The sequence below is a fragment of the Hemiscyllium ocellatum genome, chromosome 37 (assembly GCF_020745735.1).
Source record: "Hemiscyllium ocellatum isolate sHemOce1 chromosome 37, sHemOce1.pat.X.cur, whole genome shotgun sequence".
NCBI classification, from domain to species: Eukaryota; Metazoa; Chordata; class Chondrichthyes; order Orectolobiformes; family Hemiscylliidae; genus Hemiscyllium; species Hemiscyllium ocellatum.
Window position 1 is genome coordinate 39,694,026 of NC_083437.1, and position 144,179 is coordinate 39,838,204.

A 144,179-nucleotide genomic window follows, 5' to 3' on the forward strand; every position below is an offset into this window, starting at 1 on the left:
TCAGAAGGAATTAATCTCCTTTGCTCTCCAGGACAGCACATTCTAAACCTTATCAACTTTGAGGCAAGAAGTTTCTCCTCATCCCACCTCTCTTGCTGACAATTGTGAAATTGTGACCCCTAGTAATTGACCAACTAATGAAAACAGAATATCCTCCTGTTACCCTGTAAAAGTTGTTCATAATTTTCAACACCTCAAGCAGGTCACCTTAGTCTTCTCTATTCCGAGGAGAATAAGCAAGATTACGGTAAGCTCCGGACCAAGGACTGGAAAATTAGACCTGGCTGCGACAGACCATGGGCTAAATGTCCTCGGCTGACACTTTTCTGTTTGTATATCTTACCTCTGCCCCACGGGCACTTGCACTGTCTTGTCTGCCTGATCTGGCTGAGCCCAATCATCCTTGACATCTCACCGCATGTAGATTGCATCTACAGTTTATTTCCTGGAAACTTCACTTACTTTCTTTCTCTCCCTGTCATATTTTGTTGGTAGGGCATTGATAGAGGTAAATCTCTTACTGCAAGTAATGGCATAAGGCGTTTTTTAATTTAAAAAGAGGTCACAGTGGGAAGAACAGCAAGTATTAACCCAGGTGTCTCCACCTGACCTGCCAGTTGTGAATAAGATACCCCTAGAACAGAGGCTTTCCTTTTATTCACGGAATGTGGTCTTTATTGGCAAGAACAGAATTTATTAACCATCTTTTATTGCCCTTGAAGGTGGAATCCTTGACTGTTCTATTATTGGTAGTTTCTGAAATGGGAGTAGTTCTGCAGTGACTGCACACACTAACCTTGTTCTACACTTAACAATTTTGCCAGCAATGCTTTTTGTTTTTGTACCTAGTTGGGGAGGGATCGGCCTAGTGGTATTATTCCTAGTGGTCTCTGTTACTCCAGAGACCCGAGCAATGTTCAGGGACCTGGGTTTGAATCGCCCCATGGCAGATGGTGAAATTTGAATTTAATTTAAAATAAAAAATCTGGAAAGAAGAATCTAACGATGACAATGAATCCGTTGTCAATTGTCAGAAAAACCCAATTTGGTCCTTTTGGGGGAAGGAAGCTGCCATCCTTACCTAGTCTATCCTACACATGACACACACGTGGTTGATTCTTAACTGCCTTCTAGGTTATTAGGGATGGGCAATGAATGTTGACCTAGCCAGTAATGTCTTCGAGTAAAAAATGAGGTCTGCAGATGCTGGAGATCACAGCTGCAAATGTGTTGCTGGTCAAAGCACAGCAGGCCAGGCAGCATCTCAGGAATAGAGAATTCGACGTTTCGAGCATAAGCCCTTCATCAGGAAACGCCCTCCTCCTGTGAATGAATATTTCAAAAAGTTGGTTTAACAGAGGGGAAAGCCTCCTTATTCCTGCCCTACACCCCCACACGTGCACTGAGAACCACATGTACAGAAAACAATAACAGATGTTGGCAAGCACAGCGCTGGAAATACTCAGCAGGTCAGGGCAACATCTTTGGGAAGAGAGGGAGTTGGATGAATGTTTCAGGTCAATAATCTGTTGTCGGATGTGCATGATTTCCTGTACACTTGGATCAAGTGAGTTTACTTAACCCCGTGCCCCCAGAGCAACGTGCATGCCCCAAGTGCCATGTCAGTTTGTTGGTCTTTGAAGCACAGGGTGAAGGATTTGATGTAAGTGCCGAGTAAGTTATAAACTCAGCTAATTTTATTTTAATGACAGTCCTGAATCCAAAGTGGGGGCTGCTGGATCAGCACAGTGGCCTGCAGCAATGAACCAAATTATATTTGTACATGGAGAGCACATTGACCTTTTTTCAGGTTGCTTAATGAATGGTGTGGAATGGAGTTTGTTGCAGAAAGTACTTAAAATTTTTCTTGGGCTCATTTCAGCTGTAACCAGTCCATGGTTCGAGGGCTCTTTTGGTGAGGTTACGCTTTTCTCCAGATGCTTGATTGTTGATTCCTACCTGGCCAATTAGGGCCAGTTGTTCCCTGAAGCTGCTTGGATGTTGGTGGAGATCAGTGATGTGTGTTTATTAGCTGGACAAACAATAAATTGTTCACTAGTTGGTCAGAGTTTAAAGATGGAATGAACCAAATTCTAGTGATTTCATGGCGATGGGGATATTACAGAACAGGTTTCTGAAAGAATTTCTGCATGTGCGTGCCTTTGACATAACTGACATCTGAAACCGTATACTGATCCACAGAGGAATGTTCCTTTGTCTTTGAGTCTACAGTATGTCGTCTTGTTGTTGCTTGACAAGATGAAAATGCTTCTGATTTAAAGTTCCAGATTGCGGTCTTGGGGACTCTCAAAACCGTTCATTTGTGGAATGGTTTGCAACCCTACATAATACGAACCTAATGTTAGTGAGTTTTAAGAAGATTTTTAGCTGAGGTTGAGGTTCTGGATGTAGGTTTGCTCGCTGATCTGGAAGGTTCAGTTTCAGACATTTCATCACCATACTAGGTAACATCAGTGAGCCTCTGAATGAATCACTGGTATGGCCCACATTTTATTTGTGTTTCGGTTTTGTTGGATTGCTAATGTCATTTCTTGTGGTGACCTCCTTTTCTGTTCTTTTTCTTGGGAGGGATGGTAAATGGGATCCAAGTCACTGTTTGTTGATAGAGTTCCAGTTGGAATGCCACACTTGTAGGAATTCATCTCTCAACAAACACATTGAGTTGAATCCCGTTCACCCCACACACACTCCTCTTTCTCTCTTCCCCCCCCCCCCCCCCCCGAAAAAGAACAGGAAATGACATCACTGCATGAAATGATGTCACCACCCCATGGAAACCTAAACACAAGTAAGAAGCGGGCCAGACTACCAGTACTTCATCCGGAGTCTCACTGATGATGATGCCTACTATGGTGACGAAACGTCTGAAACTGAATCTTCCAACTCAGCGAGCGAACCTACATACATTAACCTACTGTTCCAAAATGATTCAATTATACCAGATGTGGACTGTGATTAACTTGATGTATTAGTATCCCAATGCACACATTTTGGTTGAGATGACTGTGTTATTCAATAATGAATGGGAAAACACATGTTAATTGAGATATTAGCATGCTGCAGCAACTACCAAGCCAATGTCAAAGTAGTGTTCTAAAATACAGCCTTTGGGAGTAAGACCTCAGTGGGCATCGCTGCTATTGGATTATAGGGATACGTGCCTGTTCCATTCTAACCTCATATTTGAGTTAAATTGCAAATCATTTTCCTTTATCTGTGAACATCTGCAGCCAGTGGAATTTTGCATTAAATATAGCAACTGATCGATGCCATATGAATTATTTTAATAGTATTTAAAGCTTTTTCTAATTGCAGGTTATTATTTTTGAGGAATTCACTTGGAAATCAAGTGACAGCTGTGAGAGTAGGATGAAGTGTGGGAGGAAGCAATATTTTCAATAGAATGGTTCCAATGGGTTGTGTGGGGCAAGTAGAGCAGCTGTAGTGCAATTCTGTGGAACTGTGAAGCACTTTGAGCCTTATTACTACATTAAAGGTGCTATATAGATATAAATTGTTGAATTCCGTTGTCTACAGCCCACTTCAAATAGGTTCAGATGTCCACTGGAGTGTGCTATCCCAAACCTTTCTTGTCATTAAAATTTGTCTGCTATGATCATTTATTTGTATCACATAGTTTCTCAATATTTTGGTTTGATTGATTATTTTCACATTTACCTAGGTAGTGAATAGTTTTGTTTTGCCTGCAGTGCGGGCTGACCATACCATATAAAATTCACAGGGTAGGAGAACAGTGAAGAATGCAAAGTTACAGTTGTGGAGAAGGTGCACAGTAAACAAGGTCAACATTAGATTTAAAATTTGAGCGATCTATTCAGAACTTTACTAACGGTAAGGAAGAAACTGTGCTCTTGAACCTGTTGGTTTGTATTTAAGCTTTTGTATGTTCTGCCTTGTGGAAGGGATTATAACCAGGGCAGGAGGAGTTTTTGGCTGCCTTTGTGAGGCAGCAAGAAGTGTAGATTAGATTAGATTCCCTACAGTGTGGAAACAGGCCATTCAGCCCAACAAGCCCACACCAACCCTACGAAGAGTAACTCACCCAGACCCATTTCGCTACGTTTACCCCTGATTAATGCACCTAACACTACCGGCAATTTAGCATGGCCAGTTCACCTGACCTGCACATCTTTTGGATTGTGGGAGGAAATCGGAACACCCAGAGGCAACCCACGCAGACACAGGGAGAATGTGCAAACTCCACAATGGAGTTGGGGTGGGTGGAAAGTTGTCTTTTGTGATGCACTATCGTTTTTGGAAAAACTGGGAACCATTGCTAACTGCCTGTGACGTGCTGCCCAACACAATGTGCCAATCTTAAACAGCTTTCATTTGCTTCTGGGTGACTCTGCAAATACAATTGAGAAGTGCGACAATTTTTTTTGTAATCCATGTTACATTTATGCCTCAGTAGTTAAAGAAATGAGTTTGAGGTCCATGCCCTTTGTAACCTTCTCTACATTTTCATACCATTAAAACCTGACTCATTCAAATTGAATTCAAAACGTTTAGAAAAAATTTTCTTAAATACTTTCATAACTATAAACTAGTTTCACAAAAAAAGTCTGTTTATGAGACCTTGTGTACAAGTCCACTGAAGTCTTTCTATTTGAAATGTAGTTAATTTAAACATTAAATTTGTCATAAAATACCTTGGGGTTGAGATGTGTGATAAATGCATGTTTATTTACCAATTAATTGTAAAAGAGTTTGCATTTATAAAGTGCCTTTGTCCTTCTCAAAGTCCCAAAGTGCCTTACATCCTTACTAAATGTCTTCGATGGTGAGTCGCTGTTGTAATGTAGGAAATACACTAACCAGTTTGGGCCATAGCTGTTGTGTTCCACCCATCTGGAGTGTTGGCTACCTTTACAAAGCTATTCCTCATTCCTGATGAAGGGCTGTGCCCAAAAAGTCAATTCTCCTGCCCCTCGGATGCTGCCTGACCGGCTGTGCTTTTCTAGCAGCACACTCTTGACTCTGATCTCCAGCATCTGCAGTCTTCTACCTCGTAAAGCTCACAGTTTACGTGGGAAGATCAGAATAATGTCTAACTTTAAGTTAGGCCTCTGTAAGATAGAACTATTGGTGATTAAACAGTGTGCCTTTATTCTGTAATTATTTAAAGTTTGCACTGACCTACAAAATTGAATTCCATTATAATTTTATTAAGTGATTGAAGATTATCTGGGGAATAAAAAACTTAATTAGTTGCTGGCTGTTGGTAATTTTTCCTCAACTTATTCATGGAATGTGGGCATCACTGGCAAGGCCAGAATTTTAATGCCCATTCTCAATTGCCCTTGAACGGAGCACTTGCCAGGCCATTTCAGAGGGCAGTTCAGGAGGTAGCCACATTGCTGTGGATCTAGAGTCTCTCTCAGACCAGGTAAGGTTGGCACATATCCTTGCCTAACAGACGAGCAAACCAGGTGGGTTTTGACTACAGTTGTTAGTTTCACAGTTACTGAGACTACTTTTTAATTCAAGATGTTTTATGAATTGAACTTTTTAATTGTATTAAAATTGCAGCTTTAGTTAGAATCCAGAACTTTTCTTCAAACTGTCTGTTTTTGTTTTTTGCAGGTATATGTCCGGTGAATCGATCAACTCTTTCTGCAGTGATGGTGCTCTTTCACCCCGCACTTCTAGCTTAGCCGCCTCATTCATTCCTATCCCACCTAGTATTCCTCAAATGGCAAGACAGCAACTGTGTAGGACCACCAGACGCAATTCTCCCTGCTCACTTCCTGGTCGACTAAACCGAGCCCTGTCGCTGGGCACCATTCCATCCCTGACAAAGACAGGTTAGTTTTTTTTTGGAAATTATACTGGGGAGAACTTAATGCACTGTTGATGTAAGTTTTTCTCATGATCAGTGCTCTTGGTGTTGAGTGCTGTTGTAGCACACACTCTGGTTTCCTTACTCCTGACATTTTGTCCAAAGAAATGTCAGGCTCTGAGTTCACCCTGTAGGTACATCTTCACTGTTTTTGCATTTCATCTGTACTTTTAGTTTCCATCACCCAATTCAGAAAGATGAGCAACCACTCTAATCTAGACATTGATTGTAGGTGTCTCGGCACCCTCCCTCCAATCTTGCTCTCCCACTGCCTCCCCCTGATACCCTCTCCCTCCTGCCCACCCTCATTCCTCTCTCTTCCTCCTCTGCACCTTTCCTCCTTCCCCTGCCCCCTTCCCTGGAGATATGGCAGGTTGAATCCACTTTGTCAGTTGATGTTTGCATGTCCTTGTTTGTGTCACATCAGTGTAAACCCTGAGAGAGCAAAGATTGGATCTTTCAAAATTATTGTTTCAATTCATTAACTTATTAAGTAATTTGCAAAATTTTCCAGAGTTTAAAAATATACATAGCAGTTCAGTTCTCTTGATACTTGTTTTTGTCTGGGTTAAAAATACTGGATGATAATAGTTTGTGTAATGTTCAGGTTTTGTTTTACAAATCCATCTGTGAATAAAACTTTTTTTTTATTCAAACAAGAGATGTGTGTGTGGCTGGTTATGCCAGCACTTACTGTCCATCCCTAATTGCCTAGAGGCCAGTTAAGACTCAGCTACATTTCTGTGGGTCTGGAGTCACGTGGAGGTCTGACCATGTAAAGATGACGGTTTCCTTCTGTAGGGGCATTAGTGAACCAGATGGGGCTTCACAATAATTGACAATGGTGACAAGGTCGCTATTAGGCTAGCTTTGTTCATTGATTTGTTTTAATTAATTTAAATCAAGCCAATTTCTATGGGCTGATTTGAACCAGAGCCAAGAACATTATCTGGGATTCTAGATTCCTAATTCAGTGACATTACCATAACGCCATCACATCCCTTGCTATTCCCATCACCAGCTCTCACTTTACAGTATTTGTGTTTCAGGAAGGCTGATCACTGCAGCCTTGAGTACATTTAAGGATTTGTAACTGCTTGCATCCTAGAAACAAATTCTTTATTATAAAAAGCTATTGACCTCTTAATGGGACTAACAATGCAGACTCATATGAACCGAACAGCTGGGGTCCTTAAATTCAATGAATTATGTAAAATCTGGAAATAAAAGCAAGTTCCTGTAATGGTGAATATATACAGAGGAACCTCGATTATCCGAAGGACACAGGTGGGAGTACTTCATTCGGTTAATCAAATGCCAGATAACAGTTTAGCCAAGCACCGGGACCTTGCAACCTTGCCAGATAAGCTGATATTCGATAATTGAATGCTGGGTAATCTGTAGTTAGTGCATTGTTGTTAGTGATCCAGTTGAGTTTTAATGTTTATTGTGAAATGAAACCACTGTCCTTAGCCGGCCTATGACTCCAGACCAACAGCTTGACACTTCACTGGCCTCAGAAATGGTTGAGCATTCCCTTGATTTTATTCAAGAAAGTGCCTTACCATCACCACCTTGAAATCTTTTAACAATGTGTTGAGTATTAATTACTGTCAATCTACCTCCTTGGCACAGGAAATTAACAATTACAAAGTGGAATCTCATTTCCCTCAGACTTCATTACTGGACATTTTTGAAGCAAGATTTGAAATCAGTAGTAGTTTCTGCTTTTCCTTTCTGTCCTTTAATTTCATTGAATCCCAGGCAATTGAGGATCGGCTGACATTACTGATCCTGTTAGAGATTCTGTGCCTGAACATTTCAAGAAGGAAAAAGGGACGTAGATGACAAGATGTGTAATAGGTTGAACTTTACAGGACATTGGGAAAGTGTAGAGGAAAGCACTGTCTCATTCTTTCAGACTGCCAGTTCAGAAACAATGACTCTAATTGTCGTCTCCTGCATTGTACGGTTATTGCGTCTGTACACATTGGAGAGCAAAGCCAATGTTTCGTGCTCCCCCTTAATTGCTCTTGAGATTGTGGCGAACCACCCTGAACTACTGCAGTCCGCTTAGTACGGTTGGGGAGGTATTTGCAGGGTTTTTAACCCAGTGTCAGTGAAGGAACGCCAATATATTTGAAGAATGGCTTGGAAGGGAACTCGCAGGATCTGGTGTCCCCATGTATCTGCTGCTCTCCTCCTAGAAAGTTTATATCTGCAAGTTTGGAAGTTGAACAAGTTGATGTAATGCATTTTTTTTGGTTAATCACATTGCATCAGCTAAACAATGGTGGCAGTTAACTGAACAAGGTGAATACAATCGCTATCATGTGGTTGCTTTGTCCTGGATGGTGTCAAGCTTCTTGTGTTGTTGGAGCTGCACCCATCGAGGCAAGTGGGGACTATTCCATCACACTCCTGACTTTTGCCTTGTAGATGGTGCTCAGGCTTTGGAGAGTCAGGAAGTTAGTCACTTGCTGCAGGATTCCCAGCTTTTTACCTGCTCTTATGGCCACAGAGTTACATTTCCAAGCACTGGAAAGCCCCAGGATGGTGGTCGTGGGTAATTCGGCAATGGTAATGCCGTTTAATGTCAAGGGGAGATTATTGGATTCCTTCCTGTTGGTGATGGTCATCTGTGGCACATGTGTGACACAAATAGTCCTTGCCATTTATCAGCCGAAGTCTGACTGTTGTCTAGCTGTTTCTGCTTGTGGACAGTACTGCTCTTTTTTTTAGAAATCACCGCAACTGATCTCAAGGGAGGGGTATCCACAATAGGGAGTGCATCACATCTATTTTATTTTGTATTCTTTGTTCTTGTAGATGTTGCTGTGCCAGTAAAAATGTTTACAAAGTAGACCTTCAACTTGTTCGATCTACAGACTAACTTTAATTTAATAGCATCTTTCATTAATCAGAAAATGCAATTTCAGATTCCTGGAAACTTATTTTGCCTTAGCTTTTTTTGTGTATATGAGAAACCTTGTTAGAATTAGACACCATATTACGTTCTTATTATGTTATCATAGGGCAGCACAGTGGTTTAGTGGTTAGCGCTGCTGCTTCACAGCACCCCTGGACGTGAGTTCGATTCTAGCCTGAGTTACTGTCTGTGTGACTGTCTAACCCTAACCTTATCTCTGTGTCTGCATGAGCTGCCTCTGGGTGCTTTGGTTAGCTCCCACAGTCCAAAGATGTCCACGTTAAGGTAGATTGGCTGTGCTAAGTTGTTCATAGTGTCCAGGGATGTGGAGGCTAGTGGACTAACCGTGAGCAATGCAGGGTTATGGATAGGGCGGGAGGAGCTGCGTCTGGATGGAATGCTTTTCAATGGGTGGATGCAGACTGGAGGGGCTGAATGGCCACTTTCCACACTGTATGGATACTATTTTAAATTTTTCAACTAATCCTCAAAATATTCTCGTTCTCTCTCCCCTCCCCTTCCCCCAATAACCCATGGCCATCCCTCAAAAGCTTATAAAATCTTTTTTTTGCAGGGTTTCACTTTTACCCATGTTTTTATAATGTATTTGATGTTTGTTTCTATTTGTAATGTTTCTGTGTGTGATGCAATCTGCCTGAGGTTTGTTATTAATTGTGTTTTATACTTTTTTAAAATTAGTATTTTGCAAATACTACATAGGAAAAATAAGATGAAATGTAACAACTATAAATGGTATTTATCCCAAATCTCAGAACTTGCTCCAAACAAACAGCGATTATAAAGGCTATATTAAAATAAAGAAAGCACTTTGAGATGACAGTTTAGGTTTAAGAAATATGTTGACACTTGAGAATGAGATTAATTCAAAGCACTACGTCTGGCACTGAAGGAATTACCTTTAACATAGTGGATACCTTTAATCTCTGGTGTCTATTTGTTGTGGGTTCTAAGACTGCATTGTCGGGGTGTACCACATATGGCTGTGTAAAATTCAAATTTCACACCAAATATTTAGTCCAAAGTTAGTTGGGGTGGGGGAGGTTAACTTTTTACTTCAGTTACATTTTGGAGGGATTAAATTCCAGTTTCACTCATCGCTTGTAATCACAGAGTTCTCAGAGACTGTCCCCAGGAGTCATGAAAATGAAGCCAGAATAGAACGTAGCCCCTTTCAATTCCATATCTCACTCTCACTCGCGTTCTGAGTTTATCAAACCAGGGAGAGCTTGATGTCAGTGGTGAACAGGTCAAAAGTGCAAAGAATTTGGGCCAAAGATTGGATATCAACTTGTACATGAGATCAACAATGTGCAGTTATCCTTTTAAATAATGGCTAGTTATTTTTTTGCGAAGGTTTAAGGAACTAGTGAAGTAGGGAGCACCATGCATCATGGCAATCAAAGATGCTGGTGTCCAATGGGTTGAATTTTGCCTGAGCTGCTCAGGGTGCATTTGTGTAGTGCCTTTAATATACTCAAATGTTCCATGGTGATTCAGGAGCATTTAAGGAACAAAACTGGACAGTGAGCCATGTGAAGGGCTATTAGACTAAATGATCAAAACCTTTGGTCAAAGAGGCAGGTTTTAAGGCTAGTAAGAAAGAAAAGGAAAAGATAGTTTGTGACGATTCGAGAGATATTTCAAGAATTCCGGGGCCAGGCAGCTGAATACGTTGTTGCCATTGATAGAATGTAAATTAATGTTGAGGAAAGATATACTGGCATTGGAAGCAGCCCAGAGAAGGTTCACAAGGTTGATCCTGATCATGGGGGTGATTTCTCTGTGGAGAGGTGATGTAGTTTGGACCTGTGCTCATGGACGTTTACAAGAAAGAGTGGTGGTATGATTGATAAATTCAAGATCCTTCGGGGACTTGACAGGGTGGATGTGGAAAGTTTGTTTCCCCTTGTGCGAGAGCAGAGCATTTCATTGCTCAGTAAGGGACTCTCTCATTTAAATGGATGAGAAATTTCTTCTGAGCATCATGAATCTGTAGAATTCTTGACCACAGAGGGCTGTTGAGGCTGTGTCATAGGTAACTGGGACTTGGTGTAAGTTATGACATGCATAACCAGAAATAAAAACAAACAAACTTGGCAGATCTGGCAGTATCTGCAGAGAGAGAAACTGCTAGTGTTGTGAGTCCTGATGTGACTTCCTCTGAACGTTAACTCTGTTTCTCTCTCCACAGATGCTGACAGACCTATGATTTTTAAATTTTATTTGGATTTCCACTATCCACAAAATTTTGCTTCTCTTGCATGGGCAGCAGAGTTTCAAATTGGGAGATCTGAATGTGGGAGAGCGGCACATTGGAAGAATAAAGTCTCTAGATAAAGTGGCATGGCTTGAGGTTTCAGCGATAGCTAACCGGAGGCAAGGATGTTGTTGGCTGATTTTTATGGAGGTGGAAATAGGCATGGCCAGTGATGGTGTGGATGTGTGGCAGGAATCGCAACTTGGGGTCAAACAGGTTAAGGATGGTCTGGTTTGGGGACTGGAAGCTGCAAAGGAGACAGGTGGAGTCCATAACTCAAAGTTCAGGACTTGGACAGTGAATAATGACCTCTCCCCAATACTAATTGGAGACCGTTTTAACTCTGAGGATAGACCTTTGGGAGGGGATGAGAGTCTCGTTCCCTCCCAATGCATGGCCTGGGAGAAACTGAAGACCCCTGCCAGGCAAGATATGGCCTCCACTAAGACAAGAGGCTTGGACTCCTTGGAGCAGGGACTTATGAGGGGAGATTTGATAGTGGCATCCAAACTATTGAAGAGCTTTGATCAGTTCAATGAAGAGAAACTGTTTCCACTTGCAACAGGCTCAGTAACCAGGCAACCGTTCATGCTTTTTTTTTGTCTATTGAGTTCTCCTGTTAGCCAGATGAATGGCTTCAGCATGCATATTCTTTCAACTGGTTAATGTTCTGAGTGTGGAGGAAATAACTCTGATTTACTTGAAAAGGCAAGAGAGGTTGTCCCTCATGATCGAAGAATTGATCTTTACAATGACGTGACTCACTGGAAATCGAGTCGCACTGATCCTAATGTTGTCTTGTTAACAAAAAAAATCAAATTGTCAAAAGTCTCTAATTTACCTAACAAACGCCAGTTAAAAGAAAACACTTATCAAGTTTCTGTACTTAACAAGTAAACAGCTATTTGTTGCAAACTGATTTGTCTCTGACTGACTGCTGGAATGAAACGCAAATTGCTAACCCATTATTTTCTATAACTTAACTCGGCCTCTGTTAAGAGGTTCCCATACATATACACACGAACTCAGACAAGATGGACACATGTATTATGGTTGGGGAAGGAGCGCACAAACAGTCAGTGAACACAGTTCTGGCAGCAGTCCCGACGACAGATGTGGAGATGTTTTCCTTGCAGATCATTTTGACTCTTTTGAGGACAGAAAGTTGTGAACGTACTAATTCTCACACTCGTTCACCAGTTAAGGATTCACCCTTTCAGTGTCTCTGAAGGTGATATTTTTCCCTTTTCCTTTCATGAAGCTCTCACGAGCTATTGAGTACTTTCTTTGATTTATTCTTCTCCAAAGGGAAAGAGAAAAAGAAGCTTTCTCCTCAACATGTTGTCCTAACACACAACTTGGCCATGCTAAATTACCCATAGTGTCCGCATGAATTAACCATGAGGCGATGCGTGTTAGGGATAGGAAGGGGAGGGTGGGATGCTCTTTGGTGGGTCAGTGTTGAATCGTTAGGCTGATTGGCCTGCTCCCACACTGTATTCTGTGACGAAGAAGTTGTTACTATGCTGAATTCTCATGTCCAGGAGAACTCAATCAAAAGTTTATCACTTGGCAAAACTAACACTGGATGGACACACCCCCATGGAGCTGAGGTGTCTACCTTGTGGATAAAATGCACAAAAGGTCCTGGTGACTGTGTCTGTCTCTGTCTCTAAAGTGCCCCATCTGCTTCTGCAGTCCTATGATTTAAAGCTCTTGTCATTTCCCAATTTTAAGTCCACAGTCCCAAAAAAAAGTGTTTACAGTTGTATGTTTAGTAAAGAGTCCTAGATTTCTGGTCAGCTGAAGCACAAACTGTAGATAGTTTTCTGTTGAGGGCTGTGAGACTTGAGCCTTGGTGTAAATGAGAATGATGCAACAAAGTTTCACATTTTTGCATTTTCCCAGATTCTTGACCGTGTTTTTGTTTCAGGCTGTCATGGTGTAGGGGGTGGTTTCAGCATGAGAGAGAGCAGGAATTGCTCCCCTTTTTTGTTCCAATTAGTAAAACATTTGTTGGTACACGACCGTAGCATCCATTTATGTTCATGCCTTGCACTCCAGCAAAAGTAGGGTTAGTTTGAATATAAATATCAGCTTTCAAGGCCTGTGCGCACACAAACAGCCAAACATGCCACAGAATCATGCTCCTGTTCCTCCTGTGACCATGATGAGATGGTATTAATTGCTTTTGTTTTAGAGAATGGGTACCACCTGCCATGAGGGAGCCGAAGCTCAGTGAGTGATATGTTACTTTATGTTGGGATTCATATCTCAATACTTTGATTTAAATTAAAAATGAAACAGCGTATAATAAAATTTTATGATTGACCACACAAGAGGCTCCTAATTGTATCAGAAGTTTTGCCAAGAATTGCAGAAAATAATTTGGAGTTTAAGACTTTGTACCAGATTCTGGTTGGATCCTGCTTCTATATTCTCTACTAAGAGGTTGTAATGATGCTTAGTGAATTTTACCTTGATGGGCAGTGTGATTTGTTTAATGATCTTGTGTAAAGTTGATGCTTTTTACAATTTATACACCTACAAATCAGGAACGTGTGGAGGCCATTCAGCCCCTCAAGCCAGCTCCTCCATTCAGTAAAGTCATGGCTAATTTGATAGTAACCTCATCCACATTCTTGCCTAACCCTGATAACCTTTCAACCCTTAAGAAGAATCTTCGTACTTCCGCTTTGAAAATACTCCGACTGTTTCCACCACCTTTCCAGGAAGAAAGTTCCAAAAGCCCATAACCCTCAAAACTTTTGTCTCATCTCTATTTTAAATGGTGACCCCTTTCTAGATTCTCTCAACACGCGCGCTGTCATGTTCCTTCCGGTTATGTGTTTCTATCAAGTCCTCTTTTATTTCTGAATGCCCGTGGAGACTAGCCTAGTTAATCCAGCCTTTCTTTAAAGACATCCCAGTCTTGGTCAAATCAACCCCTTCTGACTGAATCTCTGCATTTGTTGCTTTTTTGTTTGGATTGAGTTAGGTTCAGTGTGATTGGCCATGTCATCAAAAAATATAATTCTGACCACCTTGGAGCTATCTATTCGATGATTGGTGAAGGCCTAATGAGCAGCAATGCTAATTGCACAGTGTTAAATAATTTAGATTGCATGAGCTGTAATCACATCCTTTTACTTCATCTCCTTTCTTTGACACAAACTTCTATCCACTTTAGTGCAGTGCAAGCTTCTTATTCGTTCCGAATGAAGAATGTTAGAGGAACTGAAATGATTCTTTAGTTTTGGACTTTTTACCTCTCTGCAAATGTTCACAACAAACTGAGTCATAGCATTATACAACGCAGAAGCAGACCCTTCAGTCGAACTCATCCATTGCCAACCAGATATATCCTAAGCTGATCTCTTCCCATTACATAAATCATACATTATGGAAGTAGACCCTTTGGTCCAACCAGTCCATGTGAATATAATCCTAAACTTAATTAGTCCCACCTGCTTGGTCCTGGCCCATTTCCCTTTCCTATTCATGTACTTACCTAAATGGCTTTTAAATGTTGTAGTTGTCCACATCCACCACTTCCTCAGGAAGTTCATTCCACACACGAACCACCCTCTGTGTAAAAAAAAAAAGTTGCGCCTTGTGTCTTGTTTAAATCTCTCTCCTCTCACCGTAAAAATGTGCTCCCGAATCTTGAAATCCTACATCCTACGGAAAAGGCAACTGCTATTAATTCTATCTACACCCCTCATTATTTTATAAACTTATACAAAGTCAACTCTCAACCTCCTACACTCCAGTGGAAAAAGATCCCAGCCCATCCAACCTTAAACCTTCCATACCTGGTAACATCCTGGTAAATATCTTCAGAACCCTCTCCAGCTTGACGATGATCTTCCTACAAATGGGCAACCAGAACTGAAATTGAGGACTTTTACCTAGTCCAAGTCTGACGTGCATAAAGCTCCAGGTAAAATGCCCCAGGTATTTTTTTTAAATGAAAAATAAAATAAATGCATTTCCTGTGGGTTTTTTTCTAACCTATATCACCTGTCATTTCTTAGAGGGTAGGGGCTAATCGACATGCAATTAAGAATGCATATAACCTGCCCTGGACAGTCACATTTTAACATTAGGGCTTCCCTGTATAACCCATCTTCCCTGAAAATGATACGTGAGCAATAGATGTCAATAGATGTAAAGAGAGAAGCTGGGTTTGTAGCAGCAACAGCTTAACACACCAGCTGTAATCCATGCAGCATAAGTGCCTCTGGAGAATGGCAATTAACAGAAGAGCTCTTGGTTATCAATAAATTTACACATATCTCAGGGCTGAATTAATTCCCTCGCTGCAAGTGCACAGCAAAACACGACCAGTGAAAGTTGCAAAAACAGAAATTGCTAATGAAACATAACAGGTCTGGCAGCATGTGTGGAGTGAGAAACAGTTAACATTTCGAGTCCAGTGATCCTTCGTCAGAAATTTTTGTTTCAGATGTTCAGTATCCACAGTTTTGTTTTATGCCACTGAGTGTTAATTGTGCTGAATGTTAAATGGAAGTCTGTTGTAAAAAGTATGATTCTTGATGAATTAATCATTCTTGAGACTCAAGTGAAAATGAAAGTGATAGAGTCTGCCCTGTAATATTTTGCAGTCCAGTAATTTCAGTGTGAGCTGGTCAACAGCTGGTTGCTATACATTTCTGAAGCTGCAGTGCTATGTATGCTGTCTGTTGTTGCTGCCTGCTGCCACTGGGAGGCAGAATTGAGATCTATTCAGCATTGAGGGGGCTTTTGGCATTTGCAGCAAGAGTTGTTGTAATATCTATTAAACTCTAATTGTGAGCTTTCTTTTTTGTTGTATTTCTGCTACTGTCTGTATCACATTTCACAACTATTCTGACTTGCACTGACTACAAACACAATATGTGATGTGTGACTAATGCAGAAAATAAAACACGGTGGGTTGAGAGCAATTTGTCATTTTTTGTGAATTCCAAGCATACCAAGAAACCATTCCAAATATTTCTAAAACAAAATTAAAAAAGAATACTTGTAATCGTTACAAAAACAGAAGTTGCTGGAAGAGCTCAGCTGGCAGCATCTGTGAAGAGAAATCGGTTTACGTTTCTGGTCCGGTGACCCTCCCTCAGAACAGAAAGGGTTCTGAGAAAGGGTCATCAGACCTGCAATGTTACCTCTGATTTCTCTGCTCAGATGCTGCCAGACCTGTTGAGCTTTTCCAGTAACTTCTGTTTTTGTTTCTGATTTACAGCATCTGACGTTCTTTTGGTTTTTACTTATAGAAGTTGGTTGGATTGTGATTCCCACAATTAGAATGTGAGCCCGATTTAGTCAGAGCTTCTCTATGAAGTAGGTTAGGATGTCCTGAGATTGGGAAAGGTGTTACAGAATGCAAGTCTCTCTTTACTCAGGAACTGTAACTCAAAATGGCATTTGCAGCTGCGGAAGCAAGTTACTGTGGGTGCTGGATATCTGAAATTCAAATAGTAGAGGCTGGAAATAGTCAACAAATCATAGGACATCTTGGACAGAAAGAGTTAACGTTTCAACTGCATCATTTAACAGTCGTGTTTCTCTGTGTGTGTGTATGCTGCCTAGCCTGTTGAGTATTTCCATCATTTTCTGTTCTTGTGATTGAACACGGATTGTCCGATTATAATCACATCCTTTCTTGTGTGTCCGTGTTGCATGCAAGTTGGCTGCCACGTTTCCTGCATTGCAGCAGTAACTACCCTTCGTGTGCACTTCAGCTGCAATGCAATTTTTAAGACTCCTGTTGTGAAAGGGGTTAAATAAATGAACAAATGTGACTCCTCTTTCTGTGGAACTGAAATACGTCCGATATTGAATAGAGACGTGTTGGGGAGAGGGAGAGGTCGGGCATTAGTTTATTGACGTGTTCTACTCCTGACATTTTTTAATCGTTAGGTATATACGTGTGGAGAGGCACACTAGCCATCCCAAACAAGTTGAAACAGATATTTGAAGGGGGGTTTGGCGACGGTATGGTGAGTAAGTGTCCCTGCACAGCAACTAATCTCTTTTGCTAATGCTACTGACTAATATGTGCTTAGGCAAGCTATGATTTTTTTGAGAAAATCTAAAAGATCATCACTTTACTACAGATTATGTTAGTTCAACACATTGAATTCTGTTTTTTCTCTTTGCGATTTTGTTTTTGAATTTTCAACCCTCTGGGATCCAAGCCAAGCTGACAGATAGATGATCGAGATGGATAAATGGTGGTACTGGTGCATGCTGAGGCAGACACTTATATGTGGGTCAGTTTTCAGTCACTCACAATTCATTGACTATGAGTAATGTGGTGTGAACTCAACACATTTTGAGTTCACCTCTATAAAAGTGTGCAGGCAGGCAAATCTGAACAATATTATGTCATTGCTCTTTTGCAGAAGTTAATTCAACCAAAACATTTGTCTTTTTGAACCCAGTGCTTCTGTAACACTGATCCACATTCCCAAGTCAAAACGAAACCTGTGTTCTTGCTTATGAAAGGCTTGATGCTTATTTGGACAAAACTGAACACTCCCTTGTGGCCCATGTTGCTGAATGAATGGTTAACTGCAAACCAGGAATACCCTTGATTTGAACACCTGCCTGTTTAAGGATGGCTGCATTAAGTCATAGGTACCCCCAGGTTATGGAAGGGAGGCTAATCCAGTGCTCCTGCTCCTGATGCTGTAGTAACACTTGAGTGGTATTGAGTGAGGACAAGATTAATTCTCCTTTGGTTTTCCCCAAGGCACGTCTTTCCCCATCTCTGTCCTGCTGTAAATATGCAGATTGCTGAAACACGCACACATGACAAATGGCTACTTGGCAAAGTTACTGGAGAATATCTCTTTCAGTGGGAGTGATTTCCCTATGAGATGGGAAGTGGACAAATGTAGCAACATGAAAAATAGTCAAAATGTTCCTCTTCAAGAAACGAAGAAAAAGTTATCCCATATCTTGGGAGAAAGCTTGTATAAGGATGGGCAGGCAAAGTCTCCAGTGTGTTTTCCCAACTGCAGTGCTTTGTGTATCAGCCTATTTAATCTCTGTCTCCTGGTCAACCAGGAATACATGGTCACTGCCACACAACCTCTGTACCTGTATTTTTTTAAAAAACTCACAACTTTGGTTCATGCCTTGAGCAAGAGTCATCCTTGTTCCAAATGAATACCATGCGCACGCATGCATGTGTATACACAAATACGTCAACTCTGCACTGTAAGTGTCGCCTCAATCTTTTTAGGACCGTGTACAGTTTGTTAGAGTACGTAAATCTTTATTTGTGTGTGTTATGCTCCATCTTTAGCAATTTAAAGGAGCCAATTCTTTATGGTCAGCACATCAACCTCTTGATGGCAGAGTGACCAGGCATTGTCGAGGGAACAGTGCTCCCTCCTCAATTCTGGGCCCTTGATGTTAAAATTCCAGGCCAATTTAGAGGAAACTAAATCTGTGAAATTCCTCTGCAAACTCCCTGAGGCAATTTTAATTATTCCAAGTGTTCATGGACCTTGATGATGCTATGCATAATAAGGCAGATTCTCCTGCAAAACATAGTAAATAATCAGGGTGTAAGAGAGGAAATAAAGATGATACCAATCACTTGGCTGCAGTATGAATTGCAGATTTAATACTCTGGTAGGTTTAAGGTGAGAGGGGAAAGATTTTAAAAAGAACCTAAGGAGCAACTTTCTCATTCAGATGGTGGTGCGTATGTGGAATGAGCTGCAAGAGGTGGTGTTGAGGCTGGTACAATTGCAACACTTAACAAGCATCTGGATGGGTATATGGATAGGAAGGGTTTAATTGGATATGGGCCAAATGCTGTCAAGTGGGACTAGATTAATTTAGGATACCTGGTCGGAATGGGTGAGTTGGACCAAGGGGCTTGTTTCCGTATTGATCACTCTGACAAGGTGTGAGAGAGTAACTTGTTGTGGATTGGTTTTAGAGGAGCAGTGACCAAATGCTGGTGATGTATAGACCCAAGGGTAAAAAATTAGATCTGCAGATGCTGGAGATCACAGTTGAAAATGTGTTGCTGGTTAAAGCACAGCAGGTTAGGCAGCATCCAAGGGATAGGAAATTCGACGTTTCGGAATGAAGGGCTTATGCCCGAAACGTCGAATTTCCTATCCCTTGGATGCTGCCTAACCTGCTGTGCTTTAACCAGCAACACATTTTCAGATGTATAGACCCAGTCGGATACAAAAATGCATCAACATCTGAGTGCTGTTAATCGATTTGCCCATCTTGAGACTGTGGGTAGGAATTTCATTTGAGTCAGATCACCTCTGGCTCAAGTCCTACGAGAGAACCAAATCTAGTGTTACGATGTTGCACTGCAGCAGCATCTGAGGTGCCCTTGTCTGCATAAGATCTGAGGGTAGTAATCCAAAAGAGCATAAAGTGCTACAGGTATCTTGGCCAACATTCACACCTCAATTAACACTGCCATTGCCTCATGAGATGTGAACAAATTCACCATTATCAACCTTGTATATTTCATCTACTGGTTGTAAATTTCAAGCTTAAATTGTTTTCTGCATTTGCCTGCACTTTATAACCAGTTCACCAACAATTGAGCATTTTTGAGGCAGCTAAAACCATGTGATGAGTCTCTTGTAGGAAAATGGTCAACAGGAGCGGGAAGTAGGCCATTCAGCCCTTCAAGCCTGCTCTACCATTCAATACAATTATAGCTGTTCCATCTTTCTTTTGGTTCACTTCAATTTACCTGATTCCTCCTTCTATGTTTTGGCCTCAATTGGTTTCCATGGAAGAGAATTCCACTGACTCACCACTCTGGGTGAAGAAATTTCTCCTCATCTCAGTTCTAAATGGCCTATCCTGTATTCTTAGACCATGTGCGCCTGGTTCTGTACTCACCACTCATTGGGAACATCCTTCCTGCTTATTCCTGTTAGAATTTTGGAGGTGACTTGGTTTGGGAAACCTGGCTTCCATTGGCCAGAATTAACCATTTCTCCGTAGCGCTGACTACACTTTAGGGCATTTAATTTTGTCACTGTAGTTGTCCAAACACCCTCCCGAGTTTAGCTGAGTAAGTGAGGTGCTGAGTGGGAACTGGGACCCTGAAGCAATGAGTGAAGGAGCAGTGTAAATCCATGCAGGTCAGAGTCTGAAAGAGAAACACCCATCAATCTAACAGAGGGCCCCATTTCTCTTTCCCATTCAGCTGCTAATCAATCTGCTTTATATTTCAACCTTTCTGCCAGTTACATAAAGAAAAAACTGGTCAGTATCCTATTTGTATCAGAGCTGGGCATGAAACTATATTTGTGTGTTGTTGGGATATATATCTATACCCCTAGGGAGGGCAGACCTGTAGTTGCTGCTTGGGAAATCGGAGGGCGCTGCGAAGCTGCTGTTTGGACTGTTTACTGAAACTGCCTGTGCAGCTGGACTACCAAGGTCAGACCAATACAATGGCAGCCTTTACTCGGAGACCTTGTTTACAAGACAGACCATCTCGTGGATACCTGCCAAGGCCGAGGCCTGTTCACAGGAAGCCTTTGTCTGTGAGAGATCACGTGTGTGAGTGATTACGTAGCGTTAGCTTAGCAAACAATATATCAAGCAGGGGTTTTTGGAAAGGTTTCAGAACGCGCCTTCTCCAGTGAGCAGTAAATATCTCACTGTATTTTCTGTGTACGTCTCTCTCATTAAACCAGCTTATATTTTGAATCAGATCCAGTGTCTCTCTCCTTCAAACGAACACGGGGACGGTAGCTCCGTCCTAACAGTGTTCATCTCACACTGCTCACTTACCTGTTCAGTATCTTCTTTCCTTCCAGTATTTCACTTTTTGATGTTTTGTATCATCCAGCAGGTTTTTTATTGGTTATTTCATACCTTATTCAACTCTTTACAGACTCTCTGCAATAGGAGCATCATTTTTAATATGTATAAGTGATCTGTAGGTGGTCTGATGAGTAAGTTTGCAGATGACACCAAAATTGGAGGAGTGTCCGATAGTGCGAAGGATTGACAAATGATACAGGGGTACAGATAGATTGCAGATTTGGGCAGAGAAATGGCAGATGGAGTTTAACCTGGACAAGTGCCAGGTTATGTATTTTTGTCGGTCGAATTCAGGTGTGAATTATACAATAAGTGGCAGAACCATTATGAGCATTGGCATACCAAGGAATCTGGGTGTACAAGTCCACAGGTCCTGAAAGGGGTAACAGGTGGATAAGGAGGTCAGGAAGGCACACAGCACGCTTGCCATCATCAGCCGGGGCATCGAGTATAAAAGTTTGCAAGTTATCTTATAACTCTATAAAACTATAGTTAGGCTACATTTGAAATATTGCATGCGCATGACCAGAAGGGCGTGGATGCTTTGGAGAGGATACAGAGGAGGTTTACTGGGATGTTGAATGGTCTGAAAGGTTTTGGTTATGAGGAGAGGTTAGATAAATTTGGATTGTTTTCAGTAGAAAGAAGGGGGCTGAGGGGCAACGTGATAGAGGTCTACAAAATTGAGGCTTCGATAGGGTAGATAGCTACAGGCTTTTTCACCAGAGTGGAAAAGTCAACTAAAAGAGGGCACAGGTTCACGGTGAGAGGAGCAACGTTTAGGGGAGAAGTGCAGGGAAAACCTTTCACCCAAAGAGTGGTGGGTACCTGGAACGCACTGCCAGTGGAGGTGGTGGGTACCTGGAACGCGCTGCCAGTGGAGGTGGTGGGTACCTGGAACGCGCTGCCAGTGGAGGTGGTGGGTACTTGGAACGCGCTGCCAGTGGAGGTGGTGGGTACCTGGAACAGGAGGCAAACACAGGGATCGAAACCCTGCATGGGCAATAAATAGCAGGTGTAAATCAGCATCAGGAATCAGCACAGGTTTGGTTGGCCGAAGGGCCTAATCCTGTGCTGTTCTGTTCTTTATCTTTACCTCTGTCCCTAATGCAGAATATCATTTGAAAGATGTTTGAATCATCTTTTCTAAAATAGGGTAACAACCCAAAATGTGTAACATACACCTGTCTTCTTCAGTGCTGTACATTTTCAGTGGTGTTCGTGCTTATTTAAGTCTTTGTTTTCCTTTTCACGTGATATTGGGGGTTGGTGAGGGAGCTGGGCCCCTCTCACTTACACAGTCTCAAAAAGGTGCCATGAACATGGAAAATAATAATTTTAAAAAATCTCAAACATTCCATTCAGTTTTGTTTTCCCCTGGTTTGGAGTTTTTCTCTTGTTACCTGGGCTCAGCTGGAGTAGGTGCTGGCTTTAACCCCCTTTGGCTTAGGATGGGGAAAATCAGCCAGGATTCCAAGTCCAAGATCCATCAATGAATACCTGTGCATCGACCCCCAAAAGTGATGTGACTTGTCTCCGTGAAATAAGTAGTTGTTAAGTCTTGGTCCAGTGTCCTGCTTACACAGAATGGTTCATTGGACATGGTGCCCAGTGTCCCCACTAGTAGGAGTCAACTCCATGTTACAGGAGGAGCTGGAGTAAATGTCTTTTCCCCAGTTCCATTGCATGTAATGGAGCCAACAGGTATATTTATTTATTCTAAATTTGGGGAGAGCAGGAACAGAAATATAATATAGACAGAGAAAAATGCACATCAACATAACTTTTGCATTGACTGAGTGTTATGGATAATATACTGTGTATCGTATAATACCTTAAATATATTACACCAATTTATATCCTTTTCAGTTTGTTCACTTTTTCAAAGGTGTTATCAAATTTGATGGAACTTGTGTGAAGTAAATAAAAGAGAGCATTCATTTTCTTGTGTTGGCTACAAAAGAAATTCATTTTGAAATTTGTCAGAAGGTTGCATCTTGTGTCTTATAGCTGTACCTGGAGGCTAACAAGTAAATGATAAATGTCTGAATGAGGTGGAATTATATGTCATGCCCCATCTGATGTAAACTATTTCACTGTGGTTTTGGGAGCTGCTTACACATCTTAAGAGTTGCTGTTTGTGCCTTTTGGCTGTTGGAGGCTTACATTTGTTGACATATGATAAGTATATTCCTTGTTACATTTTGCGATTAATGTAGATTTTTGCTGTCATTTTAATTTCTTAGAGAGCACAAGGTATACAAGGTGCGGACTGAATCATGGTTGAAAAACATGATATTGGGAACCTAACAAATTGAGTCCTCCTGTAACATGGAGTTGTCTCCTACTGGTGGGGACACTGGGCACCATGTCCAATGAACTATTCTGTGTAAGCAGGACACTGGACCAAGACTTAACAACTACTTATTTCACAGAGACAGATCTCATCACTGGGTGTTCATGCACAGGTATGCAGGCTATGTGAATGATACCTTATAGCATGTGTCCAAGGGCTATTGATCAAAACACCTTGCAAAACAGGAATAAAGGGAGGGAGGGAAAAAAGCATGGTAGGGCGGTGCTTAAGGAGAGAGAGCGGCAGTAAGTGGAAGCACGGTGACCAGGGTAAGGGGTACAGACTGGGGAGTGAGAAGGAAGGTGACCATCTGCCATTTGGATTGGTACTTCAGCTAGGTGCACAGGAAGGATTGGAAGCCAAATCAGAACAGAGGTTAAATGTAGGTGTTCGGAAAGAGGCTTTTGTGGTGTGACGTGAAGGAGGTACAGAGGCAAAACATTCAGGGAAGTGAATTCCAAATGCTTAGGCAGTAGATTTAAAAAGAAAATGTGAATCATGGGGCCAGGAAGGAATTGGCTCTAAGGAAACAAAAGCTTAGGGCAAGGCTTCATAAGACTGGAGTTCATGAGCCCTAGTGGACCTCAAGGTGAGATCTTGGGGTATAGCTGGAGAAACTCGGCAGGACTGGCAGCACCTGTAGAGAGAAAGCAGAGTTAACTTTTTGATCCAGCAACCCTCCTTCCGAATGCTCTGCTTTCTCTCCACAGATGCTGCCAGACCCACTGAGTTTCTCCAGCACTCTCTGCTTGTTTCAGATTTCCAGCGTCCGCAGTTTTTTTTTTGTTTGAGGTCTTGGGGTTGCAGGCTGTGAAGCAGCAAAAGCTGCTAGATTTTAACTTTGCTGCTGGGAATTACAATCTCAAATTTATTGCAAGTATTTGGCTGGTGTGTACTTGTAGATATTTTCTAATCAACCAATCACAGAATTGTTATGATGCAGAAGGAGGCCATTCAGCCCATCATGCTTGTACCAGTTCTATTCCCTAGTGCCACTCTGCCTATTCCCTAGATCCCTGCAACCATTACTATCCATGTTACTACATACCTCTGGAGCAACTAGGTCTTTAATCCAGGCCTCCTGAGAAATGTTTACGATGGAACAGAGATTCAGTTCCAATAGTTTCAAGGCCCTTATAAATTCTGTTTTTCCCTATTGGCCCAGTAGACAGATCTTTGAAGCCCAATGCCTGCCATCAAAAAAAAATTACAACTGGGTAGGTATTAAAACCCTACAGAACGTATCTCTGTGTTGGAGTCGTGACTGAATGCAAGCTTCAATATGGAATACATTGGTGGGGAGTGTTTAGGAAACACTGATTTGGAATTTGTTGGAATGGGAGGTGGGTTGCAGATCTTGAGAAGCTAGTGGTGGTAGGCAGGTTCAAGAGCAAAGAAATGGAAACTTCCCACTAATGAGTGTGCTGGGGCTGAGGGCAGTGTTGAGTATGACTTGTGTTGGAGGAGGAGAGGCTTTGTACAGCAATATACAACTGGAAGATGGTTCGAGTTAGATAGCTTTGAAAGCGGGGGTAAGGATCTGAAAGTCAAAGGCTGATCCATAATCAGCAAAAACAGAAATATGAATTCCTGATGGAACTCCTCTCCCAGCAGTCAAAAATTGAGGGATTGAGTTGAGATGCTGTAATGAGGGGCGAGGAAAGTCCAGTCAGTGAAAGCATCTCCACTTCTTCCAAAACGACAAGTTGTCAGGGCCATAAAATAACTCATTCAATTTTTACTGCCTAGGATTTTTACATGGATATTGAGGAATCATGTTTTGCCTCGCTACAATTAGGCTCACTCTAGTCAATGAAGGCTGGATTCAGTTTCTTTTCAGATTTTCTAGATTTTTAACCAGCATTTTAAGAGATTGAACTCCATGATTCTGGATTTCTGCTGGTTACCAGCTGATTGCACAGAGCTCTCTTTGCCTTAGTAAGGGTGCAGTCAGCTTGGGCATTTCCCTCTATTCACAATACCGTGCCAGACAAACTTTGGTCTACAGTGAGGGTATTTTATTCTGTATTAGCTTGTCACTGCCAGAACTCCAAACCAACCTTTAGCAAAAATATTGATGCCCTCATTTCATCCTCTCCATCCCCTGTTTCTCCTCCACCATACATCCTCCTTCCTTAGCCCTTTAGATGGGAGTTATGTCTTGGCTCTTGCAGCTCTGTAGCTGACAGCTAGATGTCCATCTGTCTCAATCTGAGGTTTAGATATTCCACTTCTACCCCTGAACCATGTCTATTTTCGCTCTTGCCTCTGCAGGATCCCTCGTATGTTCCTACGTTCAGATCTGATTTGTTTCAGCTTAGTTGGTGCACCATAAACATCCTAAACCCCCATCTTGTCCAAATGTCTACTCCATGTTCTGTACGAATTATTACCTTAATTCCTGTTTAGATTAGATTAGATTACTTACAGTGTGGAAACAGGCCCTTCGGCCCAACAAGTCCACACCGACCCACCGAAATGCGACCCACCGAAATGCAACCCACCCCAACCCCTACATTTACCCCTTACCTAACACTACGGGCAATTTAGCATGGCCAATTCACCTGACCTGCACATCTTTGGACTGTGGGAGGAAACCGGAGCACCCGGAGGAAACCCACGCAGACACTGGGAGAACATGCAAACTCCACACAGTCAGTCGCCTGAGGCAGGAATTGAACCCGGGTCTCTGGCGTTGTGAGGCAGCAGTGCTAACCACTGTGCCACCGTGACCTTATGATCATCATATTCCTTTTTCTAATGTTGTCACTCCAGTTCTACCCCTGCACCTTCCTTCAGTCATGTACTTGTTATCTACAGAACTCCATTCCTCTGTGGCCTATTTTTTTACAACTAGATAATGCAAAGACTATGGGCACTGCCAATTCTCAGGTGTGGTACTGAAGACCTGTGTTCCACAGCTAGCTGTCCCCTCTCTATCAGTACTGTTACAACATTGACATGCAGGCAAATTGACTTCTAATCCTGGATGCCACTAGTATACAAACCTGAGGTCTGCGCATTGGCACCTTCTCAAGGGTAACTGGGAACAGGCAATAAATGTTGGTCCAGCCAGTGATGTCCATATCCCATAAAGGAGTTTAACTTAAACATACCAGAGAGTCCTGTACAGCTGGTAATGCACTGTAGCCACTTTCCTGTTCCCAGCTTGCTAGTGCAAGCAACCAAAAGAAACTTAACACAACCATAATTAACAAGTGCCAGCTGAAGTTGTTTTATCATCGAGGCGCTAATGGTTTATTATTTAGAAATATCTTGGGATTAAGCATGAAGCACATGAAGGCTTTGTTTTTTTTCCTCTCCCCATCAACTTTTTTTCATTCTGTGTGTTGCAGCTGAGTTTTATCATGAGGAATTAGCTGTTAATGTAGTGCACTGCAATCTGTAGACACATCTGTTTTGAGATCTGAAACCTAGGCAACTGCTGGTTCAGATTCTGAGAATTTTAGAATTCGCGTATTTCCCTCTTGAGAAAAAGAATTTGGACATATCTTTTCAGAAGTATCTGCCAAAGTGGTCATGCTTTGGCGGTGTTGAAGTAACTTAATGAAGTGAGCAGAGTACAAGGCATAAATCAACTTTTGGAGCCTAAAAATCTCACGAAATAGCAAAAACCCTGTAGCTATGCCGTTCCCTCCTAGATAGATGTTGAATTATTGATCTGTCAGCTATGACTGTTGAACATGACCAACACGCTGTCAATTCCACCCCCCACCCCCCTCAGGTAATCTGGCAAAATGTGGTAAGAGTTGAAATTTTGAGACAGCTCAAATTTACATGAACTTTGGGCATTAAGAAAGTTAGTTTTCCCATTCTAATGTTTATTGATCTGAAGCAATGGATCTAAATGAGCGGACTCCCCGCTAAGTATGCAGAGGGAGGGATGGGGCAAAGTATTTGGGTCCTCTGTATACTTCTGTGAATTTGTGCACTCGTTGGGTGTAGTCCAAATAGCTGGTTATATGCTGTAGTTGTATGTGGTTAAATCACAGAGAAAACATTACTGAATGAGGTATCCTTTGTCCCACAAATGAAGTCCCTCAGTAAATCTAATTGTATGGTTTCTAAAAAAAAGTAATCCGTTGAGGTTGGGCCTTTTCTTGAAGGCAAATCTTCCGCATGCTGGGATTGTCATTTATCTGAGCCCATTAAAAAACACTTGAAGACCAGCTCCTGACTGATTTTTTGCACTTGATCTCCACTATCCTGTCAAGGGAAGCCAAGCAGAAGTTGTGACTCTCTCTGTCTCAGTCTCGCTCCTCGTCGATCTGCCCCCTTAGCGAGAAAGAGGAAGATGAATGAGAACATTCCTAGCTCTTGTCCTCCAGTGGGCAGTTTATGTGGCCATCAGCAGGTGACTGAGAACATGGCTGTTCAACCTGCTATTGGAGGCAAAGGCCGGGTTGGTGTTGCATGTGATGCCCTTGAAGGTCAATAATTTGTCAATACCACAAGGGGAGACAATGGTTTAGTGGTATTATTAGTAGACTATTAATCCAGAAACTCAATTAATGTTCTGGGGGCACAGGTTCAAATCCTGCCATGGCAGATTGTAGACTTTGAATTCAGTTTAAAAAAAAATCAGGCATTCAGGGTGTAATGGATAACCAAGAAAATATTGTCAAATGTTGGAAAACCCATCTAGTTTACTAATGTCCTTTAGAGAATGAAACCTGCTATCCTTACTTGGTCTGGTCTACGTGCGATTCCAGACCCATAGCAATGTGGTTGACTCTTAGCTGCCTTCTGGACAATTGGGGGCAGGTGGTAAATATTGGACTAGCCAGCAAAGCCCACATCCCGTGAATACATTTTTTAAAACTTGCTTCCACTTGAGGTATGGCTACTTTGGAAAGCTTCAAATACCACCTGTATCCTGACAGGAATCACCAACTTGAAGAGGTCTCTCTTCCATGGAGAATCCAAAAAGGTCAATGTGAAGAGGACGAGAGTTGATGTTAAAGCAACCAGATATGAAAATTGAAGTTCTAAAAGGCTAATTTTTATGGTATTAGGCAAAAACTTTCAAAAGCTGATTGGGTGCAAATGTTCGCATGTAAAGGGACAGCTGGAAAATGGGAAGCCTTCAGAAATGAGATATCGAGAGTGCGGAAACAGTATATTCCTGTTAGGGTGAAAGGAAAGGCTGGTAATGCAGGGAATGCTGGACGACTAAAGAAATTGAAGGTTTGGTTAAGAAAAAGAAGGAAGCATATGTCAGGTACAGACAAGATAGATCAAATGAATCCTTAGAGTATAAAGGCAGTATTTTGCATTAGTGTTCACTGTGGAGAAGGATATGGAAAATATAGAATGTAGGGAAATAGATGGTGACACCTTGAAAAATGCCCATATTACAGAGGAGGAAGTGCTGGATATCTTGAAAGGCATAAAAGTGGATAAGTCCCCAGGACATGATCAAGTCTACCCTGAATTCGGTGGGAAGCTAAGGAAGTGATTGCTGGGCCTCTTACTGAGATATTTGTATCATCGATAGTCACAGGTGAGGTGCTGGAAGACTGGAGGTTGGCTCACGTGCCACTATTTAAGAAAGGTGGCAACAGCAAGCCATGGAACGGTAGACCGGCGAGACCGACATAGGTGTTGGGCAAGTTGTTGGAGGGAATCCTGAGGGGCAGGATGTACATGTATTTGGAAAGGCAAGGGCTGATTATGGATAGTCGATATAGCTTTGTGCGTGGGAAATCATGTCTCACAAACTTCAAACTTTATTTTTGAAGAAGTAACAAAGAGGATTGATGAGCGCAGAGGAGTAGATATAATCTATGTGGACTTCGGTAAGGTGTTCGACAAGGTTCCCCATGGGAGACTGGTTAGCAAGGTTAGATCTCACGGAATACATGGATACAAAAGTGGCTCCAAGGTGGACAAAGAGTGGCAGTGGAGGGTTGTTTTTCAGACTGGAGGTCTGTGACCAGTGGAGTGCCACAAGGATCGGTCCTGCGTCTACTACTTTTTGTCATTTTATGTAAATGATTTGGATGTAAGTATAAGAGGTACAGTAAGTATGTTTGCAGATGACACCAAAATTGGAGGGATAGTGGTTAGCGAAGATTACCTCAGATTACAACAGGATCTTGATAAGATGGGCCAATAGGCTGAGGAGTGGCAGATGAAGTTTAACTTAGATAAATGCGAGGTACTGCATTTTGGGAAAGCAAATCTTAGCAGGACTTATACACTTAATGGTAAGGTCCTTGGGAGTGTTGCTGAACAAAGAGACCTTGGAGTGCAGGTTCATAGCTCCTTGAAAGTAGAGTCACAGGTAGATATGATAATAAAGAATGTGTTTGATATGTTTTCCTTTATTGGTCAGAGTATTGAGTACAGGAGTTGGAAGGTCATGTTGTGGTTGTACAGGACATTGGTTAGGCCACTTTTGGAATATTGCGTGCAATTCTCGTCTCCTTCCTATCGGACTTGAAAGGGTTCAGAAAGGATTTACAAGAATGTTGCCAGGGTTGGAGGATTTGAGCTATAGGGAGAGGCTGAACTGGAGGGGGCTCTTTTCCCTGGAACGTCTGAGGCTGAAGGGTGACTTTATAGAGGTTTATAAAATGATGAAAGGCATAGATAGAGTAAATAGGCAAAGTCTTTTCCCTGAGGTAGGGGAGACCAGAGCTAGAGGACTTAGGTTTAGGCTGAGAGGGGAAAGATATCAAAGAGATCTACGGGGCAATGTTTTCACAAAGGGTGGTACGGGTATGGAATGAGCTGCCAGAGGATGTGGTGGAGGCTGGTATCATTGCAACATTTAAGAGACATTTGGATGGGTATATGAATAGGGAGGGATATGGGCCAGGTGCTGGCAGGTGGGACTAGATTGGGTTGGGATATCTGCAAGGCATGGTCAAGTTGGCCGAAGGGTCTGGTTCCATGCTGTGCATCTCTGACTATATGAAGCGCCATAACTTCTCTGAATTTAAATATTTGTTGGATTGACCAAAAAGGTCTGACCATGTCATCCTGGGAGAAAAATGAAGTTGGGAATTAAGTTTACAAAATGCTGCTTTTGTCCTCGTCTTTACAACATAAAACAATGACGATTATCAAAGCCACAGGAACAAAGTAAGTTTCTTCGATTTTTGCTTTTTTTTAATCTGCACGAGAAGTTCTCATTCAGTCCATATCCAGGAGTATTTAGTTTTCAGCACAATCCAGGTATTGTGGTATCAAACCCTTCCCTTAAAACTAATCTCTTTCTTGTGATCAGACGCAGACATATAGATCTGCACATTAACTATTAACTAATGATAACAAATAAAATCTGTTACATATTTAATTTACATCAGTTTAAATTGAATGAGCCATAATTAACTCATTTTAGTCAATTATGTTCTCCATCCTGTGCTTTGAGCGTTGGTAAGTGGGATATAATAGAGCCACACAATGTCTTGATTGAAATATACTTGATCCTGAGGGGTCTTGACCAGGTGGACATGGTGAGGATGTGTCCTCTTGTGGAAGAATATAGTATTAGAGATCACTACTTAAAAATAAGGGATTGTCCGTTTAAAACCGGGAGCATTTCTTTCTAGCGGGCCATGAGTCTCTTCCTCAAAAGGTGATGAAAGCAGAGGCTCTGACGGTTGTTAAGGCAGGGATAGGCAGATCTTTGATGAGCAAGGGGGTGAAAGGTCATTAGCAGCAGCAATCCACACTATTGCAGTTGAATGGCGAGAAGGTTCGATGGGCTGAATGACCTGCTCTTGTTCAGAATTCATGTTTGTGTAATGGAGGGAGGTGGGAGTCTGTTCCCAGTGCCACTCTTGAGCTGGACAGCAGGGGGTAGAATAGGCTATGCCTCTCCCTTGTTTGTACTTTTCCTTCAATTTACTAAGAACCCGAAACAAGCTGTGGATATGTGACAGGTGCAGGGATATCCTGAGGCACAAAGGATAAAGAAGCTGGAGAAAAGGAGGGTTTTGCAGGTTTTGAAGTAAGTTCAGGTTGCCAAAACCCCAATCACCGACTGAAAGTGGGACACATTGGTGGACTGAAGGAGAAGTGGTTGAGAGACTCCCAGGAGAGCAGCATTTTGATAAGGTTATAACGTTGGTGGATATCTCGGGAAGTGGTGAGATCTTGGCAAAATTTACACAGAAGTCTGAAAGTGTTTAACTTGCAGCATGGGACCCAGTGCAGTTTGGGAGGACGTCATCGATGGTGAGATGTGATGCTAGCGAGGATGCAGATAGCAGCGTTTTGGATGAGAGACTTTGTGATTGAGTCATGATGTGTTTGTGTACAAGTATGTGAGGAGTTGTTTCTCAGTGAATTAAATAAATAATAAATGGCTGAGGCTAAACTCTGCGAATCTTTTATGAGCACGTTTGTTCAGTTGGACCTTCAGTCAGAATAATAGTCCTCACTTCGTTGTGGTGTTTCCAAAGATTTTGAAGGTTTCCAAGAAAGGGATGATTATTTTGAGTCTAAATCCTCTAGGTAAATGAGCGAACCTACTTCAGAGTAAAGCATCCTGATTTAATCTGTCATCACTGCAGATTGGTTGTAAGTAGGTCTGGGGAGGCCTAAGACAGATACAGGCTTGCTGGGGATTACATTTCTCCAATTCCAGTCTCGTTCCACAGGTGCAGGCAGCTGACACCTACAGTTTCCCTTGTAGCTTCAGTCTCTGAGTTACTCAGAGCTGCTTACAGCCTCGTTTAAGATTATTTTTTAGAAAAACAAGATAATGATGTAGTTTGTAAAAAGGTGGTCAAAATGCACGAATAAAAACAAGATGTGTCTCTGTGCCTTTCAATTACTTTTTTGTTAATTCTGTTTTGGAAGAAAGCTTTTCATTAATGACCTGACAACGGAAAGTTTGAAGACAAACCTTTAGTTGAACTAGCAAATTAAAAGGCAAATTAAGCCTTTGCTCTACAATGTTAGAGTGATGCGTCTTTGTGAGGTAGCTGGGAGAACTCACTGGAAAGTCATTTGTCTGAAAAGAAAAAAGGTCAAGAAAAGTTAAATATTTTTCTGTTCTTCCCGCGCTAAGTTCTGAAAGATCCCTTCTCACTGAGAGTGGCATAGAGATCTGTTTCCTCTGAATATACTTTCACGTTGTGTTGGTTTTGTCATCTAACTGATGCTCTCCTCCTTCCTCCCCCACCCTAGCCTGTTCCCTTATCCACGCTGGAGCACCTCAGTGGCTCAGTGGTTAGCACTGCTGTCTCACAGCGCCAGGGACCTGGATTCAACTCCACCCTCAGGCAGCTTTCTGTGTGGAGTTTGCACATTCTTCCCATGTCTCTTCTGAATCAAGCAATAGTTTTTAAGTGTGGAAATGTGTGGGTTTTCTCCGGGTGCTCCGGTTTCCTCCTTAGATGTGCATATTAGGTGGATTGACCATGTTAATTTGTCCTGAAATGTGTAGTCTAGGTGGCTTGGCATGGGAAATGCAGGGTTACAGGGATAGGACATAGTAGGGGGAACGCATGGCTCTGGGTCGAATACTCTTCAGAGGGACGATGTGGACTCGATGGGCCAAAAGGCTTACCCCTCCGCTGTTGGGATTCTATAATCCTGGCTGAATGCAAGTGCTGAAACTGTAAGAAACTGCCCAAGAGGTAAACACGTCCTGCCTCATCCCCAGCAACCTCAGGCACAAACTTGGAAGATTCACTCCCAATTTGTGTTCAAACGTCAGCCAAAGCCCGGAGTCCGACCAGGATCCCAGCGCGAGAAGTCAGCATGCTGCAAACTGCCCAGTTCCGTTGTCATAATTGTACACTCAGTTTACAGAGTTCATTGGCAGTTTTACCCGTTTATGTGGGCTAACCAATAGACTAGCGAGTAATGTTAAATCAAAGGTTCTAGCATGTAGAGCGCACTATCTAATAAATAGCCTTCTGTTTTGCATGATGATACCAAGATGCAGGTAGTTTTCTCCTTTTGCACATTCCACTCATAGTCATAGAGATGTACAGCATGGAAACAGACCCTTCGGTCCAACCCGTCCATGCCAACCAGATATCCCAACCCAATCTAGTCCCACCTGCCAGCACCCGGCCCACAGCTTTCCAAACCCTTCCTATTCATATACACATCCAAATGCCTCTTAAATGTTGCAATTGTACCAGCCTCCACCACATCCTCTGGCAGCTCATTCCATACAGGTACCATCCTCTGCGTGAAAAAGTTGCCCCTTGGGTCTCTTTTATATCTTTTCCCTCTCACCCTAAACCTATGCCCTCTAGTTCTGGACTCCCCGATCCCAGGGAAAAGACTTTGTCTATTTATCCTATCCATTCCCCTCATAATTTTGTAAATCTCTATAAGGTCACCATTCAGCCTCCGACGCTCCAGGAAAAACAGCCCCAGCCTGTTCAGCCTCTCCCTTTAGCTCAAATCCTCCAACCCTGGCAACGTCCTTCTAAATCTTTTCTGAACCCTTTCAAGTTTCACAACATCTTTCTGATAGGAAGGAGACCAGAATTGCACGCAATATTCCAACAGTGGCCTAACCAATGTTGTGTACAGCCGCAACATGACCACCCAACTCCTGTACTCAATACTCTGACCAATAAAGGAAAGCATACCAAACGCTGCCTTCACTATCCTATCTGCGACTCTACTTTCAAGGAGATATGAACCTGCACTCCAAGGTCTTTGTTCAGCAACATTCCCTAGGACTTAATGGTAAGTTAAGTGTATAAGTCCTGCTAAGATTTGCTTTCCCAAAATGCAGCACCTCGCATTTATCTGAATTAAACTCCATCTGCCACTTCTCAGCCCATTGGCCCATCTGGTCCAGATCCTGTTATAATCAGAGGTAACCCTTTTTGCTGTCCACTACACCTCCAATTTTGGTGTCATCTGCAAATTTACTAACTGTACCTCTTATGCTCACATCTAAATCATTTATGTAAATGACAAAAAGTAGAGGACCCAGCACCTATCCTTATGGCACTCCACTGGTCACAGCCTCCAGTCGGAAAAACAACTCTCCACCACCACCCTCTGTCTTCTACCATGGTAGATTATCATTTAAAGTGTAGATTCTAAGTGTCAATGCGATAAATGTTTGGATGATCTTGGTTGAGGGATAAATTATGTTTGGTTCACCAAGGAGTTCTTCAACCTAGTGACTTCAAGCCCTTTCCCTCGCTCAGAAAGGGCTTCACAGAATTAACAAATTCTTTCTTTCTGTGGACAATCAGAAAGATCCGGAAGGTATTCGACCTGCTCAAATTTCAGGATTAACCAACTCTACCTCGAGACAGTAACCCTAAGAGTTATTCGATCAGTTTGTTCGAAGTTCCTGCAACAATAGATTTGACTTTACTGAAGAGGAACTCTCTGAGAGGTTCATGGAATTAGCAATTGCCTCTATACCTATTAAAAAGTTTAGGAGGGATCTTCTGGGGAAGAAGGAAAGCCATGCTATTGATAAATCACTTGAGGATGGATGCAAATGTAAAGCTGTAGTGGCAGGTCACCGCTATTGCTACAGTCAGCAAAACACAATACGCTAACAAAATCCGTACTGGATGAGGTTTGTCATCCTTATCCAAAGGGCCCTCCAGCTTTTCTGCACATCTGTAAAGCATGTATAGCTCAGAACACAATGCAAACGGCCAATGATTTGGTGCAAAGATATTACATCACTGACAGCAAGGGAAATGTTAGCGTACACAAACACAAGCAGATCACGGAGGTTCAGAGTCAGCCAGGCAACTTTCAAAAGATGGCCAAGGTTTCCATATGGTTAACATCACAGCATAAGGCAATCAGAAGCCTTTAGAACCATTCAATACTGTATTCCCTGAAAAGGCAGGCTCATGTACCTTCAAAATGAAAATTGGTATAGCAGCTAGTTCCTCTATATATCCTAAACAGTATGTCCCTTACTGAGCGGCACTGCGTAATGTAATCCATAAGAAACCATCTCAGCATTCAAAGAATCACCAATTCCATGCATTGGCAGAATTAAATTGCAGTGTGAACACACACACTCATCTTAACAGGCACAAGATTTCAGGAAATTAGGTACCAGCATCCCAGAAATGATAGAGCCACCCGAATGTACAGATTTCAATGTAGTCACAACTCGGGAGATTCAAGCCTGTGGTAGAACAAGATCACACAGTAAGGAGTCAGATGGTGAAAATGTTCAGTTGATCTGTTGCACTTTGGCAAGAGCCAGTATCAAGAGTTGCAATTGTCAGCTGCCAAAGATAAGCAGCTACATGGTTTGCAAAAGACCATTATTCGTGGCTGACCTGAGAGAATAAAGGAATAACCTAAGAAAATTTGTTCGTTTTGGCCATACAAAGACAAACTTTGGTATATTATAACGAGTTCTGACACCAAAAGCATTATACCAAATAATCATATCTACGTTATGCCAGGGTGATGTGAATACTGAACATACGATACACCTCGTCTGTGTGCTGGCCTGTAATGAAGCAGGATAGTTGCATTGTGAGTGCATGTGAGGCATGCTAAGTATATCAACCCCAAGCAGTGGAGGGAGCCTCTACATCCACACACTGTTCCAGCCATTCCTTCGTAATATATGTATTCACAGTCCCCTGGATGATTGCATCCTTGTGACAATTTCTTGCCCAATTTTCCTATTGGATGAATTAGCAACCCAACCACTGTAACCTCAGTGATGTAGTAATTGTTATTTTCAGAATATTTGGCACCCTGGAGCAGAGAGTTTCTAACAACAGGCTCCAGTGCACTTGCCAACTCTTTCATCTCACACATGAAGTGGAGAGTGACCCATATCGTGTCTTCACCCCACAATCCAATTTCAAATGGTACAACAGAACACATGGTACATACAATCAAATTAAATCCACGATCCTCAAATTTCAAAGAGTGCAAGGTTGTCACAGCACATTGCTCTGTTGTTGTGTAGCATTGGAGGGGAAGAGATTACCATCCCCAGCACAACTCATTGTTCGGGAGGTAAGTGCAAACAATCAATTGTCTAACCAAGCGACACAGGAGATTACCTTGAAAGGGGGACAGTAAAAGAGGTATGCGATGAGAAGGTACAGAGTTACCAACACTGCGTCCTGGGCAGAGTGCTTGTTTGCAAATACCGTTCTTGGATACCAGCAAAAGTTTCTAGAATTTGCAACCAGCCCAGATGTTCATATTGTTGCTGATCATTGCAAAGGAATAGAAGCCACCTCAGATCAATGGGACGGCATGCCAGAAGTGCACAAAGAGTGAGGGAGAAAGTTCTGACAGTGCTGATTGTGGACAGCAAGGAGCAGAAAGATAGCCGCGTGGTCAAACAAAGATGTTCCGCAAAGCGGTCACCCAGTGTAGAGCAGAGCACATTGTGAGCAGCTACTGCAGTAAAATGGATTGAGTGAAGTGTGGGTTCATCCGGAAGGTGTGTCTGGGGCTTTGGATACTAAGGAGGGAGGAAGTAAAATGGGCAGGTTTTACATTTTCTGCAATTGCAGTGGAAGGTGTCATGGAAGTGTGATGAAGGAGGGAGAGGAGGAGGAGGAGGAGTGCGCCAGAGGGAATGGTGCGTGTGGAAGGCTGACAAGGGAGGCGAAGGTCCAAAAATAATGAAATTGTTCATTATGGATTCCGCTCCCAGTTGGAAATTCCCATTTGATTTTTAAGTTCTCAAATCAGAAACCACAATCTCAATTAAATTTGATCTATTAAAATAAGATTTTATACACAACACACATGGGTATGATTCAAATAAATAAAATTAGTTCCATCCTTCACTTTCATTTTAAACTATAACTCGGGCATTTTCCTTATTGCTGATGGTGATCATGGTTTTCCCTGAACTATAGTGTGGAGACCATTCACAGACTAGATGAAACACCCAAGAGACGTGGATGCCATCTGCATGTGAGGCAAACATTGCCAGCTGCCTTACTTGTAATACACGCTCCCATAATATCATTGGCAGAAAGGGGGATGTTCTGTAATGTCTCATGGGCAGTACATCAATGTACCTTTCGGAGACACAGTTAATGTGTAGCATACGTTGAGAGATGCACATGATATCATTATAACATGTGACCTGAGAGTATAAAGATCTCAGACTCTATCTTAACTGGGGTCGCTTGAAACAAGACATGCAGATTGGAAGTGTGCCTTCTGTGATTAGATGGCTTAATGTCAACACTGAAATAGTGATAAATATAAAGTTTGTATGCATTAGTGAACTGTAATAAGCATCTATTGGATTTTTCATCACCATGTGCTAATTCCTAATGTTCCAAGGGATAACATGAGTATTGCTGCTCCAGGTAAAGATATCCTACCAGAACTAAAACACATACCAGACACCGATTGTTTGACCAGTGGTCACAGAAAAGAAATGGTGCATGGCTGAACTCTAGTTAAAGACAGCCATCATCCTGTATGGATCCCCCCTGTCTACGCTCACACAGTGAGAATCTGCTCTGGGGTAAGGTCATTGCAAGAAGAAGCTGAAGGAGTTTTGGGATGGGGCTTTTGCAGGATTAAAGCTGGGAGAAAGGATTGGATGGAGGTCAAAGAATTAAAAGGGATGTAGCAGATAATGAGACCAGGTCATCAGTTCCATTGGCATCAATCTGGTGTTGGGACTAGACTTGGTTATATTAGCTGTAGTTTTTTTAAATCCTTAATTATATATATATGCAACATTTTGTGTGGTGTTGTTCCACACAAAGTTATTTGATTTTGTACCTGAAACTTTACTTAACCCTTTTTTAATTAGTATTTACCAGTTCTGTAGTTCAGTTATTACTGTGAATTATGGACCATTTTGTTCTAGCATTGGAATTACATTAGAAAATTACAGAATTGCTCTCGGCGTTTCTGTTTGAACAATCATACAACGCTTCAAACTGTCAACAATGGGGTAAAGTAGTTTGAGATTGGAGGGAATGTTGTCTAAGTTTTTTGTTTCGGTGTATTAATTAATGAGGAAAGGGTTTTCAGTTCTTTCATTAAGAAAGAGCACTGTCTCAATGTGTGCTACCATTCAAAATTTAACCATTCAAAAAGAAGTATGGTGTTGAATTTTATTTTCATGACAAACCCCAGGGAGAGATCTGCATTGATACAGAGCGGAACCTCCATGATTATTTGTGCCAATTAATTAACAAAGTTGTGGTATCAAATATAACAAATAATATTGTGGTGTAATTTGTTGGGTCCATCAGATTGTGGAGACACAATCAGGCTAAACCTCTTGAGTCTTTAGTCACTTAAAAATCCTGATGAAGGACTCTGGCCCGAAACGTTGAATTTCCTGTTCCTTGGGTGCTGCCTGACCTGCTGTGCTTTAACCAGCAACACATTTTCAGCTCACTTAAAAATCAGCCAATTTTGTGATTGATCAGACAGTGGTGAGCTGCCGCCTTGAACCACTGTAGTCCACCTGCTGTGGGTTGACCCACAGTGCCACTGGGGAGAGAATTCCAGGATTTTGACCAGCCACTGTGAAGGAGCAGCAATATATTTCCAAGTCAGAATGGTAAGTGGCTTCAAGGGGAACTTGAAGGTGATGGTGTTCCCATATATCTGCTGCCCTTGTCTGTAGAGGGAGTGGATGTGGTGCCAGTCAGTCAGGCTGCTTTGTCCTGGATGGTGTCAAGCTTCTTGAGTGCTGTTGGAGCTGCACCCATCCAGGCAAGTGGGGAAGATCCATCACAATCCTGACTTGCACCTTGTAGATGGTGGACAAGCTTTGGGGAATCACAAGGTGAATTATTTGCTGCAGTATTTCCAGCCTCTGACCTGCTCTTGTAGCCATTGTATTTGTTTATGTGGGGAGTCCAGTGAGTTTCTGGTCAATGGTAACCTCCAGGATGTTGATAGTGGGGGATTTCATGATGAGAACACTATGGAATGTCGAGCGGTGGTTAGATTGTCTCTCAATTGGTGATGGTCATAGCCTGACATTTGTGTGGCAAGAATGTTATTTCCCCCTATCAGCCCAAGCCTGGATATTGTCCTGATCTTGTTGCATTTGTACATGGACTGCTTCAGTCTCTGAGGAGTCGCAAGTGGTGCTGGACATTGTGTAATCAAAAGTGAACATCCCCATTTCTGACCTGATGATGGAGGGATGATCATTGAGTTCAATACAAGGATGCAAGTCCAAGATATCGTGCACATCTACCTTTTTAAGGGTGGTAGAATTTGGGAGGAAATATTGATCCATTTTGGTAGTGTGTGGGGGTTGGAAGTGGAGGATAGTATTAACACCACATTCATATTTAAATTGAGGACGCACACGCCAATTGAGAAGCCATTTCAGGTCTCCTGTTTGCGACACAAGTTTCCTATGATCCAGGAATGCATGGGGAGAATTGAGGATCTCTCATCCTTGGACTCGCTGTCTTCTGGTGCCCCCCACTCCTTCATCAAGCATGGCTAGCCCACGATTATAAATGTAAACGGAGCTCACTGCCCAGTATCCACAGCCTCTGGCTTTTCCTCCACTTGGTCCTCAGCTACTCCAGTTGGCTCCAGATGCTGATGCTTCCCCTCCAGTGGGATTGACCATTCGGCAGCTGCTGAGCATTAGATTCATGGCATCCCACGTCTGACCTCCATGACCCCATTCTTGCTTTGCTGATTTTCCCACAAACCAGCCGATCTTACCATGCTCCAGCTGTGCAGATAGGTGAGGGACTTTGATCATCTAAAGCAAGAGTTACCCTCTAAGTTGGAGCCACAACAATGCTCTTAAAACTGAAGGGCTCTTTTTCTCACTGGGCACATGGTGAGAGAAGAGCAACTGGAGGAGCTGAATTCTCCTAGTCCTCGTTGTTATAAAAGATGATGTTAAAATTTCTTTTAAAGGTCCCCAAATACTCAACAAGTGATGCATCTTGATTGCAAGCACAGAACTTTCCTATTTAATTGCTTAGAGCTTCTGTTCTCTCGCCTCCAAGAGTGAACTTGGGGGATGCACAGAAGCAGATGGTGAAAATGCCCCTTGCTTTCTCAACTGAAAGTTGCACCTTACATTTGCAGCCAGCCATTGCAGACGACACGGTAGTAAAGCGACCAACTTGACGTGATAAATGATGGTATGCGGGTGTCAGTTGAAGACAAGTAGTTGACCCCAGAAAGATTTATGATTTGGGGCTGACAGCCTTGCATGAGTTCAAGTTTGGCTGCAGCCCCTATTTCCTTGAAGGCCTGTCAGTTTCAGATGGTGATGAATGGAGTTGAGAGATAGAGAACAATAGCTGTTGACGTGGCTCTGATCTCTCGAACACACAAAGGCAGGTGAAACATGTACACAGGCGGCTTGAAGGGGGTCCGCAGGAATCACTGATTATCTGATCTGAAAGAGCATCTTCCCTCATTACTCCTCAGCTGAAAGGAAAACAATGACTGTGTTAAAAAGAATGGGCAATTAATTTGTTCCTTTTGTATCCTTTCCGCAGTGCAGCTGGATTTGAATGGGGGTATTTAAGGTGGGGGTCACCCGGAACGCGGGGACCAACTTTTCTGGTGATTTGTGATGAGGAAAGTGTTTGATTGCAGTGCAGTATCTCATTCTACGTTTTTATACCTATCTTATCTTCATCTTCAAGAATCTCAATTCAGTCAGAATATTTCAGTTTGATACAAATTAGCCTCACGCCTTCTCGTCTTCCAATCCATTATCATCAAATAGTGTAGTATTTCAGATGTACCTTCCCGTCCCTTTGCTTCCCTCCCCAACCCCACATTTGGATTCCTTCAGCAGCACGTTTTATTGAAAAACATACTTTTTTTTCCCATTCATACCTCCTCTTCGCAGAGCAAATTGTCACTTATGCTTTCCTCTTCTTTGCAGTAGCATAGCTCAGCTTCACCCCATTTAATTGCACTCTATGGCTCACTTGGTCATGCTCTCGGTTCAAATTCCACTCCCTAGATTTAAGCATAGGAATTGGGGCTAACATCCCAGTATGGTACAGCACCAGCCTTCTGGCTATAGAGGTCACCTTGAGTGTTCCAGTGACCTCCCACACTGCCATATGTTGTCGCATGTCAGAAATTAGAGTGTGATTACTTATGACGTGGTAGTTGCTCACTGAATTATTCTTCTTAAATAAAAAATTCCAGTGGAAATGTGTTGTTACTGCAAATGATGTGAAAGGTTTTATTCTATCAAATGTTTGAGGTAGTGTTTTTTGTGGTTGTGCAAGATTTTGGTCAAATATTCCTTCCCCAAATCATCATCTCAATATGTTAAATCAACTCTTCAATTCATACGTGATCAGCAACTGTAACTGTATTTTAACTAGCTTTTTGAATGCAGGAATACTTAGGTTAAGTATCAGGAACTATTCTTGAGTTTTTTTTTCCCACAAACCATTATCTTCTCAAAATGTTCCCGTCATTCACATTTTTCTCTAGTAATGTCTTCTCTGCCTTTAACTACTTCCTATGTGTGTGGGGCAGCAAGGTTCACTGACTATGTGAGGAAAGAGATAAATCTGTTTTAAGAATTTTGGGGAACAAAAAGACTAAAGGGTCCTACTATTATAATCAACACATACTCAGCTCACACCTGCTCATGAAGAAACGAGCAGCGTATCGTACCAGTTTGACAAATTCACTGCTCTGAGTAGTCCTAACATTCAACTCCAAGATGCTTTAGAGATTGACTCCTTGACCTCTGACCTGCAGGTGTTGGGGATCATTGTTCCCCCTGTTTTGTGACAGCGTGAAGGTTCCTGCGGATTACCAGCCACATTCATTTTTCCGCCAGCAGCTCCCAACACCTGAAAGGAACATGAGCAAAGTCATGGTGAAAGGAATGTCAAAAATGCTTTGCTTTAATTCCAGGGGAAATGTGTTGTTACTCCGAACAATGCGAAAGATTCTATTATATCAAATGTTTGATGTAGTGGTTTTTGGAAATACTCTGCAGTTTATCCTACAGTTACTTGACCGTACGCTGTAACACGGTGAGGAAAGAAAACTTCCTTTTATCACCTCCTCCTGTCTATGCACCTCTTTGAAGTGAGCTCGGAGATGCCAGGCAGATCAAAGACCTGTGGAATAGTCAGCACAGTAGGCCAGCAAAGCTCCACTTTGCCGTTAATATTGACAACTTTTCAAACACAGTTTCAGTCAGAAGGTATTCCTGCTTTTGTTAAATAGATCAAATCTATAACCTGCTGATGGTTCTGTCAGTTTTTGTGATTTAAAGAAAATAATTGAATCATCCAATAGTTTGAAATAACCAAAGCAGAAAGTGGGAATTCAGTGTATTAGAGATTTTGGAGGAAAAAAAATGAAATAATTAGGTTTCATTGTCACATGTACTCAAGTACAGGAGTACAGTGAGAAATGTACAACAGTGTCAATTCTGGCAGCATCTTAGGTATAGGTTAGAAAAATTAAGAAATAAAGTTAAAGAGACAAAAAAAAAGCAGATGAAGCCGTGCTGGGCTTCAGCTCGAGGCCGTGCTGGGCTTCAGCTCAAGTCCATGCTGGACTTCACCTTGAGGCCTGGAGTCCCTCGAGTCTGTGCTAGCTCAACTAGATGCCACCCATGCCCTCTGGGAACAGCAGATAAGTAGAACAGGGAAAAAAAAACACATGAAAAGAGGAAAAAAGGAAAAGAAAAGAAATGGAAGGAACAGAGGGGTTCCTGCTCATGACCCCAACTCTACTGCATCTTGGATACTTTGAGGATGCTGTTTGAGTTAAACTTTGAAATAGATTTAAACTGCTTTTTTAAAATTTTTTCCTCTTGTTTTGCTAGGGTGACATGATGGCACAGTGGTTAGCACTGCTGCCTCACAGCGCCAGAGACCTGGGTTCAATTCCCGCCTCAGGCGACTGTGCAAACTCCACATAGACATTCTCCCAGTGTCTGCGTGGGTTTCCTCTGGGTGCTCCAGTTTCCTCCCACAGTCCAAAGATGTGCAGGTTAGGTAAATTGGCCATGCTAAATTGCCCCTAGTATTAGGTGAAGAGGTAAATGTAGAGGAATGGATCTGAGTGGGTTGCCCTTCGGAGGATTGGTGTGGACTTTTGGGCTGAAGAGCCTGTTTCCATACTGTATGTAATCTAATCTAATCTATTTGTGGAATCTGTTATGATTTCTGGTTTGAAAATGCACCTGGGAATGTTGGAAATGGGTAACCTGTCTACCAGTTCTTGACTGAGTACAATTATCTCTTAAACTTTGTGAATCTACTTAACGATTTTGTCTCCATCGTGGTTCTCTTTTGCTCCTTTAATAGTATGCAAAGGCAGAGTCTGGCTTCTGTAATATCCATAGCCAAAATTAGGATACTTCTCCCTGTCCTAATTTTTCATTTATCACTAAAGGAATAGAGTATAAGAGTGGGGAAGTGTTGCTGGAACTGTACGAGGCATTAGTGAGGCTATACTTGGAGTATTGTGTACAATTTGATCCCCTTACTTGAGAAAGGATGTGGTTACATTGGAGACAGTTCAGAGGAGCTTCACAAGTTTGATTCTGGCAATGAGGAGTTTGTCTTTTGGAGAGAGGTTGGGCAGTTTAGACCTGTACTTCCTGGAGTTAGAAAAATGAGAGGAGATCTAATTGAGGGAGAGAAGATGCTAAAGGAGATTGACAACGTAGACGTAGAGATGATGTTTTTCATGTGAGGCAACAAGAGGTCATAGGTTTGGATAAGAGGTAGCAGATTTAAAACAAGAGATGAGGAATTACTTCTCTCAAAGGGTCATGAATTCAAACCCCAGGGTGCTGGGATTTTGTGTAGGTTTAAGGAGGAGATAGACAGATTGTTCATAAATGACAGGTTATGGAGAGTGGGCAAGAAACTGGAGTTGAGGCCGAGGTGAGATCAGTCACGGTTGTGTTAAATGGTGCAGCAGGCTAAAGGGGCTGAATGGCTTTGCTCATGCTAGTAGCTGTTATTTTCTAATGTTTCAATGGGGATTGCCAAGATAAATTAATTCTGTTTTTCAGCACCCAGAAGAGTCTCCTGTCTTAGGCAGGGATGACAGGATTGGGAGGGAGAGGTGTGGTGCAAGCAGGGTGCTAAAGTGTATTTTATGAAGCAAGGTGGTTATAGGGATTGTAGCCAGGAATTATTTCTTGTTTCATTCCTTCTAAGCTAAGTTTGCTAGCTACAGGCAATCTTTTAGAGAGAATAAAAGCTTCTGCTGTGGCTTCATTAAATATCAGGCTGTCTCCAGTGGTCACAATCTTAGCTTAGTCAAGTTCCCAGGCATATCCCATGAAAATGCATTCTTCTCTGTTAAAGCATGTTCAGTGCATGTTTTTAATGGTCGATGACTAACATTCGCAAATAAGGAAGTTATGCCAACCACTTTTAGAATACTACATTCAATTCTGGTCTCCCCACCAAAGGAAGGATGTTGTTAAACTGGAAAGGGTGCAAAGAAAGATTTATAAGGATGTTGCCGGGATTGGAGGATTTGAGCTATAGGGAGTGGCTGAATAGACTTTTTTCGCTCAAACGGCGGAGGCTGAGGGGTGACCTCCAAGAGATTTATAAAATCATAGGGGCCATGGATAGAGTGAATAGACAAGGTCTTTTTCTCGGAGTCCAAAACAAGAGGGCATAGGTTTGAGGTGAGAAGGGAAAGATTTAAAAAAGATCTGTAGGATAACTGACAGAGGAAGTGGAGGCTGGTACAATTATAACATTTAAAGGCATCTGGATGGGTACACGAATAGGAAGGGTTTAGAGGGATGTGGGCCAAAAGCTGGCAAATGGGAGTAGATTAATTTAGGATATCTGGTGGGCATGGACAAGATAGACTGAAGAGTCTGTTTCTGTGCTCTACACTTCTCTGACTCTCATTTTATTAAACACTAGATAGCCCATAGCAAGGGCATTATGTTCAATTCTAGACACCATTCTTCAGGCAGGATGACCAAGCTTTACAAAGTGTAGAATGTTTTCAAGATGATATCTTGAGAGTTTGGAGAAATGGAGCTGTTTTCCTTAAAGCAGGGAAGATTAATAGAAAACTTAATTAAGGTGTTCAATAGAGTAATTATGGAGAAACTGTTTCCATTGGGGAAAGGGTCAGGACTCTGAAGACGTGGATTTAAGGTGGTTGGTAAAAGAAAGGTGACCTAAAGAAACATCTTTTTGTTTATGCAGAAAGCTGTTATTATTTGGGATAAAGACTTAATAGTCATATTCAAAAGAGAATGAGATGAATTTTTGATGAAGGGAAACATCTTTAGGGGGAAGGAACAAAGGAGTCAGACAAACTGGATGGGCATATCAAAGAGCTAGCACAGTTGCAACAGACCAAATGGCCACTTTCTGTAATGTATCATTCTCAAATTCTGTGAACAAAGTCCACAATGTAATCCCCGAAGTAATAAAATTACTGTCAGTATATTGTAATGTGAGATAAATAGAATACTCACAGGGAAACTGGCGCAGTTTTATTTCCCATGAACAGTATTTATGCAGCAAGTAGTGCTAGAATATTCCAGTTATTTGACACCTCATTACTTGTTAGATAAATTGTCGTCTTCACTGTTCTCCTCAACCATTCACGTACCAGCATGCTAACTCGACAAAAAGGAAGGATGAGTGCTTAGCTCTGTCTGCCTGTCAATGTACTGCTTCCTCTGTGAACCATTGCAGATGGTCATGTCTAGAATTGATGCAGATTATTGTGGGCCATCTAATTTTGAAGTAATTACTTTTATCTCGCCTCAGCTATTGAGCCAACAAATTTGGCAATAATTCAATGTCTAAACATTTTAAGCAGTCAGAGTTGTTGAGTGTTTCAAGCGAACTTCAGTATTGGGTTATAAACATTTTTATGTTCGTTTCTAACAGATTCCGGCTATTTGTTCAGTGGGAGTCGGCCACCATCCCAAACAACAATCTCCAAGGACTCACCACCTTCAGGTAGGTTTCTTCATAATACACAAAAAAGCTCTTGAATTGTTGTAAGTATATGTGAGTGAAAAGGTGGTTACATTACAGAGTCAGTTAGCTCAATTGATTGGACAACTGGTTTGCAATGCAGAATGAATCCAACAGCATGAGTTCAAAACCTACACCCGCTGAGGTTACTATGAAGGCCTCTGCTTCTCAACCTCTCCCCTCACCAGAGATGTAGTGACCCTTAGGTTAAACCCACACCAGAGTGAGGGAGCTGCCTTATAGTCCTCCAGGACTTTGGTGACTTTATGCTAGGAGTGGTCTTCAGGGATCAAATTATGAGTTAAATTACGATCCTGAGGTTAATGGGTAATTTGACTGAAGCTTTCAAAATCTGAGAAATGGTAAATTGGGAGAAACTATTCCCGCTGGTTGGGGATCTAGTCTGAAAATTGGAGCCAGGCATTTTAGGATTGGAATTCAAAACCACTTCGGTACTCAAAGGGTGGTAGAATTTTGGAACTTTCATTTGCAATTGTCCCTAGATTGATTACAAATCTGAGATTGATAGATTTTATTAACTGAAGTATGAAGATGAAAGTGGGAATGCATCGAATCGCAAGGGGTTAAATACAGCCCCTGGTTCCTATGGAGTGACAGTAGAGGGATCATTTTGTGATGATAATGAGAGTAGATTGCAGATTTACAACATGGTTAATTAAACACTTCATCTCCTCAGCATGTAATAAATCAGAATCAGAGTCCAAGATTTTGGCAACAAAGTTCTGGCCTCTGCAGCAGCATTCATTTACTCTGGGGAGATTGTTTTCTCTGAGCCAGCTGAATATGTTTGCATTATCAAACATAAACTCTATTATCATGGTGACAGAATTGAACCCCAGTTTTTATAACTAAAACAGCATGAATGTCAATGTAGTTCACACCCTGTAACATGATGCAGAACTTCCTGCCCCTTTGGGCTCAACATCCGGTGGAATAAAGAATTCCGAGGCTGAAACAAAGTAGGTCAGTCTTATCTGGAGTTTTGAAGACCACTAACTGAGATCTTCTTACGGAAATTAAATGAGGTCCATTCAGCTATCAGACAGATAGCGAGAGAGACACGCTGTGTCATGCGCTCACATGCATATAACTACAGTCTGGCTCAAGTAAGAGATGTCTTTGGTTTGTTTGGATAGAGTCAAACTCCAATGTTTGTTTGTTTCCTTGATATGCTACAGTGTAGAACCAAGCTGCATTTGTGACTACATATAAACATAAGACTTTTTTTTAATGAATAAAGTATATTTTTGCAATTAAAATATAAATCTGGAGTTTTGAAGAATGAGAGGCAGTTTCTTTACAGTGGACAAGATTCTGAAGGGGCTGTTTTTGGACAGATGGTCAGAGATCATTTCTACTGCTCTAAGCTGAGAGCAGAGATTTTGGATCTTTTTCGGACTGAGTTGAGGAGAAATTTGTTCAATCAAAGGATTGTAAAATCTTTGGAGTTCTCCATCCCAGAGAATTGAAGAGTCTGTTATGGACGAGGCCAAACCACTCAAAACACTCTTGAGCAGTCAACCCAGAGCATAACTTGGCAATTTGTTTTGGTTAAGTGTTCGGTGAAAATTACCCAGAGGAGGTGAGCGAGGTTGATTACTAGGTTTTAAAACTGACAGATATTTACTTGCACAATTACACAATGAAACACAAAGAACAGAATAAAGGACCTCTACAGAACTCAGTCTATCCAAATGAGACTTAATTATGCTGTTCTGAATATACACAACAGTGCCATTAAGCAAACCCCATTAAACACCAGTAAAAAACTGAAGTTAGAAGGGCAGAAAGAGAGAGCGCCTGTTTCCACACAGCTTACTGTTGAACTCCCAACTAGTTCTAGACTGAATTGCTCAGCTAGAGAGCTGACCCCCCCCGTTATATTATACAGGTCACTTCTAAAACATGACCATCTTGGCCTGAAGTCTTATCTGTTTACATATAAACAAAAGGCCTCCCAAAATTCATTTCATCTCTGTACAAAATTGTCTAATCTGAGCCCAGCCCATTTAAGACCCCTCTTTTAAAAAAAAAGTCAAGGACACCGAATCCTTGAGAAAAGGAACAGTTTTTAGGAAAATAAGGGACCAGCTTTGTGACACGTCTCTATTTGTGAAAGTGCTTAATGCTGGGATAGACGGGCTTTTGCGTTCTGAAAGAGTTGAGTGATCAAAACAGTGGGCTGAAGCCAAAAGTCAGTCATGACCATATTGAGTGGAATCGATGGTCCAAATGGTCTGCTCCAATTGTGTCAGTGTTTTTGTACAGTCAGGCTTCAGTTTGCTCCTTGCTGCTGCACTTGTTTTAAAGGTGCAGGCTTTGAGTGCCATGTACCAAACGCACAGAGTACACCAACATGCACGTGCACACATAGGTACACGCGCGCACACAACAGGAAGCACACCAGCACACCCTCTAGGTAGACACTTGAGTGTATTGTTAAGGACAGGCTATACCTGTATTGTTAGAACAACAGTCATTTTGAATGTCACGTTTGACTCTTTGCCTGTCTGATATGGCAAACTCCAAAGCCATCTAGGCATTATTGAAAGATGATGTCATGACACCCAGCTTAATATTCACTGTGTTATCATTACGGCTTAATTGGTCTCATTTTTTAACCATAACTGTGTCTACGTAAGCCGCTATATTTCTCCACAATGCCACTGTAACTGAATTCAATTTAAAAACTGGAAGAACTGCAGATGCTGTAAATCAGAAACAAAAACAGGAATCCCTGGAAAAGCTCAGCAGGTCTGGCAGCATCTGTGGAGAGGAATCAGACTTAATGTTTCAGGTCCAGTAACCGTTCCTTCCTTGAGGATCCAAAACGTTTCTCTTCATCGATGCTGCCAGGCCTGCTGCACCTTTCCAGTAACTTTAGTCGTTATTTTCTGTGTCTCCAACTCCTTTTTTCACTCCTGCTGTGTTTTGAACATTGAATAGGATTTTTGTTTTTTGAACAAAGTTTAAACAATTTGAGAACCACCACCATCATCTTGTCAAAAGGAACAGAGGTGACTAAAGAAGTAACGTCTTTACACAGTGAGAGACGAGAATTTGGGAAAGAAAACTATCTGGGAGTGTGCCAGAGGCAGATTCAGTTGAGGTTTTCAAATTAGATAACCATCTGGAGAGCCATAATGTGCAGGGAAAGCGAAACGCAGGAATGGGCCTGAGTGAGTTGCTTTTACCTAATGTTAAGTGGGTATAATGGGCTGAATTGCCTCTGTCAATGCTGTAAAAACAATGACTGCAGATGCTGGAAACCAGATTCTGGATTAGTGGTGCTGGAAGAGCACAGCAGTTCAGGCAGCATCCAAAGTGCAGCGAAATCGACGTTTCGGGCAAAAGCCCTTCATCAGGAATAAAGGCAGTGAGCCTGAAGCGTGGAGAGATAAGCTAGAGGAGGGTGGGGATGGGGAGAAAGTAGCATAGAGTACAATGAGTGAGTGGGGGAGGGGATGAAGGTGATAGGTCAGGGAGGAGAGGGTGGAGTGGATAGGTGGAAAAGAAGATAGGTAGGTAGGACAAGTCCAGACAAGTCATGGGGACAGTGCTGAGCTGGAAGTTTGGAACTAGGGTGAGGTGGGGGAAGGGGAAATGAGGAAACTGTTGAAGCCCACATTGATGCCCTGGGGTTGAAATGTTCTGAGGCGGAAGATGAGGCGTTCTTCCTCCAGGCGTCTGGTGGTGAGGGAGCGTCGAAGGAGGCCCAGGACCTCCATGTCCGCGATAGAGTGGGAGGGGGAGTTGAAATGTTGGGCCTTGTCCACCCTAGTCCAACACCGGCACCTCCACACCAAGAGAAAATGGTAGACTTCCATATTTGTGATTGACATCTCCAATTTTCCTAGTTACATACTTTGACCTCAGGAGGCCAAAACTCTGTGTACTGGTGCGTTCAAAATTCCTGAATAAAGCAGCACTTCATAAGACTAGCAAAAATGTTGTTGTCTCACCTCAGTTTTGATTGTAATCAGGGTTTGGAGAGAATGGCTGGAATAAGGAATAGTTGCAGTCAGTGTGGTAGTTTGAAGTGTGGGTGTGTTCATGCAGAAGTATCAGGATTTAAGGGTGATGACCTTACAGCATGGATCAGTACTTGGAACTGTGATGTTATTTAGATTAGATTAGATTCCCTACAGTGTAGAAACAGGCCATTTGGCCCAGCAAGTCTACACTCGACCCTCCAAAGAGTAATCCACCCAGACCTGTTACCCTACAAAGAGTCATAGAGAGGTATAGCACGGAAGCAGGCTCTTCAGTCCAAATCGTCCATGCCAACCAGGTATCCCAACCCAATCTAGTCCCACCTGCCAACACCCGGCCCATATCCCTCCAAACCCTTCCTGTTCACATACCCGTCCAGGTACCTCTTAAATGTTGCAATTATACAGCCTCCCCCACTTCTGGGACCTCATTCCATACACGTACCACCCTCTGTGTGAAAACGTTGCCCCTTATGTCTCTCTTATATCTTTCCCCTCTCGCCCTAACCTTATGCCCTCTGGTTCTGGTCTCCACGACCCCAGGGAAAAGACCTTGTCTATTTACCTTATCTCTGCCCCCTCATGATTTTATAAACCTCTATAAGGTCAGTCCTCTGCCTCTGATGCTCCAGGAAAAACAGCCCCAGCCTGTTCAGCCTCTCCCTACAGCTGAAATCCTCCCTATGGCAACATCGTTGTAAATCGTTTCTGAACCCTTTCAAGTTTCACAACATCATTCCGATAGGAAGGAGACCAGAATTGCACACAATATTCCAACAGTGGCCTAACCAATGTCCTGTACAGCCACAACATGACCTCCCAACTCCTGTACTCAATACTCTGATCAATAAAGGAAAACATACCAAACGCCGCCTTCACTATCCTATCTATCTGCGACTCTACTCTCAATGAGATATGAACCTGCAGTCCAAGGTCTCTTTGTTCAGCAACATCCCTAGGAGTACACTTATACATTAAGTGTCTAAGTCTTGCTAAGATTTGCTATCCCAAAATGCAGCACCTCGCATTTATCTAAATTAAACTTCATCTGCCACTCCTCAGCCCATTGGGCCATCTGATTAAGATCCCGTTGTAATCTTTGCTGTCCCCTACATATCCAATTTTGGTGTCATCTGCAAACTTACTATCTATACCTCTTATGCGCACATTCAAATCATTTACATAGATGATGAAAAGTAGAGGACCCAGCACCGATCCTCATGGCACTCCACTGGTCACAGGCCTCCAGTCTGAAAAACAAGCCGTCCACCGCCAGCCTCCACCTTCTACCTTCGAGCCATTTTTGTATCTAAATGGCTAGTTCTCCCTGTTTTCCATGAGATCTAACGTTGCTAATCAGTCTCCCATGGGGAAGCTTGTCTAATGCCTTACTGAAGTCCATGTAGATCACATCTACCGTTCTGCCCTCATCAATCCTCTTTGTTACTTCTTCAAAAAAAACTCAATCAAGTTTGTGAAACATGATTTCCCACACACAAAGTCATGTTGATTATCCCTATTCAGTCCTTACATTTCCAAATACATGTACATCCTGTCCCTCAGGATTCCCTCCAACAACTTGCCCACCACCGACATCAAGCTCACTGGTCTATAGTTCCCTGGCTTGTCCTTACCATCTTTCTTAAACAGTGGCACCATGTTTGCCAACCTCCAGTCTTCCAGCACCTCACCTGTGACTATTGATGATGCAAATATCTCAACAAGAAGCCCAGCAATCACTTCCCTAGTTTCCCACGGAGTTCTAGGGTACACCTGATCAGGTCCTGGGGATTTATCCACTTTTACGTGTTTCAAGACATCCAGCACTTCCTTCTCTAATATGGACATTTTTCAAGCTGTCACCATCTATTTCCCTATAGTCTATATCTTCCATTTCCTTCTCCACTGTAACCATTGATGCAATATACTCGTTTGGTATCTCCCCCATCTCCTGCGGCTCCACACAAAGGCCGCCTTGCTGATCTTTGAGGGGTCCTATTCTCCCCCTAGTTACTCTTTTGTCCTTAATGTATTTGTAAAACCTCTTTGGATTCTCCTTAATTCTGTTTGCCAAAGCTATCTCATGTCCCCGTTTTGCCCTCCTGATTTCCCTCTTAAGTATACTCCTACTGCCTTTTTACTCTTCTACGGATTCACTCGATCTATCCAGTCTATACCTGACATGTTTCCTTTTTTTCTTAACCAAACCCTCAATTTCTTTAGTCATTCAGCATTCCCTATACCTACCAGCCTTTCCATTCATCCGAACAGAAGTATACTGTCTCCTAGATTCTCGTTATCTCATTTCTGAAAGCTTCCCATTTTCCAGCTGTCCCTTTATCTGCGAACATCTGCAACCAGTCCGCTTTTGAAAGTTCTTGTCGAATACCGTCAAAATTAACCTCCTTCCAATTTAGAACTTCAACTTTTTGATCTGGTCTATCCTTTTTCCATTACGATTTTAAAATTAATAGAATTATGGTCGCTGGCCCTAAAGTGCTCCCCCACTAACACCTCAGTCAACTGCCCTGCCTTATTTCCCAAGAGTAGGTCAAGTTTTGCACCTTCTCTAGTAGGTACATCCACATACTGAATCAGAAAATTTTCTTGTACACACTTACTTATATAGATAAGCTGCAGAGCTGGGCTGAGAGGTGGCAAATGGAGTTTAATGTAGACAAGTGTGAGGTGATTCACTTTGGTCGGAGTAACCGGAATGCTAAGTACTGGGCTAATTGTAAGATTCTTGGTAGTGTAGATGAGCAGAGAGATCTCGGTGTCCATCTACACCGATCCTTGAAAGTTGCCACCCAGGATGACAGGATTGTTAAGAAGGCATACAGTGTTTTAGCTTTTATTAATAGAGGGATCGAGTTCCAGAACCATGAGGTTATGCTACAGCTGTACAAAACTCTGGTGCGGCCACACTTGAGTATTGTGTACAGTTCTGGTCACCGCATTATAAGAAGGATGTGGAAGATTTGGAAAGGGTGCAGAGGAGATTTACTAGGATGTTGCCTGGTATGGAGGGAAGGTCTTACAAGGAAAAACTGAGGGACTTGAGGCTGTTTTTGTTGGAGAGAAGAAGGTTGAGAGGGGACTTAATAGAGACATAGAATCAGAGGGTTAGATAGGGTGGACAGGGAGAGCCTTTTTCCAAGTATGGTGACGGCAAGCATGAGGGGACATAGCTTTAAATTGAGGGGTGATAGATACAGGACAGATGTCAGAGGTAGTTTCTTTACTCAGAGAGTAGTAAGGGTATGGAATGCTTTGCCTGCAACGGTAGTAGATTCGCCAACTTTAAGTACATTTAAGTCGTCCTTGGACAAGCATATGGACGTACATGGAATAGTGTAGGTTAGATGGGCTTCAGATTGGTGTGATAGGTCGGTGCAACATCGAGGGCCAAGGGCCTGTACTGCGCTGTAATGTTCTATGTTTAACAAATTCCTCTGTATCTAAATCTTAACACTATAGCAGTCCCAGTCTGTGTTTGGAAAGTTAAAATCCCCAACCATAATCACCCTATTATTCTCACTGACATCTCCTACCAAATTTGTTTCTGAATTTCCTGCTGAATATTAAGGGATCTATACGATACAGTCCCAATAAGGTGATCATCCCTTTCTTATTTCTCAGTTCTACCCAAGTAAACTCCCTGGATGTATTTCTGGGAATATCCTCCCCCAGTACAGCTGTAGTGCTATCGTTATGAAAAACACCACTCCCCCTCCTCTCTCACCTCCCTTTCTATCCTTCCTGTTGCATTTATATCCTGGAACATTAAGCTGCCAGTCCTGCCCATCCCTGAACCATGTTTCTGTAATTGCTATGATATCCCAGTCCCATGTTCCTAGCCATGCCCTGAGTTCATCTGCCTTCCCTGTTAGGCCTCTTGCGCTGAAATAAATGCAGTTTAATTTATCAGTCCTAAATTGTTCTCTGATTTGTCCCTGCCTGCCCTGACTGTTTGACCCACTTCTTTTCTGAACTGTACCATTTGCAGATTGATTTCTTTCCTCCCTATCTCCCTGGGTCCCAACCACGTACACCCACCACCCCCCCATACACCTCTCATCTGCCCCCACCCCACACAGCCCCCACCCACCCCCCTCCACACCCACACACCCCCCACACCCACCCACATCCCCCACACACACACCCACATCCCCCACACACACCCACATCCCCCACACACACCCACATCCCCCACACACACCCACATCCCCCACACACACCCACATCCCCCACACACACCTACACCCCCCACACACACCTGCCCCCCGCACGCGCGCGCACGCACACGCACACACACGCACACACACACCCACCTCCACCACCACCCTGGTGCTGTGAGGGAGTACTCCTGACCATTGAGCACCTGTTACGAACATTAGAGTGTTGGATATCACAGGGGCAGGATTGGTTGTTCAATGTTCCAGGGTTTAAATGTTTTTAAAGGAATTGCGGGTGTGGGCGGGAGGTGAAAGACAGAGAGGAGCTAATCAGGGATAGTATCACAGCTGCAGAAAGGGAGGTCATCGAGGAGGGTTTGTCTGCAGAGTCAGTACGGGTGGAAGTCAGAAACCGGAAAGGAGCAGTCACTTTTTTCGGAGTTTTCTACAGATCCTTCAACAGAGACATGAGGAGCAGATTGGGCGGAAGATTTTGGAAAGGTGCAGCAGCAACAGAGTTGTTGTCAATCTACTTCAATCTACCATCCCTTTCTTGCCCATCCAGCACTACCAGCTAGTGCTCCCTAAGTAATCTCCACATTTCAGTCATGTATTTCCGAGAACATCTGTTCCCAATCTGGGCACCCAGTTCCTACCTAATAGGATTGTAATGCCACCTCCCCCAATTAGATACCTATCCCTCTCCTTGACAGTAGTAAAGGTCAGGGCATAACCACATAACCAATCCGCCTGCGAATGAAAGCCAACACACCATACGCCTTCTTCACAAACCAATCAACTTGGGTGGCAATTTTGAGGGATCTATGGATATGGATGCCGAGATCCCTGTGTTCTGACGAGATGTTCTACATTCCTTGTTACCCAAGGTTACTTCAATCTACCATCCCTTTCTTGCCCATCCAGCACTACCAGCAAGTGCTCCCTAAGTTACCTCCACATTTCAGTCATGTATTTCCGAGAACATCTGTTCCCAATCTGGGCACCCAGTTCCTACCTAATAGAAATGTAATGGCCCAAGGAATGTAGAACATCTCGTCAAAAGGAATAAGGAAGCTTACTTAAGGCTGAGGAGGCAGGGATCAGTCAGGGCTCTAGAGGGTTCCAAGGTAGCCAGGAAGGAACTGAAGAAGGGGCTTAGAGCTAGAAAAGGCCAAGAAAAAGTTTTAGTGGGTAAGACTAAGGAAATACCCAAGGCATTCTACACTTATGTGAGGAACAAGAGAATGACCAAGGTGAGGGTAAGGCTGATTAGGGATAGTGGAGAAAACCTGTACCTGAAGTTAGAGGAGGTCAGGGAGGTCCTTAATGAATACTTTGCTTCAGTATTCACTACTGAGAGAGACCTGGATGTTTGTGAGGATATGCTCAAACAGGTTGATGTTAAGAAGGAGGCTGTGCGGAAAATTTTGAAAAATGTAAGGGTAGGTAAGTCCCCTGGGCCAGACAGGATATATCCTGGTTACTACAGTAAGGGAAGAAATTGCTGCGCTTTTGGCAATGATCTTTGCGTCCTCACCGTCCATAGGAGTAATACCAGATGATTGGAGGGTGGCAAATGTTATTCCCTTATTCAAGAAAGGGTATATAGATAATTCTGGGAATTACAGACTAATCAGTCTTGCATCTGTGGTGGGTAAATTATTGGAGAGGATTCTGAGAGACAGGATTTATGATTACTTGGAAAAGTATAGTTAGATTAAAGATAGTCAGCATGGTTTGTGAGGGGCAGGTCAAACCTCACCAGCCTTATTGAATTATTTAATGATCGATGACACATTGATGAAGGCAGAGCAGTGGATGTGGTGCGCATGGATTTTAGTGAGGTGTTTGATAAGGCTCCCCATGGTAGACTCATCCAGAAAGTAAGAAGGCATGGAATACAGGGAAATTTGGCTGTCTGGATACAGAATTGGCTGGCCTGTAGAAGACAGAGGGGTGATAGTAGATGGAAAGTATTCAGTCTGGAGCTCAGTGACCAGTCGTGTTCCATAGGCATCTGTTCTGGCACCTCTGCTCTTTTACAAACCCACCCTTCCACTTCCTCATCCAAGTCATTTATACGTTTGCCAATGGCGTGAAGGTTGGTGGAGTGGTGGGTAGTGTGGAGGGCTGTAATAGGTTGCAACGGGACATTGACAGGATGCAGAGCTGGGCTGAGAAGTGGCACGGTTGAGTTCAACCTGGAAAAGTGTGAAGTGATTCATTTTGGAAAGTCGAATTTGAATGCAGAATACAGGGTTAAGGGCAGGACTTTTGGCAGTGTGGAGGAACACAGGGATCTTGGCATCCATATCCATAGATCCCTCAAAATTGCCACCCAAGTTTTCATTCGCAGGCGGATTGCTTATGTGGTTATGCCCTGAAAAGGTTATGCCTCTGTAGAGCCCTGGTTAGACCGCACTTGGAATATTGTGTTCAGTTCTGGTTGCCACATTGCAGGAAGGATCTAGAAGCTAGAGAGGGTTCAGAGGAGATTTACCAGCATGTTGCCTGGACTGGAGGGCATGTCTTATGAAGAAGGATTGAGGGAGCTAAGGGTTTTCTCATTAGAGTGAAGAAGGGTGCGAGATGACTTGAAAGAGGTGGACAAGATAATGAGAGGCACAGATAGAGTGAATAGTCAGAGGCTTTTTCCCAGGGCAGAAATGATGACTGTTACAAGGGGGCATAATTTCAAGGTGATTGGAAGAAGGTTTAGGGGAGATGTCAGAGGTAGATTCTTTACACAGTGTGTGCTGGGTGTGTGGAATATATTGCCAGCGGTGGTAGTAGAGTGAGACACATAAAGGACATTTAAGTGACTCTTGGATCGCCACATGGGTGACAGTACAATGAAGGATATCTAGGTTAGTTTGGTCTTAGAGTAGGATAAAAGATCGGCAGAACATCAAGGGCCAAAGGGCCTGTACAGTGCTGTACTGTTCTATTCTATGTGGAATATCCCTGTAAATTGTGCATGTTTTTAAAAATAGGTTCACAGAACATTGCGTTTAAAACACCAAATGATAATTAGATTAAGTGTTTACAACTCTTGCCCAAAAAAACACAGGTGTACAAAACCACTGTGTTCAGTGCTTTATAATTAAGCCACACCTGGAAAGACAGTCAAATAGAAAAGTTGCATTCTTATCACGTGAAAATGCAGATGCCAAAAATATGGTTAAAATTATTCAGTTATCCTAAAAGTGCTATTTTTTTTTAAGAAAGAAGCACTTTCTTCTTGTATAATTATTGTATCATAGAAGTAAACATTACTTGTGACTTGCCCCAAAAAAGTTACATGTGCTTTTCCCAACAGCAGCCGCAACACTAAACCAATACCACAACAAGCAGCACAGCATCATCACAACGTCAGCTGAGAATGGAAGTTAAAAAGGTTGAACATTTTAACGTGCATAACTAGAGGCAGTGTTTTTATTTGTTTTCAAAATAGTTGACGCACTCAGGGGCCAGAGTGTGAGTACTTTCATACTTTACAAACATTGACTGGTCCACACAGTCAGTAAAAAGCAGGAAACCTGTTTCATCCAACATTCTTCATCAATTCAGAAGTGATTTATCTTGCCCTGTTGGAACAGTTAGTTCACTTGGCTGGACATCTGGTTTGGAGAAAGTGAGGACTGCAGATTTGTGAGATTAGAGTCAAAGAGTAAGGTGCTGGAAAAGCACAGACAATTAGGCAGCATCAGAGGAACAGGAGAGTCGATGTTTCGAGCATGTGAGGCAGAGTGATGCCAACAACATGGGTTCAGTTCCCCCACTGGCTGAGGTTACCATTGAAGGTCCCATCTTCTCCACCTCACGTGACGTGTGACAACCCGCTGATTAAACTGTCATCAATCATCCGTCTGTAATGAAGGTACATTGTGTACTGTACCTCTGGCTACTGTCCAATATTAAGGACAGTATCAGTTTAACGACATGGCTGTGTTGGTACAGTTACTGGTTGGTACTGAAGCATGCACAGTCCTTGCAGGTTCTGTTTCACAGTATTCTCTTTGTTGATCCATTCCCCATTTGAGTTATATTCTTTCTGCTGTGAAATAAAAAATTTTCAGGTGAGCCATTTCCTTCCCATGTTCAAATAAAAAGTAGTCACCATATTCTCACCAGACTGTCGGAATCAAGCATCGCAGTCTTTCTTATTAATAAAGAAAAAAAAATCTGTTATTAAGAAATTTCAGGCAGGCATGTCAGTACACAATCTTTGCTCAACTAGACTTGGAGGTGCCAGTGTTGGACTGGGATGGACAAAGTGGCCACCTGATGAAGGAGCAGCACTCTGAAAGCTAGCAAATAAACCTGTTGAACTATAATCTGGTGTTGTTTTTTTTAACTTTGCTCAACAACTCATTGATCTTCAATTCCTGCTGGTCACAGAAATAAAAAGGCATGAAGTGCAATGCTAAGTAACATTAGTCATGATAAGTGAGGAACTGATTTCTGATTTGTACCTTAAATCTCTGAATGTTGTACCTGGTGGAAATGCCATTTTGATGTAAAACTGTAAAATACAGGAGCAGAATTGGGCCATTTAGCCCATCAAGTCTGCTCTGCTATTCAGTCACAACTGATATGTTTCTCAAACTCATTTTCCGACTTTCTCCCTTTAACCGTCAATTCCTCACGAATCAAAAACCTAGCTATCTCTGTCTTAAATGTACTCATCATTGTGTAACATCTTCATCACTTTGAATTTACGAAAACAGCAATTGCCATGCACAAGATGTTCCTGTTTACATCGAAGACAGATTTCTCATTTCCCCTCGCCCCACCTTTTCTCAGTCTCAACACTTGGACTCAGCACCACCTTCTTGACCTGCAATCTTCTTCCGACCTCTCCGCCCCCACCCCCTCTCCAGCCTATCACCCTCACCTTAACCACCTCCCACCTATCGCATTCTCAACGTCCTTCCCCATCTACCTTTTATCTTAGCCTGCTTGGCACACCCATCTCATTCCTGAAGAAGGGCTTATGCCCGAAACGTCGATTCTCCTGCTCCTTGGATGCTGCCTGACCTGCTGCGCTTTTCCAGCAACACATTTTTCAGCTCTGATCTCCAACGTCTGCAGTCCTCACTTTCTCCTATGGCCAAATGTGTCTTACAGACAGTTGCCCATCACTCTGACCAAATCTGAGCCCATCCCTTCCTCCAATCTTTCCCTCTCCCTCCAAACGTGTATATTCTGGCAACAAAATAACTTAAAACCCTGGGAAATGGAGGGAAGGATGGAAAACTCAGAAGACCTAATGAAGGGCAGAGGAAAAGTAATTGGACAGATAATGAATACCATGATGCTTTTCCACCAGGACAGTTAGCTTAACTGATGGGTGTGATGTGGAGATGCTTGTGTAGGATTGGGGTGGACAGTTAGAAGTCACGTGACACCAGATTATAGTCCTCCAGGTCTATTTGAAATCACAAGCTGTCAGAGCACTGCTCCTTCGTCAGGTGATTTCAAATAAATCTGTTGGACTATCACCTGGTGTCATGTGACTCATAACTGATAGGAGAAATGAGCGGATTTCTCCATGACCATTTTGGACATCAATCTTTCATTACCCTCCCTCTAAATTCTGTGATATCCCTACTACATTTTATTTGGAGTTGAAATTCTGGTTTGGCTTTCACAGTTTGTGTCCTTTTTATGGTTGATTCAAGACTAAAACCTTTATATATTGCAATATTTAATCCGTATAATTGTCAGGGCTTCGTTTCTGAGTTTGTTCATTCTGCATTGTCTCACCTTTCTGATCCAATTTTGATTTTGCCATTTTTTAATCTTATCTTGTTTTCCACACAGCTTTGATAATGTTCCTTTCCTTCTGACTTGTTATCCTTTTCATTTACAGCCTTTTGAATCTCTTACCACCTGTTACAGGGTTTAGAGCATACAGCGCAAAGTCTGTCTCAGAATAAAGACTGAGTGACTGAATGTGAAAGCATGGACTATGTAAGGGGAAAGAGAAAAAGGAGTGTAAGGTTGAGAGCAGAGGATGTAGTGTAAGTAAAACAGGCCTCCAGTAGTTAAAGAATCGAAAATTATTCAATGGAACAAAGGAGGTTGTGAAAGGAGAAAATACCATATTGAACATTATCAATATCTCAGACAGGGTACCTTGGCAACAGTTGTTTCTAAAGGAAATTTGAAATTTTGTTTTATTGCATCCTATATCCCCTCTGTCTTAGATTGAAACAAGTGCAGAATGCCATTCTTTTTATGATTCACTGAAATGTTTCCAATAGTTCAAACACTAAAGGCTAGTTTTGTTTCTGTTTCTGATTCTCTGTCATCGTGCAGAGTCGAATCCCTCCTATGGATTTTTTTTTTGTTTTAAAAACTCAAGATTCTCCTCCTCCTTGTGTTGAAGATACCTGTCTGGATTCACCTCCCATTCCAAAGGCAGCCTTATCAAAATCAGATCACTTGCTTGTGTGAGGCAGGGCAGGTATCAGGGGTCAGTACCCCATTTCCATTTCAGGGAGGTGGGCATAGATCAGTGCTGAACCTGATCCTCCTTTCACTTCCCCAGAGTGGGGACAAGAATGGGAATGGCTCTGCTGGTGTGATGGCACTGTTGGCTGGTATTTTATCTTTTTCTTTGTGTGACATGGGGGCACACGGATGCGGTGTTATGAAATTAATTGGACTTTGTTTGTCAATTCTCAAGAATTTTCCAAGGACGGTGTCATTTTGATAGAATCCCGCAGACCCTCTGCTGTGTGACCACCTTGATTGCTTGAAGGAACTGGCAGCAAAATGTGGCTGATCATTTATATCGATGAGTTGGATGAGAATACTGGAGGCATGGTTAGTAAGTTTGTGGATGATGCCAAAATTGGTGGCTTGGTGGACAGCGAAGAAAGTTGTCCAGATGTATAACAGGATCTTGATCAGTTGAGCCAACGGGGTCAAGGAGTAGCAAATGGAGTTTAAATTAGATAAGTGCAAGGTGTTGCACTTTGGTACGACAAACCAGGGCAGGACTTACACGGTTAATGTTAAGGCCTGAAGGGGTGTTGTCAAATAAAGACCAAGGAGTGCAGGTACCTAGTTCCTAGAAAGTGGCATCACAGGAAGATAGGGTGGTGAAGAAAGCGTTTGGCAGGCATGCTTTCAGCAGTCAGAGTATTCAGTACAGGAGTAGGGACATCAAGTTAGAGCTATACAAGACATTACTGAGGCCACATTTGGTGTACTGTGTACAGTTCTGGTTGCCCTGTTAAAAGAAGAATGTTATTAAACTGGAAAGGGTTAAAAAAAAATTTACAAGGCTCTTACTGAGACTGGAGGGTTAGAATTATAAAGAGAGGCTGGATAGGCAGGGAGTTTTTCCCCTGGACCATACGAAGGTGAGGGGTGATCTCGGAAGTTTATAAAATCATGAGAAGCATAGATAAGGTGAACAGCCAAAATCTTTTCCCAAATCTAGAGGGCATGGGTTTAAGATGAGAGGTGAAAGATTTTCACACAGAGGGTAGTGCATACATGGAACAAGCTGCCTGAGGAAGTGGTAGAGGCAGATACTATTATAACATTTAAAAGACATTTCCACAAGTACATGGATAGGAAAGGTTTAGAGGGATATGGGCCAAATGTTGGCAAATGGGACTAGGTCAGATCGGGATGTCCAGTTGGCACAGGTGAGTTGGACTAAAGGGTCTGTTTCCATGATGTACACCTCTATAACTCCAAGTCATTTGTTAAATCAACACGTTAAAGAAATATGATGTCGCTTGTCAGCACAAAGAGAATTTGGTGCATTCAGCCAGTCCCAAGGGAATATAGTTGTCAGCTGTTCCGATGATGCTGGTTGTGAAGCAGCAAGAGCCCTGCGAGGGCTTGAATAGAGAAGATCCTCATTCAAGCACTCCCTTATCAAAACACTAATGTCTCTGAGGCTGGGTGTGGAAACATTGAGAAATGTTCCTGATGGATTGATTGTTGGCATTTTTGCCAAGAGTTGTATCCACTGTGTTTGTTCCATCCTTTCTGTAGATTATTTCTCCTTGAAGTCTGGAAGCCGACCGTCTTCACCCTCAATATCGCCAACTCCGTCAGTGGCAGGATCGGTAACATCCAGTTCCGGCTCCTTGCATCACCGGCGTCCCCTCATCAGCCCTGCACGTCTCAACCTCACGGGACAAAGACTCAAATTGTTCACGGAGTGCGTCGCCATCCAACAGAGCCCAGGAAAGTTAATCCGTAAAGCCTGGCCTTCTCCAAACGTATCAGACACAAACGTTTCCAGTAATGTTCTGCAGCAGGATGTCACCCATGTCTCTTCTCATAGTCACAGTATGTACTTCATTTGTTAAACCCTGACACTTCTGCCTTTCAAAATTCAATGTATGTGAGGGTGAACCTCCTCATTTTGTTGGTCATACAACACAGAAACAGGCCCTTCAGTTCCCTCATCCTTTCATTTTACCAGAACGTTTTTGTGAATGCAAAAGGGGTATTCTGGCCTTTTATTAAACGTAACAACGGTAGGAGGTTCACCCCACTTTTTATGTCATATCTGAACAAAGAGTTCACACTCAAGGCCGACAGTAGCACAGTGGTAATGCCACTGGACTAATAATCCAGACCTTCAGACTATTGCTTTGGGAGTCATAGTTAAAATCCCACAATGGCAGCTAGTGGAGTTTAAAATTCAATAAACAGGAATCTCAAATTGAAAGTTGGTGACTATCACCAATTGTTATGAAAATGCATCTGGTTTACTAATGTCCCTTTAGGGAAGGAAATCTAGCGTCCATGTAATGCCAGAATTGTAACAATGTGGTTGACGCTTAACTACCCTCAGAAATGGTCTAAAAAGTCATTCTGTTCAAGGGCAATTAGGGATGGGCAACACATGCTGGTGATGATGCCCATGTCCTATGAAAGAATGTTTTTATTTGAAATTCCAACTGGGATGTGTGAACCACGTTATTTGGCTATCAGTTGAATTGGAGAAGCCGTCAGGTTGTCCTATAGTCATAGTTAGCAATCCCATTGGAAATAATGGCCCAGACCTGACAATTATATTGTGTAGAATCATCTTGGAGCCATTATAATGCTACTTGGCCTAATAATTTGATTTTTTTTGTATTAAATTTGTTGTAGCATTTAGACATAATGAGATAATTGTAACTCTTCAAATTGTGCAAGAATTGGATATGGTGACTTAGAAGAGTTCTTTCAGTGGGGATTCTAAAACTTTCAGCCTGAGGAAGTTTTAGAACGTATTTTCTCTGCAGAGTGGATGTACATTTACCACCCCCACACTCTCTTCCATTCCCCCAGTTCCAAACTGCAGAACTGATGTGCAGAGTTGTTAGGGAATTTTAGGCATGTCAATGGAGTTCTGGCTTTTTGAGTGTAAAAGTGTGCTACTTCAAGTTTCTCAAACCCAGAAGATGTGACACTTGCCAAATGTTCTCTCTCTCTGTCTTAGTCATCAGGGTGATCATTGTGGCCTGACTTCAGGAAATTCACACTGGTCCAGTAAAATTTCATTAAAATTAAACTGAGCTATTCATAATTCAATTTTAATTTGACAGCCTGGCTGATGTTTCCAAATTGCTATGATGTGAAGTGCTCTATGGAGAATCTAGCAGAACAGAAGGGGTTTGTTCAGCCCATTTAACAAGGTGATGAATGAGCAAATAGACTAGCCCTAACACCCCCCCCCCCCCCCCCCCCCCCCCCCCCCCCCCCAAACCGTTCTCCCCAAAGCCCTTTGCAACTTCCCCTTTCATTCCCTTTTGAATGGTACAATTTATTCTGTTCCCACTGTCCTTTCAAAGAGTGCATGCCAGGTCACAGCCATCAAGTCATGGAGGTCGGGAAAAGAGCCATTTAAGCCATCGAGATTGGTTGGTTATATTGACGCATTGTTATCATGACTTTCTTCCTCTTATCTCTGACACTTGTACAAATCTCCTTAAATTCCGAATGTCTGCTTGTGAACTCTTCTCCGTCTGGAAGCAAATTTCTTCTCAAAACTCCTTGGAATCTCAAGCAGCTCTCAGATCCCATACAGCTCGCAAAGCCTCTGATCAGAAATGATCCATTGATCATTCTGTGAACTAATTCAGTGGATGGATCTTCGCCTGCCTGCTGTAGCTATTTTATAAAGTAACCTTTTGCTGTGACCCCGAAATATTCTTGCAATATTGTTGAGGCCCCTTTTGGCATACTGTGTTCAACTCTGGTCTTCCTGTTATAACAAGGATATTGTGAAACTTGAAAGAGTTCAGAAAAGATTTACAAGGATGTTGCTGGAGCTGGAGGGCTTGAGCTTTAGGGAGAGGCTGAATAGGCTGGGGCTGTTTTTTCCTGGAGCATTAAAGACTAAGGAGTGATCTTATAGAGGTTGACAAAATCATGAGAGGCATGGATAGGAGAAATAGCCAAGTTCTTTTCCCCAGGTTAGGGGAGTCCAAAACTAGAGGGCATAGGTTTATGGTGAGAGGGGAAAGATTTAAAAGGGATCTGAGGGGCAGCTTTTTCACACTGGGTGGTGCGTGTATGGAACAAGCTGCCAAAGGAAGTGATGGAGACTGGTAACAATTATAACATCTAAAAGGCATCTGGATGGGTACATCAATAGGAATGGTTTAGAGAAATATGGACCAAATGCTGGTAAATGGGACTAGATTAAGTTCGGATATCTGGTCAGCACAGGTGAGTTGTACTGAAAGGTCTGTTTCCATGCTGTACAACTCTATGACTATTTATTCGTGTCCTTTCTCAAAGCCACTTCCAGCAAAGTCAAAATTAAAATGTAGATCTGAAGCTTTTAAATGTGTTTATCGGATTTGAGTGTTGTTTTGTCTTTTTGCCAGCAATTCCTTTTATTTTTAATTTATAATTATGCTCTCTTCAATTTTATGAGCCGCCCTATAATTTCAGTGACCTGTTGGAGGGAAGGTAGTGGCTCTTTTCTATTGAACTTCAACAACACTGCAGGAACAAGTGAGAAATCGTATAATTACCTTTTCTCAACACTAATTAGGTGTCTTATACAACATTGAAATTCTGCCAATGCTGATAAACTAAAGCAGTAAATCTTGGAGGTACTCGGCAAATCAGGCATCATCTGTAAAGAGACAAACAGAGTTTATGTTTTAAGTCAATGATCTTTCATCGGAGCTGGACACTGTTGGAGAGGAAGAACATTGCCATAGTCCCAGCAATCCATAGGCTTCCCTCTAATGATTGACAATGAGTTTAACCCAAGGGATAGCATATCTCAGGCGGAGGGAGAGATTGAGAATGTAGCACCTTTCTAGTGACCTCAGCCGGAGTGAGAATTGAACCCACGCTGTTGGTATCAGTCTGCAGTTTTGCCTCACACACCAACTTACCAACAAAAGGAAAGATCCTTGAGTGGGGAGGACACAGGAGGTTTCCATTTGGCCCTCCAGGTATTAGAGGAGACCACAGTAAGTAGTGAGCACTGTACACTCTATTCAATCAAATACAAGTGAAAAGCTGGTAGGAGTGATTGGGCCCTGGAGGGTCAGTACAAACAGAGGTGTTGCCCCTCTGTTCCCAACCATGGACTGCAGCAGTTCACCACTACCTTCTCTAGGGAGATTAGGGCAAGGAAATATGCACAGGTGCTCAGAATTGTTGACCAAATGCTTTTTAAAAAGTGCTGTGCTTACAAGGCAATGTCGTGAGGGAAGGTAAGCTGTAAAGAGTGGAATGGGGTAGGTCAACATGAATGATCCCTTCAAAATACTGAAGGGGAGTGATGACTAAGATGGTTAAGTTAAACTTAAGATGGCAATACAATGTTTTGAATATGGCAGCTGATGGGATGGAAGGTAAGGTTAAGGAGGCCGCTGTCATAGTTCCAGTGGGAAGGGGAAGAGGTGAGAAGGGAAATGAGGCAAACATGTTTGAGAGGAGGAGAATTCCAGTTAAAGAAAAAAGGAAGAGCTTGTTGGAAGCTTTGGAATGCAGGGTAACAACATCAGCAGCAATGTGACAGAAGCTGAAAGGTTCAGTGCAAGGGAACTGTCTTGTACTTTACAATTCCAGGAGAAAAGCTGCACTAGTTTAAAATAAGGCTGTATCTTTACTGGGAAGAAACCCCCATTATTCAGCAGCATCGCTGCTGTAGACTTTGAGCACTTTGCACTAAAACTAATTGAATGCAGACAGAAGATTGGTGGAGGGGTCAAGTTTAAGAGAGTGTCTCATAGAGTCATAGAGATGTACAGCATGGTCCAACCCGTCCATACCAACCAGGTATCCCAACGCAATCTAGTCCCACCTGCCAACACCTGACCTATATCTCTCCAAACCCTTCCTATTCATATACCCTTCCAAATGCCTCTTAAATGTTGCAATTATTCCAGCCTCCTCCACTTTGGCAGGTCATTCCATATGCATACCACCCTCTTTGTGAAAAAGTTGTCCCGAAGGTCTCTTTTATATCTTTCCCCTCTCACCCTAAACCTATGCCCTCTCGTTCTGGACTCCCCAAACCCAAGGAAAAGAATTTGCCTAATTACCCTATCCATGCCCCTCATAATTTTGTAAACCTCTATAAGGTCACCCCTCAACCTCCGACGCTCCAGGGAAAACAGCCCCTGCCTGTTCAGCCTCTCCCTATAGCTCAAATCCTCCCACCCTGGCAACTTGAACCTTTTCACAACATCTTTCCGATAGGAAGGGCATCAGAATTGCACGCAATATTCCAACAGTGGCTTAACCAAATCCTGTACAGCCGCAACATGCCCATCCAACTCCTGTACTCAATACTCTGACCAATAAAGTAAAGCATACCAAACGCTGCCTTCAGTATCCTATCTACCTGCGACTCCACTTTCAAGGAGCTATGAACCTGCACTCCAAGGTCTCTTTATTCAGCAACACTCCCGAGGACCTTACCATTAAGTGTATAAGTCCTGCTAAGATTGGCTTTCCCAAAATGCAGCACCTCGCATTTATCTGAATTAAACTCCATCTGCCACTTCTCATCCCATTGGCCCATCTGGCCAAGATTCTGTTGTAATCTGAGGTAACCCTCTTCGCTGTCCACTTCACCTCCAATTTTGGTGTCATCTGCAAATTTACTAACTGTACCTCTTATGCTCGCAGCCAAATCATTTATGTAAATGACAAAAAGTAGAGGACTCAGGACCGATCCTTGTGGCACTCCACTGGTCACAGGCCTCCAATCTGAAAAACAACCCTCCACCACCACCCTGTCTTCTACCTTTGAGCTAGTTCTGTATCCAAATGGCTAGTTCTCCCTGCATTCTGTGAGAGCTAACCTTGCTAATCTGTCTCCCATGGGGAACCTTGTCGAACGCGTTACTGAAGTCCATATAGATCACATCTACCACTCTGCCCTCATCAATCCTCTTTGTTACTTCTTCAAAAAACTCAATCAAGTTTCTGAGACATGATTTCCCACGCACAAAGCCATGTTGACTATCCCTAATCAGTCCTTGCTTTTCCAAACACACACGCATCCTGTCCCTCAGGATTCCCTCCAACAACTTGCCCACCACCGAGGTCAGGCTCACTGGTCTATAGTTCCCTGGCTTGTCCTTACAACCTTTCTTAAACAGTGGCACCACATTAGCCAACCTCCAGTCTTCCGGCACCTCACCTGTGACTATCAATGATACAAATATCTCATCAAGAGGCCCCACAATCACTTCTCTAGCTTCCCACAGAGTTCCAGGGTATACCTCATCAGGTGCTGGGGATTTATCCACTTTTATGCTTTTCAAGACATCCAGCACTTCCTCCTCTGTAATCGGGACATTTTGCAAGATGTCACGGTGGCACAGTGGTTAGCACTGCTGCCTCACAGCGCCTGAGACCCGGGTTCAATTCCCGACTCAGGCGACTGACTGTGTGGAGTTTGCACGTTCTCCCCGTGTCTGCGTGGGTTTCCTCCGGGTGCTCCGGTTTCCTCCCACAGTCCAAAGATGTGCGGGTCAGGTGAATTGGCCATGCTAAATTGCCCGTAGTGTTAGGTAAGGGGTAAATGTAGGGGTATGGGTGGGTTGCGCTTCGGCGGGTCGGTGTGAACTTGTTGGGCCGAAGGGCCTGTTTCCACACTGTAAATCTAATCTAGTCACCATCTATTTCCCTACAGTCTGTATCTTCCTTATCCTTTTCCACAGTAAATACTGAGGCAAAGTACTCACCTTGCTGATCTTTGAGGGGCCCTATTCACTCCCTAGTTACCCTTTTGTCCTTAATGAATTTGTAAAAACTCTTTGGATTCTCCTTAATTCTATTTGCCAATCATGTCCCCGTTTTGCCCTCCTGATTTCCCTCTGAAGTATACTCCTACTTCCTTTATACTCTTCAAAGGATTCACTCGATCTATCCTGTCTATACTTTAAATATGTTTCTTTCCTTTTCTTAACCAAACCTCAATTTCTTTAGTCATCCAGCATTCCCTATACCCACCATCATTTCCTTTCACCCTGACAGGAAGATACTTTCTCTGGATTCTCGTTATCTCATTTCTGAACGCTGCCAATTGTCCAGCCATTCCTTAACCTGCGAACATCTGCCTCCAATCAGCTTTTGAAAATTCTTGCCTAATACCGTCAAAATTGGCCTTTCTCCAATTTAGAACTTCAACTTTTAGATCTGATCTATCCTTTTCTATCATTATTTTAAATCTAATAGAATTATTGTCGCTGACCCCAAAGTGCTCCCCCACTGACACCTCAGTCACCTGCCCTGCCTTATTTCCAAAGAGTAGGTCAGGTTTTGCACCTTCCCTTGTAGGTCCATCCACATACTGAATCAGAAAAGTTTCTTGAACACATTTAACAAATTCCTCTCTATCTAAATCCTTAACATTATGGCAGTCCCAGTCTATGTTTGGAAAATTAAAATTCCCTACCACAACCACCCTATTATTCTTACAGATAGCTGAGATCTCCTTAGAAGTTTGTTTCTCAATTTCCCTCTGACTATTGGGGGGTCTATAATACAATCCCAATCAGGTGATCATCCCTTTCTTATTTCTCAGTTCCACCCAAATAACTTTCCTGGATGTATTTCCGAAAATATTCTCCCTCACCACAGCTGTAATGCTGTCCCTCCCTTTCTATCCTTCCTGTAGCATTTGTATCCATCACATAATACAACCTCCAGCCTCTAAGACACCATTGAACTCAATCTAAGTTGTTTGGCTGTGATTCTCCTCTGTTCTGTGCAATGACGCTGGAACTTGGTAAGGGAGAAGGTTGATGAAGTGGATTAGGTTCTGAAGGCCCACATCATCCCACCCTCTGAGGACTATTCGCTCACCACTCTTGGCCAGTCTGTAACCCCCTTGGGTTTGTGTGAACCTTTACAAACCCAAAAGCTGCTACTTCAGGAAGCAGCATCTATTTCTTGCATTAGTGGGGTAAGCCGCTGTACTTCAACCACATTAAAATCCTCTTCCTCAAACCCCATTTTCACACCCGCCCACCACATCACCTTGAGTAATTGAGTTGCTTCATTTTTCAATGTGAGCTGAACTGGACGGAGTTTAATGCAGTTTCTGAGACATAAACACACAAAACACAGGATACATTCTCTATGTGCATGCATCATTCAGGTGTAGAATGAGGAATGACCATGCTGGGAATACAATACCTTTTTAAATTTCTACCATGCTGTACAAAGCATTGAGTATCTTGGGATGGGGATAGAGTGAGATGGAGCTGGATGTGGCAGAACATTTCTTTTTCACTTGACCTTAGGAAATGTTTCTTAGTGAAGTACAGTCTGGTTGATGTAACCGCCAGCCTTTGTGGCCTCCGTGCTTCACTATCCCGTTTAGTCCACCTCTTAGTGGGTGCTCAGAACTTAGGATCGAGTGCTCTTTCTGTACTGGATCCACACAATGACCAGAAGCTCATTCACCCTCATCCTCACCCCATCAGCCAGACTCGAGTGTGGGAGCTGGGGGAGTGCCAGGGCCATGAGGATAACTCACATTGCCACCCAGTAAATAATGCAGTTTCTGTATTTCCTCCAGGATTTGAAATACAAGTCATAGTACATAAACCCCTCTTCTAATAGTGAAATAAAGCAAAGAACTGTGGGTGCTGGAGATCTGAACCAAAATTAGAAATCACTGGAGAAATTTGGCAGGTTTGGCAACATCTGTGGGAAGAAAGCACAGTTAATAGTTCAAGGCTGGTGAATAATTTAGATTACTTACAGTGTGGAAACAGGCCCTTCGGCCCAACAAGTCCACACCGACCCGCCGAAGCGCAACCCACCCATACCCCTACATTTACCCCTTACCTAACACTACGGGCAATTTAGCATGGCCAATTCATAATCTTTATTAGAGTCCTCCATTATTATTAGCTACTCAGTTAGCATATTTTTCCCATCGAGGCTTCAATCTATCTGTAGGATTATTTCCTTCCTGACTGTTTTATTAACTGAGGGTTTTGGCTAGAAGGTGATTGACATTGATTTCAGGGAAAGGAAGTTGAGAATTTTGACCAGGGTAGGCTTATCTCCAAAATATTCCATCAGACGTTTACAGGAACTGGATTGAGAAAGATCAGATTGCCTTGTTATTCTGTTCCTATAGCGAGGGATCCCACAGTGGTGGTGTAACACCTGGCACTGACAATGATACACCGACCGGAAAAGAGAAAATTAGCAGCAAGAGGAAGTGAAGACCATCTTCAGGGATTAATCAGACAAAAGCTTTACCCTGCAGATTTAAATAGTCATCAAACAGCTCTATCTCTGAGTGACAGTGCACAGACTGGTGGAAATGATGAGTTCTTAACCCTGGGCATGGTGAGATTTCTATTTGGTTTAAGAAAAAGGAATTCAGCATAAAAATCACAGTGATTTAATATCTCACTTGAAGTCTTTTGGAAAAAGCTCTAAATATTAGAACTTGATGCAAATACAAAGAAGTGACTAAGTTGTATAATAAGATGGTGAGGAATTACAACTTAGAGTGATTATTAGAAATCTGAGGAAACTTGAAAAGAGCTGTCTTTCTCCGAATAATAGAAGCTCAGTACTGAAGGAGCACAGCACTGAGACACTGAACCAAGGCTCCAATGCCCCCTTCAAGTGAATGGCAATGGATCCCACATCACTATTTCGAACAATAGCAGGGGAGTTTACCCCAGTGCCTGGACTGATATTTATCCCTCTATCAGCATCACGAAAAAAACCAAATAATCCAATTGTTATCGTTTTGTTGTTTGAAGGAGCTTGCTTTTCTCTCTCTGATCGCCAGCCGCTCTCTGTCTCCAATTTGCTTTGACGGTGTATCTCCTGCTAGAGTGCTCAAACAGGAAGTCAGTGTAGTTGATGTTGCTGTCTTGTTCCATATCACACAGGAACCAGAAAAGTGTGCCTGTTGCTGTCTCACTCAACCTACCCCTGCCCTTTCCTCACTCCTCATACACTTCACCATGACCCATCCTCCACTTCCCTCATCCTTGAACTTTGGTTGTTGCATCACTGATTTCATAACTTTAGATCTTGGCTGAGTGGTTCCAATGAAAATTGAAACATGAGGACATATTTTCCAATTCAAAACTATTGCATCTTAACTGTGAGGCTAGCTTGCGCACTGGATGCGGCCTGTGCAGTTGCTATGGGCAAACACAGCCTTGCTTCTAGCTTTCATTCCTAAAATGCTGATCCCTTGCAAAGGCGACCGAATTATAGAATCAAACAGTGCTAAAGAGTCTCTTCAGCCCATTGCATCTGCACCTGTAAAATGTTCTGGCTTTGCCAGGACAATCCCAGTTTTAATTAACTAAATTATAATTTCAATGTCCCAATGACCTGGCAGTTTCCTAAAAGTAGTTCAATGATCCAATTTTGACCTTTTCATCCAAGTAAACCCCAAAGGGATGGGGGAGAAGAAGGTTTTTGAAATTTTGTTTTTCTCCTCTTAAGCACCCACCACCCCTCAGACTGGATCGTTTCAGTCAAGGGAAATGTCGCAATCATTTGAGTGCTTGTGACTCCCTTGTTTGAATCAGTTGATGGGATAAGGTCACCAATGCTCAAAGGCCTTATCCTGCAACATGTCATCTTCCTTCTCTAACCTGCCCTCCCCCCAGTTTCCTGTGTCTACTCGCCCAATATTTCACTCACTCACCTTACCATGATTCCCCACCATGCTGCATTGTACTCTCTGAGCTTGCGTCTTGTCCCTTTCCCTGTTCCCTCAGCCTGTGAATGCACAGCCTGAATAAGGTTGATTCTCATGAGGTGCTACAAGACTAAATGTCACTCGTAATTTATCCTGTGAGTTAGTATCTTCCAGTGCATCTCTGCTCCCTACCTCTCTTGATCTACACAATCCCTACAAATTCTCCTCTAATTCTGAGCAAGGTGAGGCAATGACCTAGTGGTATTACTACTGGATTGTTAATCCGGAGACCCGGGTAATGTTCTGGGGATCTGGATTCAAATCCCAACTAAATTCGATTTTTTAAAAAATTTAATATCTGGAAATAAGAGTCTAATGATGACCATGAATCCACTGACGATTGTCAGAAAACCCGATCAGGTTCAATGATGTCCTCTTGGGAAGGAAACTGCCATCCTTACCTGGTCCAGCCTACATGTGACTCCAGACCCACAGCTGTGTGGCTGACTCTTAACTGCCCTCTGGGCAATTAGGGCCGGGTATTAAATGCTGGCCCTGCCAGTGGTTCCCTCATTGCATGAATGAATAAAGAAAAAAGAATTGTAATCACGGCCATTGGTAGCCATGCCTTTAGCTGCTGACTCTGAAGTATCTTTTCTAAGCTGTCGCTCTCCCTCACTCTTCTCCCCTGTCATAATTCTTCAAAACCTGCTTCTATGACCAAGCTTTTGTCCTTTTGCCCTAGTGGTTGCATATGGGGCTCAATCTCACGTTTTCTATTATACTTTCCTGTTTAACGCCTTGGGATGCTTTACTATGTTTAAGATTTTCATTAAATACAAGTGACTGTCGTTTTGCAAAATGCTTCAACGGTGTAGATTTTGATCTCTTTTTGTGATTATTAATTGGTCTTCAATGAGATGGACAGCTCATATCCAAACAAGATACTCAATCGATTAAAGCAACTGAAACAAAGGTAACATTCATTCAAATGTAATCTTGAGATACATTTGATTCAGTCTCGATCTAAAATTCTAGCATTCTAGCAATCTAAAATTGAGCTGCTTGACGGAGCTGTCAAGCTAGTAAACTAACTTTACTTGTGGATTGACATGAAAAGGAAATTTCCAAGAAGATGTTTCTGTGCTAGTAACAGGATTTGTGGCACAAGTTGAAAGCAAACCAAAACGGGTTATCAGTGTTGGCACTAATTTTTTAATAATTGCTGTTGTCAGTGTCTTTGATTAATGGGAATAGGTCTGTATTTGTTAGTAAAATGTCCTGAAGCAATAATTGATGTGTTAATCACGTGTGGAACTGGTACCAGTAAAATGTTAGCCTTTTTTTTCCCCTCCCACATCTTAGTACTTTGGTTTTTTTGCTTCTCTTGAGTTTTGCTTCTTTGACCAAGTGAGGGATTAGTTGTTATTCAGCACTTTATCCTTCAGGGTGATTGTTAACCCCTTCCATCCTCAATGGTTATATGATAGCTCCAGTCCTAATCCTGTCTGCATTAGGTTAGGCTTCTCTACTTGTGTTTCTCCTCAGGAAGTCCGCATCCCCTCTTCCTGTTCTCCTTGACTTGTCCTGCCTCCACTCTGCTGTCCGCCTAGCCTGGTGACCACTCATTTGGCCAGTTTATTGCATTTCAATAAGATATTGAGTTAACCAGATCAAAAATGGAGAGCTAATTCCAAGTTTGTTTTTGAGTGCGAGAGTGGAGTTTCATTGCCTATCAAACTAAAGAAAAGTAAGGAAACGCGGCATCTAAAACATACACACAACAAAGACCATACATTTTAAAGGAGGAGGAGAGTGTCCATGCAGAAAGGAAGGTGCGGGCAGTTGCAGTTTAACTGTTACTGACCTTGCGTTGCAAGAGTAAAGCCCTGAGTCCCAGTGGTTTTGTTGTCCTTTTCCTTGGGAATCGAAAAGGTCGTAGATAACCGTGATTTCTTTTCCCAAGTTGCTGTTTCACCCCAGGTGCTCATCTCTGAAATTGAGGAAGAAAGAAAACCTTTCAGTATCCTCATAGTCATTGGTCCATGTTGCTTCGTTTCTTCTCTTGCTCAAAGCAAGCTACGAAAATATGATTAACTTGTATATTCCAAGTCTGGCTCTGTTGTCTTTCTCTCAGGTAAACATTCATCTCTAATATGTGCAGTTATTGTACAAGTGTAGGTAACGCAAGAGATGCAGATTTCTAGACATATCGCTGAATTCCAATGTCTTTTGATTAAAATGGTAATTCAGATTCTCTTGATTTTCTATATTCCATGTCAGCTTACTGAGCTTGTCAGGCGATATCCATAGTGTCATTTCTTAAAAACATATTTAGTCTATAAAAGTCTCAAGTATTGAAGTCAAGTGATGAATGTTAAATACTGATAGGACATTTTCACAACAATCGTAACACCTGGTAACAGGAGCGCCTTAACTTTGTTAACGTATGTATCATTCTGTTCTTTCCAGATGCCAAGTCTGTGGAAGGAGGGAGTATATACAGTGAGACAACTGGCCAGAGGAAAGATAGCTCTTCCAGATCCTCAGCTTGTGTGGTTGACACCACCACCAATCTTGGGCAGCAAGCTGGTGACAGTTCCAGAGGATGGAAAGGTATGGTTTTTAACAGAGCTACCTGGTTTCCAGTGGGCAATTAAAAATCTTATATTTAAAAGAGTAAAACTTTGTAAATTGTGGCAATGATGATTTAATATTTTCAGGATGACTGCATTTTAGACCCTAAAGAAAATATGGTATGTTCTGTTTATTTTTTGTGCTTATGGTTTTTGTCAACTTGTGGTCTATTTATTTATTCATGAGCAATCCCTCGCATGCCATGGTTTACAGCAAAGCTGCTTTTACGCTGGATAAATACTGGCACGTTGATATGATTGGCCTGGTAATGCAGAAGCCCAGACTCAAGCCATAGAATAACATTGGAATTGAAAGCCAGTTTTGACAATTCAATTGTCTTAAGAACACATCTGACTCAAATAATGTTCTTCAGGGAAGGAAAGTTGTCTGTATCTGATCTGGTCTCCACGTGACTCCAAACCCACAGCAACCTGGTTGACTCGAAGTTGCCCGCTGATAAGGCTGAGCAAGCCACTTGGCTCAGGGGCAGTTAGGAACAGACAACAAATGTTAGTTTTACTGGCAACACATTCGCCCGATGGCACAATGAATAATGTGACAAGAAAGGATGTACGCACATCAGGGTGCTGCCAAGGTGAAATTTAGCTTCGGTAGGTTTGTTGTTTTGCTTTCACCCCGACCCTCGGTGTTTAACGTTCATTAGGAGAGACCTCGGCATCTTCATTTCTTCAGTGGATAGGCATCATGTGTACAGACACAAGGCACCTTAATAACGTTACAGAAGCCACGAGTCCATCAGACCTCTGAGCAGAAGTAGGCCATTCAGCCCATCAAGTCTGTTTTGTCTTTTCCCATTTCCCTCAATTCCTTTAATAGTTATATTTAATGAGCCAGCCATGACAGCCCTCTGCAGTGAAGAATGGGTCCTTGAGTTGTCAATTAAGGACCACTCCTACCATCTCCACCCCCCCCACCCCTACCCCCACGATATCACCATGGAGTTTAATCCAAGATAGAAGTTTTTCTGGGGTTAAGAATGATAACAAATTGTATCCCTAGTGTTGCATCACCAAATTGTAACTTTAATTTATCCTGCAGTGGGATGAGAGTGTTTACGGCAAGGCCATTTTTTAGCCCTTGAATGGCTTGCCCAAACACTCCAGAGGGCAGGTAAGAGTCAACCACATTGCTTTGGGTCTGGAGTCACATGTAGGCCAGACTGGGTAAGGCAGGCAAGTAACAGGAGAACAGCAGACACCTTGGGTCCCGTTTCTCTGCTTTAATCAGGTGGAATAAGTGGGGTTTGTTGTGTGCCTTTTGGAATTTATGTAAAACACCCATATTTAGAAATCTACTCGTGGTAAATTTGAACTTTAATTATCTCCATTTTCTGTCTACCTGCTGCAGAGTTTAAGCACTTCAACCAATATCGTTTCAAAACAGACTTCCTCCTGTTTGGCACAGACACTTATCCTGCTTGGTGTCTTGCTTCATTTATGGTGATGTGATCTGTTTAAGACCTTTCTGCAGTCTTAAATCAATCCCATTTCATTCCCTCACCCTGCATTTTAATGTTGCTAATGTCATACTGTCAGAAGCTTCATGAGTGTTTGTTTATCTCCAATCCTTGCCTTGCAGTTTGAGTCAAAACTCACGTGACACCAGGTTTTAGTCCAACAGGTTTATTTGAAATCGCGAGTTTTTAGAGCAGTGCTCTGAAAGCTTGTGATTTTAAATAAAGCTGGTGTCCTGTGACTTTGGACTTTTTCCAGCCCAGTCCAACACCGGCACCTCCACATCGCTGCGTTTCTGAGACTGGCTTGGGAACTGGGCAGGGGTGAGATGGTATTACTGTGCTGGCAGGTGTTCACCTGTCAACAGCCCCTACCTTTTAACAAACTGTTGAAAACCTGAACCCCCCCACCAACTGCAAAGCTCAAGAATGTGAGCTTCCTGCTGCTGGTGTGTGACTTTTTGACCCAGGCCCTGGCCTTCGCTAGCTTAGGAAACACCTGCTTGAAAAGACGATAGCTTTTGGTTTGTAACAGCAATGAGCAACTCGGGGTCAACACTCACAGTCATTACAAGATTCTCAACTTGAAGCTGAGCTGAAAGTGCTGTCATCCTAATTGTGTGGTCTGAGGGGTTTTGTTTTTTGGAAAATGCATGATGGGAAACACTTTTCGGCACTGCGCTAAGATTGGGTAAACAAAATGCCAATAAGAAATTTCTGTTGCTGTCTAAGAAATCCAAATCAGTCTGATATAAACATTTTTGTAAAAACAAAATTCTTTAAATTCTTGTAAATCGCAATTAAATTTCAAAGTCAGAAGTTACACAATACCAGGTTATAGTCCAACGGGTTTATTTGGTTCACCTGACAAAAGAGCAGCTCTCCAAAAGCTTGTGATTTTAAATGATCCTGTTGGACTATAACCCAGTGTCGTGTGACTTCTGACTTTGTCCACCTCAGTCCAACGCTGGCACCTCCACATCATGAGTTAGATTTCATCAGCAATACTGTTGTTGGATCACCATTGATGTTGGCTGTAAAGTGCTTAATGTGTTCATTTATCCATCTGTTGCCTTGAGCTCGTGTTCATTCTGAATTAGAGTTGGTTTGATTTTTGAGACAAATGGCAGGTCAACATTGAGAAATTAGTATAAGGATACTCACTGAGACTACATTATCACCAACTAACCTGCACTTTCATTGAACAAAAAAAACTAAATAACTTTGGATGCTGGAAATCAGAAACAAAAATTCTGAAGAAGGCTCACTGGACCATCAACATCAGCTCTGATTTCTCACCACAGTTGCTGCCAGACGTGCTGAATTTTTTCAGCAATTTCTGCTTTTGTTCCTGGAAATTGCTTGCTTGCTGAAGGTTTTTTACTCGAACCATGGTGCAATCCTGCAGGAACTCAAACTTTGCTCCAGGTCATTTGCTGAAACTGTAATGATACATGTGTAGCTGCAGTGTCCCTGCCTCTGAGCCAGGAGCTCCCAGTTCAAGCCGCTCTTTTGGACTGTGGGTGGTCAAACAAATGTAGCCAAACAAGCTGAGTTTTAACTTGGAAATCCTTCCAACGTAACACCTATGGTGGGAGATAAGAGCAGGGGACAGAGAGTTCCAGTCAGCCGTGTTATCCCACTGAGATTAGAGCCTCTAGCATCCATAGCTCTAGGCTACAAAATGGATGTTCTAGTGTATGCTGCCACCAACATCCATTCTGTACTGGTGGGGTGGGGGTTGGGTTAGGAATGAGGCAGAGGTGGCGTGAGTGGGAGATGGGGTGGAGGGAATGTGGAGGATGTGGAGAAGGGAGGGTGTGGAGATGGGGACAGGGAGGTTGTGGAGATGGGGACAGGGAATTGGGTGAAGTACGGGGAGTGGGATGACTGCATCGGACTGCTGTCAGCTTTCCAGCTTGAATTAATTTGGGAACGTGTTTTCTTGTCCTATTCATGCTACACATGATGGTGCTGTTAGTTGGACATGTCTTCAGGCAGAGAACTCAGAAGTTGAGGATGCATGTCTCGGGCAAAATGTTGTTGTCACTGCAGCATTAGGAAGGTCTATGGAACAATGCTTTCTGAATCTGGCTTAAGGTTGGTCATGGTTTCTTGTGTGACCTCCTAACTCAAAATTGCTCAATCTGGTCAGTCAGCAGATTCCCTGTCTCTCCCTCCTCCATCCAGAGAGTGGATGGCCTGGGAATTCTCTGACATACAGAGGTTGAGGCCAAAACATTCAATGTTTTCAACAAGGGGGAAGATACCATTTGTCGGGCTGAAGGGATAAAAGGGTTTGTGGAGCAAGGGGAACTGGGGACTGAGTTGAATTATTGGCCATGATCCTATTGAATGGTGGAGCAGGTTCAAGGGGGCGGATGGCCTCCTCCAGCTCATACTTTCTGTGTTTTTCCTTCTCAAGTTTGTTGATCCTATGATGCTCAATAATACTTCTGTGAGGCACTTTGAGATGCTCTATTGTATTAAGGGTTCTGTACAAAACAAAGATCTTGTTTCTGTTCAAGCTTTTGTGTGCCCTGACTGTCCCTGCTGGAAGTTGAATGTTGCAGCCTCCTCTCTTGGCCTCTGTCAGAAGGCTCCTGAAAGCTAGCAGCTGTATTACTTTTCTTCGTCAGGGCAGCATTTTTGAGGGGGGGAGCGCAAGCAACTGCCAACAACATCAAAAGGGTCCAGGTTTCACCAGCAGCCCAGTGAAGAGAATCTCTGCCCATCGTATTCCCAAACCTGAAAGAGCAGGACGATGCAGATTTAAATCCCAGTTTTCAGTGAGTTAGCCGACACACAGCTTGGACAGCACTTGAGCAGCTGCAGTTCAGCTCCCCTTCCCTGAACGAGAAGGAAGTGAGTAAATCAACCTTTCCATCGCCAACCGTCAACCCCTGTTGACAAGTGAGTGTATGTGTGTAGGTGTGTGTGTGTAGGGGTGTGTGTGTGTGTAGGTGTCAGGTGATGACAGGTGTGGCCCTGATTCCACACTGATGCCTGGTGTCTCAGCTCTCACGATTAGGGTGATTTCTCGGGGAGAAACAGCAGGATACTGCACGTACAGACTTTAATCTGTCACACAAAGATCAGGACTTTCAGGAGATCAGCTGGAGTGAGGCAAAAAAATAAACTGAGAAAAGGTGATGCTCATCGTGTCGCAGTGGAGGTGAAAATTACTCACTTTCTAAAGTAACTAATTTACCAAACGTTTAATTTTTTTTTCTTTTGTTTTGAAACCAAGTCAGTCCCAAATAGCTTAGAACCAATTGAGTTGTCTCAGTGGTTAGCACCGCTGCCTCACAGCACCAGATCCCCAAGTTTGATTCCACCTTCAAAAGACTGTCTTTGTGGAGTTTGCACATTCTCCCTGTGTCCACTTGGGTTCCTTCCCGCTGCTCCAGTTTCTTCCCACAGTCCAAAGATGTGCAGATTAGGTGGGTTGGCCATACTGAATTACTCGTAGTGTCCAAGGATGTGCCTTGATGGATTAGCCATGGGAAATGTGAGGTTATAGGGATAGGGTGGGGGGGTTGCATTTGGGTGGGACCCTTTTCAGAGGGTTTCTGTGGACTCAATGGGCCGAATGGCCTGTTTCCACACTGTAGGGATTCTGTGAGTAATTTATATGTTCTCTGCCCCTGTTCTGGCTGGTTTACCAGTTCAGCATAAAAGTGGTCTATTGGCCTCAAAGGGTTTTAACTTTGAACTAGAGAACTGACAAGAGATTGATTGTACTAACCCCCAGAAATGGTACCTGAGGTCAGTAGCCCAGGAAGATTTATGTACCGGGAAAAGGGAACCTGTATTCACATAGTTGGAACTTCACAACCAAGTCAGTATTTTTCCAGTACAGTCACTCTGTTGGTTTGGTAATACAGCCACCATTTTGCGTGTTAAACCCACACAAACAATAAATCAACAAACTCTTGATGATATTTGAGGCACAAATGTTAACCAGGTCGGTGGGAACATCATTGACTTCGACTTGAGAATAGCAGACGGGGGTTCATTTTAACATCTCATCCAAAAGCAATTCCTCAGTCAGTGTGACAGTAAGGCAGGACAGCATTTAAGTGATCATCTGAATTAATTGTTCAGTTCTCCATGGATTTCAAATCAGTAACCCTCCCATTCAGAGCTGGAAGTTGAGAGAAATTCTGATTCAATTTTGCACATGGACTCTTGCGAAAAATTGTTAAAACATCCAAGAAAAGGGAAGCATAACAAGAGATTTCCCTGCTGTAACCTGACCATGGAACATGTTTTAGTCTTTTTTTTTATTTTAAAGATTATTGAACCTCAAAAAAACACACTGCTTTTCATAGCTCAGAGAGAGAAGAGTGCTATTGGGAAGACATAGTTCAAGTAAACTAATAGTGGGGTAACGTTACATTAATTCTCTTCTTACAATGAATTACTGATACAGCACTCTCAGGAATGTGGCTTCACTTGGTGCATGGGGATTCATTTCACTGAGTGTGATCACAGCATTAAGGGATCCTTGACTCGGTGCTAAGTGACGATTTGCAGCTTTCTTGTTGCAAGAAAGCTGGCCGTGCAAAGGGTCTTTAGCTGATTAAAGCTAATGTATGGATTTGTTTTCCCTCAGCTAGCAGTGAATGAATTAAGGTGTACGTTTTCAGCTTCACTTTTCTGGAACAATACCAGTCAGGCTTTCCCTCAAAAACAATAAATAGAGCTCAAATTTGTCGATGGGATGGGTCTAGGGTGGCCACAGAAAGTTTGCCTGTCCCCATGTGGGAGAGTCTAGGACCAGAGGATGGAATTTGAAATTAAAGGGGTCACCCATTCAAGACAGGGATGAGGAGGAATTTCTTCTGAGAATAGTGAATGTGTGGAACCCTTTACCAGAGAGGGCTGTCGAGGGCCAGGTCGTTCTGTTTATTCAGCAAGGACATTGAGAGTTATGTGGAAAAGTCAGGAAAGTGGAGTTGAGCATTATCAGATCAGCCATTGTATTGGATGCTGAAAATGTGTTGCTGGAAAAACGCAGCAGGTCAGGCAGCATCCAAGGAACAGGAGATTCGACGTTTCGGGTATAAACCCTTCTTCAGGAATGATTTCTGAAGAAGGGCTTATGCCCGAAACGTCGAATCTCCTGTTCCTTGGATGCTGCCTGACCTGCTGCGCTTTTCCAGCAACACATTTTCAGCTCTGATCTCCAGCATCTGCAGACCTCGCTTTCTCCCCATTGTATCGAATGGCAGAGTAGACCTGATGGGCTGAGTGGCCTCCTTCTGTTCCTGTGTATTATGGTCTTCTCGTTTTAAGCTTGAGATCAGAAGGTGGTGACTGTTTTGGGTCTGGTTAATAAAACTTAAAGTTCTGAGACGTTAGTGACCCTTCGGTTGTCATTGAAAATATTTCTACAGCAAGTTTCTATTTATGTAACATCTTTAAAGTGAGAAATGTGCCACCCTTATTTTACTGGGGCAGAAAACAGGTAAAAGTGATGATAGAGGATCAGATGTTCAACCATATTGTGAAGGTTGAAAATGCTGCTCAAAAGCTTTGCTCAGAAGCTGGACTTCCAGAGAGTTTTTAAGATGATTGCAGAATTTATGGAGAAAATCCCAGACAATATACATGTGTGGCTGAAGGATCAGCTGCCAGTAATGACAGGTACAAATGGAAGGAGCATGTCAAAAAGACCAGGGGCCTAAGGGTGCAGAGGGGAGGGTATGAGACTGAAGGAGAGAGGTTGAGGCAAGATTGTGTAGAATTTAACAAGGTCAGATGTGTTTGCTTCATTCAAAGTCTTTGACTGCAGGAAAAATGCAGAAGGAAAAGGACAATCTCACTCCAGCAACAGGAATGCACCCTGTCTGCAAAACTAGTGTAGATATGTTCAAAATAACGATGATTCTCTTCTTGAATGTCAAACCTGGCTGCAATAATTTCTGTCTGAATGAATTAAAAGTACAGTATTGTCTCACCTTCTCTCACTTCAAAACCAGTTTGAATGAATGGTTGGTTGGTTGTTGTCAAGTTTACCAAGATAGTGATGGGTGGTGTTTTGTGTGCCCCACAGGCAGATGGTGCCATACAGAGTACATCAGGGAAGTAGAATCGAGTGTTACAGCCACAGAGAAAATAGGCAAAAGTGAGGACTGCAGATGCTGAAGATTTGAGTCAAGATTAGAGTGGTACTGGAAAAGCACAGCAGGTCAGACAGCATCCAAGGAGCAGGAAAATCGATATTTCAGGCAAAAGCCCTTCAGGAATTCCGGATGAAGGGCTTTTGCCTGAAACATCGATTTTCCTGCTCCTCGGATGCTGCCAGACTTGCTGTGCTTTTCCAGCACCACTCTAGCCACAGAGAAGGTGCAGAGCGAGAGATCAGAATTAGCACTCGAAAGGTCTGTTCAAAAGTTTCATAACAGCAAGGAAGAAGCTGTTCTTGAATCTATACTTACGTGTATTCAAACCTCTGTATTTTCTGCCTGTTTGAAGAGGGTGCAAGAGCGTGTAACTGGGGTGGGAGGTGTCTTTGATGTTCATGATGTGGAGGAGCCGGTGTTGGACTGGGGTGGACAAAGTTAGAAATCACACAAAGTTAGAAACCAGGTTATAGTCCAACAGGTTTATTTGGAAGGACAAGCTTTCGGTACACCAAATAAACCAGTTGGACTATAACCTGGTGTTGTGTGATTCTTAACTTTTATAATGTTGGTCACTATCCCAAGGCAGTGGGAAGTATAGATGGAGTTAGTGGTTGGAAGACTGGTTTACGTGATGGACTGGGAGGAGGCTAGAAGAACACAGCAAGCCAGGCAGCATCAGGGCGTGGAGAAGACAGCGTTTCGGGCATAACACTTCTTCAGGACTGGTGGGGTAGGTGTAGGGGAAGCTGCAGATAGGAGGGAGGCGGGGGGCAGGATGGTTAAGTGGGGAGTGGTGAAGACAGGCAGAGGGTACGACCTCATTGGTTAATGGGAGGAATGAATTTGTTTGGTGGGAGGAAGGGTTGGGAAGGGAGGGAGGAAGTGTTGGGAAGGGAGGTTATTTGAAATTGGAAAACTCAATGTTGAGTCCTCCGAGCTGTAGGCTGCCCAGGAGGAAGATGCGAGGGTACGACCTGGTGGGTCAGTGGGAGGAATGATGGACTGGGCTGTGTTCACAACTCTGAGGTTTCTTGTGATCTTGGGAAGAACAGTTGCCATTAACACATTGTGATAACTCCAGACAGAATGCTTTCTATGTGCATTTATGAAAATGGGTATGCGTCCTTCTGGATATGTCGAATTTCCTCAGCCTCCTGAGGCAGTATAGATGACTTTCTGCTTTCTTGACCATTGCATCAACGTTGGTAGACCAGGACAGACTGTTGGTGATCATCCCTCCCAGGAACATGATGCTCTTGACCATCTCCACCTCCACACCATTGATGCAGATGGGGCTCTGACCTCGCTCTGCTTCCTGAAGTCAGTGATGAATGATGTCAAAAATCACACAACACCAGGTTATAGTCCAACAGGTTTAATTGGAAGTACACTAGCTTTCGGAGCGTCGCTCCTTCATCAGGTGATTGCGAAGGGCTCAATCTTAACACACAGAAATTATAGCAAAAATTTACAGTGATGTAACTGAAATTATACATTGAAAAATTGATTGTCTGTTAAGCCTTTCATCTGTTAGAATATCGTGATAGTTTCACTTCTTTCATGTGTAAATTACAAAACCTTTTTTTAAAAGTTGTATTCTTGGGTTAGCTGTTAACGATGGTGATTAGCTAGACAATATGTTGAAGGTGTTAGCCCCCTTGTGTTCTCTGTCTATGCCATGATGTTTAGATTGATTCTAATCTAAAAAGTGAGATAACTGAGTTTTACATAAATTCATGCAGTTTTTGAACTCAGAGTTCTACATGAATGCATGCAGTTTTTGAGTAAAGTGCAATGTAACCCTGCAAGTACAAATTCACCCCACAAAATATATGTGTGCATGTGGGTCTGTGTCTGTGTGTGTAGTGAGTGCAGAGTGTCTTAAGTCTGTGACGGGGTGTGTGTGTGTGTGCCTGTGCACGTGTGTGTGTGTGTATAGGAGTGCCTGTGTGTGTATGAGTTGTAGGATGGTGTGTGTGTATAGTGCAATGGTGATTACCTATAATGTGACATGAACCCAAGGTCCCTATGGGTATCGAACTTAGCTATCAGCCTCTGCTCGGCCACTTTCCTCTGCTGCCTGTCCCGAAGTCCACCTTAGAGGATGGTCACCTGAAGGGCCGAGGCTGAATGTCCTGGATCATGTCATTCTCTTGTCATTCAATAATGTCATTCTCTTTCTTGACGAAGAATTACCTCTGTTTGAAGTTGGTGTGGATGCTTCCTAAAGCTCTCAGTAAACAGTAGAAAATGAGTTTACCTTTGAAGGTTTCCTGCATTCTTATAGTTATGTCAAGAATAGGTTTGAGTGACTATCAGAAGATGCTGTATGGTGATTAAAGCAGTTAGGATTGGAAGTTTACTTTGTTTCTGCATTAACAATCCATAAATCATGATGTTTTTGACAATGCTTTACTCACATTAACTCACCCAGAATTACTTCTATTGATAGCACTGTTTTGTGAGATATTCCAGTATTCCTAAGTAGGACATCAGTGGGTTTAAGTCGAAAAGTATGACCCTGGAAAAGCACAGCAAGTCAGGCAGCATCTGAGGAGCAGGAGAGTCGATGATGAAGAGCTTACACCCAAAACATCAACTCTCCTGCTCCTCTGATGCTGCCTGACCTGAGTGCTTCTCTACTTTGACTCTCCAGCATCTCCAGCTGTCACTTTCTCTACCAGTGAGTTCGTACCCATGTAGCTCTATTATTGCATACATTTCTCTTTAGTTTGGTTTCCTTCAAGGAAAGACTATGCCACCACAAGTGTGCTTGCCCATGCTAATCACATGAACCGTTTCAGCAAATTGTGTTCTTTAGAAATTAAATTGGTTGAAGACTGAGCTCAACGGGAGAAAAGAAAGAGTTAACTGAAAATTCTAGCCAATTCAACCATTGATCTTTTGCAAACAACATGGCATATTAGAAGCTTTGTAATTGTGTAATCGTCCTGTGTGTCTCAAAGCGACGAGACAGCCAGGTGTTTAATTTGACAGCTTGATGGATATGCAAGTTTGTCCACTGCTTCTGCCCTGCAGGATAACATGGGCACTTTCAACTGAAACCCGTTATATCTAGGGCAAGTTGAGGTTAACCTGTTGACAATGCTTAAACAACAGAAATTGGATGGTGGAGCTGAACTTGTTATAGTTTGTGTTTTCACTGAGGTGGTTCCTTTTTATGGTTTCTCTGCCATTGCAGGGTTTTTTTTGTGTGTAACCTTCAGTTCTGGGATAGTGGCAGTGACCTGTCATTTGTATGTACAATTTCAATGAGATTTGCAAATGCACCGGTATTTTTAGATCCTAGAATTTGATTCCAATCGAAAGAGGTTAGAACGGTCAGTATTAAAAAAAGCATCATCACAAAATGTCCCTCAACTATTGAGCAAAGTTATCAAAGGCCTGGTTTGCTGAAGAGTAGTACTGCATGACTTCCCACGGTTCAAAACATCCAAGATAAAATTATTAATTTGAATGTCCTAAATAGTGTGGGACTTGTAAAATATAATGAATTCATTTTTAGCTGAAAGCATACGTTTTGATGCCAAGTGGATCTTGAAAATGAACACACTAACCTGGCATGATTGTTAGCAAGAATGGACAAGTCCTGCTTGCCTTGTCAGTTTAATAGGGTTTCGCTCTGCATTAACAGCAGCTCACTAGGTATGTGGGGTCCAGCAATCCAGAAGCAGCTCATCAGAACTTGGAATATCCAAGCCATTAACAATAAACACGACTGGTGCAATTGACACAAAATGGTAGTTTTGTTTTCTTACATGTAATGATAAATCATCTAGTTTTCTAAAAGTGCTTGTTTTTTTGATCTATCAAATGTAATTAGTTGTAATTGTGAATAACTTCCTTTACTTATTCAATCTATTTTATTTTTTCTTTTGCAAAATCTCCAATCAAGGACTTTGTGGAAACATCCTGTGGGCAAGTCTTCTGGGATTAAGTCTGACAGCAAATGTGATCTTTGCCTCCGTCTACCTCTACCAGGGTCTGCACTGATCAGAAAGCAGTAATTCAGGACACCTTCTGAAGAAGCTGTCAAAGATTTACGGTCCAGTCAACTGCTCCTTGTCTCTCTTAGCCTCACGCCGCAGGTGAAGACTGCCTTTGCATTGTCAGTAAATCATCCCTCTGCCTCCAATGACAGCATATAGGGTACAGGCAAGTTAGAGGAATATAATGGGAAGGATGCAGCCTGCCTTGTCCTCCCAACAGGAATGGTGATTGGAATCTGCCCCCTCATCTATCCTGCAAACTTGTATTTGCATTTGGAATGAGTTTGATCTGGGCTCCATTGCATTGTATTTATTTCTGTAAAAAGAAATTGACTGAAAACGAAAGCACATTCATGTAGCTTACTACTGCACTGAGTGAATGCCAAGGGAATGCAATTTAACTGGCTATTGTTAAAATTCTTTCCATTTTCATATATATTTTTTAAAGGCTTTTTGGCCTAGTTTCATTTATTCAACTTTTTCCAACCGATGTAGTTTTCTTTTTGCTGCTTTGTTCTGGAACTTTGCAAGACAAGGTAAATTTAGCATCGAAACCTTGTTCCGTGTTCACTGTTCGGGTAAAGAAATGACGTGTGATGGCAATGGTGGTGCAAGTTGCAGCACTCAGTAACGTATGTTCACTTCTGTACTGCCTCCATGATTGAGGTCTCCCAGCTACTTGTCAACCTGAATGTATGTGATTAGCATAACATCCCGCTGGCTGCTGGGTAACGATCCACAATTGGAAAATATGTTTTCTAAAAATGTTGACGCAGCTCCAGAGAAATGAAACAAATTGAGCCTACTGCATCACTAAAATTTACACACAATTGGTTAAATTATGCCTGGCTAAAAGAAACTGGAAACACTTTGTGTGTATGCTGCCTTTCTACAAATGAGAAACCTTTAGTAATAGGATACAGATGTGGTGAAAGTAACTTAAATTTGACTTCTGAGTGTGATGGTTTTTTCTTCCTCTTCACTTTAAAGTTGGACATGATTCATCAATCCACCTTTTCTTGTTTATTATCTCAAGCACTAATGTAAAAGTCACACTTTTTAGACCAATTTTTAATGCGAGAAATCATGGGTGCTACATGCATAATGTTTTCAAAGAGTTGATATGCTTAATTTGGACCTGAACAAAATCCAAAATTAACCATTACAAAGGAATAAAGTAAAAACCAACACACTAAAGAATTCATATTAACTTCTTGCCTTTACTTATTTTCTAACTTTAGGAGCTAATGCATTTCAACTCCTGGAATATTCTCTGCCTTCAAAAGTCATGGGCTTTGATCACTTTAATAAAAAAAAACTAGGGAAATTGTTTACATGAGATAATCTGAAAAAAATCACTTTAAGGCAAAAATCATGGGGGTCAACCTTTAACGCGAAATTGACTTTTACATGGGTCTATGTGCTAACTCTTACGAAAATGGACTGTTGGAAGATACAAGTGCAATAGCCTACAAGAACTATTTGGAGAGAAAAGGAAATCTTGCACTGAAAAGGGTTAATGCTACATTGTATGTTTCCAGTCCACGCATTCTTATACGGTTCAAGCTGACCTGCTACAGCTCAACTTACTGCCAAGTGATACTGACCAGGGCAAATGGACATTTGCAGCTGAACAAATGGGCAGAGTCAATTCTCCGAGGGTCTCTTTTCCCTTCCTCCTTTCAACCAGTTGGCTCAACAAAGTGGAACCTTTGAAACGAAGGCAAATATAAAACTATTTTTGAAGGGGGATGTGTGGAGTGGGGGAGGGGAATAGCTATCATCAAAAACACTGTTTTTGGCTCCCAGATCACAGACGATGCCTTTGTTGTCTGCTGTAGGTAGGGATAGTGCCTCAGGGAAGGTATACCTAAATGTCGGCTGGTTAGCTGTGGTAGAGCTGTGTTAAATAACAGCGTACAGACCCTCAAGTTAAATTCACAATTAATAGCAATGAATGTGGCTCCACTTTTTAAAGTAGACGTAAGGGATCAAGGTATGATAACCATATTGGGGTGGGACCCATTATACCTTCTGAGGATAGCACTGAACTCCATTATAGGAAATCAGTACTCATCCTGACCCCTACGGATAGGAGATAACACTCTGTAATTTTGATCAGAAAACATGAACACGTCTGTATAGAATGCCAATGTGTAGAAAGTAAACACTAGGACAAATTAACAGCTCCCTATTCTACTCTGAATTGAACATGTTCTAACCACTACAAAGAAATGGTAGACCATATGGCGCTGTGTGTTTCTGGATGTAGGAGTTTAGCTTTAATCACAAACAAACACTAGCAAGAGGATTGGAAGCTTTGGATTAAGGAGAATTAAAAACAGTTGCACTTACGTGGCAATGGTGGCAAGTTACCCGTGGTATGGGAATGGCTCACTTTACCAATTTGCCAACAAAACACAATTCATTCACTATACAAGAGCCCAAGTCTTGACTTCTGATATTCTGGCTACTGTATACATTTCTTTTTTTAGTCACTCATGGGATATGGGCATCACTGGCTGGGCCGAAATGTATTACCCAGAGGATTGTTCAGGTTTAGACCAGGTGAGGTCATCAGTTTCCTTCCCTAAAGGACATTAGTGAGCCAGGTGGCTTTTTTTGTTAAAATGAGAATTGACAATTAGTTTCACTCTTCTTTTTAAATTGACTTCAAATTGCACCATCTGCCATGGTGGGATTGTGAACCTGGGTCCCCCAAAGTGTTACCCGAGTCTCTGATAACATCACGGAGCATTGCCTCCCTTAATTTGCATTCAATTTCCTAATCACAGAACAGTGTCCAGCTAATGAATTCACAACATTCGACAGAATGCTAACAGAAATATCAAAGCCTGCCGATTAAAAGTCAATGTTAATCCTTCAGAATAACCATACAAATCTTCTGACCAACAAATCTGTTACATTTTATATTGCAGACACCTCTACATCATTAGCATGGTGTAAGTGGGTTAGTGCATTGTTAGTATGTTTAAATGAGCGATATTTTGGGGAAAGTGATTGAAATTATTCCTCAAAAATATTTAACTTTTATGGACAAATGGAACAGTCCTGTGTGAGTCAGCGCTGACTCTCAAGAGTTCCCATAAATCCAAATGCTTAAAACCATACTTTATACTTTCATAATTGGACCAAAGTCATGTGCAGACTAGATTTGTACTTTAATTAGTACAGAAAGCCTTACCTTTGGGACTGAAAAGAATTGGAATCTATTATTTATGAACTTTCAAATGCAGTTTTTAAAAAATCTACTGACACCAAGGAACAGAACAGTCTGTCCTGCTCCAGTATATATCTCTCTTGGGTTTTTCCCCCGTGTACAGAACTCAGATTATTTCAAGCCATTTCCTCACAGTAACTACTTTGGTGTTTTCTACACTGTGCCATTCTTAGTGGGCTCTTGCTTAGCCTGTGCCATCCTTTGAGTTTTGTGCTGCCAGTCTCTGATGGTTGTTTAGGCATGGTTTCTTGCACGTGCCACTTAGAAATGTGAACTTCTTTCTTTTATTGTGTGGTTTCCTGGCATCATCCACTCTAGCTGCATGTATCCTGTTGCTAATTTATTGCTGCTAACCTTTCTTGCAGCCTGTAGTTTCCTATTACTCCTCCAACAGTGGGAATTGTGCCCTAAGATTGCTCCCTTCAAGGAATCCTGTCCTGCTTCTCCCAATTCAGAGCCCAAATCCCAAGATATTCCACCAAATTTGAATTGCTGATGTTGAATTGAATTGAATTGAATTTATTGTCACGTATACTGAGGCACAATGAAAAGCTTTGTCTTGCGAGCAATACAGGCAGATCACATAGTTAAGTAGCATAGATAAGGGCATCTTGTGTGCTTGTGGGTAATGTTCCTACCTCTAAGCCAGGAGCCCTGGGTTCCATTACTGATCCAGATGGTGCTTTCGTAACGCGAACGAACAGGTTAATTTTCAACTGGGAAATCCTACCTCTTCGCCAGAATCGGGCAGTAAAATGGGGGGGGAGTGGGGATGTTCTCTGCATCAGTCTCGCTCAGTGGGCGGAGGTGCCCCTTAAGCTATAGGCTCTGGTGACAGCTTTCTCTCCTGTTTCAGGTCAAATCCAGACATATTTATGTATGGGCATTCTCTGCCTGCTGCACCACCAAGTTAAAAATAAGAAGAGTTGATGCAAAGCAAATACTGATAATGACCATAGTCAAGGGCAGCGCTCTCATTTGAGAGAGAGTGATGACTGGTGATGAGAAAACCTGAGGTAACCTCAGCTGGTACGGGAATTGAACCCACGCTGTTGACGTTACTCTGCATCGCAAGCCAGCCATCCATCCCACTGAGATATCCTCTCCACCCCATACCACTGAGATGTCCATTCCTCACCATACCACAGAGATATCGACTGCTCCCCCAGCCCCTACTGAGCTAGCCACACCCTCCCACTGAGCCAACTGCATAGATGTTATTTCATAGTCGCATGACATCAAGATAGCAAATGGATGTATAAGCAATGAGTTCAGGATCAAGCAGTTGAGAGTGACCAATAGCAGGTTGAGTTGGATCCAGTAATGTAAAGCTCAAAGAACAGAAAGCTTTCTGGATTCTTGCTGTAGGCTAACACCAATACAGGGAGACTGCAGACATTGCTGTACATGCTACCCAGCTGATGTTATTCCCAGTTTTACTTTAGCTGAGCTGTCACAGCATCAAATGCTTCCTTTCCTCCGGGCCTTTTAAGGGGTGGTGTTTATATGTGTTCTGACATCACGTAATAGCTAACAAAATCATTCATCAGCTTAACCTATTTCAGATTCTTCCTTTAGATTCTGATGCTTTGATATTGCAGCTTTAATTCCCCCGAGCCTAATTACGTGAGGGTTGTTTTATTTTCTAATTTCAGTGCCTTTTTGCTAACAAAGCTGCTCTTGCCATTTCTGTAGTGTTTGTGGACAGGGTTGTTTGATTCAAACAGTCGTCTCACAGCTACTGAAAGAAAATACTGAATAATTTTGTCAAATGAATGCCGAGGGAGGCTGAGCTGCTTTTTGCTTTCCCCACAAGGTGAAGCCGAAAGCAAATCTTGAACCGGCTTAACAGCTTCTTTATGCAACAATTCAAAAACACAACAGTCCTCTCTCTGCTTATGAGTCTATGATATTATCTGTGTTGTTTACAGGATCTGTACAGTGAAACATTTTTTTTAGTGGTAATCTTTCACGGTATCTCCCTCAGTCTGAAGCCCCAACACCTGAATGATGTACATATTTTTTGCATATATGCTGATGTGTCGGGTTACTTCCTAGTTGATCTTTCTCCCCCTCATGGTATTAACGCTGTTTGTGGCTTTTATCATTTGTAAGCCAGTTGAAATCTCAGAATGAATTTTTTCAACTTATTTTTTGAGCTCCTCCTGCCTGGCCTTATGTCAAGGTAAAGTGGGACTGGTCATAAAAAAGGAAGGTGGGATCACTCCCAGAAATGCAGGATAATGCTGTTATATGCCATTTTGTTTTCTGTTTTTAAAAAAAAATAAAAGTTGATTGGCGAAAAGTTTATATTTCTTGGGTTTTTTCCTGATTATAGTTAAATGTATATTTTAGCAAAAAGACACACATTTTCTGACCATCAAATTAAAGACTATCAATGTTTGGGCAAGTTGGCATGGTGGCTCAGTGGTTAGCACTGCTGCCTCACAGTGCCAGGGACCCAAGTTTGATTCCACCCTCCGGTGACTGTCCAAGTGGAGTTTGCACACTCTGTGGTTCTATGTGGGTTTGCTCTGGTTTCCTGTGTCTGCTTGGCTTTGCTCTGGTTTTCTCCCACAGTCCAAAAGGTGTACAGGCTAGGGTGGATTGGCCATGCTAAATTGTCCACAGTGTCAAGGGATGTACAGGCTAGGTGAGTTAGCCATGGGAAATGCAGGGTCGGTGGGTGGGACGAGGTGGAATTCTCTTCAGCATGTTGGAGTGAACTTGATGGGCCAAATGACCTGCTTCCACAAAGTAGGGATTGTATGAAGTATCTCACAATTTTGAACTGTCAAATTCTCCCCCTTCTCTGCTGTGCCTTCACCATATATCTGAATTCAGCTCATCAGAATCATCTTTACAGCCTCTCTGACTGACGCTGCTAAAGTTTGAGGAGAAAGTGAGGTCTGCAGATGCTGGAGATCAGAGCTGAAAATGTGTTGCTGGAAAAGCGCAGCAGGTCAGGCAGCATCCAAGTAACAGGAAATTCAACGTTTCGGGCATAAGCCCTTCTTCAGTTTGAGCCAGGTTTGTACAAAGAGCTCACAATCAAACTCCAGTTGAAGACAATTGATGTCAGAAATGAAAATAAATTTTGTCTCCTCCCAGGCTGAACTCACGTGAGATAAAATGGAGATTAGTCTAACCAAATACCACCCCGACTGCACTCATTTTATGAAGTTGTTACAATCCTGTAAAGATCCCTTTTAAAAGGAATGAATTTCCCAGCAATTACTGGTAATTACCAAAGGGGACGATTTCACACTTTGAGTTTATGATACAAAACAAACTAAAATCAACATCGATCAACCAAACAATAAGAACCACAGATGCTGGAGATCTGAAACAAAAATAGAAAACTAGAGAAACTCAGCAAATCTGGCAGCATCTGTGGAGAGAGAAAACAGTTTATGTTTCAGCTCCAGTGACCTTTCTGAAGTAGCTGCCAGACCTGCTGAGTTTTTCCAGCATTTTCTGTTTCAGATCAAACAGTAATCAAGAGGCAACAAATACAAACTAAAGAATATACTTTTGCGTTAACATACAATCAAGACATGACACGTACTCCTTTCACTGAGCTTCTGGAAAACATGTAGCATTGCAAATACAAGCCTAAAGTTTGACCACGATCTCTAGCATTTATATCTATCGCACTCAGTGAAGTGTCTTTCATAAGTCATTTCTATCAGCCTGCATCTCTCAAATTTGACCTTCATTGGTAAGACCCACCTTGGCAAATTCTTGTCCAAAAGATCTTGTTACTTCTGTCCCCTATTTTATTGAACAGTCAACAAGCTATGGCAAACATTTTGCTTGGGTGTTAACAGAAAAACAGTATGTCTGTGCTCTTCAGCGATAGCTACTCCACATTGCACCAGTTTCTTTGTCTCAAACATAGACCCTTTTCTGACAGAGTTACTGTGTCAATGTGTCAAAATATTCTCTGGATTTCAATAGGGTTCTATTTGAGTTTATCTCCCATGGCCATCAGATCACACTAGAAGTTCATGAGCAGGAGCAATAACCACAATATTTCAATTTTATCTTGCGTTAAGGAGACATTTTAAAACATACCAATTCTGGACTTTACAAGATGGCTAAAAAAAAGTCTAAGTCAGTCTAAATTATTTATAAGGGTAACTGTAAATTGGAATCTTAATTCATAATCAGCGGCTTTTTAAATTCTGGCTTTGATGCCAGGAAGGACGTGATTGCACTGGGTGGGGTGCAGAATGGATCGCCAGAATGTCTCCTGGAAGGGCTTGGTTAATTGAGGCTGGATAAGCTTGGATTAGTTTCTTTAGAGCAGATAAGGCTGAGGGAGGGAACATGATTGAGGTGTATAAGATTGAGGGGCATGGACAGGGTGAATAGAATGCAGCTGTTAGTTGAAGGGTCAGTAACAAGGAGGATACACTTTGAAGGTGAAAGGTAAGGGGTTTTGAGAAAGTTTTTTTTTACCCTGAGGTGGGGATCGGAATTTACTGTCGATGAGTGTAGCTGAGACAGATAGTCTCACAACCTGTAAAAAGTACTTGATGACCATTTGATGTCTCATAAAGCTCAAGATTGCGGGCCAACTGCTGGAAAGTAGAGCTGGAGCAGTTTTGGCAATAAGGTTCAATATGCAGAAGGGCCTCTTCTGCATTCTATGGGTTGATCTTTGAATTCTACCGTGTTATTATCATTGTTTCCTTGAGGCTCATTTACTCAGAGATCATTTCGTAAATCTGCCTCATTACAAGTTACCAAATCCAAAATACCCTGACACCCAGTTGGATCCACAATGTGTTGTTCCTGGAAACTGTCCCGTATTGCACCTTCTGAACTGTATATCATTGCCACCTCAACCAATTTGATTTTCCCAACCTACTTGAAGATATAAAATCTACATATACAACCTGGGGATGCTGTTAAAGTTTCTCTCTGAACTGCATGCGATGTTGTGTGTGGTTTGAGCATCCTGGTTTTGAGGGATGGAGGTATTGGGAAGTAAACATAATTAAGGAAATACATGAAGATACGTGGTATATATACTTTTGAGGTTTTTGAAACATTGAATGAGCACGGAACTAGAGGGTGCAGGTATAAGGTGAGAAGAGAAAAGTTTAAACGGGACCTAAGGGGCAACCTTTTCACACAGAGGATGGTTTGTGTACGGAATAAGCTGCCAGAGGAAGTGGTGGAAACTAGTGCAAGTAAAACACTTAAAAGGCCTCAGGATGGGTACATGAATAGGAAGGGTGTAGAGGGATATGGGCCAAGTGCTGACAAATGGGACTAGATTAATTTAGGCTATCTGGTCAGGTTGGATGAAGAGCCTGTTTCCATGCTGTACATCTTTATGACTCTGTAAACCAATAATTGTCTAATGAGCTGCCACTTCCTCTGGCAGGGAAGCTCCAGGGAAAACAGCCCCAGCTTATTCAGCCTCTCCCTATATCTTTTCTGAACCCTTTCAAGTTTCTCAACCTCCTTCCTATAGGAGGGAGACCAGAATTGCACGTTATATTCCAAAAGTGACCTAACCAATGTCCTGTACAGCTGCAACATGACCTCCCAACTCCTGTACTCAATGCTCTGATCAATAAAGGAAAGCACACCAAACGCCGCCTTCACTATCCTATCTAGCTGAGGCTCCACTTTCAAGGAGCTATGAACCTGCACTCCAGGGTATGTTTGTTCAGCAACAGTCCTTTACCATGAAGTGTATTAAGTCCTGCCCAGATTTGCCTTTCCAAAATGCAGCACTTCGCATTTATCTAAATTAAACTCCATCTGCCACTCGGCCCATTGGCTCATCTGGTCAGGGTCCTGTTGTACTCTGAGGTGACCTCCTTTACTGTGCCATCACTTTTAAAAAATGGAGTAACTCCATCCCCCCCAGCTATACCTGCAACAACATTTTTTTAAATTTCAAAATTATGTATTTTTAACGATTGGAAGAATTTAATTTAGTTTCAAGAAAGTGTGTTCCATTTTAATGAGTATGTAAACAATTTATAATGAGCTATTACGTTCCCAAGTAATAAACAGTATCTCCCACTGTATAGCACTGCACTGGAGTACCATCCTGCATTGGCCACTCTTCCCAGGCGAAAGTGAGGTCTGCAGATGCTGGAGATTAGAGTCAAGAGTGTGGTGCTGGAAAAGCGCAGCCTGTCCGGCAGCATCCAAGGAGGAGGAGAATAAACATTTCGGGCAAAGCCCTTCAACAGAAATCCTGACAAAGGGCTTTTGCCTGAAACATCGATTCTCCTGCTCCTCGGATGCTGCATGACCTGCTGTGCTTTTCCAGCACCACACTCTTGGCTACACTTCCTGACAGCCAAGTTCGAGATTCTATGTATCAGATTATGCACCTTCTCATTCCACGAGTAAAATAGATTTACATCATCAACAGGTCTGTCCTGTATTATAGTTATTTCCTACCCTACCCTCTCACCCCAATATTGGCCCTTGATTTTTGGAGTGTAATTATTGTTCTACCTCAAAACTCTGCTGCAAAATTCTTTTGCCATTTCCTCATTCCTCTTTATTGTTTTCCTCGGCTTCGTTTTCTAAAGGCTCCATGCTCGCTTTCACACCTCTCCCTTTGTTTTCAAAAAGCTCTCTGTCCGTTTTGCTAATTTACCCTGAGTTTATTTTTCTCCCGATTTAGTCCAGTCTTCCCTTGTTGGCTTTTTAAAAATCCCAATGCTCTGGTTTACCACTAATTATTGCTACATTATATATTTTTCTTTCAGTTTGATGCCATTCTAAACTTCCTCGGTTAAACATGGCTAATCTAACCCCTTCCTAAAATCCTCATTGGGAAATATCTTTGTGTTAAGTCATGAACTATTGTCTTCAATGGCTGCCTATTGTTTATCAGCTGTCTTTTCTGCTAAATTCCACTCTCACCCAACTCTGTCCTCATTTCTTTGAAATTACCCTTATTTAAGTTTAACATACTTGTTTCTGACCCAAGTTTCTCACTCTCCAACAGAATGCTAAATTCTGTATGTTATTATTTCACCGTTTCCTACAGGATCTTTTATTCAGAGATCATTTTTTAAATCTGCCTCATTATGAGTTACAATACCCTGACACCCAGTTGGATCCACAATGTGTTGTTCCTGAAAACTGTCCTGATTACACCTTATGAATTCTATATTGTTGCCACCTCTACCAATTTGATTTTCCCAATCTACTTAGACATTAAAGTCACCAATGATTAATGCAATGCCTCTCTTAATCCTTTCATTATCTCCTAATTAATTTCCCATCCTACCATACATTTACTGTTAGGGTTCCTATAGACTACTCCCACCAGTGTCTGTTTTTACCCGCTACTATTATTTACCACCACACACTTGGATTCTATATCTTCCCATCCAAGATCATTTCTTGCTTTTGTATATATCTGATTAACAAAATTACTCCACCACCTTTTCTTTCCTGCCTATCCTTTTTAAAAATCATGTACTCTTTAATATATAGTTCCCAGCCTGATCTCCTTGTAAGCTTGTCTCTGTAATGGCTAAAAGATCACACCCCATGAACCTCTGTGCAATTAATTTTTCCTATATATCATCCCCTCCACCCCTGCCAATTAACTCTCTTTTCTGCATTTTGTTTTAATGTTTGCACACTCTGCTCCTTCCTGCCCCAATCTGGGATCATTACCTAACCAGAGGGGCCAAGTATCTCGATAATACTTGCCCTCCTTGATTTGGTGCAATGTCTGTACCTCAGACTTGAGCTCCTCAACTCAGGTCCAATGTTGCTCGAGCTATAAGTACTTGCTACAGATGCACTCACTATTGAAGTCAAGCTAATCCCTTCAGCTGCTGCAGCAATACATTACCAGACTGACCATCTCTGTGTAAATGTATTTAATTTATTTATTAACCATTCTCATATCCCTACTCTTTATCCCTTACAGTAATTATATTTTTACATAAGTATCGATCTTTATATTGAACATGCTGTTTTAAAAAGAGAAACAAAAGACCAGAAATCTAAACACAAACTAAAGATATTGCTTTCACTTTATAGATTAAAAATGCTCATCAGTGCCAATCACCAATCAGCAGCTTTGTTTAGATAAAAGTAGACAAACATCTCTCTCTCTCTCTCCACTGCTTAACTCCTTGAACCGCTCAACTCCAGCACTCTATTGTAAGTCCCACTCTCAAGTGATAAGTCCCACTGAGTTGGCTATTTATATCTTAGCCTGCTGGACACACTTTCCTCATTCCTGAAGAAGGGCTTATGCCCAAAATGTCGAATTTCCTGCTCCTTGGATGCTGCCTGACCTGCTGTGCTTTTCCAGCAACACATTTTCAGCTCTGATCTCCAGCATCTGCAGACCTCACTTTCTCCTCCTACTTATATATGCTCCCAACAGAGATTCTATCTGAGTCATTCGAGGAGGACCCAGTTTCAATTGATTATTAATTAATCTCCTTCACTGCAAACCTTGGGCAGGGAAGCCCTGGTTTCAGGCTGGCACTAATAGAATTTAAACTATATTCCAGTTTAATTCCAACAACAAACTGAATTTGGTTAAATTAGTTTTGTCAAAATTAAAGATTTAGACTCTCTTATCCAGCAAATGCATTTATTTCAAAAGAATGACAAGCAAGGCTGCTGTGCCTTATTTTAAGGAAAAACTTCATGCCTTTTGCTTGGATTTAACTGATTAATTCAATTTGAAGTTATCGAAAAGAGGAGAGAGAGATTGCTGGGATTTTAGGGAATTGTAATGCTGCATTCTGTGCATAAATCTAATTATCAAGAAAACTTTTCGGAATCTAGTTTAGTAGAGCACCAACTGTCTTGGGATCAGAGTAACAATTGTCAAAGGTTTTTTTGACTGTTGCCTGGTCATTTATCTAATTGCTGTTAATGGAATCTTACTGAGCATAAATTAACTGTGAGTTACCTTGCATTGCACAATAATACAATACAACACAGGAACAGACCCATCAAGCCTGCACTGATTCCCAATCCTTATTTAGACCCCCTTCTTATTGCTCATGCGTGGTATCTATCCTTCTATTTGTCTCATGTTCATGTGTCTATGAAGACATACCTTAAACGTTGCTAACATGCCTGTTTCCACTGGTAGTGCACCACCACCTTCAGGGTGAAAGGATGTCCCTGCACTTCTCCCCTAGACTTGCGCCCCTCTCTCCTTGAACCTGTGCTTTCTTGTACCTTTCCACCTGGGGAAAAGCAGCCTCTCATAATTCTGTAGACCCCTATCAGGTCGATCCTCAGCCTCTGTCATTCCAGTGAAAACAATCCGAGTTTATTCACCTTTCCCTCATAACTAAAACCCTCCAGATCGGGCAGCATCCCAATCGACCGTCTCTGTACCCTCTCCAAAATATCCACATACCCGCGATCAGAACAGCATGCAATACTCCAAATGTGGCCCTAATTAAAGTTTTATACAGCCGTAACACAACTTGCCAACTTTTATATTTGATGCCGCAGCCAATGAAGGCAAGTGACTGGATGTTTTATTCACCACCTTATCCACCCGTGTTACCACTTTCAGGGATCAGTCGACCTTCACACCCAGCCCCCTCGGTTTGTCAATAATCATAAGAGTGGTGCCATTTATTGTATAATTTGCACCTGAATTTGATCTTCCAAGATGCATCATCCTGCATTTTTCCATATTAGACTTTATCTTCCATTTCTCTGCCTGCATCTGCAATTTATCTACATCCCACTGTATCCTTTGACAACTTTGGCGTCATCTGCAAACTTACTAATCAGACCAGCTACATTTTCCTCCAGATCATTTATATTACAAACAACGAAAGTCCCAGCACTGATCCCTGTGGAACACCAGTAGTTGCTGATCTCCATTCCAAAACGTACCCTTCCACTCCGACTCTCTGTCTTCTATGACCAAGCTAATTTTGTATCCCTCTAAGCAGCTGACCACAATTCCCATAAGATTCGACCTTCTGTACAAGCCCGCCATAAAGTAATTTATCAAATGCCTTTAAAGTCCATGTAGACAACATCCACTGCCCTTCCCTTATCAATCATTCTTGTCACCTCCTCAAAAAACTCAAGTTGGTGAGACATGACCTTCCAGCACAAACCCATGCTGCCTGTCACTAACATTTCCAAATGTGAATAAATCCTGTCTCTTGGTTCAAAGAAACAACATTGACCATTCTCCATCTCTCTCTCACTTGCTCTTCCAAACACAAAATGTTCACTCTGCTTTCTCTCCACAGATGCTGCCGGATCTGCTGCGTTTCTCCAGCAATTTCTGTTTTGGTTTCAGATTTCCAGCATCCCCAGTGCTTTGATTTACTTTATAAATATTTGCCCATTTGATTCATGTTGGTGAGTTGCCAGTAAAACTGTTCCACCTTCATTTTAATATTAATCAATTCTTGGAGTTACACTGAACTGTTAAAAAATAAATTAATATTTAAATTATTTGAAAATAAGAATTGAAGTATTTCTGATTCAAAATCAACAAGTAGTTGTACAATTTATTTAGAAATTCAAAACAGAATATTTTAGTATCACAGAACTGAGAAAGGGGACAGACTGTAGAGACTGTACTGACACCCTCAGCATTCTGTATTTAGTTTCTTGACAACTTACTTGTGTTTGTCAGAAATGACTTAGATTGTGGGAATGCTGCAGAAAATAACCTCCAGGCAGGGACTCCCTCCAGTCAGATAACTGACAGAGCACAATTCGAGCTAATGGATCACTGTCTCTCTCTGTCTCTTCACTCCCTCTCTCTTTACCTCTCTCTCTCACTGCCTCTGCCTCTTGTATTCCTCTTATTTCTCTCTCTCTGCTTTTCTCTTTCCCATTCCCTCTCCCACCTTTCCTCTCTCTTTATCCATCTCCCTTTCTCTCACTTGCCCCCTTTAGCTCTCTCCTACTCTTTCTCCTCCCTCTCTCTATGCCTCTCACTCTCTCTCTCACTCATTCCCATTCCAACTCTCTAGCTCATTGTTTCTCCTTCTCCCTTCTCCCCTCTCTTCCACCCACCTTTCTCTCCCTCTCCCCCATCCCCTTTCGCTCTCTCCCATGTTCTCTCTCTCACACACACACACACACACACACACACACACACACACACACACACACACACACACACCTTCTTTCTCTCATTCAACTCCCTCCCTCTATTTCTTACCATGAGAATAAATGCAAAAATTATCTCGGCAGGTATAGGCTCTGGAGGGATAAAAAAGAACCAAATGCACTTTCAAAATCTTTTTAAGTAATCCAAGGCAACAATTTAACGTGGAGTCAGAGATTCAAGATAGAATGTAGACAACAATTAGACTAATTACAGTATTTGTCTCGTCAAAGAGCACTGTGCCCTGGATGAGGGTAGTGTAACAGTAAAAGCTCTGATATTTGAAAAATCAGACAGACATTTACACTGCATTTTATTTTAAGACACAAAGCTTTTCCCATAATTTCCCGGTGGTCCAATTATCATTGTAACCTTATAATTTCCTGTTTAGATTAACACATGCCATTATTTTACGGTCTAAGGCATGGTTCGTTAGATTTCTTAACCAGGGTCTTGCCAGTACTTGTCTTGCATTTTCGTCTTATCCCTCATATTTTCAGCACATCTCAGCTTCAGGAAGTACAAGTACACCTGAGAATCCAGATAGAAATCGAGCCAGTGTAGTTAGGTTGCATGGAAGGTACTGGACAAGTCAATCTCTGTTACTGTGCCACAATACCCATCACTGTCCAGATCATACTGTGGAAGAGCACAAAACAAGGACATTTAGGCCAGTGTTTCACGTTTAGTTACTAACCTGGAGTTACGGTACAAACTTTCCACTGCCCTGAAACCATAGCAACAAAATGTAATATTTTCTAAACCTGAGATATGCTGCTGACTTGGCACTGTTAAACTATGGGGATTATAGTTGGCAAGTACATTTCTTCTGAACTGTACCTTTGCTTTAATCCTGCCCAGTAACCAGGCTTTGATTTTGATTGTGACTGATGATGTTGGATGATTGACAGCTCCAATCAGTGCAAACTGATTTGCTAATGGTATAATGATACGGGTTTGGGAGAGGTTGCAACATTACAAAGCTGTGGTCCCACTGAATACAAGACAAGACTGCTCTGTATTTGAATGTAGTTCAAAGCAGCAACATTGTTGAGCACAAACTATGTGGCAGTTTCTGAGTAAATTGTGAAGTTGTCATGGTGTGTGAATGAAGTAGTTTGGTTCCTTTAGTGGTTGTAAGTTTTGCTAAGGCTCCTGTGCTCTGGACTGTTCGTCACTCAGATTTTATAAGATTACTGGTATTTTTCCAAGATCCCCATTCACCCTAAATGCTGCCTTAATTCCTGTAAATGAACGCGCTTTTCATTTTAAACGTTTCAAAAAAAATGGTAGTGTGTGTACAGTGGCATTTCAACTTTATAGACACCTTAGGATGGGAAATTGTTCATTGTTTTGAAATAGCTGCAATATTCAGAGTCATAGCATCAAACAGCATAGAAGCAGACTTTAGCTGCTAGTGTGGCTGAGTGGTCTAAGGCACTGAATTTAGGTTCCAGTCTCAAAGGAGGTGGGGTTCAATTCCCACAACTGTAATGCTGCAGCATGTTAAAATGCCTTCAGTTGAACCAGTCCATGCTGACAGTAATGCCAACCACGTGCCTGTACTGTGCAGAAAAAGGTCCTTTGACCCATCATGTCTGTGCAAGTGAAAAATAACAGCAACTATTCTCATTACGTTTTCCAACACTTCGCCCATAGAATCCCTGTGTGGTTCGGCTTTGCAGCTTCCTATAGCCTTTGCAACCTTTCCTCTTTATGCAACAGGAGAGCGGTATGAGATCTGCACCGTGTATAGATTATTAAGAGCCCTTATCTACTTTCATGACAAGGAAATCAAGAGGTGAGTTTGTTTTCCAGTTGATAAGGATTTTGTGTAAACAGGAAGTCGCTTTTGTTTGTGAGGCGATCAGGTACAATGACTGAGGTTGCTCAGTAATGGCCTCTGCATTTCTGTTCTTCCGAAGTTAAAAATCACACAACATCAGGTAGCTGATGAAAAAGCAGCGCTCCGAAAGCCAGTGCTTCCAAACAAACCTGTTGAACTATAACTTGGTGTTGTGTGATTTGTAACTTTGCTGAAAGTGTGTTGCTGGAAAAGCGCAGCAGGTCAGGCAGCATCCAAGGAGCAGGAGAGTCGACGTTTCGGGCATGAGCCCTTCTTCAGGAATGAGGAAAGTGTGTCCAGCAGGCTAAGATAAAAGGTAGGGAGGAGGGACTTGGGGGAGGGGTGTTGGAAATGCAATAGGTGGAAGGAGGTCAAGGTGAGGGTGATAGGTCAGAGTGGGGGTGGGGGCGGAGAGGTCAGGAAGAAGATTGCAGGTTAGGAAGGCGGTGCTGAGTTCGAGGGATTTGACTGAGACAAGGTGGGGGGAGGGGAAATGAGGAAACTGGAGAAATCTAGGTTCATCCCTTGTGGTTGGAGGGTTCCTAGGCGTTCCTTGTGGTTGGAGGGTTCCTAGGCCAACACCAGCTCCTCAACATCATATTCTTCCTAAAGCACAGCCCCAGTTTCTCACCTGAGTCACTTCACCGTGCCAGAGTGTATGAGTGTTGCACTGTAGCTCAGCTGGGCACTTTCCTTTATAAAATCCTGTACCACTAAGAAGCTTACTGTGATCCATTAGCAAGAATTAGTAGTGTCAATTTTAAAATGATCTTGTGTAAGTGCAATAAATATATGAGTGACATGATTAAATCTGTTCCTTCTCTAGAGGAACTGTGTATAATTGAATATTTCTCTTTTTGCAGAAACCCCTTCATTCTGCACAAAACGAGAGGGAATCAAATCCAAGGTATTTACTAAAAGAAAGGAACTGGAACTGCCCCAAAGATCTGCAAATTTTGGAAAATTACTGCCAGTGCACCTGCTATTTCTCCTGCCATCTCTTTTAGAGACCAGGAGACTTGTTTAACTTTAGCTCTGTTGGCTTGCCCAACACTAGCTCTTCTGTGATAATGATTGTTTCCAGGTCCTCACCGACCTTCGTCTCTTTGTCAATCATTGGCATGTTGTTACTGTCCTCCACTGTGAAGACCGATACAAAATTCATGTTCAATGCCTTGGCCATTTCCACATATCCCATGACTAAATGCCCCTTCTCATCTTTGAAAGGACTAATGTTTACTTCAGCCACTCTTTTTTTCGTTTTATATATTTAAAGAAGCATTTGCTATCTGTCTTTATATTCTGTGCTAGTTTTTTCTCATGTTCTATCTTATCTTTATAGCTCTTTTTGTGGCTTTAAAGTTTGCCCAAACTTCCAGTTTCCCACTGTTCTTAGCCACATTGTATGCCATCCCTTTCAGTTGGATAGCCTCTCTTATTTCCTTAGATTCCCCCTTTCCTACAGTCCTTCCTTTTCACTGGAATATACTTTTGCTGAGCACTTTGAAAAATTGCTTTGAAAGTCCTCCACTGCTCATCAACTGTCCCACCATAAAATCTTTGTTTCTAGTCTACTTTAGACAACTCTTCCCTCATTCTATTTGTAGTCTCCCTTGTTTATGTACAGGACCCTGTATTGGATTTTACCTTCACACTCTCCATCTGTATTCTAAATCCAACCATACTGTGATCACTCCTCCCAAGAGGATCCCTAACTATGACATCATTAATTTTTCCTGTCTCATTGCACAGGGCTAACTCTAGGATAGCTTGCTACCTTATCAGTTCCATGCTCTAAAGTCCAGATTCAACCTAAATCAAAGATTAATTAACAGGCAAATGTTTGTCAATTATAAATGGCACCTCACATGGCAGATACAACAAAGATATAGGAATATAGTTACAGGAGGAGGCCATTCAGCCTCTCACACCTGTTCTGCCATTCAGTAACATCAAAGCTGTTCAGTGGCCCAACTCCATGTAGTTGCCTTTGGCCCATGTACTTCAAAACTTTTGCTTCATAAAGAAATTCTCTCTTTCAGATTTAAAACTGACAACCAATCCTGCAACCCAACTGCTATTTGTTGAAGAGAGTTCCAAACCTCAACTACATCTTGTGAATTGGTTCAACAGTTTATTTGGCAGATAGGGCATCAATCTCAAAATTCCTGCAAATTCTGTCTTCTTCTCAAAGAATTTCAGCTCATTGCCATCTAAGATTTACCTTGATGCCAGCTATCAGCAACACTCAATCAACTCAAATTGTGTGGATATAATCTTCAACAAAATGGCACATCTACAGAATCTCCTGAAATCTGCTTGTTGTGGTCTCTACAGCCTGGATCCAGTGATACAATCTTCAGCTTACAAAAACAGTAAGTGAGTTCTGAAGAAGGGTCACTGGACCCAAAATGTTAACTCAGTTTTCTCTCCACCAATGTTGCTAGACCTGGTGAGTTTCTCCAGCAATTTCCATTCTCATTTGTTTCTTCTCAGCTTCTGGATCCAACCCCTGTCTTCTTCATCCTGCCTGGACTGCACCATTGGAATCTTCATCTTCCAGTGATCTCAGATGGCTCTGTCTCCTTTTAGATGAGATTAGGTACCTCACTTAATGGAAACAGGCCCTTCGGCCCAACAAGTCCACATCAACCCTCTGAAGAGCAACTCACCCAGACCCATTCCTCCATCCTATATTTCCTTCTTGACTAATGCCCTAACATTGTGGGTAATTTATCATGGCCAATTCACCTAGCCTGCACATCTTTAGATTGTGGGAGGAAGCTAGAGCACCCGGAGGACACCCACACAGACAGTCGCCCGAGGCAGGAATCGAACCCAGGTCCCTGGCACTGTGCAGCAGCAGTGCTAACCACTGAGCCACCATGCCACTCATGTTCCAACCTTCTACCATCACGCCAGAGGTTTGCCTTGATTTCCTTAGAAATCAGGAGGGTCACTTTGTTTTCTTGGTTTCCATTTTCAGTTCACAAACACAGGCTCTGGTGCCATGCATTCTGTTACATGGTTCAAATGCGCATGACAGTATTTAGAACCAGCAGGTACCAGCTTGAAGTCTCCGCACTGCAGAGCAGGAAGATGGGCTTTAGATTAGATTACTTACAGTGTGGATACGGGTCCTTCGGCCCAACAAGAATGTGATAATTCTTCATGTTTAGTGTCTTTTCTAGCAGATCACCTCGATTTACTACTCTGACACCATCTTGAGGCATGGAAATTGTCACGATCCCATAAGTGAGAGCTTTTGTGAAAGTGAGTGATGTCTTGTGTAAGTAAGGAGCCCATCTGTTAGCAGTTATATCTCAACCAGAGTTTCATGGCAACCTTGGGAGCATATTTTGTATATTTAAGGCTGAGATAGATCCTTAATCAGTCGGGGAATGAAGGGTTATTGGGAAAAGACAGGAAAGTGCACATGAACGTGGAATCAGCCATGATCCTGTTGAACGGTGGTGCAAACTGAATGGACCGAATGGCCTGTTCCCACTTCTATTTCTTATGATCTCACTATGGTGTCAACTCCAAAATGTCTGCCTCCAACTTCACTTGGAATCCCAATCCCCACCATAGAATGCCTCTGTCTCCAGGGAACACTGAGTTAAGAATGTGTTCCTGAACAGCTCATTCAACAGTGACTTTAGAGACTCAAGAATGAAGTAAGTCTTGGTTGAAGGAAAATTTTTAAAAACCTAAACAAAAGCAAATTACCAGGTACCAATGTTGCTGAACAGGTTCTGTGAGGATATGAAATTAGGTGTCAATTAACCCATACAGCACTGAAAATCCTGGAATCAACCTTGATAGAAGCTTCCTGCTAGAAATCCAGAAACTCAAGATCCAGAAACTGCAGGGAAACAGACGTTGTTACGAAGGCAAAGATATTGAGTTCAGTAATTTGCATTGGTTACAAAGAAAACACTTTTCATTGCTTTGATCGAAATATTTTGGTTTACTATTTGCTAAAGGTGTCCATTAGTTAACAGAGAACTGATTTTCTGGGCTTTTGCTGAAGTCAAGAAAGCTAATAGCTTTTCTTTCTTAAAAAAAACTTTTAGGATCTTGAAACATTTTTTTTCCATTTGCTTTTCAAACAGAGTTAGTGAGGAGCTTTGTGCTGAGGAACTGAGAGCTGATTGTTTATTACTGGCGCCTACTCTTTTCTACAAAACTGTCTCGAGACAATCAGGGGCTTTTAAAACTCTTATCCTACACAAGAGAGGCTAAAATACTAACATAAATACTTGGTGTGAAACTGACCCATTCACAGTTCCAGTGTTCACCAACTGCATTAAATTCCACTGAAGCATTTGATGCAAATTGGAGGGCAGGGTGTAATGGGTGAAATTAACCATTTGCTGTTCACTATTACATCTTCAGCGCTGCGTTCCACTGTGTCCCTTTTTCTTCTGTCTAGGTATAAATCAGAAAATTATTTTGATGCCTATTTCATTGAGGGTGGCATGGTGGCTCAATGGTTAGCACTGCTGCCTCACAGCTCCAGGGTCCCAGGTTCAGCTCCAGCCTTGGGTGACAGTGTGGAGTGGGCACCTTCTCCCCGTGACTGCGTGGGTTTCCTCCGGGTGCTCCGGTTTCTCCCACATTCACAAAGATGTGCAGGTCAGGTGAATCAGCCATGTTAAATTGCCCATAGTGTTACGTGCATTAGTCAGAGGGAAATGGGTCTGGGTGGGTTACTCTTTGGAGGGTCAGTGTGGACTGGTTAGGCCGAAGGGCCTGTTTCCACACTGTAGGGAATCTAATCTAATTGAACCTCAAGTTATAGTTCCACCAGCCCCTCAGCAAGGTGTCTGCTGAGTTCAGGTATCTTTGTAATCACTGAGTCTGCTGCATGACCCTAAGTATTGCCTTTGATATGTCTAACTTTGAAACCAGTCAGTTTTCAACAGCATTTGAGTGTATCATTTTCTTAGGGGTATGAGATACTTTCAATACAGTGTTTGTCTCCCCAGAAATTTATGAAAAATGATACTGGAATGTTGCAAACTTCAAAATAAAATTTACACAGGGTCAGATTCATACCTCGTATTTTGCACAGCTTGTTACTTTGGTTCATGTGTTAAAGTTCTCAACATTAAAGCGTCTATTTTCATTTCTCATGTTTATGTTGTCATTTTTTAAAATCTTTAGCGGTTATAGTTTTCCTCGATGACAATTGCTTCCACTTGTGGTCACTTGTTATCAAAATCAGAGCACTTTTATTGACATTTTAAGATCTGTTTAATCAAGGGAACTAAAATGCTACAAGCTGAGCTATTTACTGCCGTATTCAGCAACAGTATCAGTGGAATATTTTTGCATTAACACTGGACCATATTTCCAAGATATAAGAATGCCAACTATTGAAGGAAACATGGAGTGTGATTTATGGAATTTGTTCAATCAGTGATACAAATATAATCAAGTGGTGTCATATTTTAATTGTCTCTCAATAACTTATTGGTTACAAAAATGTTTGAGGTAACTGGTTATTTATTGTCATCTTTCCAGATGCTGTGATGAAGAGTCTGTTGCACACAATGCTGAGATTCACAAAAGATTCATAGCAGGTTTCAACATATGAAATCACCATAGAATCCCTACAGTGTGGAAGCAGGTCATTTGGCCCATCACGTCCACACCAACCACACACCTGAAGAGCATCCCACTCAGATCCACCCTTTCCCTCTAATCCGCATCTCCTATTGCCAATCCACCCTAACCTGCATATCTTTGGACTGTGGGAGGAAACCCACGCAGACCTGGGGAGAATGTACAAACTCCACACTGATAGTCGCCTGAGGATAGAATCGAACCCGGATCCCTGGCGCTAACCACTGAAATTCTATTTCAAAGTTTTTTGTTTTGAATTAGGTACTTTTAGATTTTTCAGTAATAATACAAAAGAACAGCAGGTGCTGGAAATATATTCCAAAGCATTAGTCTGGGGTAAATATAGGGGAATGAGTCTGAATGGGTTGCTCTTCGGAGGATTGGTGTGGACTTGTTGGGCTGAAGGGCCTGTTTCCACACTGTAGGGAATCTAATCTAATCTAATCTAGCAACAAACGTTGCCATGCTATACTCGTTCCCTACTTGATGCCATCTCTCCCCATGTTCTTCCTACGAAAGTGAGTGGCCCCATATTTCTCCACATTGAACTTCCTCTGCCACCCACTTGCCCCACGCCACCAACTTGTGATTTTGTATTACCTGCACATTTTGCCCTGCAGAGCAAGACCCAAGTCTGAATGGCATGATCTTAGATATCTCCAGGATAGGGTAGGAGCAAATTACCGCAGATGCTGAATCTGTGCTGAAAACAAAAAAATGCTGGAAGTCACAGTGGGTCAGGCAGCATTCGAGTCAAACTGTTAGCATGCTCACTCTCCACAGATGCTGCCTGACCAGCTGTGATTTCCAGCATTTGTTGGTTTTAGTATCTCCAGCACAGTGTGTAGTTGGGCTTGATTTGGAAGTAGCTGTTTGTCACACCCAGTCCATGGTAACAGCACAGCTATCTCAATCTCTGTCTGTTTTCATTGATCTGACCAAGTCCCTGTGCATGTTTGATACCAGCTCTGCTGGGTGGCATGCTGACCAGCTGTCAAAGGGATGGCACAGAGTTTTTCACGCTATTAGCCACCTACTCTCCCGAGACACCCACAGGGCCATGAGGTATTGACATATAGCTGCAGCAGTCTAACCACATGCCATCAGATGTGCATGCTACACATATGGAGACCAGATCCCTGTATTTCAGCCTGAAACCATGAGTCAACACATGTTGTGTTTTCCATCAGCAAGATCTGGGAGAAGGTGTGCTGAGTGTTAACAGGTTAATACAGCTAGCCATTGGCAAGAGCTGAATGCAAGAGGTGCCAAGCAAATTAACTACCACACACCTCCCACCAATTTAGAACATGACCCATGATGTAACCTCTTATTAATGCAATGCCACTGAATGGTGACAGCTTGTTGGCTCTTTGGTAGATATTGGCACTTCAGAGTTGCTTGCCATGAAATAACTGCATTGGCTTCACACAGACTAATATTTAGATGGACTATACCGTAGAACATCGACACCCCGATAATTGTGTCAGCCCCTCTAGTATCTCGAACTGTTTTCTAGCAGTAGTACTCCACCTCTCAATTTTAATTGTAACTGTAACAATATTGACATATTGGAGAGATCCAACACACAGTCCTACAGACTATGTCTGATAGAATCAGAAACTCTCACCACTGAACAATTATGTTACGTTCATCCGCAGATTAAAGTCATAGAGTTGGACAACATGGAAGAGGTCCTTCAGCCCATTGAGTATGTGTCAGCCCATCTACGTTAGCCGCTCTCTTTTCTAGTTTCTGAGGCCTAATTACGGACCAACTGATCTCATTTTCTGGCAGAACATCAGTGACTACACTTCACAAGTCAGTCCATTGGATGTGAAACACTTTAGCTTGTCCTGATGAGGCATGCTCTGAAATGCAAGATTCATTTGTAAAGACGAAATTCAATACTGATCTCACGCAATATTGAAAGGATGGAATTTGGGTTGGGCCTTGGGATGGGAGTATGGTTTCCACTGAATTTGTAAATCAGCTGATCGTGCTGCCTTGATAGCCTCGCAGTACTGTTTAAAGTGAGGCTGTCTGAACTAAGCAGGGCCACTTACGAGCAGTGACGTGCTGTTACCTCTTCACTCAGAAACTGCCCTGCAATGTTCCTGAACTCGGGTCCTGATGTTCAATCGTTTCACTCGCTTGAGAAATGGTTCCTGCAATTAAACATGTGAACCAAGAATGGCTCGGTGGGGGGAAATAAAGACAAGCACTTCCAGAGCTGACATGAAGTAAACTCTGGAAATTTATCCAGAGGTGTGAATCATTTAACATGTCGTAAATTTTCATGAGAAATGTCGTATGTTAGTTGAAGTAGTCCTTTGCATTTTTTAAACTTCACAAAGAGAGACAGGCTGTCTCTGAGACATGATGATTATCTGACGTGAGTAAGCTGCCAAGACTGGGTTTGTTTCTCACCCTGTGGGTGGTTACACCTGAATGATGATGGCACTCCCGATATAGAAATACTTAACCAATTTTGTATTGATGTTCAAATGCCAATTTTTTTCAGTCCTCTTAACATTAACCATTTCCTACTCATTGAGTGTTCAATTCTAATTGTAAAGACTGTCCTAGCATATTTCATCAAATTCACAGCATTAAAGCAAACTCCGACAGGCTCTTGTGAGTGTGCATGCTGCTCTGAAATCTCCTGTCATCACTCCCCATTTACCTTTCTGAACATAACCTTCTAATTCTTTAGACATTATTAAATCATGCCAGTGCCTGAGGTGACCTTGTTTCCCCGAGTGGGAGAGTCTAGGGCCAGGGGGCATTATCTCAGACCAAAGGGGTCACGCATATAAGACGGAGGTGAGGAGGAATATCTTTTTCTGAGAGTAGTAAGCCTGTGAAATTCTTTACTGTAGACGGCTATCGAAGTTAGGTTAAGTAGATTCAAGGCTGAGATAGATTTTAAGGGAATCAAGGGTTATGGGGAAAAAGTAGGAAAGTGGGGTTGGGGATTATCAGAGTCAAAAAGTGCAGTGCTGGAAAAGCACAGCCAGTCAGACAGCACCTGATGAGCAGGAGAGTCAAGGTTTCAAGCATAAGCTCTTCATCAGGAATCACCTTCCAAATGTCTCCTGCTCCTCGAATGCTGCCTGACCGGCTGTGCTTTTCCAGCACTGCACTTTTTGACTCTGATCTCCAGCATCTGCAGTCCTTACTTTCTCCTCCTTGAGGATTATCAGATCAGCAATGATCTCTCTGAATGGCAGAGCAGAATCAATGGGCTGAATGGCCTATTTCCACTGCTATATCTCTTTTTTTTTTCTCCCTCATCCATCCCCTGGCCCAGCTTCACCTCCTGTGAATCCCATGTCATTCCTCTCAGCCATTTCTGGTGGCAGAGAGATCCACATCCTCATCTCAGTGAAGAAGTTTCTCCTGAAAAGTTTCTTGAATTTATTTGTAAGTAACTTGTGCAGATTTTGTGGCTCCTACTTTTGCGATCCTTCACATGTGTAAGCACTTCTGATGTATCTATCTTACCAAATTAATATGTTTCAGTTGTACAAGGCATTCGTGAGACTGCATCTGGAGTACTGTATTCAGCACTGGTCACTGTAATTACTGAAGGATGTAGGTGCATTGGAAGCAGTTCAGAAAAGGTTAATTAGATGAATACCGGGAATAAGCAGATCACCTTATGAGAAAAGACAAGACAGGCTGGGCTTGTATTCTCTGGAATTTAGAACTGAAAATGTGTTGCTGGAAAAGCGCAGCAGGTCAGGCAGCATCCAAAGAGCAGGAGAATCGACGTTTCGGGCATGAGCCCTTCTTCAGGAATGAGGAAAGTGTGTCCAGCAGGCTAAGATAAAAGGTAGGGAGGAGGGACTTGGGGGAGAGGCGTTGGAGATGCGACAGGTGGAAGGAGGTCAAGGTGAGGGTGATAGGCCAGAGTGGGGGTGGGCGCAGAGAGGTCAGGAAGAAGATTGCAGGTAAGGAAGGTGGTGCTGAGTTCGAGGGTTGGGACTGGGACAAGGTGAGGGGAGGGGAAATGAGGAAACTGGAGAAATCGGAGTCCATACCTTGTGGTTGGAGGGTTCCCAGGCGGAAGATGAGGCGCTCTTCCTCCAGCCATCGTGTTGCTATGGTCTGACGATGGAGGAGTCCAAGGACCTGCATGTCCTTGGTGGAGTAGGAGGGGGAGTTGAAGTGTTGAGCCACGGGGTGGTTGGGTTGGTCGGTCCGGGTGTCCCAGAGGAAATGTTCCGTAAGTAGGCGGCTGTCTCCCCAATATAGAGGAGGCCACATCGGGTGCAGCGGATGCAGTAAATGATGTGTGTGGAGGTGCAGGTGAATTTGTGGTGGATATGGAAGGATCCCTTGGGGCCTTGGAGGGAAGTAAGGGGGGAGGTGTGGGCGCAAGTTTTGCATTTCTTGTGGTTGTAGGGAAGGTGCCGGGAGTGGAGGTTGGGCTGGTGGGGGGTGTGGACCTGATGAGGGAGTCACGGAGGGAGTGGTCTTTTCAGAATGCTGATAGGGGAGGGGAGGGAAATATATCCCTGGTGGTGGGGTATGTTTGGAGGTGGCAGAAATAATGATGGATGATATGTTGTATTTGGACGTGGTGGGGTGGTAGGTGAGGACCAGTGGGGTTTTGTCCTGGTGGCGATTGGAGGGGCGGGGCTCAAGGGTTCCCACTCCTCCGCCCTTGAGTCCCAACCCTCGAACTTAGCACCACCTTCCTAACCTGCAATCTTCTTCCTGACCTCTCCGCCCCCACCCCCACTCTGACCTATCACCCTCACCTTGACCTCCTTCCACCTATTGCATTTCCAACACCCCTCCCCCAAGTCCCTCCTCCCTACCTTTTATCTTAGCCTGCTGGACACACTTTCCTCATTCCTGAAGAAGGGCTCATGCCCGAAACGTCGACTCTCCTGCTCCTTGGATGCTGCCTGACCTGCTGCGCTTTTCCAGCAACACATTTTCAGCTTAAAAGTAAGGATTGCCCATTTAAACAAAGATAAGGAAACATTTTTTTCACGAACAAGATTGAGGGCCTTTGGAATTCTCTTCCTCAAGATATTGATGTATGTTTAAGGCCATGGTAGATAGATTCTTTTTGACCAATGGAGATGAGAGATTATCAGGATTTTGCAGGAATGCAGAGTTGAGGTTGGAATTAGATCACCCATGATCATATTGAATGGGGGAGCAGTTTGACGGGCTGAGTGGCCTACTCCTGTCCCTACCTTTGTAAATTCATAAAGGATTCCATTGGGGTCACCGGCTCAGCCTTCTCCTCTTTGTGGGAACACAGCTTCCCTTTGTTCAATGTCACCTGCCAGGTCTCATCGATTAGTTCAACTCTCTGACTTGTGCATCTGTTTTGCACTTTCTCTCATGTTTTTATAACCTCCTCAGAGTATTCGACCACCCAGATGTAAGCATAGGATGAAACTGAGCACTCAGACAGCAGTCACAGTTGATAAGAAGGTAAAGCTGTGTAATACCTTGGACATGTCATTTCAGTTGAGCCAGTGCACTTTCTCATTAGAGAGAGACAGTTGGTGGTCACCATGCCTCAGGCGAGGGGAGAGGTTAAAAGGAGAGTCCTTCATGATAACCTCAGCTGCTGCGGGAATTGAACACCCGCAGTTGGTATCACTCTGTATTGCAAACCAGCCATCCAGCCAACTAACCAATTCCAATCCCTAACCAACTGAAGTTATTGGGAAATGTCAGTAGTTTCTACGAAGTTCTTTGTAAATAGATGTTTCAGCCTGGTAGCTCTCACCTTCTGCCCTCTGTGCTCTCACAATGCAGCCTGCAATACTGGGTGATGTACCTCATTCTGAGTTTATTCACAGCTTGTGGGATCCTGGTATCACTGGACACATTTGTTAACCTTCCATGAACAAGGTGTCTGTGAAAAATCAGCAAATAACTGTGTAGTTCTTTCACAATTTATTAATTGACTTACAAAACCTGACAGCCAAAGAAATATTAGCAGTAAAGTCATAGATTCTCAGAGGTGTACGGCATGAAAACAGACCCTTTAGTCCAATTTGTTCATGCTGACCAGATATCCTAAATCAATCGAGTCCCATTTGCCAGCATTTGGCCCATATCCCTCTAAACCCTTCCTATTCATATCCCTATCCAGATGCCCTTTAAATGTTGTAATTATACCAGCCTCCACTACTTCTTCGAGGAGTTCATTCCAAACATACACCATCCTCTCAGTGAAAATGTTGCCCCTTAGGTCCCTTTGAAATCACATCCCTCTCACCCTTAACCTATGTCCTCTAGTTTTGGACTCCCCTACCCCAGGGAAAAGACCTTGTCTATTTATCCTGTCCATGCCCCTCATGATTTTATTAACCTCTATGAGGTTATTCCACAGCCTCTGACCCTCCAGGGAAATCAGCCCCAGCCTGTTCAGCTTCTCCCTATAGCTCAAACCCTCCAACCCTGACAATATCTTTATAAATCTTTTCTGAACTCTTTCAAGTTTCGCAACATCTTTCCAATAGCAAGGAGATTTGATTAGATTAGATTACTTACAGTGTGGAAACAGGCCCTTCGGCCCAACAAGTCCACACCGACCCGCCGAAGCGCAACCCACCCATACCCCTACATTTACCCCTTACCTAACACTATGGGCAATTTAGCATGGCCAGTTCACCTGACCCGCACATCTTTGGACTGTGGGAGGAAACCGGAGCACCCGGAGAAAACCCACGCAGACACGGGGAGAACGTGCAAACTCCACACAGTCAGTCGCCTGAGGCGGGAATTGAACCCGGGTCTCAGGCGCTGTGAGGCAGCAGTGCTAACCACTGTGCCACCGTGCCACCATGCCACCCACAACTTGAACTGAATGCAGTATTCCAAAAATTGCCTGACCAATGTCCTGTACAGTTGCAACAGGTCCTCCCAACTCCTATACTCAATGTACTGATTGATAATGGAAAATGTACCAAATGCCTTCTTCACTATCCTGTTGACCTGCAATTCCACTTTCAAGGATCCTTCACCCCAAGGTCTCTTTGTTCAGCAACACTCGCCAGGACCTTACCATTAAGTGTATATGCCCTGCCCTGATTTGGCTGACCAAAATGCAGCACCTCGCATTTATAAAGATTAAACTCTATCTGCCACTTCTCAGCCCATTAGCTCATCTGATCAAGATCCCGTTGTACTCTTGAAGTAGCCTTCACTGTCCACTACACCACTGATTTTGGTGTCATCTGCAAACTTACTAACCATACCTCCTATGTTCACATTCAAATCATTATATAAATGACAAACAGCAGTGGACCCAGCACCGATCCTTGTGGGACACCACTGGTCACAGGCCTCCAGTTTCAAAAGCAACCTTCCACCACTACCCTCTGTCTGTTATCTTCAAATCAGTTCTGTAACTAAATGATTAGTTCTCCCTGTATTCCACGTGATCTAACCTTGCAACCAATCCACCATGTGGAACCTTGTCAAACATCTTACTGAAATCTGTATAGATCACATCCATTGCTCTGCCTTCATCAGTTTTCTTCACTCCTACTTCAAAAAACTCAATCAAGTTCATGATACACAATTTCTCACACACAAAACCATGTCGACTATCCCTAATCAGTCCTTGTCTTTCCAAATACATATAAATCCTGTCCCTCAGAATTCCCTCCAACAACTTGTCTATTACCGACATCAGGCTCACTGGTCTATTGTTCCCTGGCTTGTCCTTACCACCTTTCTTAAACAGTGGCACCACATTAGCCAACCTCCAGTCTTCTGGCACTTCACCTGTGACTATTGATGGTACAAATATCTCATCAAGAGGCCCAGCAATCACTTCCCTCGCTTCACAGAGTTCCACAGTACACCTGATCAGGTCCCAGGGATTTATTCACCTTTACCTTTTTTTAAGCGGGTCCAGCACCTCCCCCTCTGTGATCGTGGACCATTCAAGCAGCTTTGGCATTTCTGAAGATGATTTACTGAATTATTTTTGTGAGTTTTAATATACACTTTGTCAAAAAAGTGTATACATTTGAGATGAATACAAAAATTATTTGGCATCCATTTTGTAATGATTCAAATCACCTTATTCTTTCCTTCCGTGTTTCCCCTGTCATTCATTGCTGAATTGCTCCTAGATTTCCTGTTGGTGTGCACTGTGGTCTAACCACAAGGAATTTCACCTGTCTGTCTTCTTTCCCAAGAACCACATCTTAATCTGCACTCTCCTACACTAAGCCCATTCCTTCACTTTCCCAGAGACATGAGGTGAGAACGGGGATCTCCCATCCATGTATCCACAAGCTGTTGGACAATTCATGAGAACTGAGTTGCCGACTCGGTGCACCAATACTCTCACTGCTTTTCCAAGGGAAACAGAAATGAATGTTTTAATAAGCAGTGTTAAACAAGAACTGGATCCCTAGAGGTCCCCGCAGTGTTACAATTCAAGTGCAACGTTGCTTGCAATCATATTTTGGAGACCGGTTTTTCTGGATCCTCCAGTGTGCTCTCTCTCCCACTTCATGTTTAATCAACTCCCAACATTGATACACACTGCTACAAGCCATACATTTAAAGCACCAACTGCATTTCTTTGAGAAAGTGGAACTATCGACAAACAATAATAATTTCAACATTATAAAATAAATGTTTAGACCAAACTGAAAATGGTTTCTGATGATGGTCACTGGTTAGGATAGAGAATCTCTGAATATGAATTTTTTTCAAGTTCTACCCCTCTGGGTGTGTGTGTGTGTGTGAAAGAGTGTGTATGAGAGTGAGTATGTGTGTGAGAAAGTGCATGAATGTGTATGTGTGAGACCATGTGTATTTGTGTGCAAGTGTGAAGTGTGTACGTGTACGAGAGGCTATGTATGTGTGTGTGAAAGAATGCATGAGTTTCTGTGTGTGTGTGAGCATGTGTAAGTATGTGTATAACTGTGTAAACATCGGTTGAGGGGCACATCAGACTGGGCTTTAATATTCTTTGTTACCAAAGACATCACTCTGGGCTCATACGTGAGTGAGACACTGAATTGGATAGCTTCAATATGAGACACAGCTTTCATGAACCCAATTCCAGCCACTTTCTTGTTTTGTTTCACATATGTAGTTTGAAAGGGTCAAGGAACACATGACTGACTGACTCAAAAGCTCAGGGAGTGTTTGAATGGTTTTTGATCATGGTTTTTGTAAAGTTAGGTATGTAGAGCTGAATATAGCTGCCAAATATAGCCATTGCCCCTACAAAGAAACATCCCCATAATCTGTCCAAAGCTGGACTAATAAACAGGCAAGTTGGACCCCAACACACCAAAACTTCAATTTAATGAGGATTAACAGTTAGACCTGAAGAAGTGGTGCTAAAACCATGGATCTTGGAAAGAGATGGGTGAAGAAATCCAAAGCTGCACCATGAACAATGTGAGAGTCAGAAGCTCAAAGACATTTCAAAGCCATTCATAGAAGTGTGGTGATCAGTGAAGAAAGTCTCAATCCGATGATTCCAGCCTTACACAGCTTGGATCTGACCAGCAACCTTTAAAAAGGAGCAAAAGGGTCAATTTCAATAGAGACCCCATTCACCATCTGCCTGTCAGACAAGCCCCATACATCTATATCTAACATTCTGTTTCCTGTCAGCCAAGAGACAGTGAGGCCTGCAGATGCTGGAGATCAGAGTTGATTGTGGTGCTGGAAAGGCACAGCAGGTCAGGCAGCATCCGAGGAGCAGGGAAATAGACATTTTGGGCCGGAGCCCTTCATCATGAAGAGGCTGTTTTTAGTCAGCCAGCCAATCTTCTATCCATGCTGATATGTTATCCCCTGCAGCACAAGCTCTTACTTCCTGCAGTCATGTTACCTATATCAAATGGTTCCGAAAATCCAAGAATGGTACGTCAACAGTATTTCCATTATCCGCAGCAGAGCTAACTTAGCTTTTATGCCTGTGTAGTTGCCCTTCTTTAAGTTAGAAATGCTAGTCTTAGATCCAATCTTCTCCCTTTCAGACTGGATATAAAATTCAATCATCACATGTTACTGCTTCCTATGGATGCCTTAAATCTGAGATCATAATGTAATTCTGTCACATTATTGTTTTAGTTCACTTAATGTTGTTTACGATTAGTGATTTACATCCTGCAATTAGCTTTCTCCATTAACCCGCTGGCTTAGTCTCTCTCTGTCTATTTGTATTCCTGATCAATTCGTTGCTCCCAACCCCACTTCTCCCCCACCCAATACAATGAGTGCTACAGGGAATGGTGTGTGTGTGTGTGTGTGTGGGGGGGGGCGGTGGGGGGTGTGTGTCTGTCTGTCTGTCTGTCTGTCTGTCTGTCTGTCTGTGTATGTCTGTGTGTGTATTAAAAGGATTCTGTCTGACTGTTAAACTATATGGTCTCTCAGCGACCTATTTAAACACTCACAGCTGATGAAACAGTTTCTCAACTAATGTTTAAGAAAACCCCCAAACTAGTCACATTAGCTGATAGATATTGAGCAAATATTTGCAGATCCACTGAGCAATAATTGTATACTGTAACATTATAAAGTATCTAACTGCAGATTCTATAGGATGCCATATCAGAATTATTAAATCGCTGTTTTAAAACTGCACTGTAGTGTTGGTAATCTCTCCTGCTACTATGTTGAGCACAGATAAGTATTTTATGAGGAATTATGAAACAATAAATGATGAGTAAATTGATTTAGAATTGTTTTTAAACCTAACACAGTCTTTGCTGGAGCAAATTAAAATGTCTTGTCTTTCATTCCATGAAGACAGATTCTTTTCTCAATTTTAGATTCTGAAGTATGAAAGCATGCAGAATATTTCTGTAGCATCAACGATGAGTGATGTGCAATTTATATATTTTAATATTATTTATGTTTGAGTTTGGATTTTTGAATTTAAACTAGTGGCTTATGGTTTTTCCATGTTTAATTATCATGGGGTTTAATGATTAAATTGTAAGTATTTTTGTAGCCATGATGATTCCTTTTAAGAAGCCTGAGACTGATAGTTTGGGAGGCTAATGGGAAATTTGCTCACATTGGGAGAATTTATGAGGGAAAAAAGTAGACAGTGTAACACATTAAACTCTCATATAGAACTCTTTGGAATTTCTTTGGCTTGAGGAACGACCCATTACATGGAGGGGACATTTTCTTTCAGTTTCAGTATGAGCAGTTTTGCAAGGTACTTAGCTGAGGGTGACTGTATAAAGTAGTCACTCCTGAGAAAGAGAAGAGATAATTTTCAGAATTCTAAGCTTTGTTATTCGAGTTCAAAGTGTTTAGTTTACACATTCCAGACCAGAAGTGTTTGGTTAATATCCTGAAAAAAATGTCTTGGCTAAGTTATATGACAAATCAGGGGAAAGGCTATTGGCTTCTCACAAATGGGAACTGAGGCCGCAGCTAAGTCAAACTGTATGTTGAATAGAGTATGACATTCTCTCTATAAGTACTATAACGGGGTTGTATTTTTACTGTGTTTCAAAATCTTTAAAAATGTTATATTAAAATGTTTGATTTATTCTATTTTATCTTTACTACTTTTGGATAATAGTCTTTAGTTTTATCGTCAAACATAAATCTGCAGCACTGTGTGTCCGTCTTTCAATGAAAGAACAGCTTGTTAGACCAAAATTAAAAACAAAATCTGACCTATCAGGCAAGATTTCAGTCTGGGATCAGACTTGTCCAGTAGTAACATCAGCTGGGATCATAACAAATGATAATATTACTCTTTGATATTCATTGCCTCTAATGAAATTGCTGTGACATTTTCTAAAATGTATCTGTATTTTGATTATTTTGTTCAGGTCTGGGAGAATGATTACATTTGCCATAAATATTATTGTTTTGAGATTTGCAGATTTCCTTTCGATAAAATTACAGTTTGTTTTCAATCTATGATGCCTGAGGCACAATTATTGGAGAATTGTAGATCAAAGTATTTTGTAATGCATAGAGGAATCTCACTTCCCAATAACTTGGTGAATATTGCAATCCTCATTTTTAAAAAAACCGTAAACAGTGACTATAATGAACATGTTCAATTTGAGAAATGCAGTATTAGTCTGAAGTTTGAACAGGTTGGGAGGTTTATTCTTGTTCATTCATGGGTTGATGGGCAGGTCAGCATTTATTGCTCAGAGAGCAGTTAAGAGTTAATCACATCGCTGTGGGTCTGGGTCACATGTCGGCCGGACTAGGTAAAGTTTCCTTTCCTAAAGGGCATTAATGAACCAGATGGGTTTTTCCAACAACGTATTTCAAGTCTAATTCCAGATGTTAATTGAATTTAAATTCTACCATCTGCTGTGTAGGGTTTGAACTCTAGTCCCCAGAACATTCCCCTGGGTCTTTGGAATAAAGGTTCAGTAATAATGCCAAGAGGCCATTGTCTCCCCGACAAGGCTGTCTGCTTTGAAAATCTGTTAACCCACCTTTGCACAGATGTTGAGGAGCATGAGAGTGGGATTAATTCATTGAGCCTCCCCAGCCTGTTTGACTGCTCAATTCACCTTTTTTCCCCACCCCCACCCCATTAACATTACCACTAAGCTGCGCAACTGTGCAGTGTGGCAATTGATGCACTGACACTATTCACAGCATTGACAACTCATTCCAGACGTGGCACACATGGACTTCAGTTACCCGCTCACATGAAAAAAAATTTAGCAACAATGCTGCCTCCTATCCCTGAATATCTTGACTTAACAAGATTCCCTCAATCTCAAATATAAAGTTCATAACTGACCTCTCAGCCATCTCTGTTTATGGAAGATTTCCAAATTTCTACTCATTTTCTGTGTCAGTGTTTCCTAATATCACTCCTCAAATATCCAGTTATAGAGTTACAATGTTATATAGCATAGGAACAGACCCTTCACTCTAACCCATCCATGCTAACCAGGTATCCCAGTCTGATCTAGTCCAATTTGCCAGCATTTGGCCCATTTCTCTCTGGACTCTTTCCGTTCATACCCCCATCCAGATGCCTTTTAAATGTTGTAATTGTACCAGCCTCCACCACTTCCTCTGGCAGCACATTCCATACACACACCACCCTTTGCATGAAAAAATTATCCCTCATGTCCTTTTTTTAAATCTTTCCCCTCTCACCTTAAAGTATGCCCTTTAGTTTTGGACTCCCCAACCCTGGGGAGAAAGACCTTGCGTATTCATGCCCCTCATGGTTTTATAAACCTCTATATGGTCACCACTCAGCCTCCAATGGTTCAGGGAAAAAGTCTGGAAACTATTGCTCAACTTGACAAGGTGGTGGTTGTGAGCTGACCACTACTGAGGGGGTCTGTTTGGTTATTTCTGAAGGCAGTTAACAGTCAATCTCGTTGCTTGCACGTCTGGAGGTCGATACAGGCCAAGCCTGGCGAGAATGTCAGATCTCTCTGAATGGACCAAGTGTATTTTACAAGAATCCAGCCATTTCAGGATTATCAATGAGAACAGCGTTTTAGTTAATTGAATTTAAATTCCGCCAGCTGTGGTGCATTGGGATTTGAACACCTACCTCCAGAGCCACTAGTCTGGATTACTTCTCCAATAACATTGCCACTCTGCAGCATAAACCACCCCTTCCACCTCCACTCACCTCCGCCCCTACTCTAAAAGGAATTGGTTCTGAATTTAAGGCTATCTCCCCTTGACCTAGACTCCCTAAACAACAGAAATAAGTTTGTTCAGGAGCACTATCTGTTGCCTTTTAATATCCTGGGAATTTAAATCAAATCGATCCATAATTTTATGTAATTTCCACGGACTACTACCTTAGTTTGTGTAAATCTCTCCTTAATAACCCTCAGAAAGATTTGTTTCAAATGAGCCATTCGAGTTGGGTTTAAGCTCCTAGATTTTGAAATGATATTACATTGCCCTCTGAAAGAGGTCAGGTTTAAGGCAAAGATTCCAGTGAGGCTATTCTTGGATTTCTATGTGGCATTGAGCCCATGGAATGCTCACACTTGGCACTCAGTTTCTGATGCAGTAATTTGACTCGAATCGCTGCTAAAATCATTTGTTTGTAATTACTTCCACCAGGTTTCATATTGTCGAAACATCATTCTGAATTAAAGGTAGCCTTTGATATGTACACCAGGATGGTGACTCTTCACTCACTTTGACTCCCCACCCGGGTTACACAGCTTGAGGCATCTCGGAGAAATGTTTTCTCCTGCTCCAGTCAGCTTCCCAGAGCTTTAGCCCACCCCCTTCTCCTCCAATTGAATTGGGAACTCCAGATTTCTGCAACAGTTAATGTTGCAAACTGCAACATCACCTGGGAGGGAACAAGGGGGCTGTAGAGAAAGAATTTTGATTTAAGATATTGTATAATGTATAATGGTTGCGGTCAAACTCCGATCTACAGAGTGACACACTGCTTCATAAGGAGGGGGAGGCAATGTTAAATCAGAGACCCAGATAAGGTTTTGGGAACCCAGGTTCAAATCCCACCATGGCAGGTAGTAACATTTGAATTCAATAACAATTTCTGGAATTAAGAGTCGAATGATGACAATGAATTCATTGTCAAATGCCAGGAAAAAACCCATTTGGTTCATTAATGTCCTTTAGGGAAGAAAATTGCCATTCTTTCCTGGTCTGACTCATGTCTTACATGTGACTCCGGACCCACAGCAATATGGTTGACTCTTAACTGCCCTCTGGCAATTAGGGATGGGTAATAAATGTTAGTCTAGCCAGTGATGTCCTCATCCCATGAATGAATAAAATTAATCCACTCCTTATCTCTTGAATCTTACACCGTTGTTGCGACATGGTGGTGAACTCTTTTATTAACTAAACCAAACACCCAGAAAAGCTCACCCTGCCTCATAATCTGTTAAAGTATGAGTGACAGAGAACTCCCAAATTCCACTATTTAAAGAAAATAACATCAATTTATTCTTTAACTCTAAAAGTGAACATTAAACAACAACTAGTTACAACTCTAAGCAGCCCTTTCTCCTAACTGTTTGATATCTGCCCCCAATATACTGTTCTCGTAAATGCCCCTATTAACCTTACATCAGCTTAATTTTCAGAACCCTACAGAGGCAGTCGTGTCCGGTGTCAGTCTTCCTCTGGCTGTAGATCTCCCTGGGTCGTCTTCGGTCTTTTACAGCCAAGATGTTTCATATGAAAACGTACCTTTGATAGAGAGTGTTTTGCTAGCAGATACTCTGATGATGGCAGTTTGTCAATCTCTCTGGCTAATTCTCAAAATACCGGCTTCTTTATATCCCAAACATCGGGTCGTCACATTAGTTAGTGTTGTCAAAAACAATAAATTCAAACTCGATTGAGTTTTAGTATCCTGGGGCATAATTTAAACTGATTGGTTAGATTCAAAAGGTGATCAAAATAACTGAGGCATTTAGTTTACAGTCAAATGTTAAATATTTTCAATATTCCAGTACACTCTGAGACTGCTAGTTAGTCACATGACAGTTGCCTGCAAGGTCTCAGTGCAAAACAGAATTCACTGTCTTAAAGGTACAGTACACTCCTTCAACTTCATAACACAATTCATTGATATTTGTACATTTTAAACTCTGGATTTCTATGTTATGTCTGTGCACTGTTTTTCTATTTAACTGAACTCCATTTTAGTCTTTCAGATTTGCACTAATGTTTCAGGAACTGATTAGACCAGATTGAATTGTTGAAAATGTTCATGATTGTGTTTATTGCAGCCCATCAAGACTTGAACAATTTCATATCTAAAGGCAACACCTGTGGAAGAAGTCTGCTTTGAAATTGGCAATATCTCTTCAGTTTCACACCAGAGTTACTCTTCTATCTTCCTAATGTGCACACTAAACCATTCATAAAAACTCATTTAAAAAGCACTCACCCACTTGCTTAAGTTCTACTGCTCTGTCGTGTTTGCATTCTGCATGTGTCTTCTTTTAGAGCAGTTGCCTCTATTAAAGAGAAAGGAGTTTACTTTGAATCATTCTGGAACTGTATGAATGTTTTGCATTCCTTCATCACCACAGTAATGACCAATACTTTTTTGCTAATGGAAATTTTGTAATGTTTCCTATCATTCCTCTGTCACTCCTTTCTTTAATGCATCCCACAATCTGGAAAACAGCCCACTCCAGATGTGATAAAAGCTTCAGTTGGTTCTGGTACAGAGAACAAGAGGATCTAAATTGGAGATTGTAGTCATGACTTTATTGTGTAAAGTGTGTGTTTGATACAGGAGGGCTTTGCACCTCTACACTCTCCAAACCATCCAGTCATCATGTGAGATAATTCAGCTAATTCCACCCTTCACAACATCAAAACGGGATATATTGTCCTGAGTGAATAAATATTGTTATAAATGTGAGTGAAGCAACCATTATAAGAGGTATTTTGTGGGGCATATATTAGCTTTCTATTGTCTCAAACATTTCTCTGGTAATAGTGTTACTTCTTTCTCAAAAATACCTCATCATGAAATATACAATATGCCACGTGATCTTGTGTTGAATTCTAAGCAAGAACCAAATTTGAGTCCAATATGTATCCAAGTTTGCACATCCTTTCTCCAATGTTGTGCATTAATCTGCTGATTGCTTACATACATTTCTAATTCCTTCAGTGTCCTAATCATTGACAACACAGCAAATGTTTATTATAGAGGATTACAAATGGTTGGGGTATCTAGTCATATGGTGATTATAATCTGCATAATAGAAAAGTGAACGCAGTAACCGAGTGGGAATGGTGTTGGGTGCGGGAGATATACAACCACCCAGAATAATGAAACAGAGAACTGCAGATGCTGGAGATCTGAAACATACAAAAACAGAAGCTGCTGGAGAAATCTCAGCAGGTTAATGTTTCCAATCCAGTGACCTTTCCTCAGAACTGAGTTTGAAAGATCATGACAAATTGTGAAGTTGAATTTAGCGAATCTCAGAGTTCATGGATCAGTAGCACAAAATGGACTGAGAAAGCTGTGTGATCGTGTGAAACGTAACTGCTTTGATACAGTTGTCAGGAGAGGAAATCTGCATCACACTCACCCCCCCACTCCCCACCCCCCCCAGGTCTGGCCACATGTGACTCTCATTTCACACTGTGATTGATGCAATGTTCACAGACCAACTACAGGACAGAGCAGCAGCGAGGGGCACATGTCATTTCACCTTTAAACCTGTTCCCCTCCTCACTGAGATCACAGCTAATGTGTGATGAAGTATACACCTGCTTTGCCGCATAACCCTTAATAACTTTCTTAAATATAAACCTCAAGTTTAAGTTTAATTATTTAACCAATTTCACTTGCCATTTGTGAAAGAGACACTCCTTTGTATGTGGACATGTGGACACGTTTCCTTGTTTCATTTCTAGCTTTATTTCTGCCCCTTCACCTTAAATGCCATAACAGCAGAAATAGTTTACCTCTATCAACCCTGGCTGTTCTCAAAAGCTTTGATCAAAATGCCCTATAACTAGCAAAATTCCAGGGAATACAAGCCTAGTTCATGTAAACTCCTGTAATATAACCCCTAAAGTTCATAACCATTGAGATGTATTTACACTGCCCATCTCTGAGGACAGGATATCAGAATGCTGAGGTCACCCAGGTGTGATCTGACCAGAGGTTTGTACAACTAGGCATCCTTTTTACCCTCATCTCTTCCATTCCTCCAGATATGAAAGCCGGGGTTCCTGATTATTGGTTATTGATTAATTTCTGTTTCCTGTTTGTGACACTTAGTTGATTGACATGAAGAGATGATGAGCTATAAACACTGACACAGCCTAGTCACTAGTGAAACAGAAAACACATGTTTTAAAAGAGACAATCAAACAGCGAAGGTATGTACAAAAGCAATAACATCATCAAAAGATATTTTAGTTTTATTTTTAACCTAAAATTATTATTGTCCTTTTTTAATCTGTGCCAAAATCACAGTGTTGTTTGTTCTTTTTATCTCTATTCCTTCATGGGATGTGGGAATTATTGACAGGGTCAGCATTTGTTACTCATCCCTAATTGCCCTTGAACTAAGTGTCACTCTAAGGTAATGTCAGAGAGCAGTTAAGAATCAACCACTTTGCTGTGATGTAGGCCAGACCAGGGAAGGATGGCAGATCTCCTCCCCTGTAGGACATTAGCGAACCAGGAGGGTTCTTGTGACAACAATATAGCAAAGATTCTGTGTCCTACAATTTTATACTCCACAACCACCTGATGAAGGAGCAGCGCTTCGAAAGCTAGTGCTTCCAAATAAACCTGTTGGACTATAACCTGGTGTTGTGTGATTTTAAACTTTGTACACCCCAGTCTAATACCGGCACCTCCAAATCATCTCATTGCACAGTGAGACAATTTTCATATTTCAATTAAGATTCTACAAGCTGCCATTTGAAGCCAGGTCCCCACAGCATTAATCTAGGTCTCTGGATTATTAGTCTGGTAAGATTACCACAACACCACTATCTGAGTGACTTGTGCAGATTTGCAACATTCGGGGTGTAGTCAGCAGTTGGTGCATTGGCACTGCAGCTGATCAGTTGCACCCTGTCACTGGCATCCCTCTGTTTTGATTGCAGATACCACGTACCTGTCTGTACTGTTCTTGGCTTAAGGTATTCTGTTCAACAACGTAAGAACTAAGAGCAGGAGTAGACCACTCAGCCCCTTGAGCCTGCTCTGCCATTCAATATGATTATCCAAGTCCACTTTCCCACCAGTTCTCCATAACTATTCAACACATTGCTAATTGACAATCTATCTCTTCTTTAAATTTACTCCCAGCATCCTTCACACTCTCGGGGAGTGAATTTCATAGATTCCCAATCCTTTAAGAGAAGTAGTTCCTCAACATCTCTGTTTTAAATCAGCTCCTCCTTATTCTAAAGTGATGACTTTGTGATCTGGATTGACCCCATGAGGAAACATCGTCTCTGCATCTACTTTGTCAATCCTCTTTAGCAGACCTACTCTTGGGAAATAAGGCAGGGCAGGTGACTGAGGTGTCAGTGGGGGAGCACTTTGGGGCCAGCGGTCATAATTCTATTCATTTTAAAATAGTGATGAAAAAGGATAGACCAGATCTAAAAGTTGAATTTCTAAACTGGAGAAAGGTCAATTTTGACGGTATTAGGCAAGAACTTTCGAAAGCTGATTGGAGGCAGATGTTCACAGGTAAAGGGACGGCTGGAAGATGGGAAGCTTTCAGAAATGAGATAATAAGAATCCAGAGAAAGTACATTCCTGTCAGGGTGAAAGGGAAGGCTGGTAGGTATAGGGAATGCTGGATGACTAAAGAAATTGAGGGTTTGGTTAAGAAAAACAAGGAAGCATATGTCAGGTATAGACAGGATAGAGCGAGTGAATCCTTAGAAGAGTATAAAGGGCAGTAGGAGTATACTTAAGAGGGAAATCGGGAGGGCAAAACGGGGACATGAGATAGCTTTGGCAAATAGAATTAAGGAGAATCCAAAGGGTTTTTACAAATATATTAAGGACAAAGGGGTAACTAAGGAGAGAATAGGGCCCCTCAAAGATCAGCAAGGCGGCCTATGTGTGGAGCCACAGAAAATGGGAGAGATTCTAAATGAATATTTCTCATCAGTATTTACTGTGGAAAAGGATATGGAAGATATAGACTGCAGGAAGATAGATGGTGACATCTTGCAAAATGTCCGTATTACAGAGGAGGAAGTGCTGAATGTCTTGCAATGGTTAAAAGTGGATAAATCCCCAGAACCTGATCAGGTGTACCCGAGAACTCTGTGTGAAGCTAGAGAAGTGATTGCTGGGCCTCTTGCTGAGATATTTGTATCATTGATAGTCACAGGTGAGGTGCCGGAAGACTGGAGGTTGGCAAACGCGGTGCCACTGTTTAAGAAGTGTGGTAAGGACAAGCCAGGGAACTATAGACCGGTGAGCCTGACCTCGGTGGTGGGCAAGTTGTTGGAGGGAATCCTGAGGGACAGGATGTACATGTATTTGGAAAGGCAAGGACTGATTCAAGATAGTCAACATGGCTTTGTGCGTGGGAAATCATGTCTCCCCAGCTTGATTGAGTTTTTTGAAGCAGTAACAAAGAAGATTGATGAGGGCAGAGCAGTAGGCATGATCTATATGGACTTCAGTAAGGTGTTTGATAAGGTTCCCCATGGGAGACTGATTAGCAAGGTTAGATCTCATGGAATACAGGGAGAACTAGCCATTTGGATACAGAACTAGCTCAAAAGTAGAAGACAGAGGGTGGTGGTGGAGGGTTGTTTTTCAGATTGGAGGCCTGTGACCAGTGGAGTGCCACAAGGATCGGTTCTGGGTCCTCTACTTTTTGTCATTTACATAAATGGTTTGGATGCGAGCACATAAGAGGTACAGTTAATAAGTTTGCATATGACACCAAAATTGGAGGTGGAGTGGACAGCGAAGAGGGTTACCTCAGATTACAACAGGATCTGGACCAGATGGGCCAATGGGCTGAGAAGTGACAGATGGAGTTTAATTCAGATAAATGCGAGGTGCTGCATTTTGGGAAAGCAAATCTTAGCAGGGCTTATACACTAGGGAGTGTGGCTGAAGAAAGAGACCTTGGAGTGCAGGTTCATAGCTCCTTGAAAGTGGAGTCGCAGGTAGCTAGGATAGTGAAGAAGGCATTTGGTATGCTTTCCTTTATTGGTCAGATTATTGAGTACAGGAGTTGCGAGGTCATGTTGCAGCTGTACAGGACATTGGTTAGGCCACTGTTGGAATATTGCATGCAATTTTGGTCTCCCTCCTATCGGAAAGAATGTTGTGAAACTTGAAAGGGTTCAGAAAATATTTACAAGGATGTTGCCAGGGTTGGAGGATTTGAGCTACAGGGAGAGGTTGAACAGGCTGGGGCTGTTTTCCCTGGAGTGTCGGAGGCTGAGGGGTGACCTTATAGAGGTTTACAAAATTATGAGGGGCATGGATAGGATAAATAGACAAAGTCTTTTCCCTGGGGTGGGGGAGTCCAGAACTAGAGGGCATAGGTTTAGGGTGAGAGGGGAAAGATAGAAAAGACACCTAAGTGGCAACTTTTTCACGCAGAGGGTGGTGCATGTATCAAATGAGCTGCCAGAGGAAGTGGTGGAGGCTGGTACAATTGCAACATTTAAGAGGCATTTGGATGGGTATATGAATAGGAAGGGTTTAGAGGGATATGGGCTGGGTGCTGGCAGGTGGGACTAGATTGGGTTGGGATATCTGGTCGGCATGGACAGGTTGGTCCGAGGGGTCTGTTTTCATGCTGTACATCTCTATGACTCTATGACTCTATCTTCTATACCTCAATTCAATAGTCGAGAGATCAAATCTCGGAGATCTATCATGAGAACAACAGCATTCCTAATCCCTTTACATAAGTTCAGATGTTTGCCTTCTGACTCCCGTGAAGCTGCAAACCATTTCTATTCTCATTTATTATACTCTTCCAAACGTTCCACCTCACTACTCTGTTCTCTACTCTCCCTTGTTATTGTATTCTTACATTTCCTACCCCTTCATTCTTTAATGTGATGCAATTTTGAATAATTTACTATTGTTTCCCTAGGTTGGGGGATTTCAAGACTGGGGGATATTGTGAAGGTGATAGGAGAGCAATTTAAAAAAGACATGAGAGGCAAATGTTTTACACAGATGGTGGTTCGTGTGTAGATGAACTTCCTGAGAAAGTGGTGGATGTGGATTCAGTTACAATGTTTAAAAGACTCTTGGATAAGTACATGAATAGGAAATGTTTGGAGGGATATGGGTCAGGAGCAGGCAGGTGCGGCTAGTTTAGTTTGGGATTATGCTCGGCATGGACTGGTTGGACCAGATGCCTGTTTCCACACTGTATGGCTCTATGACTCCATGTACATTTTGATGAAACCATTAGGTTTCTCCCAGTGCTTAGAAGGGGCTAGTCCTGGCATCTCAGTGGCCTGACCCCACCCCTTCTTGCAATCAACCAGCTCACAAGGTAATTTTGGCTTTGCCTTCCAATGTGACATTGCACCACATCAATTAAATGGGAAATATATTTGCCAATTACCCAACACAAAAAACTTTTTTTATATTTATTGACTAATAATTAAATTTAAATTGTGCAGCTAAAGTTCACCAAAATCCCTCTCTCTGATTAATTGTCCTATTAATAACGAAAAGAAAACACTTCAGGTGATGGAAATCTGAAACAGACACAGAAAATACTTGAAACATTCAGTAGCAACTCTGCAGAGAGAAACATTCCAGAGAAACATTGTTTCTTCCACGGCAGATGTTCCCTGTCGTACTGTTTCCAAAAAATTATTTCTGTTTTCCCACTTCTGTTATCCTGACCTATCAACCTCTGTCTCTGTGACTTTACCTCCTGTTAACCCATTAAGTAAGGTGAGGATATGTCAAATTGAAAGTTACAATGTAAATGTGAGATGTACTTCAATCCTCAACCCCTCCAGCAGAGTAGAAATGCCACCGTCTGTTATAAAAAGCTGGCTGCCTTTTATGGGATTATATTTAATCTAAACCCTTTAATTTAACATTACAGCTCGCAAGCTGTTCAAAGCAAGGTGCTGTGGATAGAAAACGTACTAACTGGAATGCATGCATTAAGGATTTAACTGCTTTTAATTTGTGATTACGCCTACTGGTAGTTCCACCTAAATAATTTCATTTTGATTTTAGATGTGGGTTCCTGAAGAACGCACACACTGAGACAGGTCGACGTTGGTCGTTATCTTTGATCAGTCTGTTTAATTGTGGGGTTGTGCTTTTAAGTGAGAGAAAAAAAATCAGACTAAACTGAGGGGAAGTAAAGGCAACCAAACCAGTCTTCTGTTTTCCAAAGTATTCACCCACATGATGTCCAGAAAGGATGTTGACTCTCTGACATAGGTTTACAGTATTAAGTGTTTACAACACCGAGCTGAACTTGACTTGGACCCATGTTGCACATCATACAGCGAATTGTGGGAAAGTGGTGTGTAAAATACAAAACTCCTTCCACATGGGCAAGTTTCCCTCCTCACACTGATTCAAAAGTAAGTTTTCACGCATGACAACGTGGGAATTCAATGTAGTTAATAATCTCTCTTCGAAAATGTACTGAAATCAAGAGGAATAAAACCTATCAAGGTGCATGGGAATATTCATCATGTAGTTCTTTTTTTAACTAGCAACGAAGTCTTGTTCTGGCTGAGAATTGCGTATCATTCAAAGTTAATTGGCAGATGAGTAATTATAGGGTAAGATTAATATTTCCTCAGAAATGTTTAATTATTGCTTGATGACTGGAAGATAGCCAAGATTTTCTAGACCACTGCCACAGGAGCAGAAGCAAGCCATTTGGCCCATCAAATCTGATTTTCCATTTTGCCCAGTCATCTAATCTATCTTCTCTCTGCAGACTCTGTGTTATCACCACTACCTGCCGACCTAGTTACTACTGTGCCATCTGCAAACTTGACAACAGCAATCGTTTTGCTTCTGTCATCCAATTCACTACTAATTGTGAAAAATAATTGTGGACCCAGCACAATTTCCTATGGCACATCACTAGTTAAAGATTCCTATCTGATAACACACGGCAAGACATCGAACAATTCTTCCACCGCCTTCGCCTCCGTCCCTACTTCTTCAACCGGATTCTCGCCCACCCTCTGACGACCCCTTCTCCCATCTCTAACACACACCCTCCACCTGGACACCCCGTGCTGGCCTCTTACCTGCCCTCGATCTCTTCATAGCCAACTGCCGCCGTGACATTAACTGCCTCAACCTCTCCACCCCTCTCACCCACTCCAACCTCTCATCCTCGGAACATGCAGCCCTCCACTCCCTCCGCTCCAACCCCAATCTCACTGTCAAACCGGCAGACAAGGGAGGCGTGGTAGTAGTTTGGCGCACCGACCTTTACACCACTGAGCTCGCTGACACCTCCTCCTCCTGCCCTCTTGATCAAATACCCACCTCCCACCACCAAACCATCATCTCCCAGACCAGCCATAACCTCATCACCTCAGGCGATCTCCCATCCACCGCCTCCAACCTCATAGTCCCACAACCCCGCACCACCCATTTCTTCCTCCTGTCCAAAATCCACAAACCTGACTGCCCCGGCCAACCCATTGTCTCAGCCTGCTCCTGCCCCACCGAACTCATCTCTGCATACCTCGACACTGTCCTGTCCCCCTTAGTCCAAGAACTCCCCACCTACGTGGCACGGTGGGCCGGCACATGGGCAGCACGGTAGCACAGTGGTTAGCACAGCTGTCTCACAGCGCCAGAGACCCGGCTTCAATTCCTGCCTCAGGCGACTGACTGTGTGGAGTTTGCACGTTCTCCCTGTGTCTCGTGGGTTTCCTCTGGGTGCTCCGGTTTCCTCCCACAGTCCAAAGATGTGCAGGTCAGGTGAATTGGCCATGCTAAATTGCCTGTAGTGTTAGGTAAGGGGCGAATGTAAGGGTATGGGTGGGTTTCGCTTCGGCAGGTCGGTGTGGACTTGTAGGGCTGAAGGGCCTGTTTCCACACTGTAAATAATCTAATCTACATTCGGGACACCACCCATGCCCTCCACCTACCCCATGATTTTCGCTTCCCCGGTCCCCAACGCCTTATCTTCACCATGGACATCCAGTCCCTGTAAACCTCCATCCCCTATCACAAAGGACTCAAAGCCCTCCGCTTCTTCCTTTCCTGCTGTACCAACCAGTACCCTTCCACTGATACCCTCCTTCGACTGACTGAACTGGTCCTCACTCTGAACAACTTCTCTTTCCAATCCTCCCACTTCCTCCAAACCAAAGGAGTAGCCATGGGCACCTGCATGGGCCCCAGCTATGCCTGCCTCTTCGTAGGATATGTGGAACAGTCCATCTGCCGCAGCTGCACTGGCACCACCCCCCACCTTTTCCTCCGTTACATCGATGACTGTATCGGCGCTGCCTCGTGCTCTCATGAGGAGGTTGAACAGTTCATCCACTTTACCAACACCTTCCACCCTGACCTCAAATTTACCTGGACCATCTCAGACTCCTCCCTCCTCTTCCTAGACCTTTCCATTTCTATCTCAGGCGACCGAATCAACACAGACATCTACTATAAACCGACTGACTCCCACAGCTACCTAGACTACACCTCCTCCCTCCCTGCCCATGTAAAAATGCCATCCCATATTCCCAATTCCTTTGTCTCCGCTGCATCTGCTCCCAGGAGGACCAGTTCCAATACCGAACAGCCCAGATTGCCTCCTTCTTCAAAGACCTCAATTTCCTCCCAGACGTGATCGACGATGCTCACCACCACATCTCCTCCACTTCCTGCTCCTCCACACTTGAGCCCCGCCCCTCCAATCGCCACCAGGACAGAACCCCACTGGTCCTCACCTACCACCCCACCAACCTCCATATACATCGTATCATCTGCCGTCATTTCCGCCACCTCCAAACGGATCCCACCACCAGGATATATTTCCCTCCCCTCCCCTATCAGCATTCCGAAAAGACCACTCCCTCCGTGATTCCCTCATCAGGTTCACACCCCCCCACCAACCCAACCTCCACTCCCGGAAATGCAAAACTTGCGCCCACACCTCCTCCCTTACTTCACTCCAAGGCCCCAAGGGATCCTCCCATATCTGCCACAAATTCACCTGTACCTCCACACACATCATTTACTGCATCTGCTGCACCCGATGTGGCCTCCTCTATATTGGGGAGATAAGCCACCTACTTGCGGAACGTTTCAGAGAACACCCCGGACCAACCAACCCAACCACCCCGTGGCTCAACACTTCAACTCCCCCTCCCACTCCACCAAGGACATGCAGGTCCTTGGACTCCTTCATTGCCAGACCATAGCAACATGACGGCTGAAGGAAGAGCGCCTCATCTTCCATTAGGAACCCTCCAACCACAAGGGATGAACTCAGATTTCTCCAGTTTCCTCATTTCCCCTCCCCCCACCTTGTCTCAGTCCCAACCCTCGAACTCAGCACCACCTTCCTTAGCTGCAATCTTTTTCCTGACCTCTCTGCGCCCACCCCCACTCTGGCCTATCACCCTCACCTTGACCTCCTTCCACCTATTGCATTTCCAACACCCCTCCCCCAAGTCTCTCCTCCCTACCTTTTATCTTAGCCTGCTTGGCACACTTTCCTCATTCCTGAAGAAGGGCTCATGCCCGAAATGTCGATTCTCCTGCTCCTTGGATGCTGCCTGACCTGCTGCGCTTTTCGTATCTGATAATGTTCCCATTATCCCAATATGACATCTGTTAGTTTACCAATTCCCTGTCTATGCAGATATTCTACCTCCAACTTCACAGGTTATTACTAATGTACTTTATCAAATTTCTTCTCCAAATCCAAATATATTCCATCTACTGGCTCCCCTCTTTCTATCTTGCTTTTTACATCCTCAAAGAATTCTAATAGATTTGTCAGATTTCCCCATTGTGAAGCTATTCTGACTCTATTTAATTTTATTATGTTTTCCTAAATTTGAAAAAGGCATGTAATGTTTGACAAGTTTAAGAGTTCTGGGAACTAATGGAGTGGATTATTGAAGAAAATGCAATGGATGTTGTATGATGAATTTCCAAAGTTTGTCTCATTACGGGTTATCTTGGAGACTGCAGATTGTAGTGTCCACAGGAATCCAGTAAAAAGATGGAAATGGATAGTATTGGTTAATGAATGTTTTGCAGATTAGAAGGATGGAAAGAAAGAGAGCTGGGTGTTGAAGCTTCTTCAGAGGCATTGGAGGAAATTTGGGAGAATGCAAAGTAGATATCAATTTGCAATAGGACCCATGCTTTACAGTTGAAGATTCTCCACGGGGTCCACTTAGCCCCAGACCATTTGTCAAAATTTAAACCAAGGGTATCTTCAGCATGTCCCAGGTACAAGGTCTGCACGGGTACTCTTACCCATTGTCTTTGGTCCTGTGACAGGCTTCAAACATATTGAAGCGCTGTGGTGCGTGCAATGGAGAGGATTTTGGATGTAGGGGTGGAGAAGAACCCTATTTCGCTCCTTTTGGGCCTACCCATTGTATTTTCTGCAGACGCGCATAAGAAAAAACATTTCAATATTCTTACATTCTGTGCAAGGAGGAATATCTTGCTAGGTTGGATGTCCAAAACCCCCCCCAGGCCTGCCGGGTTGGTGGAAGATTGTTATGGAGCATATTCCCCTGGATTTTCTCACAAATATGGTACACCACAAAACTGAGAATTTTTACAAGACATGGCAACCCTTTTTGAAATACCTGGACACAGATTTATCTGCCACATTAACAAGGGCTTTTATATAGCCGTAACGATTGTGTTTCATGAGTCCAATATCCAGGGAGGAGGAACTGTGAGTGGTTTGTTTGGCTTGGCTGAGTTATTACTATTTATTTGTTTGTGTTATTTATTTATTTAGTTAACTAGCTAGTTTATGTTTTTTTTAAATTTTATATTTCTCTATATATGTTTATAGGAGGGTGGGTTGGGGAATTCTTTTTATTATCTGGTTTGTTTTTGAACTGTTTTGAATTGTATTGTTTTGTATTTATTGTAATATTTAAAAATCTATTTTTTCTTAATAAAATATATTTTAAAAAAGGATAGAAAGAGAATGCATATTTTCAACACGTATACAAATTGATGTTTAAAACAATTACTTGCATTTATGTGGCATCTTTCATGGCCTTAGGGCATCCCAAAGTGGTTATAATGTAATTTGAAAATACAGTCATAATTTTAATGACAAGATCATTGTAGTCTGTCTGTATAGAACAAACTGCAACATGGTGATGAACAAATAATTTGTTCACATTTAGTGATATTGATTGACAAATAAATATCAGTCAATGTTATTTCAGAGAATTTCCCTCCTTTCTGCAATGTCATTGTGAAATTTAACCTTTTTAAATACTCCGGAGCTCAGACAATAGACCTCTCTGTCACCTAGACTGTAGTAATGCAAAAGCATCAGGAACTGTGAGAGCAATTTGAATAAATTAGCAGGACTGCCTTGGGAGATATGCCTGCAAACGTCCTCTCAATAAGCAATTTATCTCAATAGTTTCTCATCAACCAGTTGAGTGATTCCATTACATACACCTGGAGCAGTGGGCCATGAGTATGGTGCTCCTAAATCTCAAGGTAGGGACACTACACAATATGTTATTTTCTACCACATTTGGATAATATGGTTACACTCACTCCCAAATAGAAACATCCAATTTACAAACTAAATTACTTGGATATGTCCAATTTCTTCCACAAATTGTGAATTTCCCTAGTTAAACATCAAAATTATAATGTGGATGTGCCGGTGTTGGATTGGGGTGGACACGGTCAGAAGTCATACGACACCAGGTTATAGTCCAACTGGTTTATTTGAAATCACAAGCTTTTGCAGCACTGCTCCTTCGTTGGGTGAAGCCTGACATAAACTGGTTGGACTATAACCTGGTGTTGTGTAACTTCTGACCTTATCATAATTATAAAGAGATCTTGTTTAATCCGCACTAAATATACATTCTATTACAATGTTTCCTCCAGAGATATACAATTGAGCTTGGAACTACTTTTGCCACATTGATGCTTTGTTTATAAATGTGTTAACATTGTGAATAATCAATCCCACAGTGGATTATATTCCTGATCTATTCACATCTGCATCCGCTAGATTGATGTAAATTGGTTCTGGATTATTTTTCTGTCAAAGGATACCTCTGTATAACATGTAATTGTGGTAAATACTCTTTAGTGGCACATTATTTGAGCAAATGTGTCTCAGTTTTACAATAAAATGTATTTATTAAAGTAAATGTGATACTTGTATTGTTTTTTAGATCTTTCCCTGTGATATGCAGTTCCATACAGTAGTGTCATATTATATACTGTTTAATTTCCAAGATATTATTCTGTTGTACAGAATTTCCTTTCATTCGTAGCACTGTTACCAGTCTAACCAACATAACGTCAAATGGGCCCAATAAATTTATTTTGTAGTTCGAATTTTGAAGAAATTTTAGATGTTACACAGTGGGAAATAGGGAACACAATACTTACAACTCATCAGTAAAGTCTAGAGGTTTTGTCATATATGGATAACTTGACTCTCACTTGTGAAATAAGGAATAGCTGCTTGCATAGATAAATTCTTTTGTTTACAGACAACAATTCAAAACCTCCTGATGTGAAACTTGCCCTTATCAGGAACAGCAGGCAGCCAGCAACAGTTAAGAGACCTGATTTGGAGATGCTGGTGTTGGACTGGGGTGTACAAAGTTAAAAATCACACAACACCAGATTATAGTCCAACAGGTTTAATTGGAAGCACACTAGCTTTCGGAGCGACGCTCCTTCATCAGGTGATTGTGGAGGGCTCGATTGTAACAGAATTTATAGCAAATGTTTGCAGTGTGATGTAACTAAAATTATACATTGAAAAATTGATTGTCTGTTAAGTGATAGTTTCACTTCTTTAAGGCTAAGAGACCTATTTGTCACCAATAGGTGACAACATTATCACCTATTGATACATTTTAATGCAGATGTAATCTTTTAAAGAAACATATCAACACAATTGCAGTTTTGTTGTAATTATGTTGCAGCGATCCTTATTGTATGTCAATGTGTCTGCACATTATTGTAATTGTACTTTAAATATTTATATGTTTGGAAGATAGAATGTTTTCTGAAATATATTATAATCCAAAGCATTTTTAATTGAAAAGTAATACCCACAAATGCAGAAGATGTAAATTGGCTAACTTATAACTACAGTCTAATTTATTTGTTACAAATTCTTGGAAGTTGACAATGGGATAATACTCACCGATTTAATAAAAGATTCAATGCATCAGACCCTTCATAGTTGAGTTGGTCTTGTTGAAAAGTAACTATTCAATTAGTCCCTTTCTTCTGTCCCCTCTCCCCATTGGCCAGCACATTACACCCCTCCATCATTATTATTGAACCTTATTGGGCATTATTATTGAAGTTTTTATTCAGGCAGCCCAGTCCAGATTATAAAACATTCTGCATAAAAAATAAAGCTCTTCTCGTCAGACTTCTCTGGTTCATTTGCCAGTTACCTTATGTCTGTTTTGGCTGGTTTGTGATGCAGAGTGATGCCAACAGCTTTGGTTCAATTCCCACACCAGCTGAGGTTACTATGAAAGACTCTCCTTCTCAACATTTCTCCTCTCCTGTGGTATGGTGACCCTCAAGTTAAACCACCACAAATCATCTCTCTCTAATGAGAGAACAGCCCGATAGTCTGGGAAAGCTTTGGCAACTTTTATTCCTTGTTTACTTACTCTTCAGCCCCTGACATCTCCTTATTAAATCTATCAACATCCTTCATAATTTTAAACATCTCTATTAAGTATGCCATTGAAACTTTATGAAGTAATCCATTGGATCAACATAACATACACAGTTACAGGCTACGTGAACAGATAGGTATTTGTTCACCAGCATGATAATGATGCACCGAATGGCCTCCTTTTGTGCTGTAGAGTCATAGAGATGTACAGCACAGAAACCAACCCTTCTGTCCAACCTGTCCATGCCAACCAGATATCCTAACCTGATCTCGGCCCATTTGCCAGCACTTGACCCATATCCCTCTAGGTCCTTCCTATTCATATATCCACCGAGATGCCTTTTAAATGTTGCAATTATACCAGCCTCCACCACTTCATCTGGCAGTTCATTCCATACACGCACCACTCTCTGCAATAAAAAATTGCCCCTTAGGTGCCTTTTATATCTTTCCCTTCTCATCTTAAACCTATGCCCTCTAGTTCTGGATGCCCCCCAACCCAGGAAAAAGGCCATGTCTATTTATTCTATCTATGACCCTCATGATTTTGTAAACCTCTATAAGGTCACCCCTCAGCCTACGATGCTCCAGGGAAAACAGCTCCAGCTTATTCAGCCTCTCCCTATAGCTCAAATCCTCCAAACCTGGCAATATCCTTGTAAATCTTTTCTCAACCCTTTCAAGTTTTACAATATCCTTCCGATAGGACGGAGACCAGAATTGCACGCAGTATTCCAACAGTGACCTAACCAACATCCTGTACAGCTGCAACATGACCTTCCAACTCCTGTACTCAATACTCTGACCAATAAAGGAAAGAATACCAAATGCCTTCTTCACTATCCTATCTACCTGCGACTCTATTTTCAAGGAGCTATGAACCTGCACTCCAAGGTCTCTTTGTTCAGCAACACTCCCTCGGATATTACCATTAAGTGTATAAGTCCTGCTAAGAATTGCTTTAAAGGCTCTCTGACACCTTAAATCTCCCCCTCTCCCTCTCTGCTCAAAGGAGAACAACCTCAGCTTGTTTAGTCTCTCCACATCACTGAAGTCTTCGTATCCATAGTATCATCCTCATAAATATCCTCTACTTCCTGTGTAATGCCTGGACATACTCCTAAACCGGTGTCCATGATGACCATCCGTGGTAATTACAAAGGATGAGGGCAGAGCTAATAGGAGCGAACTAGAAAAGGGGGGTTCAGCAGCAAAGATAGAAGAGGAACAATGGCAGATACTTAACGAAAAGTTCATGACTCACTGTATCAATATATCCCAGTAAGAAAGAAGGATGTTCGGGGATAGGCCAACCCATGGTAAGCCAGGGAAGTTCATAATAGCAACAAATTGAAAGATTAAAACAAAACGATGTGGCAAAGATTAGTGATAAGCCAAATCATAGAATCCCTACAGCATGGAAGTGGGCCATTTGGCCCATCGAATCCACACCAACCTGCCGAAGATCATCCCACCCAGATCCATCCCCTACACTATCCCTGTAGCCCTGCATTTCTCATGGTTAATCCTCATAACCTGCACATTCCTAGGCACTATGGATAATTTAGCATGGGCAATCCACCTAACCTGTATATCTTTGGACTGTGGGAGGAAACCAGAACATACGGAGGAAACCCACTCAAACAAGGTGAGAATGTGAAAACTCCACACAGTTGCGCAAATCTGGAATTAAACCCTTGTCTCTGGCACTGTGAGTTAGCACTGAGTCACCATGCTGCCAAAGGATTGGGAAAGCTTTAAAAACCAAGAAAAGATGACCATAAACTTTGAAGGTAAAGTAAAAAGTAATGTAAGAATGAACAGTGAAAGCATCTTTAAATATATAAAAAAAGACAGAGGGGCCAAAGTGAATATAGGCCACATTCAGAAAGAGAGAGAGAGACAGAGAGAGACAGGGAAATAGTAATGAGGAACCAGGAAATGGGAGAGAAATTGAGAAATGACTTTGTGTCAGTCTTTGTGCTGGAAGACACAAATAACAGTCCAAAGATACTTTTAAAAAATCAAGAGGCAAAAGGAAGAGAGCAAATAAATACATTAACTATTACTAGAAGTAAAAGTGCAAGGGAAACGAATGTGGTTAAAGGCAGATCAGTCTCCTGGACCTGATGGAATGCATCCTGTCGTATTATAGGAGTTAGTTACAGAGACAGTGGATGTGCTGGTAATAATCTTCCAAGAATCCTTAGAGTATTAGATGTCCCAGAGGATTAGAAAATTGCCAATGTTACACTTTTGTTTTAAAAAATGAATTTGGCTAAAAAAAGGAAATTATCAACATCTATTATTGGAAAATCTTAGAGTCTATTATAAAAGATGTAATAGCAGAGCAAGTCGAAATGCACAATATAATCAAGTATTATCAGTGTGACTTCTTGAAAGGGAAACCATATTTTAGATTAGATTAGATTAGATAACTTACAGTGTGGAAACAAGCCCTTCGGCCCAACAAGTCCACTCCGACCCGCCGAAGCGCAACCCACCCATACCCCTACATTTACCCCTTACCTAACACTATGGGCAATTTAGCATGGCCAATTCACCTGACCCACACATCTTTGGACTGTGGGAGGAAACCAGATCACCCGGGGGAAACCCACGCAGACCCGGGGAGAACGTGCAAACTCCACACAGTCAGTCGCCTGAGGCGGGAATTGAATATATCTAAAAATATATTACAATTTGTTGAGATGTAACAAGCAGGATAGATAAAAGGGAAGTGATGGATGTAATATATTGGATTTCCAAAAGACATTTGATAAGGTACCTCACATTAGGCTGCTTAATAAGATAAGAGCCCATCATGTCTGGGGGTGTAGTGCATTAGCATGGATAGAGATTCATTAACTGATAAAAGACAGAGTTGGAATAAGGGAATATTTTCAGGATGGTAATATGTATCTAGTGGACTGCCACATGGATCAGTGTTGGGGCCTCAGTTATTTACAATATCCAGTAATGACTCGATCGACAGAAGTGAATGAAATATCACCACGTTTGCAGAAGACAAAAAAGTAAATGGGAAGGCAAGTAATAAGGATACATAGGCAATATACAGAGGATATAGACAGGTTAAATGAATGGACAATGGAATATAATGCAAGGAAATATGAGATTTTGTACTTTAGTAGGGTGAACAGAGGAGTCAAATATTATGTAAATGGAGAAGGACTATAGAAAGCTGCATCTCAAAGGGATTTCTGAGTTCTCATCAAGTCATTGCAGACCATAGTCAGTCGTGGGGCAACTGGTACAGCAAGTAAAGGGGCTCATCTGATATCAGTGGTTTGGGTGTTGAGATAGTCAGAGTCAAAAAGTGTAGCACTGGAAAAGCACAGCTGGTTAGGCAGCATCCGAGGAGCAGGAAAGTCAACGTTTCGAGCATTAGCTCTTCATCAGGAATGTCACATTCTGATGACGAGCTTATGCTCGAAACATCAACTCTCCTGCTCCTTAGCTGCTGCCTGACTGACTGCGCTTTTCCAACACCACACGTTTGACTTGGATCTCCAACATCTGCAGTCCTTACTTTCTCCTGTTGACACAGTCAGTGTCAGGGATTCTGTTTCATTACAGCATAGGGAGTGGGCCATGGTTAGTGCTGAACAATAACAAGATGTGGTGTTATCCTGGGCATTAGGGAAAGAGTAGTCATTCGAGTTCCAACATGGAATGGTGCTGAGGATGGGTAATTTAATTCTTGTGGCTTCCATTACTATGACACTCGTTCAGGCAAATGATGGTGTAAAGTTGCAATAACCAATGAATGTGTGATTCTACTTCCAATGAGGTGTCACCCATGCCAGCTCCATGCCTTCAGAGGCTGTAGTGTTTGTTTTGCTCCCATTATGTGTTCTGTGAAGGGCAATCTATATCTGGCAGTGGTTCAGAGGAACATAAAACAAGGCAGCAGCTGCAATAACTCCAGAGGCTCTTGTCAGTGATGAGTACCTCTGCTGCTGGGGAGTCTGAGATAGCATGAGAGAGGCATCAGCAAGGTGTGGTCACGGGTTGGTTATCTTACTTGATTGGACAGTTGGTTTGCAATGCAGACTTCAATAGTGGACATCCCATTCGTGCACTGACTGAAGTTCCACTTTCTCAACTTGCATGCTCCCCTTGCATGAGGTGCAGTGACTCTCAGGTTACACCACCACCAATCATCTCTCTCTCTCTCTTTCTAAGAGAGAGTAGTCCTCTGAGATTATGCTGAGTTTACTCAAGGGGTGTGTTACTTAAATAGTACGGTAAATGGTGTATAATTGTATGAGAGAACTCCTAGCAACAATCCTCTAGTAAGCTGACACTAGGCTGATCTTTGGTGAAATTCAGCCATAATTTTATTTTCTATCTATTCCTTGCTTCTCCTATGTTTGTCAGATTTTAATTTTATTCCTTTAATGTTGGTGTCTTTTGCTCAGTTTCAATTTTATTTTATAATTTAATTTAGTGTGTTTAGTGTTTGTTATCTAAAGTAGCCCTTATAATGCTTCAGTTTTACTAACAATTGCATTTTTAAATATGACCAGAAATGGCATCTAACAAATGGCTGCATTACCACATTAGTGGGACAGACTCTCATCTGCTTTACACCAGAAAACAGAGCAGTGGGAATGACTTTCTTGTGAGCCACTAACAGTGAAAAGCAAAACTCAAACAGTCATTCTTGTATTCAGCAGCACGGAGAGCTGGTGTTGTTGAGCACTTTGTCACTTAATAACTCCTCTATTGCACAGCACTGTGTTCTGCACAGCAGGAAATGTTTGACCGCTGTAACAGGCCCAAGTTAGGGTAATTTTAAAGCTTTCATGAAGTAATTGGTCACGGAAACACCTACAAATCAAAAGGACAATGTGTAGAAGTGAGCGGACTGAAGTGTCTGTTCAACCTGCTTGAGATCCTTGGATAGCTCCTTCATCATTTGGTCACTCAAGAGATTTATTCATCCCTCTTCATCTATTGGACAACGTATTTCACAGTACTCTCTCTGCAATTGCAATGTTAAAAAAGGAATGATATGTGTATATATTATTTCCTCCACTTTACATTACAATTTTGGCTTGGAAACATTCCCATTGACAAAATATCAAATTTGTACAGAATGTATTTTTGTATTGAGACATTCAATAAACACTGGTGAATAATATGCATTTGATGACCTCAGGCTGTGCGCATTTTTATTTTGACTGTGACTGCAGTGATTGTTAGGTTACAATTTC

At 42.3% G+C, this 144,179-nt stretch overlaps 1 protein-coding gene across 1 annotated transcript; it reads left to right on the plus strand.

The window, feature by feature from the left end:
• Positions 1-3,854: 3,854 nt before the first annotated feature.
• Positions 3,855-92,330, plus strand: LOC132833528 (transmembrane protein 201-like). Its single transcript, XM_060851885.1, has 6 exons — positions 3,855-3,873; positions 5,629-5,849; positions 46,102-46,173; positions 62,405-62,704; positions 74,997-75,140; positions 86,686-92,330. The coding sequence occupies exons 2-6, from the start codon at positions 5,633-5,635 to the stop codon at positions 86,781-86,783; spliced, it is 831 nt and encodes a 276-aa protein (XP_060707868.1). The 5' UTR covers positions 3,855-3,873; positions 5,629-5,632; the 3' UTR covers positions 86,784-92,330.
• The last annotated feature ends 51,849 nt before the right edge of the window (positions 92,331-144,179 follow it).

What these genes read in the sequence shown, in the direction of transcription:
- LOC132833528 (XM_060851885.1), top strand. Translation starts at nt 5,633, where the DNA reads ATGTCCGGTGAATCGATCAACTCTTTCTGCAGTGATGGTGCTCTTTCA. An exon ending in CAAGGACTCACCACCTTCAG is followed by an intron (nt 46,174 to 62,404) that starts GTAGGTTTCTTC and finishes TCCTTTCTGTAG; the next exon opens with ATTATTTCTCCTTGAAGTCT. An exon ending in TGTCTCTTCTCATAGTCACA is followed by an intron (nt 62,705 to 74,996) that starts GTATGTACTTCA and finishes TGTTCTTTCCAG; the next exon opens with ATGCCAAGTCTGTGGAAGGA.